This window comes from Apteryx mantelli, chromosome 3 (assembly GCF_036417845.1).
Source record: "Apteryx mantelli isolate bAptMan1 chromosome 3, bAptMan1.hap1, whole genome shotgun sequence".
In the NCBI taxonomy this organism is placed as follows: Eukaryota; Metazoa; Chordata; class Aves; order Apterygiformes; family Apterygidae; genus Apteryx; species Apteryx mantelli.
This window is the reverse complement of record NC_089980.1, coordinates 34,633,152-34,747,989: the sequence shown is the minus strand read 5'-3', so window position 1 is coordinate 34,747,989 and position 114,838 is coordinate 34,633,152. Positions and strand designations below refer to the sequence as shown.

The 114,838-nt window shown below is 39.4% G+C and overlaps 1 protein-coding gene across 2 annotated transcripts; it reads right to left on the bottom strand.

The window, feature by feature from the left end:
* Positions 1-28,713: 28,713 nt before the first annotated feature.
* LPGAT1 (lysophosphatidylglycerol acyltransferase 1) lies at positions 28,714-97,050 on the bottom strand. 2 transcript variants are annotated; one of them, XM_067293096.1, is made up of 8 exons: positions 96,971-97,050; positions 96,432-96,697; positions 70,627-70,745; positions 63,855-63,950; positions 59,516-59,789; positions 49,671-49,797; positions 38,571-38,677; positions 28,714-33,399 (listed from the first exon to the last, which is right to left on the bottom strand). In XM_067293096.1, the coding sequence occupies exons 2-8, from the start codon at positions 96,667-96,669 to the stop codon at positions 33,248-33,250; spliced, it is 1,113 nt and encodes a 370-aa protein (XP_067149197.1). In that variant the 5' UTR covers positions 96,670-96,697; positions 96,971-97,050; the 3' UTR covers positions 28,714-33,247. The 2 variants fall into 2 exon arrangements, with proteins under 2 accessions (XP_067149197.1, XP_013805314.2); XM_013949860.2 differs by lacking the exon at positions 96,971-97,050 and having other exon boundaries at positions 28,714-30,160; positions 33,295-33,399; positions 96,432-96,508.
* Positions 97,051-114,838: the final 17,788 nt, after the last annotated feature.

Sequence of the window (114,838 nt, the reverse complement as noted above, 5' to 3'; positions counted from 1 at the left end):
TGCTTCCCCTCCGGCCGGGGGAGGTACTTCGGCGGCCTCTGGAGGTCCCTCTAGCTCGACGTCTCGTTGCTTCCACTCGCTGAGGTATTGCGATGAAAGCAAGCTCTGCGACTGTCGCAGGGCAAACCCTTCGGTTTCCCCTCTGCCTAAAACAGGGGGCGATAAGCGCCGCTGAGCCTGGCAGCAGAAGGCCTGCCCCCCCCCCCCCCCCCCCGTTGGATCGGGACGGCGCCTGTCCCTCCTCTCGCCACCCCCCAGCGTCAGCACAGGAGGCCGCTCAAAAAGGAAGCGATCCGCACGCGGGGGGCTCAGATAAGCCATAAGCATAATGGGTGGAGGTGTAAAAAAAAAAGTTATTCGCAGCTAGTCAGGAAGAGAGCGAATTTTCCAGTAAAAATAATAAATTACTATTCTCCCCTTTTCTAAAATATATGTATCTGTTGAACAGATACTGATCAGAAAATTGGAAGATCTTAATGAAAGGTTTTCTTAATATTGAGAAGTGCTAGCAAACTGAAACTACTTAAAATAATAGAAATTCGTTTTATAAAACATTCCTTTAAACCAAAGAGAAAAATTCTTCATAATTCTTCAAGAAATTCTCCATTAAAATTTCTTCCAAAAGTCATACCAGCTTTACTATTATACCATATACAAACAGCTTTAGAAGAGAAACCTAATAAATCAATAACTTAAAATGCATATTCGAAACCAGGAATGTAGGCCTCCAATTTCAAAAGATGAAGCAGTAGTTGTAATACATTAAATAACATTACAGAGATATTTTTAAAGGTATGCAATGTATTTTCTAGCATCATTTAGAATAATTCTGGAGTGATACTGGAGTGCAGTTCTGGTTTCAGTTCCGCTTAATCCCTCCCCCTGTGGAAGTGGCTGTGATTGAGGCAGAGACCTAGTTCTTCAGCAGAGCATTATAACGCACCAGTATAATCTCTGGATCAGGCACAAAATGGAACTGTTGTTTTTGTTGACCTACAGTTTCAGCAACATGAGAGATTTTCAGAACATGGCCATAGAAGAGAGTAGTTTCGCATATTACATCTACACACAGTCCCATTAATCATTTCCCCATTTTATTTCAGAGTTTCAAAAGGGTTTGAGGGGCTTAAGGGGTCGTGCTATTACTGAATATTTATGAAATATTCTTTTATTCTTAGTCTTTAGAAAAATCTAAACCATCACATTCACCATCAAGAGGCACAAAAGCTCCTGTTATCCATTATAAAAATCTTATAGCTTTCTATTTATAGATAATGTCTATTCATGACAGAAAAAATGAGCAAATGAATTAATACAGTGTAAAAACATTTTAGCTTTGCTGTTAATGGGTAGTAGGGTGCTCTAAATGATTCATTTTAACTCTGATTTTAATTACCTTAAGAAGAAGATCCTCTCATCATTAGCATCATAAATAAATTATGACATGCAGTAAGAATAACAAAAAAATACTGTATTATTAGGCAGGCTGTAAGCTTCATTTCTGGTTTCAAATACATCTCCATTTCAAACTCCTAAACTTTCAAATTAGCAAAAGGTCATGACACATTCCCACAGTTATCAATGGGAGTCTTTCTATTTATATTTCAAAAGAAATAGAGTAGGTTTTCAATACTGTATTTGGTCTAGGGACTATCCTCAAGTTTTCTTTAGAAATGTTGGTTTGAATCAGAGAAATGTCAAAACATCATGCTCCAAAAAAAAGTAGCAAAGCAATTTTAATTCTGATTATACTTGTTTTTTAAGAGTTAGATCATTTGAGAAAAAATCATTTCTAAAAGCAATCAATAAAAATTTCAGGAGGTACCCCATTTTCTTTCCTTCTATCTGATTTTTACCCTGGTCATATCAGAGAACCCAAAGAGGCCAATGTTTCCAAATATATATTTCAAGTTTAAATGGGGCCCCTTTTCTCAGGTACTGTACTTTTAATCTCTGATTCTAGTCTAGAAGTCTAGAAACTCTTAAGTTTCTAATCTTGACAATGCATGTGCGGACTTCAGGTCTTTGAAAGCTACCAGTGCTTCTCAATAATCCATTCTTAATATTGTTTCTAATGTTTTATTCTGCTTTTTCTCATCAAATTTCAGCAATCATTTTCCAAAACTTAACAAAAAACTAAAATTCTTCTGTTGTTTTCTGCCAAAGTTTGACAGTTTTTGTGCCATTTCTCATTTGTGCCATAAGGAGTTCCTTCTTCCTTATTCCAGGTCCTAGTTATCTGATGAAAAATTAAGTGCTGAAAATAAATAATAAGATAGATCAATACACTATATCTTATATATATTTTATTTTTTGTGCATGGAAATAAGTAACAATAAATTCCTAACACTTTGCTGTGAGAGTCCAACCAAGTATATTTATATAGATAACATTTAATAGCAGCAAAGTATTTTAAAATACTGTAGCAAATTAAATTATGTTTCTGAGAACTTTTCTGCTAATGAATCAGAGAAAGTTGCATGGAAGTACAGGTTCAGAAAGAGAAAAGAAGCTCAGTAGGAAAAGTACTGAAAGTAAACGTAGAGGATTATAATGAAAAATAAATACACTTTATAAAAATAATTAGAAAAATATCTGAGGAAAATCATATCTTGTCTCTTCAAAGATGTGACAGACATGTAAAACCATGTTTCAGGACCTTAGAAAGATGCCAAGTCTTCCAGCTAAAAAAGGAAGAATTCAGTACTTGACATTAGCAAGTTAAGAGATCTTAAGAATTCATTTAAATGACTAAAAGAGAAATTACAAATATTGGGATGATTGAGTCATCAGTGTTTTATTTTAGTTTATTTTTTCCACATGAGTGTTTTAGGTTTTTTTAAATTCACATGTCAGGATTAACAAACACACACAAATGCTGGGATATTAGACAGCAGTACTCTCCTCCTTCAGAGACAACCCCAGTGTGGTAAACTCTGAATTTAAACAGATCACTAGTTAAGCAGAGATTAATGAAGCATGGATGGCTGTTGATTTAAAAAACAAAAAAAAAAACCACCCTCTGTATTCTAACTAACCTGGTGAAACAAAATTCAGAACAGTCACTTTGTTTCTCTTAGACCTGAATTCTAAAACACAAGACTTCTTTCCAAACTCTTGACTAATGTTCTCTGGTTTTCTGGCATATTCCAGTTTACAGTATTTAGAGTTAGAAAAATTGAGATATCATCAGAAGGAATATTGATTTTGATATCTTGGCCAGACATCCAGATTGAACACACTCACAGATGAAAGATGAGAAGAACAGTTTAAAATTCCAAGGGACTTATTCATGGCATGTTATTGAATGTCAGAAAAAAGTATCAGAGGGTCAAATTTCCTAGTATTTTTCCTGAGCTGGTTTGGGAGGAAACCAGAACATGTTTATTGAAGTAATTCTGCACAACACAGCTGTGGACAAGACAGCTAAGGAACAAAATTCAGAAGCATTAATTATAGTGATTAAAAACACCCTACATTTCATTTTTTTAATGTTAGGATTCAAAGCTGTGTTAGACTCCAAAAGAAATGTGTGCAGCAGGCAAGCTTCAAAAGGGAAGCTTGTTGCAGCAGCTGTACCTTTATGGTTTTGCAATACAAACCAGAAAAATGAGGAAAATAAACCACGAGAGTAAAAACAAATGCAGCAGCAGATTAAGTTTTTACATGAAGTACAGAAAGAAGAAAGAGCTAACAGCATGGGAATTAATGAGGAGGAAACCAAGGAGAGTAAAAAAGACACATTTTTGCATTCAGAGAGGGGAACATGTAAATTCTACTAAATCCAGATTTGCTCTATCCATTGCTTATATTCTATAACTGAATATTTAAATACCTGGCTGGATATTTTGAAAGTGTATTATTACTTAGCTTTCTGTCTTGGAGTGAAACTAGCAGCCCTATCTACTATATATGTCTCCATTTATATGCTAATTTTCAAAATGAATATTATTTACCTTATGACCAGAAGGTGTTTGAATTGATCTTTAAGGGTGCTTTTTAAACTGATTAAGATACTGTTTTTTTTCGAGGTGCAAAGAACTTTAAAAGTCAAATTCCTGAGTAATCTTAAATCCTAAATTCAACACAAGCTGAAGAATTGCTGTTGTCCCTAAGTAAGAAATCTAGTATAACAGTTTGCGATTTCTATTCTGGGCTCTCTTATAACTCACTCCATAAAAATAGACAGGTTAGTCTCTGTGCCTCAATTTCCCCTCTTTTAAAGGGGAGGCAATGTACTTACCCCCCAGAGTGAAGCTTATAGGTAGTACACCTCAAAATATTTGACTAAAGGATGCTTTACACAATACAATAGATAAATATATTGCTGACCTCAACTGTCCAGTTAAAAAAAAAAAAGGGGGTTTCTTATATAGAATTATCTGTCACAAATATTTTTCCATGAATTTATTTGTACTTACAGTCTCTTCAAATACATTGGGGAAATGTTTTTAAGTACAGCTTTCACCAGATCTGCTACGTTGTTATCGTCACAGGCATTTTCATTGCCAAGCCACTCATCTTTTCTCCAACAGCCATCCTATGGCTATGGACACATGCCATCCATAAGAATAATAGATTTTCCCCTATCTTAGTTCTCCAGTGGGAGGAAAATGCAGAGAAACCCCATTAAATGTTAAGGTAAAACCACAAATAATGATTGCAAAATCTATTCCAAGTTTTCTCAAAAGTTTTTGCAGCTGCAAAATGTTATGCAGTTCAGGCCTAGTCCGTAGAGATCCAGATATACCTTCAGAAGATAGTAAGGCAGCCAGATAGTGCAGAGTTGCTGCCAAATATCTCCAACCTTACAAGCCACCATGCCTGAAAACACAGGCAGGAAAGCCTTCAAATGGAAGGCTTTATATGCAGTGGGGGAGTTTTTATAACACAAGAGCTTCTACAAACTCTTGATAACTCTGCTTTCAAGCTCGGAGGACAGCCATGCCCTCTTCACCTCATCCACACCACAGACCAAACACCACACTTTCTTTAGCAGTAGTATGAATGGATGGGACACATTCTTAAAACTGATGGCTGCCAGAGACTGAGAGTGCTCCCCTATTCCTATTCTATTTATGAAAAAGAAGTTTAGTCCTTGTTAGTCCTACGTTCTGCTTATTTTGAAGCAAATGGAGAAAGGAAAAAGTTTAGTTATCTGTTTTCTTATGAGTAGAATACCTGCTTCTGGGATTTTTTTGTAGCAGATACTGAAGGAATCAGTTTGTGCAAAATACTGATTTCAAATTACAGTGGCTAGTCTTATTTGGGCACTACCCATAATAGGCATTCAGATTTTGTAAAGTTAAAGGTACAAGTACATTAGATAGAGGGATTAGAGTTTTGTCTGATGTAAATGACTGATAAAGAAAAAAAGGTCATGTGGATGGGGAGATAGAAATTTTTGGCAGAAGAGAAATATCCTGGTGCCATGTGGCACAGCACTCTCTTGTGTCCCTAAACTCAAATTGCAAGAAACTGTTTGCCTGATTTTATACAGGAAAGACTTGAATTTTGGAGCTGCTGTGCACTTGTAACTCTGATTGCCTTAGCTGGGATCCTGGTATGCCAGTTTCCCAGTGACAATACCAAAAAAAGAATTTAAAAACAAGACAGTCCAAATACAACCAACTGGAATAGCATTTTCCATTGAGAACATGCTGGTTGCCTAGAACTTTGTTTATAAAACAGTTTTTATTTCACACAGAACTGATTTTTTTTTTGTCTGGTTCCCTATGGAAATGGAACGTAAGTGATCATATCACAAGTATGTTTCTATCAGTCCCCCATCCCTCCCCCATTAACTTACTCCTAAAAATAATTACATTCCTACAAATTCCACCCCCCCCAAAAAAAAAGCAGATAGAGAAAGAAGATCCTAAAGAGCTCAACTATATTTTTAGACCAGAGAATCCATATGGATTATTATTATTCTTATGGATGGATTCACATTAATTTTGACGCAATTGTAGGAGAACCTTTGACTAATGTGTACACTCTAGACACCAGAGAATCTAACCATGAGATACAAATCCAAAGGAAAACAAGCTTCGTTAGCTTCTCTGCTTACTGAGCTACTGTTTTTTTAAAATGTCATCTATTATTCTAAAACCAAACTGAAATCCAATCCTACTTATATTACAGTCAGGTGATTATAGTGAATAAGTGCTTTCATGTGGAGAAAATACCTAGTACTTATGGGCTCTTTAGACTAATGGAGAAAGGCATAACATGAACTAATTTTTGGAAGATGAATCAGATTACAGGAAAAGGCACATAATTTTAGCTGAGAGCACAAATAACCTTAGGATAAACAGCTAAAGCAAGTGAAGATTCTCTGATTTTTAATGTCTACAAATCAAGACAGTGTTTCTTTTTGAAGGATAAATTTTAACCATTTACAGATTATTAAGCTCTATCTGTAATAGCAGGGTGAAATCTTCTAGTCAGGAAGTCAGACTAGAATAGGGTGTGCTTCTTTCTGGCTTTAAACTTTATGATGCAAGTAAGAGGTGGGCAGTCAGGCCTGTACAGAAGGCCTACTGTCACCAGTAGAAATAACAGAAGGCAAATCACATGCCTGATTATAACCTTTTATAAACTCACTGCTCTAGCACCCTCTTTGGGTAAGGCCCAGCTGTACCTGTAGAACATTTGGCACATTGCTGGTGTAGTTTAACAAATTTTGTTCTCATACTCAAATTTGTTTAAATATTTTTGACTGTCATCATCTGAAACAATCAACAAATACAGTTAGACATAAGTCTTAAAAGAGCAAGGTGGCAACCTTACCTCTTTCTTCAGAGTTCTTAAGCCTCATTACTGAAGAAGGCTTCCAGGAAGAGACATAATAAGATTAATATGACCTCTAGGCTAGGGAGCGCCAAGTTCACCTGTAATATCTGGGAGGGGCTCATTATAGAAATGACAGACAAAATGTGTTCAGGTTAACTGGAGAAAACAGGAAGATGGCTATTGCAGGACTGATGCAGCCAATATAGACATGAGATTTTTTGTCCCGTTCTTCAGATTTTGTTCATACAGAAATATCTTGGGAAAGAGCTTTTCAAAACAAAAGTATATATATTTCTTGTGCAACCAAAAGTTTGGCTGCCCTCACTGGGAGTCAGCTGGGCTCTGTTTCTTAAAATCAGCACAACCCTTTAATGTAGGATTCTCTAATACCCACAGCAGTGAACTTTTCTATACCTCACCCATTATCCTGAATGTCATCCTGTAGCAACAGCCTAGTTTAGCCTCTCAGAGTCCACATTGATTTGTTGTCTAGCCATGCATCAAGCTTACTGCAGAGAAGAGGTGTGAGGTTAGGACTGAGCAATCGGGCTGAGGATGCTGCTGTTCTTCAGTGAGAGAGCTATGGACACCTGTAATCATAGGTGGGAGAACTTCTGCAGTTCCTGTATAGCCATAGGCATCAAGCAGGCTCAGCACTGAGATCTTAGCACTGTGACTCACGCTACCAACCACATCTTGCCAAACAATCTGACTTAGCTACTGCTGGCAGGAATCAGGAGTTCAAGTTTAATCTTCCAAGTGGAAGAGAAGAAACAGGTCATAGCTTTCCAGGTCAATGAAGCTCTTCCTGTCATGTTCAAAGGAGAGTTATCCTGGCACCCAGTAAATTCAACAGGTAGAAAATGTCAAAAGCTACCTGGAAATGTCTGGGACCAGAGAGAGGACCTGCTGCATCAAAGATCTCTCTTCAGGGCTGATATCACCATCTTGGGGATTAGCTGTTCAATAGGATTATTCACCCTTGGCCCTGTGACAGAGCACAGGAAAAAATAAGTCAAAAAGGGTCACTGCAGCATGGGTTAGTTTTGTATCCAAATAAAAATATCTATTGTCAGGCTTTCCTGGAAAGGCTGGACTACACAATCTGTAACTGGAAGAAGTTCAGAGTGCTTAAGTAAAAATGCTAATAGGGACATATTCACTACAATTGGCAGATGTTTATGCTTCAGCTGTCTGTGCATGGCATGGGCTCACAAAGGAAGGGCACCTATAAAAAGAGCACAGCTGTCTAAAGAAGCTAAATACATCCAGAATGACTGTGTGAAGTCTGGAGCTAGGACCAGTTCCTAAGACATCATCCTAAACCAACCTCAGTCCTTGGCACTCCTTGCTTAACAGCTGAGACTGTTATCTGAGAACTGTTCCTGGCTGTAATATCATATCCTGAACCCACTGCTAAGGATTACTAGGAAACATAAAAAGAGGTTCAATGCTCAGCTCCTGCTCCTGAGCCAATCATTTGCTGAAGGTTGTCTTAGAGATCAGTGATTGTTCCTGGGAAAGATCTCCTCCAAGTCCTCCTAAAACACATCAGAGTTGGAATGACTTGTCTACCTGAAAAATCCCAAAGCTGCTGATGAAAGCCTCCAAACCAGTGAAGCATCTTCCACTGGTAAAAGATGCTGGCTGCCTAAGTATCTTCTGGTGGATGGCAGGCCCCAGGCTGCTGAAAGCCCCAATTGCCTAGAAGACCTCTGCTGGCTGGCAGGCTTCTGCAGGTAGAGCAACCCCAGTGCAGCAGCCCTTTCCTCTCCAAAGAGTGCCTCCGTATATCCTCTCATCCTTCAGTCTGGCAGTCACCTTGCCAGCCTGCCAAGGGCTTACATGGAAGGGCATCATCTTGGGCATATCAAGGTTCAAGAGACTGTCTACCCAGACCATTGCTAAGCAAGCCCTAGGTTCTCTTGCTGAAATTATGCCAACTTCCTGTTTTTCACAAGCATCCAAGACTGAAAACATGCTTATCTTTCATGACAACCATCTGCTCATATATCTGGTAATTTGGTATATTCTGACTGGTAGCAAGTCCATGTTCCACACAGCCTCCCTCCTGCTGCTTTGTTGGCATGTGTTGCAATGGTAAATGAGAGCATCGTGTGGCTGAGATTTTATGTGTGGTAGTGTTTTAGCTCTGAAATGTGGCAGAAAGGAGCAATCTGTAGGCTAAGACCACAGTTGCGTAAGCTTCTCCCCAGAGACCTCAGTGTACTCACAGGGTCTTGAGTGAGCAGTCTGCAGTGCATGTCACGATGCCTTGGGCACAGTTCTCAGCTGCTGGGCATGCTCGGAACTCACATTCTCAGCCTGACTGACTGGTCCTAAACTCAGGAGCACGCCTGGGTATGAGCAGTATCACTGGTTAATGAATTTGGCCTCAAGGTATTTCTTAAAGGACCCTGAAGATCGAGCCTCTGGGTCAAACAGCCTCAGTAGTAAGCCCCTTCTGCACTTTAAAATGGGATACGACTGCTACTCCATGAAAGGTCAGCTTGATAAGAACTATGGTTATTACTTGTTACAACCCAGGCTCTTTCCCACAAGACACTGCGCATACCACATTACTACAAAGAAGATAATTCTGTAATTGATCACAGCAACACATAGCAAGCAGTTTGTGCAAGACACTTAAGAGATTTCTATTCCCAGGGTAATATTTTCTGAAAGTTACTGCACAGTACAGTTTTAAATTGTTACAAAGGAGAGGGGGAAAAAAAAAAAAAAAAGATGGTCCTGTCTTTTTTGGAGTTTATTCCCATTTAAGCGATCTCGTAGCTGGAAATGTTTCTGAAGCTTTTCTTTCATCGGGATTATTTTGTGGCCTGGCAGAGTCTCTTTAAATGCTGGCAGTAATTCTTCTTTGGCCTTGCTGTCTGTCACTTCCAAAATACTCATCAACAACCATGACTACCTATCAGCTATCAGAGAGCCATCCATGCAGCCTTTGATCTCTCTTTTTTTTTTTTTTCCCCCTTCCAGATTGTTATCATTCTTCTGGAAAACGTGACTGGTACACAATGTTGCAGCAATGTTGCATAGTAGGGCTAGGTATTGTTAGTTGCTACAGTACAAAGGAAACAATGTAAAGTAGTGACTGCTCACTCCTCAAACAGCCCACAATTCCCAAGTCTGCGAAATTAAGACAGTTACACTTACTGCCATATGCACCAAACAAATAGCTAAGGCCACTGAGAATCTCCCCCAGGATGTGAAATGTGGTTTCTGTGATACCTTATTCAGTTTTGGAGGGGCTGAAGCTGTGCTATACATTTCAGTAATAGCAACATTCACTATGCTGTGATGCTGTAGTTGCAGGGATATCCAGAATGTACCTAGAAACACACTCAACATCTAAGACTATTTTATTCATACGCTTGTCGCTGGTATCAGTGTCATTTCAAACTCAACTTGAACCCCCAGAGACCTGTAATCAAAATCTAAACTGGAATATAAGTGTTGTGGATCAGATTGATCTGCAGTTATCCTCTCTTTTTGCATTTGAAAACAGAAAAAACAAACAAACAAACAAACAAACCCTCTATTTATATCTATAGTGTTGGCTATAACTCATTTCAAAGGACGTGATTACTTTTGTCTACATTTCTCTTAAAAGCTTACCTCATCATCAAAAAGGAAGAAGAGACAGAGCAGGCTCTGAAGTTCAAAATTCAAGAGCAACCACACAGTTTATCAATAATTAAATCAGAAAAATGGGGGATTTTGTAATCCTGCAGCCCTGATATAGGTCTGCTATGCTATCTAAAAATAACATTTTGTAGTCAAATGCACATTTAGTTAATTAGATCATTTGATTCACAATCTGTATTAATTCAAATAAATACATGCAGAGCTCACTCCCTTCTTGTCCTCAGGGAAGCACCCACATGGTTTAACCCCAGAGAAGACAGTGGCCTTGTCCGAGTCCCTGGGGCATGGAGCTCATCTTTACCACACATGAGTGCATGAAGTCCCTTACTGGCTGCCATCCTGAGAATCTGCTAATTCGGTTTCTCTGTGTCCTCCAACTTGTTCTCTCTGATCTGCTAATTCTGAAGTCCTGAGAGTTCAGGCAGCTAATGTGTTCTCTGCTAGAGGTGATTATTGTACTAATTAGTCATACTCCAAAGCTTAAATTGGAATAGGCTGAAGCATTTAACAGCCAGAAGTTACAATGCCACCTCCTAGAATTACTTCAAAGTGACCCAACAAATAAAATCTTTGCAAGAGTTGCTTGCTACAGAAAAGGTGATTCTCCCTCTGGCCACAGGGAGCCACACAGCCACAACTGCAAGCCCACTCAAGAGAGCAAGGGCGACAGCAAAATCTGTGGGATCTCTAAACTCCCTGCCAGGAGCTGCAGGTGTTGTTCTGTCCTTGAGGGGACTGTGCTGCTCGCACCTGGGCTCCCATTAAGTGTTTTCCCACCAGCTCCTACTGAGACTCCTTCATTATTTTTTAGCCAGGCACACAGAATGCTTATGTAGCAAATTATTTGTATCTCCTTGCAGGCAGAGTAATTAGTGCAAACTATCACATAATTTCTAAGTTCATGCCTGATTGCAATTTTAAGGTTATTTTGCAAGATGGAGGATTACCATTAATCTGTGAAGCCTTTTACAACAACGTCAATTGTTTGACCCCAGAGAATAACCCAGTTTTGGGGTAGTCACCCCAAGTATGTGATTCTTAAACATTTAATTCTCTCTGTGCAATACTAATTCCACACCAGCAGCACAATAGACTAGACAGACCTAATAATTATCCACACTACATACATCTAGGATAGTTCTGATATTAATGTAGAGATCCAGTAGCATTCAGCTTCATAGTGCTTTGTAGAAAAAACTATTATATTAAACTCATTCAGCACCATTAGCCCCTTTATCTAAATCCCTAGCTGACTTTTTAGAGACAGAACCTGATCTGCACTTTTCTGTTTTCTCCTTTAATATGAGATGTTTCCACCAAATTTCTATTTGGTAAGATGGAGGGTCCAAGAAGAGCTCATACAGATCTTCACATGTGTGAGTAGTGGGGGAGAATTTAAATGAAACAGCAACTTGGTAGAGGTATCTAGAAACTGATTAAGGAAGAAACTGATACAGGTGAAACGCAGAGGAATCAGTTTCCCTTAGTTGTTTCCTTTTCAGTATATGATTATCTTTCCCTTCCTTCAGACATAATATGTACACCAACTACAAATGTTGAAAGAAAATTCTTTGGGGATTTTAATTCTAGCTAGGCATCTAAATGGAGATTGCTTCCTTCATTGAGATGCTTAACACTCACAGTAATGTAATCTAATTTATCTGAGTGCCTAAACACATGCCTTGGTTTTGTCTAAGGGTGTAAATGTTGAGATAATTAGTATGGACTAGAGGATCTGATTGCACTGAGATTCTTACAGTGCCAGATTCAAGAGGGAGTGGTGATAGTGCTATGGAGGACTTGCCTAGTGTCAGGTGACAAGTCAATTGCTGAGCCAGAAATCGAGCTTGCTAATCCTGAATTTCAGTTTATTGTCTCATCTACTAGCTCATTGTTCCTCCCAAATCTAAGTGTAGTTACCTTAAAGTGCATATTTGGTCTGTAAATCTTAGGTCTCGGTCCAAATGTAGCCTCAACTCTACATGTCCCCAAGCTTTGTCTGAAAGCTGGTATTTCCTAAATAAAAAGCTCCCTCTGATTCTCTATATACGTAGTGGAGATAAAGTGAATATAGCAAGGATTGTTCCTCAGAGGACTTCCAAGATGCTCTTTGACCAAATGTTATTTGACATTTTCTTTGCAACTCTGCAAGGCTCCTCAGAGGGCTTAACTACTCTCATTTTTGCCAAAGAAGCAAAGACACCTTTTCACTTCCCTCAAGCTAAACAGTGTATGATGGGCAACAATTCAGAATTAATTTGACAGTAATGGAGATGACAACTATTACTGTGAGGTATTTCTGCTATGAACACTGTCATCCTGTCCTGATTTTACCCCTCACTCCCCCAGGTTTTGGGTACCAGAGCCCTAAGATCGTTACATCCCACAGAACTGCAGCTCCACCTTGGAGCAAGAAAACAATCAGCATGGGACTACAAAGTGCATGTACTCACAGGTCCATCAGAAGTGACAATTCCTTCTAAACAGGACCAGGACAGAGTCGTAGAATAGTTTTTGTCAGAAGGGATTTTTGGAGATCATGTGGTCGAACCCCCTCAACTGAAATCAGAGAATATCTAATGCTGTTTCCATCAGGAAACAGTTAGGAAAGCATTTTATCATTCCTTCTGGCTCTTTTTCCACTAGCAATGCCCAAAACAAATGGCGATGAAAGGATGCATTCTGTGTATATAGATAAGAAAAAATATTAGAGGTTTATTTTAAAATACGCACAATTCCATTCTTTCTAACACTGGTATCAGTGCATTGAAGCCAGTATAGTTATAAAAACAGACACCACTGGTGTCAATTTATAAAAATCACTTAAGTCAGTTACTGAAAAGTTTCAGAAAACAGGAATCCTATTTCAGGGCTTGGAGTGTCCATAAACTTTACTGCTACAAGAATAACAGAATTGCCTACTTGGTCTAACAAGCAACGTATTTGCTACTTCCAGGTAGCAGATGTTATTTCAGTAGACTAAAACCAGAATACAGTTATCCAGCTTCAGATTTAAATAAGTCCTTTCTTTCCTTTAAACAAAGACAACAGGAATGTCAGTGTTATCCACATGCTGCTCTAACAAACTGTGAGGCATGTTTTTACTGAAACCCTGCTGTTTTTCCTGTGTAGCCATGGGCAGGTGAGCCACAGCAGCTGTGTGCCACTTTCCTCTGAAATAAAATGAGCACTGCTACCAACCTCACAGGAGACAGGTAAAGATCGAGATTTTGATCTTTTGATGGGTTGCACTATAAAAGAGCAAGACACTTTCATTATTAAAATTTTCATACATTTATCATGTGGTAATTTATTGCACAAGCCAAGAACTATTCCCCAAAGAAGTGTAGGAGATGATCTTAGACTTTATCAAGTCTTTTTATGAGCAGCAGAGCTAATGGATGTTGGATTCTTACAGATTAGATTTCTCCTAAACCCTGCTTCCCCCTACGTAATCGTAGTTTGGTTTCACGTTCCCCCAAAATGCCCACTGGGCGAAGTCAGCATGTGCAGTGATTACTGTGCAGCCATCCATAGACTGACCAGCTGACCAAATTATATAAAATGTCTGAATTCTGCCTACTTTTTTCTCCTGAGGGCCACTAAGCTAGGAAGTCTGTCCTCCATGCAACTACCAGTTTTCACACACAAACGAAAAAACCCTCTTAGTATTGTATTTAAGACTTCTACTTGATTTAAATGTAGCTGAATCTGGCCAATAGGTCTGAAAGCTATCAAAGAGGGGAACAACAAGCAGATCGACAACAAAAACCTTATTTCCTTAGGAAACTGGGAATGTTTCTCCCATCCCTAACGTGTGGGATGGAAATGCAACATTAAGACTCCCAGACAACCTTCTGCTTTATGGTAATAAAATGTAATACAATACTAAAAGGGTATTTTCATGTTTTAAAGATAATTTCCCTGTGTTGCCACTACAGGGCTGAATCCTTTTCATGTCCTAAATAAGCATTTCAGAATATCATATCTTAACATGATCATTTTAGATTTTAAAACCTTTTGGTTTGGGGATAATCCAACATCCCTATGGCATATTTTATTGTAAATTGCTAATATGATAGAGTGGATGGAGAACACATTTTTGTCTATAAATTTCATAATTTAAAATGTCATATAGATAAACTACATTTCTAATGTCCTGCAAACATGAAGTATCAGTCATAATTTTAGAGCTGTCCTATTACAATTTAATATAGCTATTTAGTCTTAAGAGCAGTTTCCCATTAAGCCACAGGTTGATGAAAAATTGTAGGTAAAAAGAAAAGAAAAAGCCTGTCCTTTGGCCCAGCTAATTCCAGACAGACTAAATAGTTATTTTAACATATCTTACTGTTTAGGAGAATGATAGTATGGTGCATTTGTACTTTCAGTACTTGGCATTGACATGGAGGTCAGAAGTAAGTAAGTTCAGTTTTTTTCTGAGGATTCTGAAGCATTGAATCTCTATCAGACACTGACCCCCAGCACCATTAAAATGGTTTTAATAGCAGGAGTGTGCTTTTACCTAAGCTAACACAGAGACCCAGGAAGGCCTACAGCTATATATAGGACAGAAGAGAGTAACGTAACTGTAAAAGGGCCATAGCAGTAAAGATCTTAGTTATCTCAAGCATCAGTGTACAAATGTTGTTTATGAAGGTTAAGTGACAGGTCAGTGTGTCCAGCTGGATGTGACCAATGACTCACCTCAGATACACAGGACTGAGGCACAGTTTAAACTGAGGTTAGAGCTTTGTCCTGAACTTCAGTGGATACAAATCGCTATAATTTCCTGTTCCTCTTACATTAATGTGTCTATCAAATATTGCCTTTCAATGACTTCCACATATGTTCAGCTTAGACATACCCTACAGCACACTTCCTGGGAGTTTCATGCTTTGCTTCTATGTACTGTGTTAAAGAAGCTAAAAATGGATTCTTAACTTTCTATAGGTCATTATAACTACAAGGATATAAGCCAAGCAAGATTGTAGGAAGAGGCACTATCTTTTATTATTCATTTGATCTGGTCTTGTAAAATACATTTCTTTTCCCTACAGTCCTCTCCTAATGTTTTTAATAGAAAAACACGCTATAAGGTTGTTATATGATTCCTAATTAACAAGGAGTGGCTCCAAATTCTTCTGCTTAAGATGTGCTGGACTGCGCTGCACTAAACCCACAGCTTTAATTCAATGACTTCAGTTACAGCATGACCATTTGCTGTGAGCTTCTCAGTGGTACAGATCACTGAACTCTGCATGTTCCTAGGGAGTCAGTCAATCTGGTTGCATGTTGGCTTACATGGACAGCTTAGCCAGTTCCCTGAAAGGTCTGATTCTTGAAATCAAAAATGCAGCTGAAAACTTCTGCTTTAGCTGTCTGTGGTTAAACTACATGTGAAAAATAGCAAAGTTCTCTAGTACTCACAGCTGGTATAGAAGGCATACCTGAGGATGTTACTGAGCAGAAAGGCAGTGTATTTCTAAACAGAGGTTGTAAAAATTCCTGCTTATCCCTATGGAGAAATTTGCCTCTGCTTAGGGAACACTAGGTAGCACTCAAGAAGATAACAAGGTTAAACCAATTTTAAAAATGAATCATTGAAATAAAAAGTCCTCTCCAGCTCTCTGAAGGAGACATTTTCACAGGTAGCCAGAACATATCCAGATCAATACTGCAACATTAGCACTGGTGCACTGCAGTGATAATTAAAGCACAACGACTTGAAATGTAGAGCAAGCATAAGGTGTCAGTGAGATTTGAGGACACACAGCATATGGTAGCATGGGGCTTACCACAGGGAGAGAGAAAGCCTAGGAGATGTACTGTAAGGAGTAGGAGCCCAAGTAAATTTAAATCCCACTTAAAATTGTGTCCTTAGTCCTGTGTTTATGAGATGAAAGTCATATTGGTCACATCAAACCAAACACACTGACCTGTCACCTAACCTCTGCAATTTCCCTGTAGATGTTACTTAAATTGAACAGTTGTTTAGGGTATATAATCACTAGGAATTGAGTTACTGTGGCATAAAGAGTGAGAGTCTTCACCCCCAAGAGTTTCTGGGGACGGGGCTCAGGCAGAGCCAGCTGCAGGCTGCGTGTGCCCTGTGGGCTGAACCACGTAACAGCTCAGCCCTGCCTCCTGCCCTCCTCTCCGCATACTCCTGCCATTTTTTTCCTGCTATCTCTAGTGTTTGTTTGATCCCTCCACAAGCTCATTCAGCTTATTGGGCTGGCAGAAAACTATTAGTTTTGGTTTGGTTGGGCGTAAGGTTTTTGTCGGCTTAGTGAACTGAATCAACTCTCAGATTGGCTGGTTTCCTCACTGAATTGCAGCCTATATTATTTTTTTTAATGAAATAGATGAGTGTTCACACAGTCCTTTAAGGCATTTCACATGCAGGGACAATAATCTACAGAAGAGGGGCAGTAATGAAGAGCTTGGATCTGTAATTTTATAAAGACTGTAAACTAGAACAGAAAGGTTTATGTGATTATGCCCTTAAACTGGGACAGTGCATCAGACAAGTCTATAGCAAGCAGAAATGCAAGCAAACAAAGAATATACAGAAAGAAGAGTTTAAGCAAACAGTAAAGAATGGAGCCCTTGACACAGCAAGATACTTGCATATATGAAACTAGTCAGCAGCAGATCTATGCAAATGTCAATATTATTAAGAGAAGAAAACCAAAGCACAGGGAGGCAAAGTCACTTGGTAGGCCAGAGGGGCATGGCTCCTAAGTCTCTGACAGTGCCAGTCCTGCAGTCTGACTGTGAGGCTTCATGTGTTGCTTTAAATATTGAAGTGGCCTCCAAGATTTCAGTGACAAAATCAATAGTACTCTCATGAATTGGACCTTTCATTTCCTTTTTTTTTCCCCACCCCTCTTCACGTTTTTGGTCTCTGACTCTCTGTAGGGTTATTAAATATGTTTTGAGGTTTCAGATAAATTGGGAGCACTTTCATTTTTAATTTTAATTAGTAGACATCAGAGGACCCGACCCCTTTTATAATAACCGGAAGGGCTGGGTAATTGAGGTCTGAGTAGTCAAGGTCAAAATATGTTGCTTAATGTACATCTTACAATTATCTAATATTGACTTTTTAACATCATAGATATTAATCTACAAAATCTTCAGGCACGAAGATGTCATTGTTTTCTATAAACCAATTAATAGATTTTTTTTTAATTGAAAACTATTAATGTGGCATAACATTTCATGTAGCAGCAGTGCATCTGCTCATGTTTAGGTCTGTACACATTAGCAATAATACTTAGGATAAAGCTGCTTTTGTCTTTAATACAGGATCTGTTATGTCATGAGAGTCTCAATGTCTGCAGCACAAGCACAATTACATAAGGGTGCTTCATCCGCAGTACCTATCAGTATGCACTGCTCAGTCAGGATGAGAGGCATACACTAACAGGGATGAACATTCCTGGTAACACAGTGCATCGGAGATGTGAAAAGACACCCCCAGGAATATTGGTCCAAGGAGCAGATGACCTGATTTTCTTAAGACAATGTTCCAATTCTCGCTAAAAGCAAGAAAGAGTTCATCCCTGCTTCCTTACACTAAGCCTTTTTCAAAGCTTGACATAATTTGTCAGAGCAGGTTATTATACCATTTTAAGAACTCTTAACTCTTGGTGTTACTTCTGCACTAACAGAAGTAGGAGAGAAGAGGGCGAAATTGGTCTACATGCAGAGCTGCGCAATAGCACCATTTCAAGTAAAGATACATGTCTTATAACAGTACAGCCAGTGCCTTTGGAGAGTTAGTAGGAACACTGGACCACATATCTCAGAGCAAAATAAGAGTGTTTCCACACACTTGAAACAGTTTTAACTAAACTGTTGTAAGCCTGCACATAATAATTTCTACAAAGCTGTTTCCTATCTCTGATGTTCAAATTGACTGCCTCAACCAAATAATTATTTTTCTTAGGACTTGTGGAGAGAACAAGTTAAGAGTAAGGTGTATATGTCAGAAAAGAGTAAAAGGCAGCAAGAGACACACTGTAGTACAAACACTGTGGTCCCCTAGCAAGCAACAGTTCAAAAGAGGGCAGGCAGGAGAATTTAATTTGCTGCTGGATGAGCAACCCATAAAGGAAAGTACTGACCACAGTGGCATAACCTTACTAATCTTTAGCAGTGAGCTCACCAGAGCCTTGTCCTATAGTCTGTTTTATCTTCTCTGCAATTTTCTTCTTCCCTTAATTTTGGCACAATTCCACCGAGGTGGTAATGATGATGGGAGCACTGGTACAAACAAGGCTATTGGCACTTTAATCATCAGGTTGCCTAGACCTGAGCTGAGTTGGGTGATAAAATGGTTAAAACCATTGCATCAAGGTGTTGGTTCATGATCCCACCCAGATTTAATTAGGACAGCAGAGAAAGTTACCCTCCTCTAGCTCTGCAGGTGGCAACATCTTTGAACAGTGCAGTTAGATCTCACAGGGGCCATTACCACCTCAGTTTTTGGCTTGGTGCAGTAAGACAAATCAGTATTAATATTGATTAGTGCCCTTTCCAGTTAACATGCCACACTCTGAAAGCAACATTTGAAGGCGTAGTGCCTATTTACAGCTTTTTAACACAATCACCATCAGCACAGAGGCTGATAGGTGCAGTAGTAAACTCATTTGCCACAGATAAGTCAGGTAAAGACCATGAATCAGAGCCCTCAGTACTCCCAGCCAGTGGGGAATTTGGGGGTTATCTGTACTGCAGGTAGAAAAGCCATGGGTGAGAGCAGCCGGCCTCAGAGAGTGCCTTCCACTGGCTGCACATACTGTGAGGAATGGATTGCAGACTGGTTTCCAGACACTACCCAGTGAGGTATACTGTAGCTTACTTTGATCTACTGTGTTTGAATCTTCTCAGAGACCGACTGTGTCTGAGCAATACTCTTCCAGAGGGCATCTCATGCAAGTTAGGCAACTAGGTGTCCTGACTGCAGCCACAGAGGTTAGCTTTTAAATTCATTCCCCCGACGCATCTCCTGTTGAGAAAGTCATTATGCAATATAAACCGGGAATGAAACTTTAACATGTTTGCTAGCCCTAACATTTACTCTATACATAAGTAATGCTAGTCCTAGTTTCCTACTGACTTAAAATAAAAATGACAAAAAAAAAAAAGCTTTTATAAAGCAGGAAGACAAGACTTTCCACTGCAGTGCAAAAATATATTGCATCCCTCACATGTTTACTCATCACCTTAAACTGAAAAGCTGTACATGACACTTTTCTTTTTAATTTTACCACATATGCACTTACTCCCTTCTCTTTCCTCTTTTACTGTTGGCAAATGTTAAAGCAAATTGAAATTGCTAGGTATCCTTCTAGGACTTTCTTGTAGCTATGTGACATGACTGAAGAGAAGTACCTTCCCATCTCTTCACTTTCTGCATTATGTGGTGCAGTCCTGAGATAAGTAAGTGAGCTTTCTCCTTATGTAATGCTTAAGCACGAGCCATTACTAGCTAAAAACCCGGAGAGGTTTCTGTCAGCAGAGTTCTGCCTCAGCTCTGGGAAAGCACATGGACGGGGAGAAAATGAGGCTAATGAGAGAGCAGCTTCTTGCTGGCTATTTAGCTGTAACATTTATTGTAAAAACTCTCAGTCATCCCTTGAGCCCAAGCTCAAGGTCTCATAGCTATTGGTCCGGGAAATTTCCATCTGGATTATCACAAGCACTGTAGATGCTAAGCTAATACCGCACAAGCCCAGGCTTTCGTAATAGATCCAGCTGATAGTCAGTTTAGCAAATACCTGATAACTACCACAGATCAGGTGAACATAACGTAATTAGTAGCCTGCTGCATCACTGGAGAAAACTAGTAACAGCAAACAGTTTGAGTCTGATGTGTCTTTTGAAATAACAAGCGTGTCTAGTCCAAAATCTCAGCACAGATGTCATAACCTCTTATTCTTTTTAATGGGATGAGGGACTCTGATAGTTCAACACCAGAGTCTTCCACTGATGATACAGGTTGGAAGAAGGATATTCAGTACCCTGAAGCACTGAGCTAGCAGAGCCCCCACAGGACCACAGCATGCTGGGTGATACTGTCATTCTGCACTGTAGTAAGGTGTTAGATGATCCAGGCGCAGCTGGTGGCTACTAGCCCCTATCTTAGAGACATTCCTCAACCTTCAAATGAAAAATGGATAGAAGTAGCAGGTTTCTCTGCAGATAGGGTAGCTAATTTCCAGAAGGATCTAACATTTGGGATGCACTTATTGGAGGCAATTAGCATCTTAAAGGAACTGCAGACTTTGCCAAGAGTCAAGAGCCTCCCGCAGACTGGCCTGGACAACGGTGTTTGGGGTGACTCTTTGTTCAGAGCACAAAGCACAGACAAGGGGCAGCAGGCAGACCAAGGTCTCCTGCATGGCCGAAGCCTTCACTTGATCCTGCACACACAACTTTACTTTCTGTGTGTTCCCAGGCTTTCTATTCTAAATGGAAAACAGGATCCTGGGCATGAAATAGCAATCGGAATGTTAAATCACCCAGTTTATGGTTCTGCAGGGATTTGCTTGACTTATCATATGCTGAGGAAAGAGCAGCACAATTCAAATCAGAGCCAGTTTTAGCTTTTTCTACTATTAATGGTGTGCTCTGATATAGGAAGGATCCTGGCCTGAGTCTCATCTAAAAAGGTGGTAAAATCTAAAAAAAGGATTAAAATGTAAACCATTCTATAAATTCCTCTAGTATACTGGGATTCACGCCATAAGATTAATGACCAGAAAATATTTTGCCACACCAATGTGTGGGCTACAAATTATTCAGCCAGCTCACATGGCACAGTGGGGGTACCCTTCATCATCCTCTCAACCCCCCGGAAAAATGTGGTGAAACGACAGGATCTACCAGAGCGCTCTGGTTTTTTGAATCATCACATCTCCAAGGAGACAGTGCCCTGATGTCATCCAGTCATTCTAAAAACACACGTAGCTTTGGTTAAGTGGGGACAAAAGCAAATTAAGTGAGAAAAGTTTTATAAAGAGATAGGTAGCAGACAGGAGGAAAAATCACACTTACTTTTCTTAATCCAATAGAGAAGACATCCTTTCAAGGGAGGGGTATTAATCTGACAAACTATAGGTGCTGAGCCTACCCACTTAACCTCGTGTATACTTTCCTTGCTGGACTGCATTTGCAGAGGTGCCCTGTTTCTATCTCCACCATCTTCTGAACAGGATTTAATGATCATTTAAACACCATAAGTCCCCTTTCCTGTCTCTCAAGATGTAGAAACTTGTTTTGATTTTCCCACTGCTGAGCTTTTGTCTGCTTTCAGCTTTCCAAAAAAGCAGATGTCTTTCTAGCAAAAGGGAGATATCATCGCCTATGTTTGATTTAATTATTGGCAGTAAGTCAGCATGCAAATCTCAGTGTGAAGCCTTTCTATACAGCAAACATATATTTTGCAAAAACATGTAAATCGACCCCTACTCCTTATACGAACACATACCCCAGACTACTGCATGCGCCTTATTACTATCTGTTAATGAAGTCCTATGTATCAATTATCAATCGCAATAATAGGTCTGGAGTAACACAACTTTGTCTCTGAGGAATACCTTGACAGCAGTGATCTAAAAATGTAGGCTCCTGTTTCAAAGATTTTGTTGTTTTTTTTTTAATTTAAAGACCATAGTCTTTCTGGGAAAATAAAATCCAAGTACTATCTTGAATCCTGGTGTTAATTTGATTCAGAAGGATATGGGTGTTAAATAAAGCATTTTGGATTAACAACATTAAATCCCTTCACAAAAATCACAGTGTCACTCTTGCGATTATGATTACAACACAATAAGAATCAAAATGAATGCCACCCCAGGCACGATGAGACGCATTACCAAGAGCCAGGAACGGGTTCCCAGCTGTATCACAAGCCATGCGTTGTCAGGTTCAGGCACAGGAGCCTTGGCGCTTGGGTTTGCTCTGGTTTAGCTTCACTCTGCAGTTCATGAGCTACCACGTGGCACCGCCTTAGAGTGGTCTCTCGTTTAGTGCCATACACAGTAATTACAACAGAATTAGCCAACATACAGGTCAGGCCTCTCTTATTCCTTACAACGATGAACTGTCTTGAAAGAATCCCTGAACAAGTTAAAACATTAGCTTCATAGCCCGTTTGCAAGTTTGAGACATACAGGAAGACCGATCAGTTGAAAAGCAGCAATTATCTACTGTTTCATTTTTTATTGTTGCTGGGTTTTTTGTTTGCTTGTTTTTCTACCTTTAGCCTTCTTAATCTTCAGTAGCAGATGATGCTTCAGTTAGAAGGAATTAGTTAACTGTTAGCAAAATATATTTTCTTTCCCTCATGATTTACAGACACTGAAGGGTTAAAAAAATCAGTTATTTTACTAAATTTCTTAGGTGGGTGTCACACTTGTGTGTTACCTTGTCACTATAATGCAGCCTTTTGATATCAAGTAAGGGTTATTGTCATAACCTGGAGGCTTCCTAGCTTCCCACAGCGCTGCAGAGAAAGGAATTTTTTGTTCCTGCAGTTTTGTTCATTTAGCTACAGCTCTTGCCTTACTAACTATACAGCTTACTCCTGACTCATCTTCTGAGCTTACAAAACGCATGATAAAAATAGATTATTGTTCTATCTAAATTCCCATAATCCTTGTGCTCATTAAAAATAAAGTCGTGTAACTGTTCTTAGTCAGAATTGCACTAATTAGTGCAATTGGTACTTCTGACCTTGTGATATTTACCTTTAATACACTCAGGTTTGCAGTGCTGCCTGCCTCACCTTATACAGCATAGATAATACATCCTTAAACAGCAAAGTGCCTGAGAGAGATACAGGCGAACCAGAAAATTGGTCAGGAGCCTTTTGCATAGCAATATATGCAGTTTATTCACATCCTCAACCTATGGCTTACCTAAATGTTTTGGCAGTAGATTCTTGCTGTATCTGCTGACATATTTACTATTTGACTTATATACATTTCACTGGAGTGAGGATACCACTAATGTAAATCCATTAATAAATTTAACTTCCTCCCCATCAAGCTGTAATTAAATAAATTATACTGATAGGACAATCAATTTGCTGAACGTTATAACAAAAAGCGGAAGGAACAGGGGGCTTATGATACAGGTGATGAACACACCACAAGAAGAACAGGAATTTAAACAGTTAATTTAGATTAGTTCAGAGAAACCCTCACTCGTAGCAGACCTGACAGAGTTGTATAAACTTAGGAAAGGCAGAGAGAAAACTTAAGTCAGGGATTTTTTTTTTAAACTTCTCTCATAAGGCAAGAGGGAAGGAACAACCAATGCAACAAAGACAGAACATTTGGAACTAAAGAGGCTTTTCTGAAACAAAGTAGACTTTTGAAAATGCCTACGAGTAGCCTGCAGGACTCACTAAGCTCCCCAAGAGCTCAAAACACAACAGGCACTGAGGAGGCAAAATAAAGAGAAAACAAAGCAGGGATATAAATTTCAGTGCGTCAGACACGAGGCAGCCTCTAATGGAAAGGTTAGGAAGAAAATTCCTATACGTAGGCAAGTTATTTCATGCTTGTCCGCTCCAGGGATCCTTGCAACTTTCCCTGAGGCGCTTGTACTGGCTGCTTTTGGCGAGAGAATACCTGTAATGGTTCAGACCTGGATCTGGAGTCTGATTCACTATGCAATTCCTATGACACATGTCTAGATAATGAATGAAGCCATTTTAATAGTTATTCCCAATGTAAAAATTATTGGGTAGTCTTAAAAATTATTTTATTTGTTGCTCTCTCTTGCAGGATCAAGGTCTTTGTAAGCCCCAGAGCAGAAATTTTGTGTTGGGAAGTCAAAGCCTAAAAAAGAATTGGCGATCTGGCTACTAATAAAACTGTAAGTCCTCTAGACTTTCAGGCCAGAAAGGATCATGACAATTATCTACTCTAATTACCTGCATAATGTAGGCCACAACCTCCCATAGTAATTAGGCTAAACAGTACTGACTTCTATTTCAGCTCTGTAGTAAAACATTTAACAGTTTTGATTTCAAGACCAAAGGGATGGAGGACTGATCACACCCCAAGTGAGGGCTCTCTTGTAAAGAGTGAACTTTGCTCACTCTGAACTCAGCCACGTTCTGCACCAAGCCACCACGTCTTAAACCTGTTCCTCCAGACGAGGATTCATGACTTGGCACCTAGAGAGTACTCATACATGCTAGAACTGTATTTTACTTTCCTTTGGATAAACTAAACAGACTAGACTTCTTTATTCTTCCACTGAAAGAGGTTTTTCAGATTACTCTTGTAACTTTAATTGGTTCTTTTCTGAATCTTGGGGCGGGGGGGGGGCAGTTTCTGTTTCTTTGGTGTTTTAGTCCAACTTAATTTCAGCCTTGAAAGAAAAGTCTATTCAATGAGTGACACTGAAAATGCATCTTGATCTAGATCCTCCTCTCAGCACAACTGAACGTGCGCGAGTGGCTTCTCCAACGTGGCACTAGGGGCTGGAGGCAGCCTTTGGAGGCTGCCCCCCCATGCACTTCCAAGTACTTAGCGAGCAGTCTGCAAAACACCTTCATGTTCTAAAGGTTAAATAACACCTATAGTGTAAACATAAAACACATGCCATACCTGAATATCATGGTAAGGCAATGACTGGAGAAAAAAAACCCTTAGCTAAAACCTCAGGAAAGCGACAAAGGAAGCAATAGTTAACATTAAAATAAACAGAAGTGGGAGAAAAATAATTTTCCAGAAGTTAATCCAGCCTGTGTTATTTCAGTAAATATTACTGCAGGCTCAAGGGAATTAACAGCTTAGCTTTAAGGATGACGCCACTAATCTATTAAACTATTCCAATAAAATGTCATCAGTTTTAGCCAAGAACCTTCCCTGGAAAACAGCCCCACATGAATGATGCAAGAACATCCCGAGAGGTTCAGCTCTAGCCTCTTTGTGCCTAAGATGTCGAGCGCAGGCCCCGTAACACACTGCACGTAAAACGTTCCTTTATTTTTATCCACTGCATTTAGGGAGCATTTAGTCAAAGCAGTGGCAAAAACACCCTAAACCATAAATTCTGTTTTACAAGTTATAAATTTGCCATTTTCAATACAGTGAAGTTACTATCTCATCCAGAGGAAGGTATTTTTTGTTTTGGGTTTTTTCTTTTTTGAGGGTGGGGGGGAGAAGAATGCGTAACCTCACAATCTTGTGTACCTCAAAACAGATGTGCAGAGGGAGAGCCCCTATCTACCACAGCTGGGTTTCTCCCCTTCGGATACTTGCTGACTAGCCTGATCCACACGTCAGGCCAGAAGCACCGGCTGGGCAGCGCCTGCTCCAGCACTGAGCCAGCCTGATGGCCACACCATGCCTAGGGCCAAGGATGCCGGGGGGACGGAAAGATTAGCTTAGAAGAGGAAAAAAGTGTCTATCTGGCCCAGCCATTTTGAGTCAATATTCAACGTATGGTTCCACTAAGGCTATGGACAGAAATACTACTGCCTTCTCCTACTTGGCAAACATTATGTTTATTACATTATCATTTATAACATTACAAGAGGAATACATATTCAGTCACTGTTTGCCAGAGTCTCTCAATTCTTTTCAGTGTCCCTGTCTTCTGCGATAATTTCTCTCAAAGAACCTCTAGCTATTCCTTGTTGCCAGATATACGATCTTCCTTTTGGCCCTACTACAATAAGATGTGCTGTCAAGCACACCTCCGACTAGGTGACTTGAACTACTCAATGACTTGTCCTCATTTTTTTCATTCTACCACTTTGTTATTTATTTGTATTTTATTTCATATCATCAATGAAAATACTGCATATTATTGAACAGATCTGCAGAGAGCTCTACTAGTTAATTAACTGCAAATGGAAAAAATTCTCTTGAAAAGCAATTTAACATAAACTGACTTTTTCCTCCATCAGATTCTCACCTGAGAATCAGATAAATGCCCTACAAGGCCTCAACTATATTGTGTCATACAAAGATCAGCCAAATTTGCCATCTCATCAAGCTTAATATTATAATTTTGTTTAACAAAGCCACTGTTGCTTTTTGACATTACTTACGTTAACATATTCTTGACTCATTGCACTGACCTAGAGTTTTATCTTTTTCCTTTTGATGCTGTCACAATATCTACTTTTTGGGAACTTTTCCAGCTTTCCAAGGTAAAGTTAAAAATCTGTATATCACAATTCAGTGAGCTCCTTGCTATCTTTAATAGTCATGGATCAACCTATCCATTCCTGTCAGTCTTTAATGCTCGTATAAAGTTATTTACAAAAAAATTAAAAACTTAGCTTTTTTTTAATAAAAATTTGAGCGGTATTTATTCCACTGCATCAGATGTTAGCACTAGCTGTCTTTGAAGTTCCAGATATATCACTCTTCAGTCTCATGAAGAAATCTTTATCAAACCAACTGGCTAAGTCAGTACAAAAATAGACTGACACTAGAAAGGACAACCAACCATAAAAGACCTATTTCCTTATTCCACATAGAAAATTCAAGGATTTAAGGAGAATTTAAGTACTAATGGATTCTATCTATAGAGAGATATTAATAAGCAAGCCTGTTCTGCAGAAGCAGGAGGTACCTTGTTTTACTTGGAGAGCACAGAAATGAAAGCACATAATGCGCCTGAGCCTCAGACACCCATTTTCACCCTCATTTGCCCCCAGTTCATTGGGAGCGTCATTCTTACAGCTATAACCATTAGTCTGCAACTTCTTTTAGAAGCAGCCTATTTGCAGTCAGCTAGAAAGTCAGGCGTGTGCGCGCCAAATGGGCGAAGTGTGCTGCTGGAGAGTATTCTAAACTTACACCAGGCTCGGATGTCAGAGGGGGGAAGTAGAGGGAGTTACGCACCTGGAACTGGATTGAATTAGGATTGAACCTAATAACAGAATTCCCCTGTGGCCCTGGAATAGCCTCTAATAGGACCTTGAGTACACTTCACACAGTAAATTTTTTAAATCAGCAAGAGACATTTCTTGGTACACAGGACAGTGTACACATGATGTGACATGATGTTAATACTTTTTTTTTTTCTTATTTACTGCCTCAGCTGAAACTCATGATTTTTAGAAAGGCACAGAATGCTTTCAACAAACTGGCAATTACCAGAAAAGTACAAATACAAGATGGAGACCTGAGAGATAAAAATTTATTGATTTCTATCTGATCAGCATGTCACAATACGGTCACAACTCATACAGCTGACATTCTTATAGTGGAAAGAGGGATTTTTTTTTTTTCTTTTTAAAAATACATTTTTCTTTCCAACAGGAAGGATTTTTTTTTTTTTTTTAAACAAACATTTCATACTAGGCAGGAATTAAAAACAATGGCTTCTTCAACATGACAACACGGCTGGTCAGCACTGGCTCTCCCACCAGTGTCTGAGATTCAGGTTCAAGGTTTCCCTCCCACTTTTCCTCCCCCCTCCTCGATTGCTCCCCCCCCACGCACGCAGAAGAACACTGCATGAGGGAAACAGAGGTAGACATAACCGCAACCCTTGCGCTGCTCTGCCCGCTGCGCTGGATGTCTTACCAAGCTCCAAACAGTTCATTTTTTGCTACATGTTGCAGTATTCTGTACGGGTAGTTAAAACTAAAAGCAACACTGAACTACTACAAGAGCTACTGTTAGGAGAGGTACTCCAGGGCCGCAGAGCAGGGCACTGTTTCGCCCTCTGCTGCTCTGCCCAGCCGAGGTTGTTTAAAACCCGAGTGCCCTGCAACCCGCGCCCCCACGCACACAGGTTACAGCCTTGCTTGCCCAGAGGTCGTATTCACCGCTTCCAGGAGGGCGGCAGGCTGCGGCCGACGTGGGCCCGGGGTCCGGTCCTTCCGCGCCCTCGCCTCGCAGGACGCCGGCGGGGAGCCGGTGCTGCGGGAAGCGGCGGCCGGAGCCCCCGCAGCGCCTGTGGCGGGTGCTGGCGCGAGGCCTGCGGGGCTGCTCTGCCCTCGGCGCTCCGACCTCCCCTTCCCACGCCTGGCACGCACGCACTCATCTGTCTTCCGCCCGAGAGCTCTGTAAGCAACGTTTACCTATAACTTAAATGAACATTCAAGCTGTATGGTGAACTGAAGTGCTATTTTACCATCTGTTGTGTTTATGGTAAGCACAATAGGTGCTGTGTATCATTAGATATAAGAACAATAAATAAAACCCTCAGAAGAAAAAAATCATCTCAGCTATTAAGGATTAGAAGCACATGAAGTCTTGAAAAAGAATCAACTTTATTTTGCCACACAAAAAAAAATGGGGAAAAAAAACACCTATTAATCTCTGTAGAGAAATGTTTCTTCTGATATCTGTCTACATTTCTGAAAGACATCTTGGTTGCTGAAAGGATTTGATTAAAAAAAAAAATCCAACAAAATAAGTTCAGTATAGTAAATCCAAACATCACCAGCCCTTTGCAAAATCACTGACAGTCACTACAGGCTTCTGCATCCATTTTTATCATACACAACAAAATGCAGGTAACACAGGAGGGAAGGAAAAAATTGGAGGTAAAATAAATGGTATCAAGAAAATTATTTTTTATCATACAAAATGAACACCATTCTATAATTTTAAAGGAACCAACTCCTAATAGGACAGTTGTTCAGTGTATAATTATTTCATTATCCAATGATAAAATAAAAAGGTTTAACTTTAAAATGCATAGAATCCTTTTAAAGACGTCTTTTGTATCACAGCCAGGTAGTCTACAGTTTTACACAGAAAAAATAAAGCTGCTCAGAAGTGTTCATAATGTATGCAGACTTTGCAAATCAGAGCATGGTTTCAATTTTGCTCTTCCAATTGTTAACAAAAAGTGTAAAAACTATCAAATATGCAATTTTGCAAAATAACCTTTTATTTCATATGGCTCCATTATTTCCAAACAATACAGTACCCCAGATGTATAATTACTTTGTGTGATTGTGTCAGATCAGTACAACATCTCCAGCCAGCTATCAAAGAACGCACCAAACCCCAGTCTCATGATTTGGGAATCCCACTTTTAAGTACCTTTGGTCCCAAAATTTTATGTCAAGGCAAAGTGGAGCAGTTGAGCACTGTCACACACAGTGATCGGTATTTTGTATTATCTTCTACAAACAGGTGAAAAGGTTAACAGCACTTTATGGCAATGTCAAACAGAAGAAAAACAATTACATTGTTTGCAAAAAAAGCTTACAATCAAGAGTACCACAGTGGTCGTTATATTTTTAATGCAACAAGATAAATGGAAATCTTGCTTCTCAAAATCTGATGACTTAAAAATAATCCCTCCTGTAAGACACACCATTGCTGAAATACTTGACAGAACCATGCATAAAATATGAGAGAATTGGTAAGGAAGGAACACGTACACAAAAAGGGAACTAAAAACAACACTGTTCGTGGTGAATGGGCAAATACTCTTCACAAAATGGGAATCAAAGAGCAGCAGTGCTAAACTATTATGACTTACATTGTTTCAACTGTAACAACTCATTTATGAACAATTAAACACAAACTTACAAATGTTGGGTGTGTGTAACCCTGGCAGAGAACCATCCTTTCTCACAATGAACTGCTACGCTCTCACCTGTGTGTGCAACAGCTTTCAGTTAACTTCTCCTGCAATTTTTTTCATCCTGTATCTCTTTATGCACTCCTCCGTTGTATTGCTCCTAAATTCAAAGGTATATTAATTATGCAACTTTTTTGTGATCAACCGTGGCTCAATAACATCATTTTCTATCAAGTGCATTGGAACTGTTCCGAACAGAAAACCCATCGACGGCTCTAACAAGATGCTCACGGCAGCTATAACACCAGCCTACTGCATAACCAAACTGCAACCGACAGGAATTCGTGTTTTACAAACCAGCTTGCTACGCTCCAGTCTTGACCAGCATGGTATTCAGTACAGAACTTCCTATACACATTTTGTCCTTCTCTTAATTAAAAAACCAACCAAACAAACAAACAAAAAAACTTTTATCCAATTAATTCTCTTTCATGAAGTCGTATCCAAGTTCATGCTGGGAGTCCTGCCCTGGGTACTTTGGATTTCCTAACAACAGTTTTCACTCCAGCATCATCGACAACAATTCAGCCATAAAGACACATAGCATCAGGCTTCCTTCACATTTTCCAGTGCAGGCGGGAAAGAAGTGACCGAATACTATTTACTCTATCAAAACTACAATCAGTGCTTGAAAACAAGTGTCTTGCAATAGTTAAGAACAACGAAGGAACAAACTGAAAGTTAACAGGAACCAGATAAATCAAATGATCATCTGAAACATTATTGCGTGTTACTATTTCCTTAGGCAGCATGTGAACACTTGCTATGACCGCAGTCCACTGGAAAAAAATATATATATATATACACTGAATTTGAAAAAAAACAGTATGCTCTTACACAGAGTTTAGTGGGTTTATAAAGAACAACCTCCTGATGTGAGTTACCACTGTGCAATCTGCTTAGACAAACTTCCCTTTTTATATCACTCTAGTCTGTCCAAGCTCAAAATACAAACAGGAGTAATACGGTGTCTCTGTGGTCCTGACCAAACCACCTGGCGGAGGCCGCACAACGCGGTCGGTCCGACGCCTGCATCTGGCAGTTTTGAGAGTCCATTTGCGCCCAAGTACTGAGGCGCTTCGACAGACTGACCCATGAAGGTGGTAACGGCCCGGGGCTGCCCCCACATCTTCCTGTCAAGTGGCAAATTAAATACGTTCTTTCTTTCAGCTGTAGTTTAACAGAAGCATGAGGAAAAGTGTTATGCGCCCAAGACTGCCTCTCTTTTCAGTACACACCTCTTTTTAAATGGATATTACCTTACACTAGAATTGAGGCATGCTGTGCCTGGGTGTAAAGAGGTGGGATTTAGAAACAGTACCTTACACAAAACGTTAAGCTAGAGGCGAGCACTGTCCTTTGCCTTCCAGCTGCAGTGGTACTGTAAGTCACTGAGGTATTTTGGGGGACTTGCCATGATGCATCGTTTTACAGCCACCCCCACTGAGCTCCCTTAGGATAAAGCTACTGCTTTGGGGGCTGTGGCATATTTAACTAGGTATTTTGGCATTAAACCAGGGAAACCTGCACTGCCTCAAATTTTGGTATGCCCCCTGCTCTTCCCCCCTCCAAAGGGAACATGGGCTCTGGTTCGTATCTGTATACCACCCCTTGCGATTCACGTAGCACAAGAGAGAGAAGGATCAATATTGCTAAAGCAGAGCCAAAACTACTGAGGGCTGGCTTTGCTCTCAGTAAAATTAGTACATAAAAGGCAGTACGCCGCAGCTGAGTTCTGACTATCCTGCTTGTATTTAGAGAGATTAATTTTTTTCAGGAACAGCTCTCTCAAATCTTTGTGTAATCAGATAAGCACGATGCCAACCAGACCTGCCAGGAGTGAGAATATACATCACTGACATCCTTTCAAAAGCATCATACATTACATCTGAAAATGTCATCTGTTCCAGTTTGCCTTTAAATTCAACTCATTCTTCTTCCATTATGATTTTAGCACAGTGGCAGACTTAATACTGCCCTCCAGGAAGTTATTCAGAGTATTTACCATACTTTTTCGCACATTTATGCTATTTTTTCTTTTTAAGAAAATAGTTTTTCTTCTTTTTCTTTCTTTTCTTCTTTTTTTTTCCTAAGCAAAACATTAAGATTGCTGGCATTGAATTATTTAAACTCTCCCACAAGCAGATTTAGCACAGCTGCAACTAGTAGGGGAGAAAAAGGCCTCCATAAACCATTCAAAGGTCACCTTGGTTAGACTGCAGTATACAAAATACAGAGGTGTCTAAAAATCACCAGCAGCACCAGCAGACCTTCGGAAATAGCTAGAATCATTCTGGCTTCCAATTTGTGACAGATAAAAGCTTTCCCCTACATTCTAAGCTGTATATCTTTCCTTCACTATATTTTCATCTTTAAAAGTGCATTTTGCAAAATGATAATGATCAGTGAGATGCCTTCTAAACACAAAAAGGGAAAATAAACCAAGTGACTTTATATTTTCCAGGTTCCCTCATAATATGAGATACTGTTAGCACACAGAATTCAGACAGCTGATGGTAAAACCACAGCAAGGATGGGCTGATTCATCAAATGTGGATAACTTTTAATCACATTATGATACTGCAATGCTTTTTTGAGCACTGATTCCCCACAAAACCCATCTGACACTGGATCTTATTTGGGTCCTGTTTTTAGATCGGCGTGTCTAATACAACAACTGCTGACGGGGTAGTAGCAACAATACCACCACCAGCTCTGCAGAGCATCTTTACTGACTCCAGCACAATGAGTTGCAATAAAGTACGAGTTTGTGCAAACGAGGAATCTCTACCACACAAGTGTTGTACAGACTACTGAAGAGACACGTTGCTGGATTTTCTGAGCTCTAACTACAATGCCAGGAAATACTCGTGGTGATAGTTTTCTTGTTGCAGACATTCTTCTATGGCGGTTGTATGATTGCACCTTTTGTCCAAATGCTGAATTTGCTTAAGTGTGGGTGAGAGTATACACCTTTTAAAAATACAGACAATTCTTAAAATAATACATCCTCAGGTCACTATGTTACTGATCTTCACTTTTAGTGGAGTTTAAAATTTCCCCAACGAGAGGTAAGAGTCCATCCAGTATTTTCCTTTACGCTTGTATATTCACATTTGCACATACAACATGATATTCATTGGCAAGAGCCTGGATTCCCATTGTGTCCTCAGGTCCCATTCAACTTTTAAAATAGGCAATGATAAAAATACTGGAAGATGCAGTACCACATACCGCCTGACAAAAATGCAAGTGATTGTATGCCAACTAGCCACAAATTACTGAGGGTCATCTCCCGAGAAATAGCTTTTGTTTGGCCCTGCAGCGGAGGAAATGCTCCTAAAAAAGAAAAAAAATAACACATTTAATGCTGGTGTAGCAGGACTGACAGGCTTAGCGTATTATTCTTTACTACGATTGCCTGTACCAACAACAGCACCTACAAACAAGAAACTGGTTACTTGTCTTATGCTGTAAATTTTCAAAATAATCTCCAGTGGTATGTTATCTTCAAGAAATAAAGAAAACTTTTTTTATGTATCAGGCACAGTTTCCATTTCATTTGGATATAAAATTAAACTCTAAGCATAAACTTGCAAGCATTCTTTAAAAACCAACCTCACTGTATTCAACCTTTGCATGGAGATCCAATTGTCAACTAAGTTTTCTGCAGTATTTTTAAAGTTACAGTAATGTTCATAAGATCAAATTCAATGGTTACCATATTAAGATTTACAGCTAGTTGGTAGCAGTTTTATATATTGCAAAGAAGCAATACACATACACTCTCAGGGTTCCTCCTGAATATATTTGTATGTGTGCATATGTATATAGTGTATATACATACACATACACACACTTTTTTAAAAAAAACAATAGTTTCCATGTTGTGTGAACATTCATTGGCTAGTCAATCGCACAGACTAAGGAAGCATTGTAATTTGCTACCCATAGAGTTTTCTAGAAAGATTTTTTGAAACATCTGTTTATGTCTGTTTATGAGAGAAAGAGCAGGAGATGGCTGACATGACTAAAAAAATTCATTTTTCCCAATATGACTTTTTCTGACTTATAACACTGTAGTTTAAATATGTCTGAATACATCAGAAGTTTATAATCATAAACAAAGCATTTGCATGTATTTACATCAGCATATTAAAAAATTTGCATTACATTTAGAGATGCACAAAGCCTAGAAGATATGAATCTTTTTTTTTGGTTAATCCTGAACAGTGCATATAAAAACCTCTGAGAATACTAGATATGTAGATCTACTTGCTATAATACTATGGAGTCACAGCTATACTCATATAAGAACAAAAGATGAATGATCAGAGTAAAGATATAGCAACGTAAATTTTGAATCTTAGAAACCACACAATTTTTGCAATTAGATACTATCAGCAACTTATCTTTCTGCTTCACATTTGCAATCACTGGCGGAATTGCAATCAAGCATTTAAGGCAAAGCTTTTCTTTCTGTATGAATGCCATTAAAAAAAAAATAACAAAACACACCTTGATGAGTCCCATCCTCCACTCACTGATGCATATTTTCACACATGGGCAGATTTGCCACTCTATTTATTCACCAGTAATTGTCACTCTGCTGCATGCTATAATCCAGAGGGTCATCTTCTATTCACCCACTGCAAGGTACATTTATTCTTCCACAGCCTGTTTGTTGGGGTTTTTTTTGTACCAAACACTGACCTCTGGTTTAAATAACTAACTTCTGCTCCTCAGTACTGACAGCAACTTTCTCCTCCCTTCCTCCCCTGCCAAGCTAAGTTGCATCTCCAGAGAAAGCAGTCCTTCATTTCGCTAGATGAGACGAGCCAAGCACTTTAAGGTGCCCTTCACAGAAACAACTTTCTTTCCCTCAGTCGTCTTTGCACCTATCACCTGCCCTGTTCCAGGCTCAGTTTGTGTTTCTTGAACACAGATGACAGATCTGTAGTCAGAATTCCCAGATGAGGTCGCAGACTTGGTACGATGGCACGAGTGTTTTGCTATCACTAGTGCAAACGCTCTCCTGGTGCCCTGTAGGATGACACTGCTCACTCTTTTGCTTACATCCCTCCAGCTGCTTATGATCAGAGTGAACAAGGAACACGAGGACTTCAGGGTACAATTACTCACTTCCAACTGATAAGCTCCTAGTTTATAGGGCTTTTTTTTTTTTTTTAATTAGCCTCCAAGAGCTTTTTTCCTATTAAATTTAATCCCCTTTGTGCTACTGCAGTCTTCAAGGTTATTCTGCTCAAGACTTCAGATTTCAGAGAAATCATATTTGTCAATAAAAGTTTTCCATTAACTGCTAAAATAGGAGTCTCTGTGCTGCTCCAATCTACAGATATTAACTGTAAGCAGTTTTAATTTTGTAAGTGAAACGTGTTAAAATGCACCTGTAAGAAAGGACGGGATAAGTTTCCTATTCAAATTTCAGGCAGTTTTTTTTTTTTTCTTTTTTTGAAAAAGACGTCTGATACTCTAGGTTTTCTCCAGATCCATTAAGGCCCTTAACACTTAGGAATTCAGGAAAAAAGAAAAAGCTATTTTTAGGTTTATTTTTTTCCTCTTTCCAAATAAAAAATACACTAAAAGAATGTATTCCTTCCAATGATATTATCAATAAAAAAAATTGTTTTTAAGAGTTAAGCATTAAATATATTACTCCAGCTTAAAACAAAAAAAGAATAGTTCACTGGATAAAGCTGTTTTAATGTCATACAGGAAATTGCTATCTGAAGTAAGCTTTATGAACTGAGACAAGTTCCTAGGCAACACGTATTAAAAAAGTCGAAATGCTGAAACAATCATAAGTCTTAAAAACACACCAACTTGAGACAGTGTAAGGTGTCAATAAAGAGCGAGCTCTTCCACAAGCTTCTGTGATTCCCTTCACATTAGGCTTCAGGACTAGGGAGGTGTTCAGGGAATGGTAACAACACTTCTGCGGTAAGCCATGACAGTAAAAGCAAGGAGAGCAGATTCTCAACTAGCATAAATTGTAGTAACTTTAAAATATGCTAATTTATGCCTAATAAGGACCTTTGTCATAGCATCTACATTAACATGCCTTATTAGTTCATGCTTAGTACGCTAGCAAATTATAATTAATTATCCTATTTTGGAAGCGCATTTCAAGGAATAAATCTGATTATACTCATTATACTCTTTGAAATTCTAGTCTGGTTAGGTTTTTTGGGTATGACCATTTTATTTTGACGCTATCTGTAAAACACTATGTCCCAATAACAAGAATTCCCTGGATCCTGTTGTGATTTTATTTAAACTACAAATGTAGTCAGTTATTTGTCTAATAAAGTCCAATACATACATTCTGATGCAATTTATACAGCGGGGTCTGACTTTTGTCATCAATAACGTCTGAATGACATCCATAAAGTATAGTACAGCTCTGGGTTGCTAAAGAATTCTACTAATCTTTTTAAGAATGACAACTGACAATTAAGCACTCAAAACTGTATTAAAACAGTATTTGCAATAAATCATCTAGCAGAAGTAGCATTCTTGTTTAACACAGTCACTCTGGAATATTAAACTCAGTTGATTCAGCAGACTGAGTGGTTGTTTATTAGCAAGCATCACAATTGTTTAAAAGGGAGGATTATTTTTCTTCAGATACAAGCTACATTATTTCATCTGGCGTCTTCCTATTCAGTCTAGGTTTGATAAATTTACTTCCATGTATGTCCAAATAAAACACAAAATTTAATCTCTGTGGATTTTATCGTTCTTGTTTATTATGATGAGTTTTTCTGTTTTGTATTCTGCATAACACACACAACTGCTGGAGGACAGGTGATAAAATTCAGTATCAACTGGATGGAAAAAAGAAGAGAGCCTTGCGGAAACAAGTTTCCAACTTGGATATTTTAAATCACATCATGAAGTTCAACAAAGGGAACTGCAGAGTCCTGCACCTAGGGAGGAATAACCCCAGGCACCAGGACAGGCTGGGGACCGACCTGCTGGAAAGCAGCTCTGCAGAGGACCTGGGGCTCCTGGTGGACAACAAGTTGACCATGAGCCAGCAATGTGCCCTTGCGGCCAAGAAGGCCAATGGTATCCTGGGCTGCATTAGGCAGAGCATTGCCAGCAGGTCGAGGGAGGTGTCCTCCCCCTCTACTCAGCCCTGGTGAGGCCACATCTGGAGTGCTGGGTCCGGTGCTGGGCTCCCCTGGACAAGAGAGACAGGGAGCTACTGAAGTGAGTCCAGTGAAGGGCTACTAAGATGATGAAGGGACTGGAGCATCTCTCCTATGAGGAAAGGCTGAGAGAGCTGGGACTTTTCAGCCTGCAGAAGAGAAGACTGAGCAGGGGGGGATCTTATCAATGTATACAAATATCTGAAGGGAGGGTGTGAGGAGGATGGGGCCAGACACTTCTCAGTGGTGCCCAGCGATAGGACAAAAGGCAATGGGCACAAACTGAAACACAGGAAGTTCGTTTGAACATGAGGAAAAACCTCTTTACTGTGAGGGTGACAGAGCACTGAAATGGGTTGCCCAGAGAGTTCTTGGAGTCTCCATGCTTGGAGATATTCAAAAGCCATCTGGACACAGTCCTGGGCAACATGCTCTAGGTGAGTCTGCTTGAACAGGGGGAGGTTGGACTAGATGATCTCCAGAGGTCCCTTCCAGCCTCAACCATTCTGTGATTCTGTGACATGTTATTTGCTGGTTTCCCTTTAGTAATTGTATTAATGCCCTTAATTTATTTAGATCTTTCTAATGCATTACTATTGAAAGTGTTTTATGACAGAAGTGATCCACAGTATCTCACAGCAAGGAGGCCAGTACTCAGCACAGGGCTGCAGATCAAGCCTTGAAGGACTTCATACTATATAATTCTTACAGAGCCTTCCAATCACAACATCTGTCTGTTCAGCTTAACAGCGGTAGGAGGGAAGCTCTACCATTTTGGACTAGACCTACAGGCTGCTTAGGTCAGTTTTCTCCAATAGTACAAGTGCCAGAAGAACAGGTCAAATGGCATCACTAAGGAGACAGACTAGCCTGTCTCATTTAAGCCTTGTTTAATCCCTTTTAGTTAAGGGCCTGCTCATTTTTAACCATTGAAGGTTTTATATCCCTCCCCAAATTTATTAGCCTTAACTCTGAATACTTTTATTATGCATGTAAGTGTTCACTGCCTTTTTGAATCTTGATAAATTACTCAATGAAATCCTGTAACAGCTGTTAACACCAGTTTCACAGTTGAATCATCTTATTTTTAAATAAGATTTGCTTATCTCAGTTTTGAATGTGCCAACTTCCAAACACCATCCTAGTCTGATGTGACCTGGCAATCTATCTTCTCTAGATCATTTCTTATCATGCGTTCTTTTGCCATATATTAAGTGTGAATAACCACAACTATTGCATACGTGCGAAGAATAATTACATATTCTTAAATCATTTGGAGATCCCTGTAAGAAAAAGACATCATCACACAATTCTCTTTGCTAGATAACATCCTACCTGTTTCATAGAAATGCGTCAGGAGATCTTCCTTTTCAATGAACCGTTGATATAGCCAGTGCGTAAGTGCTTCAGGCTCTGCAGGTACATCTTTGATTGGAAAAATCCTACCAGAGAAACAAACATAATTAAATCTAGGAAATGCATTCTGTATGTTTAAAAAAAAAAAAAGAAAAAAGATTCCCCCTTTACCCCAGATCACCACAAAAATATAGATTTATAGCAGACTTTTGCTCTAACTGCATGGTTCATTCTCCCTGATTCACAGATCACATAAGTATTAATGATACAAAATCAGAATATTCTAGGTTACCAGTCAGATGCATGAAGATGTAGGCATTTATGGGCTTCTATCAAATGCAGTGCTACACAGAAACCATACACAGAAGCTGTGTATGGCTCCCCCCTCCCACTTTTTTTAAATAAAAGAATACCACACTATTACTATCCTTAGAAATGCAAACCAAAACCAAAAGAAATAAAGACTGAAGGCTCATCCACAATTTTGAAGAAATAGTTCTTCAGTAGGCAGAAGGTATGTAATACCACCACTAAGTGCCAATAGGTCTTCTGTACACCAGCAAACAAGTCCTCCATGCTTTTCAGAGGAAGCTGTCATCTTTGAAATGTCTTGGGTAGATTTTACATTGAAAATTGACAGCATGTGTAAGTGTACTCAAATATTACTGCTATATCTTTAAATGTTACTGCTTTATCTTTAAAAGCTAAGGGAAGAACTACCAACATTTTTGTACTTCTACATTGAACAATGGATCTGTTTAGAAAAATACAGATGTCCAGGGAAGAATTCATTAACATACAGGCAGAAACCCTCTCCCTCCACTCCGAAATACCACCACCACCCTAAAAAACAAACCCCTATATCTCAAAGGATTAAAAAGAGAAAAAAAAGAAAAAAGTCATAACTATAAAAATCTCCTCAGTAGACTCTTAGTGCCTCTTGACTTCTTTCAGACCTCTCTGTTGGGTTTATTGGGAGGCCAGCGCAGAAGAGATTTGTGCATCAGGCTAGCCTGAAAAATACATACCCCAAAATGTAAGACATGGACTGTAGGTTTCTCTTTTCAGTTGAGCTCTCATTTAACCTGTCATCTGTGCTACGCCTCTATATTCATTAGTGGATTTTTCATTTCTATTTAAACACAGGCTTGACTGATTATACTGAAAAGAATTTGAGGTAACAGCACAACTGCATGAAAGTGTCTGAACAGATAAGGGAACAACAGACTACAGAAAAAAGGGGACGCTCCTGAAGAATGCAATGTTTTGTTGCTAGGTCATTCACATCTCCCCCTTTCACAGTTCCTCTTCTGCCTCCTCTGCCCAACGGCTTTGAGCTGTGGCAAAACCAACAAGAAATCTTCCAGATACAAAATTCACTGCCTCGTTTCTTCCAGCATTAAAGGAGTCTCCCCCCCCCCCTTTTTTTTTTTAAACTAGTTTCAGATAAGACATTCAACCGTTCACTCAAATTATCATTTGATTTCTCCTTCCCCCAACCTCTGGCACAAAGCCAACATTCCCAACATCAGCCACCTCCTCTGCAATACCTTTCGCAGCACGAGCCTGCTTTTCAGTAACAAATGAAACGTACACATGCGTATGCCACTCTATAGCAAGTACAGCACAGCTTGTCCCTCTTTCATGGAGGGGTAAACTGGCACACGCCTTTACTGTGGCGCACACAGAAAGACACTGTCCATCTTTAGCACTGGATCAATGTAGGTAGGTAGAAGAGCTGGAAAATCCTACACATGGAAAAAATGAGCTGCAAGTGGAAGAGAAGAAGCAAAACATTGCTCTAGTGGATGAATTAAAAATAATGGTGCTTCAAGATACAGAGTTAACTTCAGTATAAGATGAACAATCTTACTTACCAACTAGGACATACAACATAACTAGAATAATTCTTTAGGAGTCTTTGTAGCAACCCTACCTACATCATTATCAGGTTGTGGCGTTCTCCATACTATAGTAAAGACATTCTCAATAAACAGAAATTAGCAACTATCGTCTTAGCTAAACTACAGTTTGAAGAAAAGAGTCTTTGGCCAAAAAGAAAGGTTATAAAATAGTTTGTGATCCAGTAAATAGCTCAAACCCTTGCCTCATTTATTAAGCAAATAACAAAAGAGGTAATATAGCACTATATTATCTTGGAGCCCAGATGCCATAAGGCAGATTGAAATGGAACGATAAACACTCAAGTAAAAAACAAACAAAACAAACATTCAACCCACAAAGCAGGATCCATCTTTGAGGGTATAACATTAAAAAGGACTCTCTGCCCCCACATGCAACCAAGTTCCCAAGCACTATTTTAACTCTCTTCTACCTAGCTGGTGTAAGAGACAAAAGGACACAACAACTGAATATTGTGTTTCACAGTGTATTTTTGAAAGGCAGATGCTTGCTTATGCAAGCTTGACAATGGCTCAGAATTGCGAGAAGTATGCGTGGGGGCTTAGTACAGAAGTCCAGCATTACCTGACTTCACACGTGCTTCCCATCATAAGCTGCAGATATTCTTCACCTCCACCTTCACTTCTCAGTTACCTAATAGCTCTACAGCTCAGTAACCCAATTAAGCTTGGTATTTTTTCCCAAGAACGTACCGACTAATCTGAAAACATTATGAGAAGAGCTAACAAGATACTCATGAGAAACTACTTATGAGGTGGCAATTTAATGGGGTAGCAAAGTAGCGTAAGTGACAGTAATGTTGCGAGCGCCTAATGGATTGCAGTGCATCCATTTCCTGCCTGCAGCCATCCACATTCTTGTATGAATCAATATATTATATGAAGTCTACTTCTTAAAAGTTTAAGAATCAATCACAGTCACACCCATTTTGAATGAAACTTACTGCGAGTGGAAAACAACTGATGTCCCAATAATGCTATGCTGGCTGTCATCATTTCTTAATGGCAAGTGCTAGTGTATTTAGAAGCATTTTCAAACATATTTTCAGATTATACAGAGTTATATTCTTACTAGTTGAATTTCACATTAGTAACTGAGCTAAATTAGAGATAAAATGTCTAAAAAAATCCCTTGCACTCTGGAATAAGCCCTTTCTGTACCAGATGAGGTGAAGCTAAAAAGCCCTGTATTTATACCGAACACATTGCCACTATCATCATTCTCCGCCCATCAGATGGCTCCTTGAGGATCTGTTTTCAAAGAGTACCCTCATCAAGAAGATTAGGTCCAGGGTGGCATCTGAGAAAGTCTAAAGTTACAAAACTCTCTATCCAAGCAATCCAAAACAAAGGCTGAGAGCTGCTGCACTATTAACAACTCAGCAACCATATCCATGATGAAGATTACGATAAAAATGTCTTATCTCTCTCTCTCAATATATATATAAAGGTATATACACATACACAGACACGCCTATATCGATACTTTTTTTTACCCATAAAACAGGAACTGAAGAAAGTTGTTTTAGTTCCACTTCATACTGTAAGTCTGGAAAGATGTTCACTTCAGCTTAGGCACATTTTTTTTCCATAAAGTTTTCAGAATATTTCTCAGATTAAAGATGAAACAGTGAACAACACAGTTTTACAGAGAAAACCAACTCCTTAAGTGCCTGCTCCATTTGACTGTGCTGCACGTCAAACTTGGGATGAGAGCATGTGCCGCAGCATGCGCAATGGACCCAAAGCAAGGACTCCTGCGACGTTCTTCCATATCCTTTGGTATGGGAGAAAACAATACATCATCAAGAAGCACAGGATTATTTTTAAGCCAGTTTAATTTGAATTCTTGTGTTCCTCACATCCGAAATTATTTGCTCTCATGTAACCCAACAAGAACGTAAATCTTAAAGGTGGCTGTCCGACATTTTGAAGAACACAGTCTTCAGAAGTATGTTCACAGGCACTACAACCATCCATACCCTTCAGATGTCCTGGGGTTTTCTTCCAATTACAGAGAAAAGAATAAAATCGAAGAGAAAATGGAAACCCACTTTGTACTGACAATTTTGTCACTAGTACGTCAGCAATATTTGTGTGAACCAGTAATTATATGAAGGCTGCAAACCACACCTAAAACAACTAACATGGTTCTATGTCATATTTTTACATGTAAAAAGAATGAAAGAGCCAAAGGAGTTTTATGGAAAAACACTTAATTAGGACACCTCTGCAGAAGTATACGTGGAAAGAAGGGGAAAAAAAAACAGGAAGAGAACGAGGACAGTTTCCTTAAAATCTACAATTTCACACCAATTTAAATGATACATTCCAGTTATCTCAAGATAAGGAACTCCTCCTCTGGATTTTGTTATTCTCAGAAGCTACCAAATAATTTTCAGAAGCATGGTATTTTCAGAAATATGTGATCTCCTTTAAAGGGTCCTTTTTGGAGAAACAACCTTTAATTCTATATTAAAGATCATAGATTCCACCCCTAAGTACTAATTGCCTTTCATCATATGTCCTATCCTGAATTAGGGCTTCTATATTACTTCCTACTCTTTTGAAATCATAATCTATTTAAAAAGTAGTTGAAACAGCAAATAAAACTCTGTATAATGGAGGATGTTGCTAGATCTCAAACATGACCAGAAGCCAGTTATTTGCTAAAAACAAGAAAATAAAAAAATGCACACCAAAAAACAAAACAAAAAACACATTAAAATATATTGCCAAACTAGATGCCCTTCATAGGCATTTCTGCAAAGCTCATTCAGCAACCAACAATGTATCGCATTTATTTATAGCTAAGAATCTAGTCTTATTTTTAATAAATCTGTATTCATGTAAACAGAAAAAAAGAAAAAAGCTTCCTCAGTAACTGAAAGCTTGTTTCGACAGGTGCAGCATAGTACAACTGGCACAATTAGAACGGGTGACATAGCACTCATCTGCATTATGGCACAAGGGCAGCTGAGTTAGCTTGAGATAAAGTGCTACTTTCATGCAGCATAAATGCAGCAATACCCTTTCCGTTTGGGAGGTGAGCACGGCTGGCTCTGACTCAGGAGCCACTATATCACCCTCCCTGTTACACAGTGCAAATGTGGGATATAGTCATACAAGGGCACGGCTCAGTAGGAAGCTAACGCAAAAAAAAAAATCCACTCTTGATCGATTGGAAACTGTCAAAGAAACTTGACATCCACTTTTTTCAATTTGAAGCTCTTTGATTTTGACAAAAGAAATGAGGAAATTTTACTATTAGAGAAACTCAAAGACCAGCTGAGAAATGCCAAACTAGTTAGACTAAAGAAGTGACTAGTGTAAAAAGAAAAAAATATCCCAAAAGACAAAACCCAACTCAGTGAGGCTAAACAGTGGGAGGTGAGAATAGCTGCCAGTACGCTGTCCCTTTACGCAAACATCAAGCCACTCAACTTATTTCTACTGAGTATAACTGTAGTGGGTCTGGGTTTATATTCAATGCACATCACATAAGATGACCCAAGCATAAAGCCACGCCATGCTGAGAAGAGGCGACAGCAAGCCTTTCCAAAAGCTTATTAAAAGGCAGATTTTGTTGTTGGTTTTTTTTTTTAAGCACAAAGCACCAGAAAAAACACACCCACACCCACCCACCAAAACAGTTTGATTAACTGGAGATTTTCCTTATTTTTAAGTTTCAGATAGCAAAGTTTCAGTGCTTTCTAATGAGTTCTGAGAAAAGTTTGTCGGGGTCAGAAACGTATGCAGTAGTTAAAGTAAGTTCTGACACCTTTGTGTTTTGAAGGATCTGAAATTTGGCAACTGTCCTTTTTGTGGGGGAAGTTTCTTTTGATATCTTGAGAAAAATCAGGCCACCACTCAGCCTAGTTATAAGCTTCTGAAAAACATATAATTTGTACAGAAACTCGAAGTTTGGAAAGCAAGCTTCAAACTCATCTATCAGAGTGGAACATGCAACCAAAGACTACAGGGTTAAACTGAACTTCCCCTGCAATTTTCCTCTACCTAAAACAGACAGAATAGGCTGGTTGCTGTGTCCTCAACGCTCCTTTTGTTGACCCCTAAACAGGATGAAAAAGAAATAATCTTGAGGTAAAAAGACCAGCTACGAGAAAGGAAAACACTGGATTTGAAAGAGGGTTAGGGAGGAGGAGACAGGTTGTGACTAATGGGACTGGCAGAAAGGATGGACTGACTGGCCATAACAAAAGAACAGGCCGTAATTTCTCAGTCTGCTTCAGTTCCATTAGCACCGAAAGCGATGTACTCTAGCAGCACAAAAAAGCAACGTTTCCTGGCTCTCCACTATTCTAAACAGAAGAAAGCACATTTAAATTCCTGTTCTCCTTTCACACAGCAGAAGTTGCATCTATCTAGAAATTTAGGTTTCTGGGTTTTGTTTTTTTCTTCCCCAAATGGACTTTTTTTTTTTTTTTAAATGGTATTTTGGATATGCCTCAGCACAAACAGTGGTAGATGGGAACCACCTACTGTGCTAGAACACACTCCTGTTGAGAACCTGGAGCTGAACGTAGGGTGCCGTTACTTCTACCAATTATTTAATCCACTAACTCAGTTAGAAAGCCTACACTATATAGTTAAGCATTGCCATTCCACTACTTCAGACCCACACAGAACTTTTTCTCTCCCCAGCTACTTAAAATCCCTTAAAATATATTTTATCTCCCAAAACGTTCAAAAAAAAAAAAAAAAAAAAAAGGGAGATGCTAGAGCTGTGAATCCACTAAGCAACTTTGATGAAATGTTGGGCCCAACTGTACTTAGTATGAGATAATGCTTGTAATGTCCAAAGTGCTCTGAATAAAATCAGGCACCACACATCTCAAACTCAGCATCTGAACTTGTAGATACTTTTGGCCTTCAAGTATGCTCAAGTCTGCCTTCCTTAGAGTGGCTGCTGCATTACTATCTTCTCTGGAATAAATATGGTGAAGATACATTAACTAACATGCTGGTTGCACAGAAAAAGTATACATAAAAAAAAAGTAACAATTCTCCTATTTAATGCAGCACTAGAACAGGGAGAAGTAAGGCACATGCAGGGCAATACACTGAACAAGAAGAGAAAGCAGAGTTCATTTGTTTTATTGTTGGAGGCACAGTAGTTTGGGAACAAAGTAGTTGTATTCACTCATGCAATTTAAGTATACCCTCACCTACAGGTACAGCCCTAATTCTGGCACATTCCCATTTCTGAGGACTTGACTTTGCAAATATTGTATTTTCTTAAAATAAATTGTAATACATGACAAATACATGCAAGTGCAAAGGGCCAGTGAAATATTGGGATACCACCAGCATCAGCCCTTTTGCCCTCAAACTTTGCAGTTTAGAATAGCTCAGGAATGAAGACCAAACCAGAACACATTTTTTACAGTGGCTGTTATCAACATTTCTCTAAGTATCTTTAGAAGGCTCGCTGCTTTGAGAGAGACTTGCATGCTAGAGGGAAACCCTGAAACACATCTGATAGGAGCTTTAATCACTTGAGCACCCTCCTCTTCCACACAGAAGTGTGAAAATTTACTCATGTGTTGCTATGCAAATCTCTTTCTACAGCATTAAAATCCTCCCCCTCTTCTTTGGCCTTTCAGACAATTAGGAAGTTTTGAAAACCTACAATCAGAAATAAAACTTTGATAACAGTCACCCTAGTTCATTTTATTGCACTAAATGAAGGAAAGAGGGAAAAAACAATTTGGAATTGATCAAAATACTTTTCACAAAAATTTCAGAGCACATGTTCTGCGTTAAACACAGAAAAACAAACACTTCTCATACTTCCATCTTTTTACTCATTCTATGAAAAGATGGAGCACGTTTTACCTGAGGTTTTCCCTTGCTACCTGAGTTTGTTTCAGAAGTAAAGAAGTGCACTAATCTTTAACAGGGACAGCTCGGGACTTAACGCAGCACAGGCCTGGTCAGCTCTCTGCCAATGGTTTGATTCACATACAACATTCTTAAGAAATACAGCAGTCATTAAAAAACAAACAAACAAACAAAGCAACCTCCCTCCCCCCCCCCAAAAAAAAAAGAATAAAGCCAGGTGATTTGCAAGAGAGGAAATAATCAGTTACTGTTATGCCCAAAATGGAATCTAGTAGGAATATTTCTATATAAGCAACAGACAAAGATGATACAGTGTAAATAAATTCATATACGCACACAGTTCAGTTGCTCTCCGTTAATGCTGCCATGGATAAATATATCCTTCACGTAAACAAATATTTTTAAAGCAGCATGAAAAATAACTAAAAATAAATCTGAGTGTTCAACTATCCTTTATACATTATAATTTGATTATCAAGAACACTGAAGGTGAAAATTCACTGTATGCATTCCAACACACTGCAGTCTGATCACAGGTACATTAAAAGGTCTTAGTATATCACAGCTAAATGATATGCTAAATCTGAAAAAAGAAGAAAAATGACATGACAGTTTTCTAGTATAAAATTATTCTGGACATTCAAAGCTAAAGCAGAGGAGAGTTGCAGAAGGACACGACAGTAGTTGCAGGTGTAAATAAGTACCAGTAAACACAAGGCAACTATCACTGAGGCAGGGAAAGGAAAAAGCACCAGTAGCTACACACACCCAGCCGGGGGCTCCAAGGTTAGCTAATATTATTCTGGTAAGCGATCCTGACATCACTGTGGGGAGTGCAAGACGTCGGTCATCTCACAGACGAGTTAGAGCAGAAGCAGGCAAAAGGGACGAGGCAACCAGCAATGCAGGGACGCTTCTGCATAAGGGGACACTGAACACACTAAGACCCCTCAGGTTGGAAGGGGGACAGCTAAGGTGGGACATGAGGAAGATCTATAAAATCATGGGTCGTACAAGGAGAGCGACTGAGGGACGATTTACTCGTTATCGTCAGGACACAGGGAATAGGGAGCTCCCAATGCAGTCATCAAGTGGAAAGCTGAAGACAAACAAAAGGAAGTTTTCCCTGCTGCCACCCTCAAGAGCGACCATACTTTGCAAGTGCCATGGAGCTTCACAGAAGCAAGAAGACTGTCACAGCAAGCTCTCCAAATCTTGTGTGTACTCAAACACACTGAGTATTATGCAAGAATGTGCATGTTCGCATCGTGTCTACTATAACCGGATTCCAGATGCAGACTGCTCCCAGATATTTGCAGCCCCTCGTGTGCATGCAGAGGGATAGTTCCCAGGTTGCTTCCTCATGCATCCGCCAGCGCTGCCCGCTGGCAGAGCCAGGGCGCTCCATCGGAGGAGTCTTAAAGGACTGCCGCCTTGGATCGAACTGCAGCTCTCATGATCCACAGGACACACACATAAACTTGACATTCCCATTCAAGAATTACCCGATAGGGAAAGTTAGCCAGAGCACCAGTTAAAACCAAGACCTTCAGTTTGCATTTCAGAGGTATTATATCAAGCCTGGAAATCAAACTAAGAGACCTGCCTTTATCCTCTGATACCCTCCAGTGATTTAGACCCCCTGGAAAAACATACACACACAGACACACACACACGCCAAGACACATAATTTCTAATCATTTTCAAAAATTTAGTACTACAAGTATTGTAACATTCAAGTTCAATGCAAGGAGGGTTGCATCATCTTTATGCTCAATATTATGTTTTAAATTTATGCATTTAGAAGCAAGAAGTTAATTCATCTTAATAAAGTAATTTTTTTAAGTAAGTATTTTTGGAAAAACTTTTTAGTAAAATTCTAAATACATTCAACTTGCAGCTATCCCAGAGACCTGAGAGAATAGTAAGGTGACCTGAATAAAGCACAACAGATACAATGACATCTTATGTAAATTAGGGTGCAAGTATGTTTGAAATACTTGAAAAAGACAGATTTCTATAAAAAGCAGGGACAGATTTAAACACGGCTGTGGAAAGGATCTCCAGTCAGCAGCCTATATTCTGCATCATGCAACACTGACACAGTATTGATGTTGGGAAAGGTCATTCATGGTTAAACTACAATTCCGGGATCCACACAAGGATATCTGAAAGCATATTGTAAAAATTCAGAGGCTCCCCAATGAGCAAAACATTAATTCAGACAAACTAATGCAATTTTGGGATAAAATTATGATCAGCTTATTTGGCATAGGAAGAGTGTTAAAACATTCCTGGAGAACTCAGACTTGCAATTAACAGCAAGTCAAAAGCAAACACAACAAGAGAAAAAAAAAAAAAACAACCCACAAAACACCACACAACCCTTCAGTTTTATTTCCCTCCATAGCCTCAGCTTTCACATCACTTGCTGCAGCATATTATAAGTGGTAATCAGTTATAGACACTTGCTTGAAGAAAAAAAAAAAATTCCTAGACTGGAGGAAAAAAACCCAACAACAGTACTTTGCCTATATTATAAATTTCTGATAGTTATGTTCAGATACAGCTTCCCTAGATACAAATTGACCAATCTCATGAAAGCAGGAGTTGGACTGACTTCTAGTTACCAGATTTTAACTCTTTCGAGAGAAGATTATCTTGCTGCTGTCTGTAATAGGATACCAAACTATTTCTCTTCCACAAAGGTTCAAGCTATAAATGGATCAAAAGCAAAAAGTTTATGAAACTAGACTGCAGGGTAAATTTTAAAAAGTAATACACTGAGTTCAGAGAGCTCTGAGGGACAAGCATCTTCCTTTCATCACCAGGATGCGCTCTGTGGTATTACTTGTATTTCTAATGAGGACAGCTAGTGTTTGGGTTGCTAGTTGTTTCATGATATGCACTCAGACTCTTTCATATACCAGTAAGCCAAATATATCATTTTAAGTATTACATTCTTATGAAACATCAGCAATTGGATTCTGTTATATTTGCTTTGATAGTGGTTAGTACCAGGTGCTTTAGGAAAGTATGCAAGTAAGTGGAAAAGATGACCTAGTCATCAAATATTCCCCATACCTATGGTCAACCATGAGACATTAGTCAAAAATGTAAATGTGCTAAAATATAAAACTGTCATTGAACTTTTCAGAAGAAAGCTGTGTTTAAATGAGTTGCCTAGCTGTATAAGACACAAAGTAAAGTATATCCTAAAACGCCTTGAATAATTCTGAACACATTTTTTGATTCTTTAGTTTGATACAAGAATAAAAGGTATGTTTCCTACCTGTAATGTACATGTGTAACTGTTGGTTGTCGGTAGCCAAGAATCCAAGTTTGAATGTCTATAGGTTCACCTTTGGGATACGCAATGGTTGTATCTATCACCCACTGGAGGCCTTTTGATTTGCTCTCTAGGGATAAAAAGAAAGAAACGTCATATTAAACCAGAAAGTACATGCCACTGATTTGATAGCTATTTCATTTTTACATTACTTTATAAGATATCAAGGGGCACAAATATAGCTTAAAAATGACAAAATAAGACAGCTAGAGATAAAATTCAGATTTCATTAAATAGCATAGAAAGACTCTTACAATCTTCAGCAAAGCCAGGATTTTACTTTCACAGTTGTTTCTGTTGAGCTTAGGTATTGTAGCACACAGAACAGAGCAGCTTCACTCATTGTATGGGTATGTTCACATGACATGTTGGCCCAAATGTTAGGTGCTCCTCCCCGTTCTCTTAAAGTAAAACGTGGAAAATAAAAATCTAGCTTTTTCAGTCTGTGCTTTAAGTACAGGTACAGGTGGGCCTTTGTAAGAGCTCTCAGTGCCTACTTGTAGCTCGCTAATGGAACAACAGCCATGCAGATCCCTTTGGCCGCTAGCCTCAACACTGGGGTAGGGCAGGTGGATAAGGGTGATTTATTTCATACAGTGCACTTGGATTAGGGGGGGAAGGGGGAAAAGGGGGGGAAGGGGGAAAAGGGGGGGAAGGGGGAAAAGGGGGGGAAGGGGGAAAAGGGGGGGAAGGGGGAAAAGGGGGGGAAGGGGGAAAAGGGGGGGAAGGGGGAAAAGGGGGGGAAGGGGGAAAAGGGGGGGAAGGGGGAAAAGGGGGAAAAAAACCACATTCAGTAAAGGTTCTTAAAAGTCTGAGATATAAGATAAAGAGGGGGGGAAAAAGTCACTTCATGTATTAAAGACAAGCAAGCAAGCAATAGGAAAAGATGATCAGTTTTTGCAACAGAAAGAAGGGAGAGTCTATCCACAAGGCCCCAGAAAGACTGATGCCAGTACAACATATTCACATGCTGTTCAGCGGATTCAGAAGCTGAAAAAAGGTCAAAGCAGGTGAAAACATTTGCTATCAAAATTTAAAATCCAGGAGAGAGAAATCTAAACCTGAATGAAGGCCACTACCAACAACAGTCAAGGGCAGATATCAACCTAGACATGACCTCCATCTGGTCTTACTCAACCTATGTGGCAGGTCTTCGATCCACAGGCTTGCAAAGAGGGAGAGTGGCGTATCTGGCAAGCAGGCCAAGAAGGAGGCGCATTGCCAGATGGCACTTGGAGTTTAGTTTCTCAGTTTTATTTCTGATCTGTGGGAACTGGAGTTGCCTCCTATCTGAGGTCACATTATATTTGGACTAGTATAGTAACAGCACACGTTTACATCATACCCAGCAATAACTTAAAGTATTTAAAAAGTTGACTATTAAAAACAGCCACCTGTTGGTAAGAGCGTGCAAGAGGTGTCAGGTCTTAGTACAAAGTACAAGGCTCCTCAAGCATGGAACTAACAGCCAAGAATGAAATGTGATAGAGGCTGACAAAGATCACAGCTGGCATAAAAAGAACGGACAGAGATAGACCATTCACCATCTTCTTCAATACAAGAACTAGAGGCGCTGAAAACGTAGCCCAGAGAAACACGCAAAACAAACAGGGGGAGATGCTTCTCCATGCAGAGGGCAATAAAACCGTGGGGAACCCCTTGCCAAAGGATGCTGAGAGCTGGGTTCAGGAGGCAGCTGGACAAGTATATGGAGGAAAACCTGTGGAGGGTTACTGCCAGGCAGAAACCCCAGCAGGTTCGGGAAATCTGCCACACTGAAAGCAGCCAGCAGGACAGTTCTGGGGAGAAATACTATGTACCTTTGTTCTGTTCACACTTTTCCTTCGGTATCCACTTAAGAGTCACAGAGAGGATGCTGGGGTAGACGGACACTTGGTCTCACCCCATATCAGCGCTTGAACTTTACAGAGGAGCTCCGGCACACATGAATCTTGCACAGAGTCTCAGGCACATTCTAAAAGTCCGAAGTTATTAACACTAACTAGAATATATCCAAACAGGCACAGACTGACACACGAGTTTCTACCTGTCTTTCGTTTTGAAATGGGAGAAGACAATTACAGCAACATTATTGCATATATCCATGAATTATTTTAGCAAACAACTAAAATATCTGCAGAGTGTCTGCTCAACAATGTGAGGTTGCACCTTCATTACAAATGCAAATAAACTACCTGAATATGGCTAGACAGCACTTCATAATATTTACTTGTTTAATTCAGTAGTAGTATGCAATGTACTATGCCAGAATGTGACAAAGTGCAAACTACGCAGGCCAAGCTGAAATATCCACAGCGTCACCTTCTCGAAATATGGCATTTCAAAGCCCTGACAGGCACGTGAAACGAGAACACGAGGTGCTGTGAAGAGCTCCAGGCCTGCCAGCGTTATGCCAGAGTGCTTGTCAAGGCTCTCAAGAAAAGCACCAACTGTAGAGCCCTTCATTTTAAAAGTAGCAATGTTTTAGATTAGAGAAAAGCTAATATGAAAGTAATAGTATATCCACAAAAGTATTCATTTAGAAATGGATTTAGGAACAAAGCCATTCAATTTATTATTTTCCCAGATGTAAAGTGAGAATGAGTAATAAAGACAAGTAAATTGTCCAAGTGAGAAAGCAACAAGGATCATTAATTGTAATTAAAAAGTGCCAGACAAATATGGGCACATTATCCTTTTATCTACTGTAAAATGTTTCTAAATCATTTATTAAATATTTAGCTAGTACTTCAAACAGATTTTTCAGTGTACGATGGTTCAAACTTCACTACAGAAAGACTACTGTAGTCCTCCTTCTTGCAGTAGCTACCTCCACACACTGTTACAAAGACACACTATCACAGCACAATCACAGACATATTTCTGCATACTCTGGTTTAAAATAAGCCTTATATAATCATCCAAGATCTCACACTGCCAAAAAACCCCAAGTCACCGAGGATTTTCAGAAAATTAAATTGGAAATGATAATTTTAGGTATATGAACAGTACTTGGGAAACAAAAACTGCACTCCAATCATAAAAGTACAGATAGCACATACTATCTGAAAAAATATGACGAGCCAGAAAGATGTTTCCTACCACCAAGTCAGCAGCAGAAACCTGCAAAGGCAACAGCCTCTTTGTAAAGCACCTTCCAAAGGCTAATACTGTATTAAAAGTATTCTAGTGTGAGGTTTTATTCACACAAACGTTAATAAAATTAGGATTGACCAAATAAGTAATACAACTTGACTGCATTTTAAAATATGTATCCTACAGAAGGACACCCAGTTGGGAAAAAACATTGCATCTTCAGCTAAACTTTTTGTTTCTGCCAGAAAGAAAAAGCTGAGGGAAAAAATCTTACAGCTCACTGTCCTTTTTTTTTTTTGGTTATACTGTGCTGTGCTCTGCCCATGTGCAATTTTTGTTGTTGTTGTTTTCCGAAGTCACAAAGCTCTAACGGATTCTGAAACCGAGAAAGAAACAGACAACTGGGGACCACACAAAAAAAGAAGGATAGGACCTCAGCTTCTCCGACGGTGCTGCCTTCCGCCTCAACAGAACTTTGAACAAGAACAAACAATTTTCTAATGGAGCACACTATCAGAAATCCAGAACAGAAAGATTGCCGCATCAGTTATAATTTGGTATGACTCTCAGGCCTTGGCATTTGTAGCAGAAGAAAGGGTGTTGAGAGCACTCGTTCAAGAACGCCTCTTGCCAAGTTTGGCCTAGCCAACACAGCCAGAGATGCATCTGGCAGCCAAGCCTTTTTTTGAACTTTCTACTTTCTTTTAAAGACTTTCTCCTTCTCCATTTCGCGCAGCTGCTGAAGGATCCAAGTAGCAGGGACTGCCAGCAACTTCATCAGAAGAAACAACGGCAGAGACCAAGTTTCAGGCTGACCTCTCTAAGGGCTAGTTTTTCCTCCGAGGTGTCGGTCTGCTTGCCACTTCCAGCACAGGTAGATGATTTTAATTTCTCAAAGTGCCTCAAAATGTTAACAATCCTGATTCTCTTTAATTAGTAGATAAATGTTCAAAATAGGCCTGCAGGGATCTCTCCTACACAGCTGTATCCAAATCATGCAGTAATCATGTGCCTTAGCATGAAAGGTACATACCTTCCTTGTGAGTGCTAAGGCAAGACACATATGAAGACAAGACTGAACAATCACATGAAATGGTATTTTTCTGACCTAGACAAAAACCAGAGTAAAAATTAAAGACTCCTAATTTGCTTTTTTAAAATCACCAGCAGAGGCAAGTTTTCATAACTACTCCTTATTTTTGCTTTAATTATGCATTCAGTGGTAATAAATCACTTCATATGTAGTTGGGACTGAGATTCTTCAAAATATTCAGTGCTCCATCATCATCTGTAATCCTCCCACAGCAGACACTTGACCACTTACTACCACAGATTTATCGGGGTTCAAAGCTTCTCTTCTTCCCTGGAATTATCCTCAACCAATGCTATAATGTGGATCTGACTAGGGGCTCAAATTTTCAAACCCGCCAGCAGATGATCAGTGATTACCACTCAGAAAAAGAGTGAATCATAAAGGACTGTTTTAAACAGAAAACCTTGCCTCCTGCCAAGCTCTGGATGGTGTGCTACCACTCCATCACATTTTGAATAGAAAAGAATATACCAGCCAAGAGTGAACCTCAGGGCTGCAGCTTCCACTTGAAAACATTTAATACTATTCATGTGTGGTTTCTTGAACAGCTTGCGTCATCCTAAATGCAGCCAAAAGGGGCTATTACCTCCTCCCACGCAGCATGCGTTCTTGCCATCTCCCTTGTCTTGTACTTGTATTCACATGGTCAGCTGGACCACCGAATTTAATTTTAACTCCTTCCCCAAAGATTAGCTTTCAGACTGAACATCTTACTGATCATGCCAAGATCTCACCGTACCAAATCACAATTCACTGGGAACAAAATAAGCAGTCCCTTTTCCAGGATTAAAGCAAACAAACAAACAAACTAAAAAAAACCCAACACCCTCACAAAACAATGAACTAAAAAAAATTGATTAAAAAAATTATGGAGTCTGTGTCCAGCTTTGCAAAAGGGAAAACTGAATTTCTCTAAGAAATAAAGCAACAGAAATAACTGAACGTACCATGCCACACTTGAAAGCAATAAGATAGCATTTCAATACAGCTATAACCAAGTTCACAGAAGCTTGTTATCGGACAAAAATCGCTGCAGGTTCACCGTTGGTTGGGTTTTCTTTTCTACTCAGAATCTGTATCTTCAGTGAGGGATTGCTCCAACCCCCCTCTGAACTGCCAGCTGTTCTTTCATAAGCACTGAATCTAGGCACGTCTCAACAAAAAAGGCAAAACAAGTTTGATTTTTGCCAGAACATTTTGCTAGTTTCAAAACTTACAAGATTGATTCTTATTAATTGAAGAAACATTGTATTTGCAGCCGCATCAGAGACTGAGTGTTCTGTTAAATACATTGATTCCCCCAGGGTCATGGGGCTGATGGATATACAGCAAGTATTTTTATGCTGTCTGTATTTCTGCTCCACACTAAAACCCTCTCCTGGAACGAAGGCACCAACAGCAGCACTTCTGGGGGCACAGCACATCTCTCCAGAGCGAGGCTTTCCTCAAACACCAGAAATAACTCTTGTACCACCTCTTAAGGGAGGGACAACACTTCAGTGCATTGTCTTTTGTTTCAGTCATTTAGTTCAGTATTTACCAGCAGTAGGTTAAATTTCACACAGATGAGGGTTCAAATTTGGGACTTTAAATATAGCTGAAGATATATGGCAAAGGGCTCAGAAAACTCATAGGAAGAAGAAAGTAATGAGATAGAGACTGCTTGCCTTAGAAAAGCAACTGATAAAGAAGTGATCATTTTACATACAAAAATACCAAATAGTCCTGACTGTCTAGCCCAGGAACTTCTGTTCTTCCTGTCACACTCCATGGGAAGAGTTAGATAATAAACTGTGGGAGATTCACAACTTGTGCAAGAATAAACTGAAAAGGGGACTGTATATTAAGAATATTAATAATCATAATTAAGGCTAATGAAATTTTTGAACCTTGCACTTCACAGCATAAACCCCTCCCTAACAAAGAGATAAGCGAAATCAAATTAGAAACCTTATAAAGGGAGAAAGACAGTTTATGTAGTATATAGCTGTTGTACAGTTCTTAAAGTATTATTTGAAGGTTATAACTCCAGGGATATTCGATGCACAAATCAAGCTATTGGGCTGGGGGGGGGGGGAAGGGTTACACATGATGAAACAGCTACTCTGCAACAGGGTTTGTGTCAAACCAGAGCACACTACAACATTATATTAAGAATGAACTATCTTTTATGTTATGGTTGCTTTTGTCCTCTTTTCCATTTTTTGGCCCAATATTATACATGATTCCAGTAAGAAAGCAGAATGGTACAAAAATCTATAAGGATTATTTAAAATAAATTAACCATTAGCTAAATGATAGCTCTCAAGAACACAGCAACTGTGTATCAGGAACCATCATAACATAGCTAGCAAGAAAACTCAACACAAAGCGGATATAATTTTTGATGAGAAGGAGAAATTATTTCTTGGCCCTAATCTTAATGTACAAACCAATTTACCTGCAATCAGGGCAGGGGGAGGGAAGAGGAGAACTCTAAACATTATCAATAAAGCTTGGAGGTAACAAAGATTGGGAGAATGATAAGTAACAGAGAGGAAAGTTTATTATAGCAAGCGGAGCGGCTTGGCAGACCAGGCTGACAGAACAACAGGAGCAGAACAGAGCGCAAGAAGCAGGTTTCAGCTGAACCAAGGACTTTGCGTGCTATGCTACTGACAAAAATGCCACTTTTCAAGCAATGGAACACTAACTAGAAGCACAAAAAGTTTATACACAACCTCTGTGCAAGACACTGATGTAACCATTACTGTATATATTACACCCAGTTCTAGCATACACAAAGCAAAGATGACTAATTTGTTAAGATGTCTAACTTTAAAATATAACCTTATAAAGTTTTATTGCATTCCACTGAACAAACACATTCCTCAAAAAATTCTTTTCCTGCAGAGGCAAGAGTGAAGTGAAAGCATTAGGAAGGCAGAAGATTAGAGCAAGAGTCTTCTACACATGACACAGGTCAAGAACTAACCCTCATACATCTCTGAAGGGGAAATTTCATCGTGGCAGAAAGTTTCTGTGAGCTTAAGGGAAGAGAGAACTTAAAATAACTCAGCTTCAAATACGTCAAATATTATTCTTCCTGGCATATAAAATTTAGTTATACTTCTCTTGTTCATCCCTTTTATTATGTTTTCACATCCACTACTCTTTTACTCTGAAAAAATGATGGTTAAAATAAACATTTCTTTCGTTCCTGTTTTTCTTCAGTTATCTTTCCACTTCTATCTTTTAAGTAGGATGGACAGATACAATTTCATTACCCTTCAGTCTATTCCCCCCCCCCTTTTTTTTTTTTTTAAATCGATCAACTAAGTCTTCTAGTATCAGATGCTCATTTCTCAACAGCCTGAAATATGTTACTCAAAAAAACCCACATACACACACACACACACACAAAAAAACTCACAAAAAAAAAAAAAGGCAGAAAAGGCAGGCTTGATGTTCAGTGAACTTGCTAGCAATCTAAGAGTACAAAAGAATAAAACTTGTATTTTGGTAAGTGTTTTCGGTTCCCTTCCAGAACTAAAAGGCCTATAATTTATTTTTTATACCTTTGTGCCTTTAGGAAGCATAAATGGAACAGCGGCAAGACAAACTTATCCTTAATAAATAAGTAACTTGACAAACTTATCCTTAATAAATAAATAACTTAAAGATTGGGCATTTTGTTTCTTTTTCTTTCCCCCCCCCCCCCCCCAAGATCTTCTTAGACAACAAGGACTTTCTAGAGTCTATTTCTATTCTGGATGTAGCCTGAAAGGAAATATTCTGATGCATTTAAAAACTTCCCTCCTCTCGTATGTGATGAACATGTCTACTCATTTCCTATGCTGACAAGAATAACTTAAAAACTAGAAATCCGGAAGCAATTTCTGTACAAGGCTTCCCGCTAATCCCAAAGCTTGAACTTCACTGCAGACAAAAAACCCAAAGCCATCCATGTATGTGGCTTTATTAGGAGGCACCAGGACAGGCTGGGGACCGACCTGCTGGAAAGCAGCTCTGCAGAGGACCTGGGGCTCCTGGTGGACAACAAGTTGACCATGAGCCAGCAATGTGCCCTTGCGGCCAAGAAGGCCAATGGTATCCTGGGCTGCATTAGGCAGAGCATTGCCAGCAGGTCGAGGGAGGTGTCCTCCCCCTCTACTCAGCCCTGGTGAGGCCACATCTGGAGTGCTGGGTCCGGTGCTGGGCTCCCCTGGACAAGAGAGACAGGGAGCTACTGAAGTGAGTCCAGTGAAGGGCTACTAAGATGATGAAGGGACTGGAGCATCTCTCCTATGAGGAAAGGCTGAGAGAGCTGGGACTTTTCAGCCTGCAGAAGAGAAGACTGAGCAGGGGGGGATCTTATCAATGTATACAAATATCTGAAGGGAGGGTGTGAGGAGGATGGGGCCAGACACTTCTCAGTGGTGCCCAGCGATAGGACAAAAGGCAATGGGCACAAACTGAAACACAGGAAGTTCGTTTGAACATGAGGAAAAACCTCTTTACTGTGAGGGTGACAGAGCACTGAAATGGGTTGCCCAGAGAGTTCTTGGAGTCTCCATGCTTGGAGATATTCAAAAGCCATCTGGACACAGTCCTGGGCAACATGCTCTAGGTGAGTCTGCTTGAACAGGGGGAGGTTGGACTAGATGATCTCCAGAGGTCCCTTCCAGCCTCAACCATTCTGTGATTCTGATTTAGACAAATTTTGGTATGAAAATCCCAGTACCACCTGTCAATAAGAAAAATGCAACACAACCCCCCAATCCTTTGTTTCTATAATAAGTAACAGAAATCCACAACTAAATCAAACAAGATCTAACCCCATTGTATAAAAGTGCCAAGAAGTTAATTTCAAAAACTGAGACTAAAAGCACCAGCTCCCATAGCTACAGGCAATATTTCTATCCCAGAGCTCTACTTTCCCCTACACCACAGGTGTTCCAAACTAATAATGCAGGAGGAATATTCTTGTTCCTTCATAACTCTTTTAACTTAAAAGAGATCCAAAACAATCCTTCAAATCTACAGACATCAATGATGGTTTAACTCACAGCAACAGAGGGGACAGTCGTCAAAATCTGTAGAGAACAGACAAAGAAAAACTTGAACTCAGGAGGAAATATTTTGAGAAGAACGGAGCCTGCACAGTACTGGATGCAAAGAAATTTTTAAAGCCAGGAACAGAAACTTGAAAGTAGTCTGCATATCCCAGAAATACTTTTATTGTAGTTCCATTGTATCATAAAACAGCACAGACCATCAATCTTGCTGAAAGGAGCAACCCCACCCTTCTGTCCATTCCAGCTACTCATTCCAGTATCTGCTCTACCCATCATTTTTGCTGAAACAAGCACTCATGCAGCCACACTGTGGACCAACTTAAATTAAAGGTTCTTATTTTTTGTCTCACGACATCAGAAATAAAATTAGCAGAAATGAAATTAAATATGAAAACATTTATATAAATATGATAGCGTTACGGGTGTACTCTGGCATTTAAAGAGACCTCTTCAACTCAAGACTGACAAAGGTTTTGCTTAATAACTCATAAATCTTGAACATTCAATTTGCTTTTTATCCGTAAGAGTTAAGTGATCTTTACCTTTTATCACAGCGTCTCCACCTGCTAGAGTTCCATTTTCTTGCTGAGCTACAAGTGTTTTCAGAATTACTTGTGTTGCCCCAAGTCTCGGAAGGGTGACATGTTTAAGAAATGGCAAATTGTTTTTCTTGGCAAATGCCTGGCTTGTTTCCCTCCTTTTCCTAAGAAAGCCACCCTCTGGAAATAAAACAATCCATTTCCGATTACGGCTCCTGTAATATTTTTCTAGATGCTCCTTGAGTAACACAAGCTGCTGGTCACGGTGTGCTCTTCCCTGTAAGGGATAAAACATTACCTAAATAAAATGAATGCTTAAGAGACAAAGTTAGACAGATAATTACTACAGTTCAAAGATTCGTCTCTCTTTTCAGAGATACAAATAAGCCTCTACTACAAAACAAAGTAATGTTGTCCTCAAAGTAACCACTGGTGGCCAAGTTAATGCAACTTTAGAGAAAGGCTAAAAGAAAGCCTTTGAAAGTGAGAATAAAACTCTCCATTTGACTACTTCTCTGTAAGTGTGACTTCTAGACTGTCAATGGGAGTTTCACATAACAGGACAATGCATTTACAGAATTCTATACTTATTACCAGTTTCCAAATTGAATTTGCTAAGGAGAATCCTGCAAACACAATCTAGAGGTTAAGTTGTGTCCTTCCTGTCCCCAGACCATCAGTAATATCTGCGAGCTAAGTAACATCTTCACTTGCTCTGAATAACCCCATTATCTTCTATACAACTTTCTCCCCCGCCCCATATTAGAATTGCACAGGTAGCAGAAGACAGAATTAGACGTGAAGAATAAACCTTAATTCAGTTATCACAGTAAAACTGCAGAATTCTCTCCACTCTGCAAAAAACTGTGCTGCTTGAATGCTTAGTTTCAACTGAAATTAGCATACTGACAAAAACACTTATTGACTGGATCTTTTCTTCTAGAAGAGCTTCATTTGAAAGAAAAACAAGCAGCACTGGGCTGTAACATTTACAGGTTTTCTTCCTCTAGGAGAGGCTGTTAACTGGAAAGTAACTTGCTTTGGGGGAACTTACAACAAAAAAAGTGTGTAACAATGAAAATGAGAGATACTCAAGTCAGAAAGACATTGTATGGCAGCAGCTTCTGGTTGGTGAGAGTTAGATAGTCAGATAATTAGCTGTATATAAGGTACAGCCAGATAATAATTAAGCCTGAAGGACCAAGGGCAGGGGGGTGGGGAAATCAAAAGACTCTGGTGTTCATTTTTCTCTTTGATGGGTTAGCACAACTTCTCTTCAGGAAAAAAAAAAAAAGTTGTTTTTTTTTTTTAATATATGCGGTCACAAATCTCTTCAGTGCAAAGCAACCTGGTAAAGTTGCACAAAATGGAAATCCATGGCCAAAAATTTCATTCTTCTGAAAGCTAGTGCTCCTGAGCAAGCAAAATGAAGAGCCCAAATGCACATTTTGCATTTGGGCTCTTCAGCTGTAGTTTTCCTCAACCCTCAAGTGAAATAGAATATTTTGAGCAAAGTTCTTTCAGATGCTCATCTAGTGTAAAACACAGTTTAACTGAAGCCAATAGAGTTAAAGCTTTTCATTTTTCCATTTTACCAGTACTTTGGAATACAATTTTATGCTGGTTCCAATACTGTTGTTTAAATACTCTGTAAGGTGTACAAGATGTATTTAAAAATACCAAGCAATTGCATATGCTATGTCTAACATTAAGATGAATGAATTACTTTGATTACGGGCATAGCAGTGTTAAGGCCAAAGACAGTAAGATTCGTCCGTAATTACTGCAGAAATATCTTAACAACAGAGATCACCTCTCTTCCCACCCCCACACAAGGCAAGAGCAAGCCACCTTAATTTTCACAGGCATGAATTTACACCAATTAGTATTTCTGAGGACTCTAAAGTGACTTTGCCAAATTGCTCAGAAGACACAGGAGTCCAAAATTTAAATTCTCCTAAGCAGAGGCAGTTTTAATTCTCTGAAAGCTCAAGGATACTGCCATAAACTTTCTACTAGTTGGTGGTGGTGTTTTTTTTTTTTTTTTTTAAGGGGGCTGGGTGTGGTAGTGGAGCAGAACAGGGTTGAGTGGAAGGCAATAATAAGTAGTATTATACTGAAGACAAGTTCTGTGAAAGCATTTCTCCTGCAGTTTGAAATCCCATCATTGCAATTATTTTGTAACTTACCTCTTTGGAAGGGAAGGAAAAAGCTCTGCCTGCTCATATTAATTCAATTAGGGAGCAACATAAAGAAGTTCCTCAGTTAAAACAGTCCTTTCACACCAGATCACAGGACTCCAGGATAGCACAGTAGTTAAGAAAAGAGCAGTGAACAATAAACTTTTCATACATTAGATATTCAAGCTTTCCAAAACCTAAATATACCTAAAGAGTATGACTAGTAGATAAATTGAAGCTTAGCAAATACTGGGAGGTTTAAAAATGCTGTAATACAGAAAAATCTGCCAGACTAAGGAGAAAGCAAGGTGTATTTAAGGAGAAAAAAAAAAAATAAAAAGCAACAATGAGAACTAGTAGAATTCTGAAGGGCCCTGGAAGATGAACACATTTAAAATACTATCCAGAAAGAAGAGAAAACAAGTTATATGGATGCAGAAGAAATGCCTTAATTTGCCCATTCTTCAAGATCATGGCTAATTTATCGGTGTCACAGGCAACAGGCTGAACTTTTTCCTTTACAGGAAGGAAGTCAGGTACTAGCAAACTTCTGACAAATTCTTTAGGGCGGCATGCATTTTGCATCACCAGTACAGCAACTTGATGAGAGAGTCAGTTTCTAGGAAACTTTTCAACAAGAAAAGAGAAAGCACTAGTCAACTTGTAGTAGACATCAAAAGCATTCCTAAAACTGCTATTGTTGCTGCTCTTGAGAGTGAGGCTAATATACATTTTCAACAGAATATACTATGACATGATCAAATTATATTATTTCACAAAAAAGTGAAGTTATTTGCTCATTCAAATATTAGTAAGGCCTTTTTCTAGTTAGGTAAAGGATCATCATTCACTCACCTCAAGTGAGTATGCTATACCCATCAGGGAAAAGCAAACAGCCAAGAAACATTTTATGTTCAATCCATTTATATTTAGATTCATGATGGGAAACATTTCATTTTTTATGTTGCATACCTCTGCCACTTCACAAAAATTAGGAAAAGCCTTACTTTCTGTAGCTCAGTAATGACTTGGTTACGTTTTGTAACTGGAATTGCAGCAACATATTCAGAAATTAAACAGATGACAGCCATGTGTACTTCAAAATGTGTATTTTGTGAATTTGAACTACAGAAATGCGTTTATATTTTACAAAATGTCAAGTCCTGTTCTTTTCAGTACTCTCTCATAGTTCACAGTTGCATATCTCTGGAGACCTTCATTTTATTATGTAACCTTGCCTGAGGTTTTCTAGGCATGCCTTTAGTCTCTTAGTCAGAACGTTCACTGTAGCGGTATACTGCTGTGAATGAATATAAAATTGTTTCATTCTGAATAAATTAGCTTCTCTTTCTCTGTAAAGTCAAAATACGTGAATTCTCTCTGGCTGCCCATACATTCTAAGCCCAGACAAATAAAAATAAGGAAGGGAAAGAAATGTGTATGCAGGATGTCATAATGCACATAACTAGAACCAGATCCATGCTTACCATTAAATTTTTAAGTTTCTACTTTTAAAGTGTGGGTTTGTTCAACAGCTACCAAACAACAACAACCCCCCCAAAACTGCGAAAAAAAACTGAATTTTTTCCACTCAGTAGTATTTGGGATGCTGGACTCAACACAGTAATTCCTGAAGCTCAAATATTAATTTACCTTCAAGAACCAATTCATTACTATTTAGGCAGGTTCGCCAACAGTTTAAACTGATCTGAACCATGTCACCATCAAAAGGGATGGTCCTGCCTTTCCTCATTTGAAACTAACCTTGACAGAGCAATGAACTAACCAGACTCACTGCACAGCTTCAAAGTCACTAAGGAAAGAAGAAAGGAGGTCAACAACGTGCAGTCAGGAGTGGAGAGACAAGAAGGGCTGCCCATGTACTTCATTCGTGCCACTCTCTCATAACACCCTCCCATCTTGGTACAGTCCTGCAGATGTTTGTGATAGAAGTTTTAAACAATACAGAAGTTAAAAAAAAAAAAAAAAAAAAAAAAAAAAAAAGGTAGTTCAGAATAGCAAAGTTCTATCCAAATACACTTGCCAGGACAGTTATTTCCTCCTGCAGTCCAGCCAGGCAGACTAGCACAAGCAAGTCCCAGAACAACACAAAGTTCCAAATACAAGGATAAAACAAAGCACTATTGTATGCTTCCATTTACCTGTCTTATAAAGAAGTCTCCATGGATTAGAGACACAATGCCAAAGTTTGTATACTTAAAAATATGATCCATCAGCCACATCATCTGACGGACAACCTGAAATAAAAAAAATAATAAAAAAACTTAAGTATTGTGTGCAGAGAATCATGTATACACCAGTCATCATCTTTTTTTTTTTGAAGCTACTAAAAAGTCACCCTCATAACACCAATAGAAACAAGCAAATATATGGAATTAAGCCCTTTATGCTGCAAAGTAAGAAACAACAGAGGTGCTAAACCACTTCTCCCCCAAGAACAGTATTAAATACAGAATACCTTTTTAAAATTTAACATATGGTTCTACACTACAAGCCATGCTGTAGTCATTCCCACTCCATGTTCATGTACACATGGGACAATGTTTCTTACTGACATTCCACTATAATTTTAAGTCAGAACTGCGAACACAAACCATTTTCAGTTTTTATTAAAGGACACACAAAAATACAGGTTTGTATTTGAAGTCTCCAGCTTTTTCATGTCTACTATAAAAACATGTTTCCTTACATTTTTTGCATTGGGGATTTTGGGATGGGATCATTTCCTTCCCCTACTTCTGATACACGCATGCTCCATACATGCTCATCCTAGTCTTTGAACAGCAGCATTCACTAAGAGCTGGCTACAGCCCACATGCCATTAATGTCTTTTCCCCATGGTGGAGCAGCCACATGCATCCCTCAGCAATTTTGTTAAGTGCTCCTGACCAAGAAGCACATTGAGAAGGTAAAAATAGAGGTTGAGCCATTAGATTCACCTTGACCATTACTTCTATAGGACAATGAAGGCAGGTATTACATATGTCCAGTCCTTTGAGATTTAGAATAGGAAAAGTTACTTGAGAAGAAGTAAATAACAAGAGTATGGAAAAGCTGCTACTCCTGAGAGGTCTCTTCCCTTCTTGCTCCTACACACAGATTTTCAGAGGGGTACGAGTTGGCTTTCCAGAACCAGAAACTCCAATATCTCTTATATGCTCTCAGTCATACCTGAGGCTACCTGCTTTGACTCTTCCTATATTAGAATGTTGCACATTCAAAGACTGATCCGAGTTCAGTGAAACTTAAAGCCACACGATGTAATTCTCTTCCATTCATCATGATCAAGAAAGAATATGAAATCCACAAGACTCACATTATTTCTCTAGTAGTCAGAGGATGGGGTTTTTGAGTCTTAAACAGGCATGCTCTGTTTGGCATCTTTCAATTGTCTAATATACATAACTAGGGACAAAGATAGAAATAGAGATGCTAGATTCTTTAAGAAAATACAATGCATTGTTCATGCATTAGTTGACTACATCTACCACTAAAGCATACTCTACGCTTACTCTTCAAATGCCAGAGGTTTGCACAGTCACTGAAATATTCAGAAGCCTACTGAATGCACACCCATGCTTTCAACGATACTTCTAACAAAACAGTTTGCTGCAGTGGATGATGGTGGCTTTTGTCTGTTTTCACATCTTTGCGTGTCTAAGCAGAAATTTAGAAAGAAACATTTTAGTGCAGGAATTCTGATATGCAAAATGTTAGATACAAAATGCAGATTATCAAACTCTTTGCAAAACAGAAGTCTCTCTTCCAAATACATCTAATTATCTCTTAGGAGTGCTCTGATTACCTATTTTCCTCTTTGATCACAGAAGCTATAATTGAATCCTGGGCTATATGCTAGGAGAAAAATAACTGTTACATACCTTGTTTCTTTTACTTATCCTTAAACAACTGGTGCAGGATGCTCAGCAAAGTGAAATTTGGCACACTTGTAAGAAAGTAACTGCCAAAGAACATCTGAGATGCTTTACTGTCATAGACATGCAGATAATCTTTCAGCTAAATCTAATGTAATGTATAGAAGCTAGCTATCTTTGCAGAAGAATACGTTACAAAAAACATCTCAACTTTTGCAGGTTTTTAGCATTAGCAAATTTTCTATTTGAAGAGTTTGGATAATGCAAGAGCACCAGTTTTGGACCCTCCAGCATCTGTAGAAGGAGAAAGGGAAACCAGGCCTGAGAGAAAAGAACAGCTCTCAGAGGTGAAAGGTTTTGCTTTGGAGGGTATGCTAGTATCCTCTCCTGTCTGCCAATAGCATTTCTTAGTAGATGCTAAATGTCCAAGGGAGCAAGGACACACTACATATTTGTGAGTGGTAAGAGAAAAATTAGCTCCTAGATATAGCTCCCCACTAGAGACTAATTTAGCCAGAGTGGTTCTAATACAACTATCCCTTAGGTAGTAATACATAGAAGAGACAGAATCTTAAAGCAAGAATTCTTCTCTGCAGAGAGGGACAATCTCCCCATTTCAGTAAAACAGAAGGAAAAAAAAAAATGAAGGAAAGGTGTGTGCTAAGGATGAGAGTAAAGAAAAACATTTTTGAGAGGAGTTATTGCTCCCTAAGGCATCACAATACCATCAGTTTATGCCCACGCACCCGCACAGAGAAGACACGCTGATGTAGGCAACCACGTCTTTGCCATCAAGTTAACAATACTTCTGAAATTCCAATGATATGCTTTAGCCTGCAGCAATGGCCATACCACTGTCAGTGCTCATCTATAACTTTTACTTTTTGACAAAGATTATTCTATTACATCAAGTAGAGGCTAGGCCAACATCATTTTGCTGGAGGAGATAAGCAAAGGAGATATGCTGCTTCCCTGAAGAGTGAAGTTTTGAGGAGTCAACACTGGTCCCTAGACGCACTGTGGCAATCTTGGAGGAGCAACTCTTTCCCAGCAATGCTGGGACTTCTTTCCTCCCATACCAGCCTTCATCATCATGCACCAGCTTGCCATTTAGCTGACAAATTTAGATGACGGTAGGTTTCTCTTGGAAGTTTATGATTGCTTTTCAGAGCCTGGTCCATCTGACCATGTCTTAGAAGACATATAGCTTCTAACTAGCATCCTTGGACTTCCTCAGTCTTCTTGAGAAAGAGTGATTGTGTCAAAGTATATCAGTGTAACATAGTTTTAACCAAGACAACAGGCAGTTTGCTTTGAGTGGGCTGTGATCAGGTAAACTCCAGAGCTCAGTGATGTCAAATCTGCCTATGAGCCTACACAGTGGTTAGAGTACCAAGAGGAAAAAAAAAAAAAAAAAATACATTCTACCACATAAAATAAAAAGAAGGGAGAGTTCAAAGAGCAATACACACCTAGTTATCTTGTTTGCAACCAACAGGTATGCCAGGTTAACAGATACTCATTCTGTTCTGCCATCAAGGGCAGAACAGAGGAAAAGGCAGGATAATGGTGGTTCTTCTCTCATTTAATATCCTCAGGAGCTAAACAGTGCTGTTCATAAGAGTCTTTTCTTGCACACATTTCAAGTAGGTTTAAGCAAACACACATTCAAAAACCGTTTGAGCACAGACTCGTAGATGTTTAAGGACTGAAAGAGTTTTTGGACACCACTTCTCATGCTTTTTCCTTCCTCCTTCCTACCTAAGAGAAGTTTAGAATACGGAGGAAATTCTTCCTGATTCAATAACAAATAACAAATCTGGGCACCTCTTATTTATAGGCCTACTTTCATTTCCCTCTGCACAGATTTCAAACAAAAGCAACCTGAATAGACTGACTTTGATCTTTAAAGCACCCATCTGCGACTTCACAATGAAACCTGGGAATAAATGTCTTGCAACTTGCACTAAAAACAGCTAAAAGCAATTTTTCCCCTCCACTACAGTCTTTCAGCCAGTGCTTTCTTCTCTAGCTCAGAAAATACAGCCAAATTTATCATTCCTAATCCAGTCAGAGTGCTGTAAATGCAGCATTTTAACCTACTCCTCTTTGCTGAACACATCACATTTAATGTTGATGAAACATCCACTACCTTACTAACAGTTTGTTTTAACACTTACTTTCACAACTGAATTGCAACAATTTCTTGTGCTATAAGAAAAAGTGTATTAGGTCATTTCTGACTCAGCAGAAACCTTGCTCTGTGTGGCTTGTCTTATGGCAAAACTAGTAGTCAAACAATACTGGCCAGCCCTTAGCTAAAAGTTGTAATTTTAACACAAGCTTCACTTCCTTAATGAGAGATCAGGTCTCCCTTATTCACATAAGTGAATCTGAAAGAGAAGTGGCTTAAAGCATGCATTTTAGCTTTCTCTTTAAGTTCGAGGAGATTAAACTTGCTTAAAACAGATGTATATAAATGGTATTGCAGCCTAAGAATTAATACAATGCTAGGAAAAAAAATACCGTCATGTTTCCTTACAGGGTCTTCAGGAAATCTATTAGCAAGTTGCAAGAAAGATTCAGTATTCTACGCTTTGCTACACAGAAAAAAAACTGAACTTTGTCTTAAATTGAACGCTTCTGAGGCCTTAAATTAACTGTAAAGAAAGGCAGCAGCAAACGGGCAAGTGCTCATGGATTACATCTGGATTCAGTCCACACAGCCTGGTAAATGAAAGCAAAGGAAATTTTGAACTGTTACAGGAGAAAGCTCTTCCTAGGTCTGCCACTGCCCTATAGCTGAGAAGCAGCCTTTGGTAAGTCATTTTACTTCTCTGTGCTCCCTTCTACGCCAAAAGAAAATGAGTCTTTCACCCTCAGCAAAGAACGCTGAGAGCTAGAAAGTGTTGTTTGAACAGTAAAAAGTGTTTATTAATCAACGCAGCTTAACTACCTAAACAAAATAAAAGCAATTCTTGTAAAATACTATCTTGTTACACACAGATAAATAGCAAGCTTCTGGAGGACTCCATGTGAAGTTTAAACTATATTAAAAAACAACTTCCTCATTTTAGTTGCTTTTTAATTTTTTTAATTTCATCAGGACAGTTTTTCTTTTATTACTCCAGTGGTTTCACGTTCTCTCAAAGAGAAGACAAATCTGTACGCCTGTTCAGAAATACGAAGCATGCTATTTAAAAACACCTGATTCAGCAGGTTCTATCAAGGATAAACTATCCTGATCTTTCTCATTATTTTTAGCCACTTGTACTACTCATGCAATATTTTAAGCATGTGTTGAAGCTTGTACCTTTTGTTAGCTAAAAAAAGCTAAATCCATTCTAGGCTTAGGACTTGTATATTCTTGGAGCAATGATTACAACTATTTAAGGGGGGGGGGGGGAACTGATTTTTAAGAATGCTTTGCTTTTCTGAAAGCCACCAAACCCAAAAGTCTCCACAAGTGGAGGTTATTTCCCCCCTCTACACCTTCCTCCTTTCTTTAGCATCTTCCACATTTACTGGAACTTACTCTGTTCTGACTGAAGATTTTTATAATGATGTTGGTAACTGCAACCCTCAAATCTAATACCTCTGTTTCATTTGTATAATTTATCTATGGAGTCAAAGAAGTTGGATAAATATGGTTTAGACATATATACACACAATACATACACATACATACACGTGTGTGTGTACTGGGATACATACATGAGTCAATGAATTTCTACAATATCAAAAACTTTTAATGCATCTGGAACTTCAAAAGTCAAGGTTACATTAAATGCACATCCACAGGACAGCATCTTCACATTTATGTCTTTATGGCATCCCAAAAGACTGTCCTAAGGATAGTTTTGATGAAGGGAATTAAGAAATTCCCTAGAGTTTATTCTGTCATTTTACTCATTTGGGTACAGGACAGTACTAAAATACATAACTTCCTCAATTCCTAAAGGAATTAAAGCAATTAAAAGTACTTTTAGAACATTGTCTTCTCTGCACTATAGCAGAAAAGAAGAAGCAAGTCTCTTTGGCAATCCTGATTGGCATTTTCATACTTTCCTAATCATAACTGAATATTTGTGCCAGCTCTGTAAGATCTGGGAAAAACTCTACAAAAATGTTAATCACTGATAGAGACATAGTGTATGCAAGATCTAGATTAATATATACTAAGAAAAATATCGGGTCAGTTACAAGTCGTGCAGATGCAAGGAAGAACAGTTGCTTTCCTCATTTCCCACACTGTGGCAGCAGGAGAGAAGATAACATTTTAAGCTATACACAGCTGATTCAGTATGCAGTTTTTCAGTCTGCCAGGTATGTCTCCCACCCTTTGTAGCCTAATCATCCACACCCCTTCCTCCCGATTTCCCCATAAATTTAATTTCCTGTTTAGAACTCACTCCAGAGTTTCCAGCATTACATTCCCTAGATGTGAAATTTCTGAACAGCAACATGCGAGATGACTGACATTAGTTGCACTTCTCATCAAGAAACGCTTAAAAGTTTTTGAAAGAGCAGCTCAAGGAATTCTGACTTTAGCTAGCTTAGCCTGGACATGCTCTCATAGCAAAGTCATTTTCGATTTCTGAACTCCTATCCAAAATCCCATACACAATTTACTTCTAACTTCATGAGAAAAATTCTATTCTGGAGTGAAGTCATAAGCACGAAATTAAACCTATGTTGGTTTAAGCAAAGTTGGGATGAATTGTGTGAGGGCACGGGGTGACACAATGACTATCCGCAAGGAGATCTGCTTCCCTACATATTAACCTAGACAGGATCCACACAGTCTCAACTTGTACCTGACCTTCTTTGAAGGCAACATTTACCATCTCAAATCTGCTCCAAGCTACTGGCTGTCACATTACACCAAATCTAAACAAAAAGCTTCCCATTTAAGGCTGTAGGATTACTTGATGGATTAACACACAAAAGAGTTATTAGTACTACACACAGATGCAAGCACACACAGGGTAACAAGTAGTATACATAGAAGATATCCCACTCCCCAGTTGTAGCCTACCGTGCCTTTATCCTGAAGGCACATCATGAGAGTGCAGACATCCCCTGTTGCTTGATGGTTCACCAGCACCATGGCTTCATCTTCTGATACTGCTTTAACATCGTCACCCCATTCCACTACTATTAAAAAAAATAAAAAATAAAAATAAAAGGTAAACTTTACAATGACTACATTGCTAATTTCACTAGCAACGAAACAAACCAAAAAAAAAAAAAAAGACCCCCACACCCAGACAGTTATAATAAAGAAACCTACATGCTACATGTAGATTTAAAATTGGCACATAACATAAAGACAGGAAAATCAGCAAGACCATTTTTCCAAGCAAAGGGTTTCCAGCTTAGTTTTAAACTGCATGCGCAAAATACGGACAAAACAAAAATACGTCATCAGAACATATGCACAGAGACTGATCTTTTTATGTCATTACACCATTCTATATTTAGGGTCTCAAAATTACATAAGCTTTTGACCCAGCTTTCAAATTCAACTATCTCACCTCATTAGATTAAAAAAAAAAAATCAGATTGTCAAAAATGTTTTTTCTTGTTTTTAATCTCAGCAAGTCTGTTTCATTTCTACACTTACTCTGGTAAAAGCAAACCAAAAAAATCTGTAGTTGGTACATTATGTTTAAAATGCTACATTAAACAAACAGTAATCGGAATCTAAACAAGTTAATTATAGACAAGAAGGTGGGTTCAGAAAATGAGCTGCTCAGATGACAGGAACTATTAGTCATTATTTTGTAAACCAGAGACCAGATATTTCAGTGGCAAGAATGACATCAGGAGGAAGCTACAGCTGTTGATCATCCAATATTTACTAGCAAAAATATGCTGAGGTGAGGAAAAAAAAAATAGTTAAAATCGCTAATTGCATCATCACAAAGTAACTAAATAGAGAAAGAGAAGAAGGTCTCCTACAGAAGAACAGAGGATGGAAAACTGGAAAAAACCTGCCATAAATCCAAGATCAGCATACATCTAATGCTGTTATTGGGGCAAAGAGACAAATGAGCAGGGTCTGGACCTCTTCAATGAAAGGGATGGTTAACTTCAATGCAGGGGAGAGGGAAGGGATGGCCAGGGAGCAGACTTCTATAAATTCAAAAGGAAAACTAAGATTCACTGCCCATACAGGTAGGATATGATTTTTTATTTTTTCTTCTGTATTTGTGCAGTATCGTAAGGGGTTCTTACCAGCTATCATTTCCAAATAGTACACCTTCGCTACTGAATCTTTAGTACAGCTAAGAAGGGCTTTATTAACAGGCCTACAGACAGCACACAAGACCATTAAAGGGATATACCTCTATTACTATCCATCTTCTACACAGTAGTTTAATTGAGCAAAAGCAATAGGCTATAGGCTACACACTGAAGACAAGAAGCAATAACCCATGCATACTATGGCTTCTCAGTCCTTGCAGAAATCCAATTTGCACCACACGTTTGAAACTCGCAGAGCTGCTGTTCGTTCCTAACAACTCCAAAACTAGTACTGAATTGAGACCTAAACAGACGTGTATTTGGACACAGGTATATAGAATCAGATGACCGACAGGGAGGCGAGAACACCATTCATCCCACAATGTTTAACCGCCTTTCCCTCTCCCTGGTAAGCTAAGCCCTGATTTCTCCTCAGTATAACTAGGAAGGTTCTTATTTTGCTAGAAAAAAATACATTTTAGCATATTACTAGAGGACCAGCGTCTGACACTGAAGCTTTCAGATCAGGTCCAAGTCAAAGGAAAATGGCGGTGCGGGGGAAGCTTCTGCAGTTACCTAAAATGTTCTGCCTACTCCTGTTAAATGTAAGAGACTGCACAAACACACAACCAGTTTAAAAAGCATTAAGAAGTTTCAGCTGAAATATAGTAACTAACAATTTGGCTCTGTTGTCCACTCCCAAATGCAAGGTAAAAAAATACTTGATTTAATCCTTTAATTGATTTATTCAAGTCATGTTATCTGTCAGCTGGTCAGGCTAATAGCTCAACTTCTGCAGCTCAGCTGACAGGTAGTAAGTTATTAAATCACAGTAATTCGGCTGTATATCCTCCAGTTTCTCTTCCCTCTGTCATTTCTCCTTAGGCAACCAGGCTCTCTCTTGTGCTTGATGCTACTTCGGCCAATTGATGGAACTGATTATCAATGAGAAAAGAATCAGTTCCTGCAGTCCTTCAAAGATCATTTCGAGATGGGAAATAGAATAATAAACCACAAAAGTGCACAGAAAGCCACCGACATTAACACAGTTTTTAAAGAAGGAAAAAAAAAAATCAACATCTAGATTTTAAGTTCACAGTGTCCCTTTAAATTCAGGGGGAATAAATGCCTGTCTTAATTAAATTTTTTCACTGCTCTGAAATTTTCCAAAACGAGTGCTTTTTTCTTTAAGAAATACTTGTGCTATTACATTCCTCCACACTAAGTGGAAACATTCAAATCAAAGCCCCAGATGCATGGCAGCTGAACCAGGAACACTGCTTCGCTCCACTATAAAAAGACAAAAACAGTTCAAAGACAAATATCTGTCGCTCAGGGCAGCTAAAAACCAGCAAGCGTTCCTCCATGATTTCCTGCTACTGCCAGGACACATTTTATAATGATACCAGTCCTGTGTCTACAGCCTCACAATAGTTAGATTTCTGCAAATGTAAATGAAATAATACAAAGAAAGGAAGAAACAGGAACTCAGTTTTAGCTGGCAATTTGAAATCATGGTAAATTCAGTACCAAGCAAATTTGGTAATCCCGATCAGTAATGAAGTCTTTTACCCTTAAAATACGCACAGAAATGGTTTAGCTATTAGAGATGCTTCATTTGTGACTTAGTGTTGTAAGAAAAAGGACTCTCCAGGAATGGATCAAGACTCAGCACGTAAATGCAAATAAATGCAAAACAAAGATTTAGCCTTCCCTTACAACAAGACATCCAAAATGTATACAAGTCTCTAAAACATCAATAAAGCATTTTAAATAATCAGCTGCAAACAGAGCTTTTTATGAGCTGCTCCTTGCAGAGCTTAAAGAAGAAAATAATAAAAGCAATAAAAGAGGTTTTTTTTCCACGTTGTAACTGAACTAGTGCATCTAAATGTAGCTATTGAGAGCTCTCAGAACACTTGGCTGCTTTGTAATCATGTCCTTAACATAACCGTGTGCGTATAAGTGATACTATGAAAAAATATCAAAGCACTTTAATAGTAGTAAGTCATTAGGCTGGGCAAATGACTACGCAACTAACAGCTCAGTGGATTTATTTTATACTCTTGAACATACCTGGCAAGACTGGCAGTCTAGTAATCTGCACGTTGCCTGCAAGTGAAACGGTGTTTTGATTTGCATACCAATTAATATGAACTACTTCATATTACTACATATACTACTTCATACTTCATTTTGCATGTAGCATTTTAAGTCTTCAAAAATGTTTTGAGAATTTTTACTCTTGCTTCTTCACTGTAGTCAATAGTTTCACTGCAGTGTGTGCCATAAGAACATGCAGAAATTTTTTTGGCATCTGAGTAACTTAAGTACTAACAAACAGTACTAATGAACACCTGGGTTTATTATTTCAAAATGTATCGAGTTTCAACTCCTTATTTCTTCACAGAATTGGAAAGCAGAAAAAGGAAAGCCTCCTGACAGAAGTTTCAACAACTATTAGAAAACGGGCAGTGAAGGCAATGAGTGTAGTTCTCATATTAGTGTTGACCAAATCTAAAAGCTCCCATACTAATTCCGTAAATAAAAAACAAGAAAAGACTGATACTTTATGGCAAGGTCAGGGAAATCCTTTAGCGTTATTACAATTATTAAAAACCCAAACCCCATAAAATGAAGAACTACATAATACATTTGAAAACTACAATATTCTTAAATGCATAAGTGATTTGGGTTTCCACTTAAACACCTAAGTCCAAGAGGGAAGACTTTAAGAAAAAAAATTCCAAGAAGTTGCAGATTAGCAACACTCAGGACGAAGCAGTATAACCTTTAATCAATCACTCGCAAACTTTTAGGAACAAGTAATCAGCATTATTAATTGGCACTCTCCTTTGCTTCCTCAAAAGTGACCTTGCTTTCTAAAAGAAGGAACTTTATATTAGGTATAAAATAGTAACTGTAAGTAACCAGGTCTCCACATTTTAAACATTCCTCCTCATAATCCAGCATTTATGGTTGGCGCATTATAACCCTGTTTTAGCGTTGTTGATCAAAGGCTAGCCAAAGCATGTTTCAGCTAGAGCAGCCACACACAGTTGTTCAATTCATTTGCGTCTTTGTAGATAGGATTCTCTGATAGCTGGCATTGAGAAATCCAAGAAGTGATGCCAGAGGTTAAATATTACTTAACATGCTTAGACCTCATAAATAAATAAATAAATAAATAAATAAATAAAATAAAGACGTCCTAAAGGTAGGGTTTTTTGTTTGTTTGTTTGTTTTAAACAAAAAGGCTAAAGGTATTTGTGTCTGCAGAGTGATATACTTAACTATGGTGAAAAAAGGAATCAAATCAATTGTCTAAAATCAGGTTACAAATAGTATTTCACATTTATTAAGCAAGAATTTTAGGGTTAGAAGGCATTTAAGAAAACATTATATAAATGTATACAGACACACTATTGGAGAGAAAAGAATAGCTTCTCCTATCCTATTCATTTCTTCCAAAGTTCATTCTTACTGACAGAGAAGCCTTCATATAATGTCAAAGTACGTACAAGGCATATGGGTGATTTTAAGTAATATAAATGCACAATCCAGAAAAGAAGGGAAAGAACACGTATACATCATCATATGGTAGCTTTAAACACAGCTTTGCTTAACATGTTATTTTTCTTATGCTATTAAAGAATGCATTTTTTAATCAATAAAAGTACTGTAAATACCAATGCTACTACAATATATACATCTTAAGGCTGTAAAAACACAGTTCCAGACAGAAGTTTGATTCCAAAAAAGCATCTTTTACAACTAACTTGATTCAGGCCTTTGTGATAATAATAAACTGACTTCCACTACAGATTTTTTCTTTTATTTTCGTCAGTGAAAATGCTTATCACAGAAAAGTCAGAAAAGGAGAACAAGCTGGGGAAGAGAAACCTCCAACAAAGTGAGTCTTAGTTTATTACACATACTACAGGAACTGTCTGAGTTTAATATGTCCCAAGCATCATCTTCATTTTCCTGCAGGAAACCATTTTGTACACCTGCACATCTCACTCTAGGAAACAACATACATTTCCTTTTGCCTTCAGTTCTTGGCTTCCCTCTTCTATTTTTGCAGTTTTCACAACTATACTAGCATAAACCAGAGCAGCCAAGAAGCAATACCACTGTCTGTTCTGCTGCTTCGATTATTGGAAAGCAGCTCCCAAATCGAAGAACAGGACGGAGCGCCAGAGTCCTCCTGGAGGACCTCGGGCTCCTGAGTCAGGCCACTCACAGAGGCAGCAAACCGTACAGCACGTTCCTCCCCAGTGATGGAGAAAATACATTAAGTATTAACTACTCGGAGGAACATCGGTGCATTCCTGAACGAATCCCCCAAAGCTCTAATCCCTTACGTACTGCAGACGTTAAAATGGCCAGAAAACCATTGCTTGTTTGCAGTCCAGAAGAAGGAGAAGCAAAACAGTGGGGCAGGCTCCCACATTTCTCTCACTGCAAAGGAGTAGTTTTTCCTATTTCTAACATACTTATGAAATGAAACATTGGAACAAAAAGTAAAGGTTATTAAAGGAAACTGAAAATGAAGTAATCAGTCTTAGAAACTAAAAAAAAAAATAAAAAAAAAATTAAGGAATGTCAAAATACGATCTAGTAAAGGATGAAGTTTCGCCTTTTGCTGGCTAAATGCTTCTGGATGTTCTTGGATGACCAAAGAGCTCTAACACCATAAATGATAGAAGCAAAGAAACATATTTATGTTTAAAAAAAAAAGTCTAGAAGGGTATCAGATAAGTTCTTACACAGAGCAAAAACAAGATTAGCAGCTTTGTAAGACTATGTTTTACACAGTGAGAAAGAAACCTATTACGACAAATCACAGGAGCACAAGTCTGCACATATGACAAAAATCTTCTGAGGAATATTCTTCCACATACATTCCATTGCTCCCTGTACAGATATTAAGGATTTGAAAATATTAATCAGAAGAACAAGAACATACAAAGTTTTCTACCAGTTTGCATCATGCAGCACCACAATCGGAGCCAAAGACAGAATACCATAGTCAATCCCTTGATGCAAAGAGGTCCAGCAACTTGCTTAAGCAGACTCTTTTAGTCAAACAAGGCTAATGAGTTCCACATGTCAGTCCATGTCTACAAGGATAATTTTTTTCTTTTACAAGTGAGAAAAGATTCCCACCACTCAAGCTAATGACTTATATATCAAATCCACAGAATATGTTTTCACTTTTCTTTTTTTAAACACAGAAGTCAGACTCTTGTAGTTCCATCCACAACATGTACATTTACACTTAAGAAGAATGTAGTCCAAAGTCAGTTTTGCATAAATTCATAGCATGATCTTAAAATCATCTTCAGTGTACTGTATATTGGAACTACAGTATTTTAAATATGGTTACAATGCAAAATAATGGTAAGTTGAGAGAAAATATGACTACAAGACTGTTTTATGAGAAACAGCCTGGCTTTTCTACAATTAAAGTCATTTTGAACATAGGGAAATTTCAGAATACAACACCATTACAACAATTCAAGAACTTTTCTCTTTCTAAAAGGCCGAGTACCTTGGAAAAGTAGTTATAAGAGGAAGGTTTTTCTTTTCCCATAAAACATACCAATGAAGCTTAGCAATCGTATCATTTGCTCGCTGTTGTTACCCTTATGGCCCTTTCAAGTAAAAAAGTTGGCTGTGGCTTTATATTTTTAACAACTCTTACCCAGCAGATTACTACAGTACTTTACAAGCTCTGAACCATCAGACAGAAACGGAGCTGACAAACAGGGTCTGCCACATCAAACACAGTAACAGACAGCAACTACTCAATAGAAGTTCCATGGTACTTTTTATTTTTTTAAAAGATTATAGATATCTTTAAGAAAATTCCCACCTGCTGTGCAAGATGGAGAATTGGTACTTTCCCAGACTCAAGTCTGAAAAAGTTTAGAGGCAGGCCTTCCCTTTATATATAACCAAAAAGAGTAAGAAATAAAGGGGAAAGTTTCATTTAGAACACAAAAAGGGACATGGCAGTCTGAAATTCAAGATGTCAACACTGATGACTTCAGCTTTAAGAAAGTAAAGTTGTGGGGAAACAGGGGGGAAAAAAAAGTACAAGTCCAGCTGGAGCCCAGTCACTAGTGGTGTACCCCTGTACTTGATACTGGGGCCAGTACTGTTCAGCATCTTCATTAGTGACCTGGACGATGGGACAGAGTGCACCCTCAGCAAATTTGCTGATGATACCAGACCGGGAGGAGTGGCTGATACACCAGAGGGCTGTGCTGCCATTCAGAGGGACCTGGACAGGCTGGAGAAAGGAGCAGAGACGAAACTCATGGAAGTTCAACAAGGGAAATGCCAAGTCCTGCCCCTGGGGAGGAATAACCCCAGGCACCAGGACAGGCTGGGGACCAACCTGCTGGAAAGCAGCTCTGCAGAGAAGGACCTGGGGCTCCTGGTGGACGAGTTGACCATGAGCCAGCAATGTGCCCTTGCGGCCAAGAAGGCCAAAGGTATCCTGGGCTGCATTAGGCAGAGCATTGCCAGCAGGTCAAGGGAGGTGTCCTTCCCCTCTACTCAGCCCTGGTGAGGCCGAACCTGGAGAGCTGCGTCCAGTGCTGGGCTCCCCAGTACAGGAGAGACATGGACATACCGGAGCGAGTCCGGCCAAGGCCCATGAAGAAGGGACTGGAGCATCTGACATATCACGAGGCTGAGAGAGCGAGGGCTGTTTAGCCTGGAGAAGAGAAGGGGGTTAAATCAATGTGTATAAATACTTTGGAGGAGGGGAGGGTAGTAAAGAAGACAAAGCTAGACTCTTCCCTGTGGTATCCAGCAACAATATAAGAGGCAATGGGGACTAACCGAAATCACGTGAGCCTCTGCGCTGGATAAAAAGAAAGGGCAAGACAGCACACAGACAGAAAAAGATGGGATGATGGCAGCACCAGTTGGACCAGAATGAACTCTTACAGAACCACATCCTGCTGTTGGCTGGAAGACCAGCTGGGCAAGTCCCATTGGCCCAAGGTACAAAGCATGACCAGCATGAGTAACTAAAGCCACCTTCTCAATTGCAGTGCATTTCTTTAAAATAAATAAATAAATAAATAAATTATATACATCTCATTAAACACGTGGTCTTTAGACCATGGTAAGTGTGGGGTTTTGCTCTTTTACAGAACTTAGAATGTGATAAAAATGTGTAACCTCTCATTCCTTCCCTTTCCTCTGTAAGCTTAAGTACAAAAAGGAAAAATAAACATCCTTGTTGTAAGCACTCTGTAGCCATGTGCCACACACTCTGCAGAACCACTATTCTGGCAGGAATACAATGAGAGTTGTTTGATTTTTTAATGGGTTTTGAATTTGTCTGAGGAAAGCAAATTAAAGAAAATATGAAATATTTCCTCTTTCTTTTTAAGAGAGTACTCTGAAAGCACACCCACTGTCGCAATTAAAAATTACTGCATCAAAACAATAACCTGAGCTGTTTTGCAGAGTCAACTGTCTACGAAGCAGAATCTACCCAGGGGCAGTATCACAAACTACAATAGTATTACTAGTTTCCTTCTGAGTCACTGGCAATGGTATGCATTACTAATTTGATCCTGCTGCTTGTCTTTCCAGATGCGAAATTCCCAGTGATGGCAAGGAGAGTCATTCATAAGGTACTTTTCCTCCATCAACTGTTAAGGTGTCTCAAAAGGCACAGCTACTGCATCACGTCCTCTAAAACAGGTAACAAATACAGGATCAAAAGCAGGTCTTCCCAATTAAGCTTCAAAGTAGACAGTGACCAGAGAATACACCCAGGTTCAAGGCCCTAACTAATGGAACATTTTTCAGAATGTGTAATCAATGCCAAAAAAACACTATATCCAAATCAACTATGTGGAAAATCTCTTTAAGGTAATAGTCTAGTCAAAGCAAATGACTTGTGAAATATCAGTCCGGTTTCCTTCAGAGAGGAAAAACTACAGTCTTTAAAAGCAGGGGGAGTGGTTGAAACCCGCTTTGTAGCCTCAGCTGTTAACTCTGAGGATCTTGATCGCAAGAGAAACAGAAGAAACGCAAGATGTGAACTAGTTGGTCTAGTACAAGCCGGCTAAGGCAAGCAATTAATCAACAAGCCAACCTATGGGACCACAGTACTCCCAGAGTTTCCATTCAACTGCTCTGCTACTTACACACAGTTGTGCACTGCAACATCACAGGGCTTTCTATTAGGAAACAAAAATTATTCTCTATACCATGGAACTATGGTCTGCACCATGTAGTCCAGAAAAATATTAGTACTGAGGAAAATGGACAAATAAACCGGGGACGGGACGGGACGGACAACAACTACCCACAGGACAGAAACAAGCCTTCAAACAAGTAACTGAGGAGAACCTGTAATTCTGTTTCAAGGAAAAAAAGATGAGCATAGACTGTTATGGCTACGAAGAAATAAAGACAAGAATTACCTGTTACTGTACACAGGTAAGTAATTGGATGTCACCAGCAGGTTCAATCAGGTTTTCCCATAAGGGCACATAAAATCAAGTGCTAACACATGAACACAGGTCCAAAGGACTGAGTAAAATGACTATTTTCAGAGATTAGGCCTGTGATAATCAAAGGGGATGGCTGCAACTTGTGCATGCTGGTTATTCTTTTAATTACACCTAGATAATACTATGCTGCAATGCTAAATGTCTAAGGCCATTACTGATCACTATCAAAGGTAATATGTAGCAGGTTTAGAGGTGCAACTCTGAGATGTCACCCACTGTGGATTTTTTGCTTTACTTTTTTTTCTTTTTTTTTTTTTAATGGCTTAGCTCTTAGACAACCTGCATGATAAAGAAAATTTCCACAGTACAAAACTGGCCACTTCTCCAGCAGTGTGCCCTTTCCATGATGAAGGCTAACCACATATAAGGCTGCATTAGCAAATGCACAGCCAGCAGTTTGAGAGAAGTGATCATTCCCATTTATTGAGCTTGTGTGAGACTACATTTGGAGTACTCTGTCCGGTTTTGGGCTCCTCAGTCCAAGAAGGTCATTGATAAATTGGGTTGAGTCCAGCGGACAGCCATCAAGGCAATTGGGGTCTGGAGACATAGCGCACAAGGAGAGGCTGGGAGAGCTGGGTTTATTCATCCTGAATAAAGAAGAGAAGGATGAGGGGGAAAAATATAATTACTGTCTTCAACTATCTGATATATGGTTATACAGAAGATGGAGCTAGACTCTTTGGATGCCCAGTGCAGTTACAAAGGACAACAGACATGTTGCAGCAAGAAGTTCTAACCAGATAATGAAAAATATTCTTCGTAATCGTTGAGGATTGGAAGAGGTGCCAAGAGGCTGTGAAGTCTCCATCCTAGGAGATATTCAGAACTTGACTTGATACAGCCCTGAGCAACCTAACGTAGCTAAAAAGCCGGTCCTGCTTTAAGCAGGGAGTTGGACCAGATAATCTCCATTATTCCAACCTCAATTCTACAATTCTATATGAAGATTGTACAGAAATAGAGGAAATTATTTTTTCAATAAGATTTCACACTTTGGGATTTGAAAAAGCCTCAAAATGCTATATGGCTTATCTCTGATTCAAGGTCTGCTGACTCCTACTAGGACAGTGAAGAGGCTACCATCCCTCCAGCAGATGCATCAGAGTTAACAGCTAAGTCCACATCTCAGCTCACAGTTAAAAGCCATCAGCTTCAGTTTATTTAATATACTGTGTTGTGACCTCTGGCAACTGAGGACTCAGATTGACAGCTCTTGCTAGATTTAATTGTGGTAGCCTAGAAGGGTATCCGCTTCCTCCCCTCCACACAGAAATCCAAGAGATCAGGAATCACAGACCTCTGCCTGTCTGTGTTGCAAAACCCCTTTCAAAGTGGACAGATTGCAATCCTTACTGCTTCTGGATAGTAATACAAAAGATTTGGAAAGAAGGAACTTCTTAGAAAAAGCTTATATAAATTCTCTGGTAACTGCTGCACTGCCCAAAATGAATGTTCGATTAAATCTGCACAAGACTGTCAATTATTTAAAAAGACATGAAAGCTTTATAATAACTTTCTCTATAAGCTGCTACTCTGTTTAAACTGCTGTTTAAGTTAAAGAAAAAAAAACAACAACACACACAGGGGAGTAGCTGGAAAGCTACAGTCCTATGCACACAGAAGATCATGCTACCACTTAGTCTAGTTTTCTGTATCAGCCCAGCTGAAAACATGACTTAAAGAGCAAGTGACTGGTGGCTTATGGCAATGAATATGCTCAGGAAGAGATGGCTATTTCCTTTCCTTTCAAGATTTGCAGATGTACAAGCTTCCCATATGATTTCAAGGAATCCAGAACATCTAGAAGCTTTTTGAAGAAAAAGCTGTCTTTTCCTAAAAAATGACAACCACCAAAATAATGTGACATATTCAGCAACCTCACAACAAAATATCCCAACACGATACAATAGTAAAATCTTTCTGCTGACAGCAGAAAAACTTAAGAGAATTTAGTTATTACCTATTGCACAAGAGACCGGAGAGGCTAGCTAGCAATGAACACACGAGTTGGAAGTCCCAATCTCACAATTTCCATTTCTAACTACAAGTTTTAAATTATTGTATCTTTTGGGACTACAAACCTTTCAGAGAGCTATACTACAGTCTCTTTCAAGTTAAACACATGCAGAATGCAGAAATTTGGTACCAGATTGCACTAAGAGGGAGAGCAATTTCTCACAGGAAACCAAGACAGCACGCTATTCTACTGTGCTTTTATTTCACCTAGAAAGCTAACCTAATCAAAGGTTTTCGGTACCCACGGATTTCTCTGAAGTACCTTGAGGCTTATCAAATACAGGAACCAGAAAACTGTAATAGGACTGGAAGTGAGTGAACACTCTTTTCCTTAAACAAGATGTGGAACTCACCTAAAACAACTGAAATGCTGCATCCCTCTAAACCAAACCATCATCCTATTTAATCAGAAAAGGCTTGATCAGACCCCAGGTGTTCAACTGCTTAACTCTACAGCGATACCAATGGGACTGGGAGCAGCCAAGGATTACAGCCAAAAGGATAAGAATCAAGAAAAGCTGCCAGAGTGACGACAAGTAAGAACTGAGAGATCGCACTTTCTGGAATACATGGTAAGTGGAAAAAAACAAAATAAAAAAAACAGAATTAAACTACTAAGCAAGGAAACTGTCTCCTATTCTTCAAATTCAACTGGGCACAGGAAAATATGATTTTGCACATGTTCTCTAAATAAGTCAGACTGATTCAGAGAAACACCACACTATCATCACTTTCTCCTCCTAATGGAAGCAAACTGCATAATTTTAATTACTGGCTGACGGTTCTGGTCAAGAAGACCGACAATACTATTACTGGAAATGAAGATTTTGGAGGTCATAAGACCACCCCTGTAGTCCAGCTCTGGTCATTACTTTTTACCTATCTAAATTAACTTCAGTTTCCTCTTTGTATTCTTCACATCTTGCTTAAATCACTACAAAACGCTACTGATGCTGTGCCTTGTTACACCACTGACATTTTCCAGCTCGGTTCATGATACACTACAAATAATCAACACATAAAAGAAATGCTAGCTGTATTTGAGCAACCCTTTACTTTTAGATTCTCTCTCTTAAATGGCCTACACGGGAAAGGCGAAGGGCAACTACGCGCATTTGTTTACCGCCTCCCTCCAGTGACGTCAGAACTGAGGAGCTTGTTTCCCTTTGAAGGGCATTGACCATTCAAACCTCCTCAACTCGGCCAAACCCAGATGGAGGAACAGAGCTACTGAGCGTCTGAACAATCATAAGGACAGAAATATATAATAGCACAACACATTTTGAGATTGCAAGAGTAGGATAACTTGAAAAAAAATCAGTGTTCACAAACAACAAAATTGGGCACCGATCAAGCAGCTGCAGCATTATTCGCTCCTGCCCTCACACACCTTTGTGTACTACTCCAGTTGCAATGTGTTAGGATCACCATATACCATAAAACAGACTCAAGTGATTGGACGTTTTCAAGTTGCATTGGTGGAGGGAAAAAAATAAAAACAAACTTAAAAATGAAAGGCATGCAAAGAAGCAAAAAATTACCTGGATACAGATGCAAGGAAGTACAAGGACAAAACTTTTAAAGGAAGCCTTGGATGCTTGCACCATTAGGTTTCCAGGACTTTATTAAATTTCCCACCCACATTACAAACAAGAGGCTTTAAAACAAAAAGGTTGTAACATGAACAAAAACTGCAAACATTTCCCCTTGGACTTTCTAGGTACTATGTCCATTTTTTCAAATAATAGATTTTATAAAGGACAGGAAAAAATAGTCTTCCGTTACCACAACTTTAATCAAAGTAATTTAATATTAAACAATAAGAAGTTAATGGTGCAGTTTAACATAACAGCAGATTCCTAAATTCAATTTTCTATTTCTGTGTATGTAAGTCTCATAATTAAAACAGGAGGCCACTGTAAGTTTGAAAAGCATGCTGTAAAATATTTAACAGAATAATTCCAGCTGGGAACTTAAGTTACAAAAAATATTAAGTACCCTTAGTGGTACAATGTAGCAAAAGACCTAAGCTAACAGACAAAAAGCACTTACCACATTTATATCCATGCCCCAGGTTATCCCACAGTAGTTCAGTGACTCTTAAGAAATAAATGTGTTGTCACATTTCAGGTTGCCAGTAAGCAGAAGTGCTTTATTGTAAAACCAGAAGTGATGCTTTAATGATACTCTCAGGGTGTCACAAATGAAGTAACCATAAGGAAAAAAAGAAACCCCAGTCTCCCTCATCACATTTTTCTGGCTGATGTACCTCAGAGAAGCAGAAGAAAATGTGGTATTCCTAATCTAAAGGAAAAAAAAGTTTAACTCTCTGGCACGTATTACTATTACAAAAATAATCCTCTTGCGCTTGCTGACAACCACAAAGAATACCTTGGATTTGCGGGTGACAATCTTGCTGGAAGTTTCGGGAGCAGACTTCTACTTTTTACTGACTTAAAATGGTCGGACTCAACACAAACAAATATATTCAAACGTTCTGAACAGCGCTCTCCGATATCTACCCTTCGGGTCCCAGTTCTGGAATATGCTGCTGCATGACAGTAACCGTGGCTTCTCCTCCTCTCTCTCTCTTCTCACTCCCCAAATAAAATCCACATCTTCCAGGTTTATTAAAAAAAAAAAAAGTTTCCTTATAGGTTGGAAGCAAATGTTAAAAATTACATCAGATGAGCGCTGGGAAAAAAAAAAAAAGAGAAGAAAGTTCCAAATGTTTTAATTAAAAATAGTAGAGCAACAGTCCCTCTGGAGAGCATCCCAGTAAAGGGAAGGGACAACCAAGTTGTGAAAGAGACCATGGAAGCCAGCTTCCCTATTTTGAACACTCCAGGTGTGCCACAAATGCAAGGAGACGTGAATGTCAAAATCCCATTTTACAATTAAAGGATTTATTTAATACTCCTGTATCAGTGGATATCTACTGGCATTTTAAAGTACTTTATAGGTAACTTGTCATATTCTGTGGCTCCAAGTGTCTTCACATATTTAGAAAGCACTTGTCAAAAACATTACAAATCACTCTCTCCTCAAAAAAAAAAAAGTAGGCAAAAATAAATGTATTAAGGTCAAACACTCACACAGAGTAGGAATTTGGTCAATACACTTCAAACATCAAATTCTGTTTATCCAATCAAATCCTCTAGACTTTTGTCAAAGAAACCCTGCCTCAAAATAAATCTCGTGAGTGACCAGACACTCCGATTCACCACACTGTTTTCCCAAAACACCAGAAAAAGACAGTAATGAGACTGAAAAAGGAGGGAGCACGCCACCTGATATGGTTCTTTCTTTACCATACCAGCCACCCCAATAATTCTTAACACTCCTACAGTGACACACTAACACCGCTCATGGTAACACCAACTTGGCTCGGCAATTAGGTGTAAAGTTTTAGTAGGCTGTTAAAATCTTCACAAATAACGTGAGCAATAGAGGGAGACAGACATATTTCAATATTTTCTTTCTCTCAGGAAGATGAGGAAAATTTGATGGGACAAAGATGCTTCTCCAGCCTGTGAAAATCTTGTCAAACTTCAGAAGCCCCATCAAAGCATCAGGCAATCTTTAAAAAAGTCCATGACAACAGATTTACCTGGGTAAATACTTCGCTGTCTGTAACATTTCCTTCCTACATTACTATGTTAGGAGACTGATGTATTAGGTTTGATGACGTGAATAAAAGAGTCTCAAATACTGAAAATATCCCTCCATTTATTTTCAAGTAATCCGTTACATGGGAAAGGCTTAACAGACAGACTTTTTTTTAACTATACCTTCATCTGAAAGCATTTTTACAAATGTGAACTAAATTTCATGGGGCCTTCATGGCACCTAAATGTATATACAGGCTATAACTATATTTATTTTCAAGTAAAGATGTTGCTAGGAGAGACAATAGCTGAATTTTTAGTAATGCCAGAGACAAGCACAGGAAATAAAAATGGATACATTATCCAAATAAAAAGAATGCATTTAGAAAGGAAACTGGCAGTTACCAGAGTTGGAACTTTGCCAGACCATCTATATTATATATATTTATGCACATCAAAATAGACCAAATTCAGGCACAAAATTCAAGAGGCCACCTTTCTAACGTAATGCCTTCATGCGTGCCACACGATGGTACAGAGCTGTTCTTGAGAAAATGCCACATCACTTTCCACCTACACCCTTGCTCTCTCCAAATACACTCAAATACACCTCAAGCCTCATGTTTCCACATATCCCTAGGCTAGATTCATAACCAACTTTCTCTTTGGCTCTGTCCTGCCTACAGAAATCTGGGAATCACTGTTCTCTCTCAAGAGTTTCAGCTAGGTTGATGCACTTCAGTTCCTCCTTTTTGAAGGCTATGACAACCCTTATTTAGATGCAAAGTGAGTAGAAAGCCTTAAAACACATTAATTGGTTCTAAGTTCTTTTACTACCTTATCCTTTTTTTCCTAATATTTAGACTAAATAGCTGTCTACATATACCTCTTGCATCTAAAAGGCTAAGATAAACAAGGTGGTTGAAATATCTTCTAAAGGAAGGAATGCTCCTTCACACACCTTCTGCCTCTACTGGACTAACAAGTCGTTCCAGAAGCAGCAGAAGTAACAAAGCCTGGTTTCCCAAAAAAATTGTTGCCTAACCTTCTCCTCCCCAACATGCTGGACAAGACAAGACAGCCCTGTGGCCAAATCTGGAAATACATATGCACTGACTGGCCATGCAACAGTGGTCAAATGAGACACACAGTTGCCAAATTCTGCCTGCTTTACCCTCAAATGAGGCACTAACTTGGGTCTCTCTTGTCTGCTCACCTGCCAATTTTCATAAAACTTGCAAGAACACCATTATCTGTGAAATTTGAAACATCTGGTCAACCTCAGTCAAATTTGCAAGGAGGCAAATGAGAAGTATGGGAGTGGTGAGAGAAAGAAGAGATGATAAAGCCAAATCCCATAAGGAAACAAGGCTAAAAACACTGTCACTTATCTATCTACATATATGATAAAATACCCAAGTCATCGAATTTGACATGAAGAGTGTTCAATCGCCTACCTCAAACACCATCCTCAAAAACATAACTGATGCTTAAATAACTAAAAATATCTATTCTTAATAATTTTTTTCCCAGTTGTGTCAAGCAAACACAGATACCAGACTTTCACAGGAATGGCACCTACTTGCAACTTCTGGGTGCTGGAAAACAAATGAAACTAAATTTAAAAAGCTCAGACAAATCCTCCCTTTGACCACCAAAAGTAAAGAATAAAAAAAAAATAAAAAAAGACCAACCAAGCACTCACTCAAGCTCTCGTCCTAATAATTCAATTTTCCAGAAACCGCCTCCTCCCAAACAGCAGCAGCACTGGCCCTTGTTCTTAGAACACCATTTCTGTTTTTAGATCTATGTAAGTGAGAAGCAGTAAAAAAGCTATTAATCCTTCCCATCCCTCTCTACCTAAATTACAAAACTGGGGTGAATCTCTAACTAATTCAGACTATTAGAATTGTTACACAGGGACAAATTTATTATCTTTTATAACCATAACATTTAAACAAAAAGTTTCAAGATTGCATTGTTTGACTCAAAAGAAGTGAAGTCATTGACATTAGGTATCTTGCAAAGTAAATATTTGTGAAAAGATATAATGAAAATATTAAAGAAAAAACAGGCACTGCAGTCTTATTAAATCTTATCAGATCTTAATTTATTACCTTTCAATGACATTAAAAGTCCCCTTCTTTACAGAGGCAGAGAGATTATCACTTTCTATTCTACTCTATTTCACCCAGTAAATAGACTCAATTCAGTTCCGGTTCAAGTTCAGGTGTGAATGAAACTGTTCCAGTTTGAATTCAGCTTGAATTAATGAACTTCTCACCACTTTTAGCTTTAAAACAACTAAGAGGGGGCTCTATTGAGAGAAGAACAGCAAAGTGTGAAGCTGAACCACTGATGTCTTTCACATTATTCTCCACCTTGTTCTTTACATATTTTATAATTCAACGTATTAGTTATGCACTGAGCTCTCCATCACAATACTAATCTCTATCCTAAGCTACTTAAATGTTTATTGCTTTGGACTGGTCAAGGCAACTTCCTCAACAATTTGTTGGCTATTCACATAGCTTAACTACTTCTGAAGTTCTTCACAATTGTCTCTGTAGCTGCCAAACGACTAAGCATACACAACTTCAGAGGAATTCCACTGCTAAGCTTTCACCAGCACAAATGTTAGGTTTTTTTATTCCTTTACCAACCAGTTTTCAATTCACAACAACCCTTTGCTCTCACTCCATGCTTAGTTTTCCTCTGCAAAGGAACTTTGCAAAAGGTACTCTTCCAGTCTAAACAGCACTAGCCAAATAATAAAATAGTAGAAAAAGGTGAAGAATTCTACTTCAGTGGGATTTAAATCCCACTGTAGAGACCTATCATTCACAAGACTGCTCTCTTAAATTGGGGCCATAAGCAGTAGTTTTACAAATGTTTTAATGCTGGTACTGCCAGCAGAAGAGGCAGCTCCTCTTTCCCTTTGCGACTCATTCCCATCTTCTTGCACCACACCTGCATAATCAACTGGGTTATGTACTCGATGTGTTTTTTTAAGTAGCTCAGCAAAAAAAAGGGGGGGGGGGGGATAGTTTTAGCGTGGATCTGGGCCACAACCCAGATCATCACACAACCATTAACACGTTTGGCCAATGAAAACTGAAGAAGCCGTGCAAGGATGAGACTGAAAGGCTGGGACTGGCTTTTTTTCAGTGGCACTATCTGCTGAAATGTTTGTGAAAAAAATGCAACCTTGCATGCAGAATCCCTCACCGGTGTCACAGAGCATTCTCAGGCACACAAACATATTGGCCTTATTTATTTCAGTAACTGCATATATAAATGGCTGGAATATTATCTTGACTGTGGTGACTGCAATAGCAGTGCAATTACACGCCTTCGCAAACCTGCATTTGAAATGTCATCTTATGCATCAGAGTTTTTACTCCACTGAAATAAACACAAGCAGATTACATATCTTGGAGCTGTATTTTGGCTCAGTTTGCACAGGAAAGTTACAACAGTAAGCTTATATTCCATAAAGGATTTACTGGCTGCTCTTTCTAATCAAGGTTGCACAACTCTTCCATTTTTAAGATCCTATTTTCAGCTGCTTATAGCCTTGCCAAACTAATTTTTGGCAAGACGTTTCTCTTTCACACACACCTGACAGAAAAAGGAAAAGCGATATATTTTGTTGAGTTTCATTCTAAAAAAGTAATTTCTCAGAATAAAGTAACAGAGAAAATGGGTTTACTCATGTTAAACATGGATTTTTTTCTCCAGTTTTCTTGAAAAGCTCTAAAATTTCTATGCTTTAGAGCAGTTAAATTAAATAATGAGAAATTACTTCTCTGACATCCAGGCATAATGCAAAGGCCCAATGCCTTCTCATGTTCCAACACAGACCTAATTGCATTGTAAGAGTGGAAAAAAATTCCTACTTCATACACTCCGCAAAGTATCTAGAGATAAACTGTTTAACTCCCTAAGATTCTGTTTCTCTTCCAGATTAGAGATGGACAAGACTTTCCCTGCAATTATTTGGCATGCTTCCTAAGAGCCTAGCACACAGAAACAGAATAAGAAAAGGTAGAGAGAACAGGGAGACATCCCGCAGGTATTCTTAGCCCTATCCTTCCAGGCACTCAACAAGCAAAAGTAACATGACTAGCATGAACAGATACTTTAAAAACAAAGTGAGGCCTAGAAGAAGTAGGAGGAATGAAAACACATCAGGGAAATAGCAAACTCAGTCCTAAGCAGGAAGGGAACCCAGAACTACCACAACTTTGTATTCCTTTGGCTGTTAGCACACAAGCCAGTGCTGCCATTCCACAGGCATTCCTTGACTTACAAATAAATAATTTTCCTTCGCACCCTTCTGTACTGGTATTCCTCAGTAATGTCACCTTTGCTATCCTTATGTAGAAGTGTCAGATTTGGTAAGCTTTAAACATTTTGTTTTATCCAGAGTAGGTGAAACGCAGAAACAGGGATCAACCTACACTAAAAAAAAGGAAGCAAATAGCAACAAACAATAAAAATATCGCTAGCAAAAAAAATAACAGTGTGTGCTTTTACTCTAAGTTCCTGTGCCAGCAGGCAGTAGTTTTCTAAAAATAAAATTTAGAGACCATTTCAATACCTAATCTTCTGGAGCGGCGCTTTCTAGTTAAATGATGCAAGAGGAAAATGAAAGATAAGCTAACTTCTTTCGACACGCTGCTGACACTAGATGAACTACAAAGCAAACACCATGGTAAAGCCTGTTTGTGTTTCAAAAACGAGAGATGGGAATTTCCCAGAGTGATTTTATACATTATTAAAGCAGGACAAAGGTCCTTGTATTGCAACCCCTCTCCTGACACACACAGCATGTGCACAAAGAGGTTTACAGCAAGTTTACTGTACTCCTACTGCTCACCCTCCTCTTACGCAAAGATATAGTGAACCTTTGCTCCTAGGCCACAGTAGAAACAGCTCCAATGTCCTAATTTATTCAACTCATTCAACCTTCCTTATCAAGGCAGCTCACAAATTGCATACAAACTCCCTTTACAAAGAGTAAAATAAGTTCTGAGATCAAGCTGGGATCTTTGCATAACCTACATATAAATTGTACACATCACAGAAAACTGCATTTAAAGCCAAGGATTAACTAGAAATTCAACACATAGGCATAACATAACCTAAAAGTTTCTGTCTGATATGCTGCTATCCAAACCTGCTGGAGTAACATCAGGTGTCTCTGTACATTCAAACAAAAACAAACAAAACAAGAACTGCTGTGTTTCCCCATTTCACACACCACCTGACTTTCCCCCCCACACACAAGTGGTGATCATTTCTCAAAAGAAAATATTGCCAATTAATGTTATAATTGCAGGAAGAAAGGAGAGTAGAAAACAATGGCAGGGCTGGAAGTATAGATGGGTCTCCTGAAGTAATACCTCCTGCCTTATTTTGGGCAAAAAATTTACTTTATCTCATCTGCTGTTTTCCAGCTTCTGTTGCACATCTGGCCTGAAGTGCAGGGCCGAGCGGACACGAGGAGCAGAGCAGGCACCATGCATGTTCTTCCCACCAGCGCAGTGGTATCGCACACGAGAGCGATTCCACCTGTACCTTTTGCAGTTCTAGAAGACTGGAATTTTCTTATTCTTAGCAGAAAGATTAAGAGTTATGAGTCTGTCAACTGGTGAAATGGAAACAAAGAAGATTTTGAATTACAGAAAGAGTTGGATGGCTACTGAAAAAAAATATATTGTGGTCACAACTTAACCATAGAAACATGTAGGCCAACAAATTTTAAAAGTTGGGGAGAGGGGGAATGGAGGACCATGACTAGAAATCCAAATTTGAATTTTACTGCACCTAGCTGAACGTAAAAGGAAGGAGGAAAGGAAAACTCCTCACCTGACGGAAACAAACTATTCTTACAGATACTGTTCAGATATCATCTTCCTCACTGACACAGAACAGTAACAGGCAATACCACTTGATTAGTTCACCTTTTTCTAAGCACTGCATCACGATGCCAGCAAGCTTCCTCACACTGCTAGGATATTTTGGATGGCAGCAGAGGTGTATTACTGTTCCTTTCATCAATCACAGCTGACCAGTCTGTCCAGTTTTATTGCAAAACTGTGTTCATTGGCAAGAGGCTGAACCAGAGGGTCATCCTGAGTTGCCCCCTTCCCCTTTGGCTGCAGAAGTAGAGCGTGCTCCAAGCACAAGCCCTCCCAGGGTGCTCACGCCCTTGCTTGACCCCACGTGCAACACTTCTCCCTTTCGAAGCACCAGGAGAGGGAAGCTGCGGAGAGCTGGGGCAGGCAAACGAAGGAGGGCACTCAATCACCACCGGCTCCTCCTCTTCTCCACGCCAGAGCTAAAGGCTGGGCACGCAGCGCTGCGCCGGGCCGCGGCTCCGAGCTGTGCAGCGCCGAGTCAAGCCCCACGTTAGCATCATGAATATCAGGACTGCATCGCTAACCGATTACTCTGTATTGCAGAGACTTCTCATTCCTGTATCGCAACAACACCGGCACTGCCCAACGCTACTACAAGCTAACGCTAACTTTTGCAGAAGACAATAAGAACAGTGGTCTAAACGTTTTTAAGCCAAGCAAGCTTTCATTCTACAGGCCCTTACTATTTTTAGCAATTTGATTAGATACAAGGATATTAAACTTTAAGAAGTAATAATGACTAGCCCAGAGAAGTTCAGATACAGATGGCTGCTTTAAAACTAGTTTTGTAGATGAGCAGGAGGTCATTACAGGTTTACCTCCACAGATATGCTCCATCTCCCTCCCATTACATCTACTGTGCCATTTCACAGCTTCTTTTACTTGTGTATTAAATGACAAATTATAGTATATACCATGAATACGTAGTTCTCCAAATACTGCAAGGGAACTGAAAAAAACTCCACAGAAAAGTACATAAGTTAAGAAAATACGGTATTTGTCAACAAAGGATCAAACATTCTCGAGTTTGCTTTTTTTGGAACGCATCTTACAACAAACGTGGGAAAATATTTAGGAGTGCCTTTCAAAGGTGCCTTTCAAATCACACCAATACGCAGATTTTGAGTGTCCTAACAGGACAGCTCCTACAATGAAAGCAATACATATATACAAAAAGCTTTTAGAAGAGAGAGGGGAAACAAAAAAGCTTAGAAGAGCTAAGCAGGCCTTTCTTGAAAACAGATAAAAATAAAGTAGCACCACTAGCCTATCTGAACATTCTTCATAAAAAGATATTGTTTCCCTTTTTGTAAGAAACATTATGGAGTTCAAGAGAACACCACAGATACTCATCATACTCTGCCCTTTAAAAATCAAAGGCAATCAATTATAGCCAAGTTCTCTCTCATACTTGCATTTTAAGAAGAAAAATATTACGGAAAGGAGAGGGATCTTTACAACTTCTCTTCCCATTCCTTTCTCTATTTTGCTTGCTCAGTTATACTCTATCTCTTTACATAACCTCGAGTGCATCTGCAAACAGAAACACCTACGTTTATCAAAAAGCACAGATTAGAGTTGCTGATATAGACACAGCTCATGTAACTTCTTTGGCAAATCCTTTAGGATCCTAACACGAAAGCACAGGTTTTTACGGGAGTGGGGAGGAGAAGGGCAGACCTCGCTTCTAAGTCTTCCTCAGCTGTTACAGCTTTATTCAATAAAGCATACTAACAATTTAGCAGCTATAGCAAAGTCAAGAAGAAAAACTAAAACTCACTATAGCGTCTTCATTTGTTGTTGAGCCCTCTCCTACAGACTATATACAAACTTACATGAAAAAAGGTCTGCCCTGAATCTAGTTTCCAGGCTGAGTTTAAGTCCATAATTATATATGGTTCATGTCATTTCGCACCCAAGGAAAAAAAAAAAAAAAAAGAAACAGCTTCAACACAACAACTGAAGCAGAACACTACCTCCAATTAAAAAGCAGGTAAACTTATTTAACTGATTACCCTCTGAATCAAGAGGGAGGAGAGAAGGAAAAAAGAAAAAAAAAAAAAATCAATTCACCAACTGCTCTCTGCTCTGCTGGTCAAAAAAATGAAAAAGTCTTTTATCTTCTCAATGAATTCATTCATACCTATTATCTTTTATTTACTTTCACAAAGATGGAACATACTGAAGCTAATCTTTGACTTAGTTTGGGGCATGGAAGACAGAAGAATGCTGGAGCAATGTCACCTTGAGATGTACCACTGCAAATTTTAGACAGTTAGGCATTTCAGTTCTGAATTAACACGTATCATACTCTGTAAGAAGAGGGAATCAAAGCAACAGTATTTTATAAGGTCTATCAGTCTGGAAATAGATACATAAATTACTTTGTTTACATATATTGAAGCCATAAAGATATATTTTCCAGGTTTATTGTGCATGTAGTGGTAAGCATTGATGAGGGCAAAGTAGTAATCTATTCTCTCTATTTTGTAGCTTTTGGTATAAAACATGTTAATGTCTTCATATCAAATAAGAAAATACATTTAAACTGAGACTTCTTACTAGCATTTGCTTAAAATTTTCCCCCAAACAAAAGCCATGCTTCATACTGGAAAGTGAAGAGAAGGGCCTCCTTACCCATATACCATCCCAGAAAACACTTCTGTGTAGCTGTTTGTAAATGATACTTCAAATAAACATACTAAGACATTTCCAGACTGTAAAACAAAGGATTTCAGTTGTCAAGATACATCAGCAACGCCAATCAACAGATGCTTCAGGAAGACTCTAGGATATGCAGATCATGCTAAGACCACTTTCCAAGCAATAGGCAAAAGAAACCACACAGTTCTGCAGTCAGCAGTAAAAGCTATCCCAAAGAAACTGCCTTCAAAATTGACAACCATATCGTCATGGGACAATGGCTTGAATTTTAACTAGCACATTCAATATACGCAGTGTATACACAGGGTCATATGCTGTATGACTTTAATGTTACCATTATGCCGATAAACTTTCCCATTTCCAATTTGAAATACACACAGCACCTTGAAGATCAGTCCTTCCTCCTGGAAGAACTTTGTATTTAAAGGCTTAAAGCAGACATTTAAAATGTACCTGCCACTGCAAATACTATGTGGACTTCTTTTAATGAGCAAATATAAAAAGATTTTTAAAACAGCATATCTGGAAAAGCTTGAGCTGTACCAGGCAAGGCAATTTTGAAGCAGTGCAACATTTGCGATAGTTCTAGCCCAACAGACCAGAAACTAGCTTGCTGCTGCCATCATCTCCTTAAGAAGCACTGGAAGCTCACCTAGAATATCCACAGAAACTCTGTGCATCTCGGAAAGGCACATGACAGGGTACCAAAAGGCATATTATCACAGAAGCTTCAGCTCAGCTCAACACTGACTTTCTGACTAATCAGGAGTCTGACCAGACTCCAGAGCTGTGTGTTCCCATTCCTTTTTTTCCTTGTTTATATGGACAAGACCTGCAGAGGCAGCCTGGGCAGAAGAGAGGGAAAGAATTTTAGGAGGGCTGTTCATGTTTTGCACCCAATAGAGTCATTTCCTCCCCTTTCCAAGGTCTAAGCACATATAAAGAATTGGTGGCTGTTTTCTTGCACCAAGTGCAGTAGCCAAGATGAAAATCAGTGTATTCAAGGTCAAGCCTAGAGCCTTCCTTAATATTTCAGTTCAGTCTATCGTCTTGATGAGCCTACGAATGCTAGCAAGTAAAAATAAGTTCAATAATAATCGCAAAGCAAGCATGCAGAGGAAAAAAAAAAAACCCTAGAGATTGTGTAATTAGCTCTGCTAACAGTAAATGAAGCGCCATTTAGTCAAGAAACATTCTATATATTGCTGTTTCTGTAAAAGAAGTTCCCTCCGTTCTGAAGCAGCAGAAAAGACAGCCACTGTTGCAAGGAATAGAAGACCTACTCTTCTGAGATGAGCTTCGTGTCAAACTCCTCAGTCTTGTGTCCTGATAGTTTTAAGCGGAAACGATTTAGAGATGCATATATTTAATAAAGAAAGCTCATTCATACTCAAAAGTTTGGCTGTATCAGCCACATACACAGTACAAATCAACTCTCTTTTGAAGAGATGTATGTCTTTCACATAATATGAAACCAAAGCGACCTAGACTCTTAGGAAAAAGCACACTTCTGATTACACTAAAATGAGATATTGACTGAGAAACTCTGTCACTTAAAACACATCATAACAGATTTGTAGCTACGATTTTTAAAAAGTTTTGGAGTATTTAGTATCTCAATCCAGAAATACAACGCACATGTATAAGAAACCTGGAAAAAAAAAAAAAAAAGAACAAGCAAGTATCCCCTGTGTTTACATATTCCCCTACACATCCCCATGCTAAAACATCTGGGTTTTAATCTTTGTTTTATATTTGCGTATATATATATATATATATATACATACACACACTTTTTTTTTTGGATTAACGAGGCGGTCTTACCTGTGTATCCTGCCCACCAGCCCCAGGAAGCCACCATGGCCAAGAGCCATTTGAACAGCACTCCCTCGACGTACCAGAAGCGCTCGCTGCCCAGCGCGCGGAGCGGCTGCAGCGCGAGCAGGTACAGCACGTAGGACGGGATGGCCACCAGGTTGTTGGCCACCATGAAGGCGAACCTGAGCAGCGCCTTCACCGCGGCGCAGCCCACCCGCCGGGCCCGCGCTAAGGTCACGGCCATCCCTCAGGGCAGCGGCTGCGGGACCGTCCTGCGGCGACACGAGAGACAAGGCGCCGGTCACTGCCCGCCGGGGCGGCCCCGGCCCCCCCCAAACCGGCGGCCTCCGCCCCCCCGCCCCGCCCCGCCCCGCTCAGCCGTTACCGGCGCGGCCGCCCCGCGCCCTCCCGCCCGGCCTCCATCTTCCCCCGAAAGGTCGCGGGCGCGAACGCGGCCTCCCCCCGCCCCGGCGCGGCGCGGCCGGGAGGCGGCGGCCACCGCGCGGCGCTGACAGGAGCCGGCGGCGGCGGCGGGCGGCGCTCACCTCCGGCAGCGCGGCGGGGCGGCGGCGGAAGCGGCGGCGGGGCTGGGGCGACTGGGCCCGGCGGCGGCGGCGGCGGCGGCGGCGGTCCCGGCTGGCGGCTGGCGGCGGCTCATGGACGCGGGGGCGGCTGGCCCGGCCGCGGCGGCGCTACTCGCCCTGCGGCTCTCTGCGGAGAGAGGGGGGCGGGCGGGCGGCGTGAGCGCGGGGGCCGGCGGGCGGGGAGGCGGGAGCGCCGGGCCGGGCGGGCAGGCGCAGACCGCCGGTTCGCCTCGGTTCCCCCGCGCCGCGCCGCGCCGGGCCCCTTCCCTCCCTGCCTGCCGGCGCGGCGCGGCCCTGCAAGGACACGCGGGCGGAGGAGCACCCCGCACCTGCTGGGGGCGGCGCGGGGCGGGCGGGGTGCCTACCTCGGCGCCGCCGCCGCCTCGGTCCCCGCCTCGGGCAGCGCGGCGCGCCGGGGGTTCATGCCGGCTGCCGGGGCCGCGCTCCCCGCCCCCGCCGCCTGCGTGACCGCCCTGACCGCCCGCCCGCTCCCCAGCGGCGGGGCCGGCGCTGCGGCGAGCGCCGCCCCCGGCGGGCCGCTGCGCGCACACGCACTCGCACTCACAGCTTTCCCCGCCGTTGTTTCCGCCCCCCGCTCTGATCCCCCTTCCCAGCCCACTGGATCATCAAGAGCACGGGGACGGGGGACGGAGCAGGCTCCCGGGGCAGCGGCTGGCCATGGGTCCTTCTCCCCTCTGCCGTTTCACAGGGGTCAACGCCATGGTAAAGACCTTCCTGCCCTCCTGCGAGGGACAGTGACAGCATGTCTTGGTCTCTCTTCTCTGTGGCCATAGGGTCTCTTGTCCACTCTTTTATATCAACTTTTCCAGCTTTTTCACCCATTCCTTCCTCCCCGCCCCCAGCCTTGAACACTGCGTTCCTCTAGTCCTGGAAATATTCTGCAGAGCTTTGAGATCGCTGTTGCATTAACAAGGAAAAGTCGTAGACAACTGAGGGTGGAAGGGGCCTCGGGGTGCCTCGGCCCACCTCTCTGCTCCCCGTCAAGGCAGGCCACGCCGGCCCTACCCCGTCCGGGCCCCAAAGCTGCCGCACCTGGAGATTTCACAGCCCTCTCCGTGCAACCCGCTCCCATGCAAGAGCCGCTCCGGGGGGAGGAGACTTTTTACGTGCTCTCTAACTGGACTAGACCTTGTTGCAACACAGGACTGTTGCCTTTAGTCCTTTCATTGCACACGTCCGACAGAAGTCTAGTCCTGTCTTCCCTAGGAGCCCTGTACAGGCCTTAGGCCTTCTCCTGCTAGAACAAGTCCCATTTCCTCAGCTTTGTTCATATTATTCATAAACTAAGCAGAACTGCTTGTGCAAGTGATTTGAATTTGGTTTAGGTTCTTATGGAGTGGCAGCTGATGGGGAAAACCAAATATGCCTCAAGAATGAGGTGTGCACAAAACCAGAAGGTCTTTTGTGCTGAAAAAGGAAATTTTCAAACCATATTACTTAGACTGAAAAATATATTGCTTTCACATACAAACCACGCCATGTATAAAGCAAGTGCACTGCTTCTAGATAATGAGTCTTCAGGGATGACTGTATGATCAACAGAATTAAATCCAAACCTCCACTCCAGGAAGCAAAGTTGTTGTTGCAGATAGGTTTCGTTTCAGAAAACAAACAACCAAATAATGCCATCATGTTCTAGTTGAGCAAAACAAAACAAAAATCGCTGACCTTCTTGACAAATAGGACAAGTTTTGCATAAGTGTTTCCAAGTCTGGGTGTTTTTCTGTCTGTTATTTTTATTACTAGGTTAAATCTGACAGTTGCATTCAGTAATCATTATGGCGTCAGCTGTAGCTGTTCTGAAGTGTTACCAGCTTCAGTACAACTATTTTTTTTTTAATCCTCTTGTGTGAACAACTCGGGGCATACACTTGAACTAATTCTCAATAAAATTTTGCTCTGAAATCCTCAGGAAGAAAAAGGACAACCATTAGGAAAAAATTAATGTTACATTTTCATTTTTAGATCCCAACAGCAAAAGAAGACATTATTCTAAGATGAAAAACATGGATTGTGATTTATTTTTATATTAATTTAGAGGCTATTAATCATTGTACTCACACTGCACAATTTGGAATAATGTTCTCAAACATGATGCATCAAAATGAGGGATTCTGCAGAAATTATGTTAGACATCTAACGAATTAGGTAATTTATACTGCCGAAAAGAATTGCACATGGGGAAGCAGACAGACAAAGCATTCTTTGTCAGAGTGACTGCCTTAAAGCTTAGGAAGCTGTGGTTAAACATTTTGCTGAATGAGCTAATAGCAAAGACCCACCCCTATTCCTCATTTCCTGGCCCTCGTGGGCAACCTACGTCCTAGGAAGCACACACAATGAAATACCTCTTACGGAAGCCTGCTGTCTGTCATTCAATCTGTAGCTCTGAAGAATCCGTTTTAGTATAAAGTAACACATACATGTACATATCTTGCTATTACTGCAAATAAACAGTAATAGTGGACTTTTTCATTTGGTCAATAACTGTTAATGCTGAAGCTCAGCAGTTTCACTATATATATATATTTTATTCTGATTTCTAGAGGCAGAAAACTCTGAGAAATTGAGAGCTTTCATAACATACAGTCTGTCATTTTAGTTATTACAAAGGCAAAAAGAAAAAAGTATTAAACAACTCTCGATTTGTGGCCTTTTAAACTATTTCTCTAAAGTTAACATTTTTTGACTGAATATTCCCCCTGTAACTATGTCTTTTCCATGCTTGCGGACAGTATTGACAGTGATGTCACTACTGATCATTGTAAAAATACATTTTAAATGTCCTTATTAGCTGTTAGATAGATACAGATACTAACATCAGGACTATGAGGTGATTAACTGATGTCAAGGATTGCTGGAGCAGATAATTAAATATTGGAGTTCTCTTCCATCTTGGCTCCCCAAACCCACAAACCAAAAGCACATAAAAAGAAGGTTAGACTTATTAATGCCTCTAAGGGAAAAATAGGGAAAACATGTTCTTACTGAAGTGGGGGTCATTTTAAAGTAAAAAATAAATAAATTCATCTGTTACATTTGGATAATTACTTTAAAAAGTTATTGTAAACAGCATATAAATCACTGCAAGTGAACTGCATGATCTGGAAGTTTCTTAGTTCACACAGACTAGATTTGATCATTGTATCTGGCTACAAAATTTAAGTCAGTTTTTAGTGATAAAATCATGGGAGATTTTTGAAGAATATAACATTTTTTGTTTCTGGGTACATTTCAAGAAGTTATTAGTCATTGAAGGCCTGAATTCTCACACACCACCATTCAATAGTACATATTTGCATTTGGACTTTGCAGTAACATTAGAGTTGACCGCAAGCCTAGCTGCAAGGAGAGAATGCATTGCAGACATTCAAGTAGTCCACAAGTCAGAGGCATGGATTACCATAATGAAATCCAGGTTCAAGGCAATAAATACCAAACCAGCTAGAAGACTTGTTTCTGAAATTCAGAAACAGTAAGTTTGGGAATGCTTTTGAACCTCTCTCTGGGTCAAAGACTGTGGAACAAAAAGCTGGTCATTTGTCTTGACCAGATGCAGGCAGTTCTCCCTATTTGCTTTTCTTATAGCAAACTGAAGTCACAAATACTATATGGTCTGACAGAAAAAAATTAGGAGAATGTACTTATGTGCTGATGGCATTAAAATCAAAATTGCCTTTAAAAATCACAAAGGTCTGTCTTGCAGAGAGCAAAGACAAGAAAACAGCCTCCAAAATTTCAGAGATTCTGCAGAGCAGAATCCAACCTCTAAGAACAAACAACTTGGAAAATTGCATAGAATTTTGTAAAAAAAACAGCATGAGAGAAAAGAGGAGAGTGGACAACACTGACACAGGGAACTACAAGAACAGGAGCATATGCAGAGTGCAGACTGCTGGAAGGCAGGTAACACGAGATAGGGCATATTACTCAAGGCAGGATAATTCTAGAGAGCAGCTCAAGTGAATTAAGCAGTTAGTGTTGGATTTAGAAAAGTAAAAGTTTAAAGAAACACCAAGAAAAAATTTGCAACTACATTTTCCTTAGGCTGCAATAAAGAAGGAAGGAAAAGGAAGTGGTTTTAAAAAAAAAAGGGGGGGGAATTTGTGGGCCCTTAAAAAGAGAGAAAGAAAAACCTGCTGCCTTCTATTCTGAGCCACTTATTCATGAAACTGAGGGTGTAAAATACTATGGGTTTGAAGGATTTTTGCATTACTGTCCTCAGAACATCAAGGTTTTTATTCATTTTCACAACAGTAATAGTTAATCCCTCACTAATTTTCTCCAACACTGGTTTCCATTTTATCTTCTATACAAGAGGTAAAACCACCTTTATTCTCCAAGTAAATTCTTAACTTTAAAGGATAATGTTATCAGTCACTCCATCTCCACCAGCTGTGCCTCAAAAGGAATGGAAAAAATATGCTTGTTAAATTCCCTTGATCTTGAGTGGCAAGTTGTCCTTACTACTTTTCTCTTATCATTGAATGGTAGACCACTCCTTTTAAAAGCTCTACTTGAAATCATCTTTTAGACACATGAACTCCTTTCAAAGACTCACATCCTACTACTACATTTATCACACACAATACTCAAAAAACAAGCATTTTCATTGTCTGATTTTTCCACAGGAAGTAAATGGTATCAGTCTATTTGCAAGTAAAAGCATCTTTGACTGAAAGGTCATCTTCTCAGTTCTCCTAAGGACACTTTAGGGTATCATAAAGCAGCCACTGAAACAGAAGTAAATTATTGCATTGACTTTAACGCTTGGTACTTCATCATGTCTATGTAAAGAGGTCCTAACTTACCTGACGTGGAGCCCACCCCTCCAGACCCTACATGTGGTATCATCCCTCACCAAGATCAGCCAACTATAGGCAAGTCAGCCTTGCCAGTTACTACAGTTCTATCATACGGCGTTGTCATTTTTGCTTGTTTCTCTTGTATTTTAAGCTCTTGGATAAGAGCCTAGTATTTTTGCATTAAAAAAATTATAGGCCTCAGAGAAAATACGTCACAAGTGTAACCAAAAATTTCAAGCTCATGCTAAATGCATGCCTTTTTTTTTTTTCCCCCCCCCTCTGTGATCTTGAGGTTTACAGACAGTGCAAGTTCTAACAAGACTGCAGGGTGCCAAGTTAAAGCTTTGAGTTGTTTGGGGGGCATCTTTTCTTGGAGAAGGTGGCAAAGAAGATTTCCTGTTTTTAAACAATCTGTATAAACATACAACTGGCCAAAGAAACCAAAAAGTTATTGCTAGGATAAAAGAGACTATACAAACAGAAGGTATTTCTTCTGAATGAATTAAATAGTGTTGAAGTAGCAGTGTCATGTTGGTTGACCCCAAATCTGTTTTTTTTTAATTAGGAGTCAGTAAGAATTATGCAAATCTGATCTTTCCATAACTCTTGGAGTTAATATTTTATTCCAAAGTTTTTGTAAACCTATATGAAACCAAGTAAACATTTTATAACTGTGTTGCATCTATACTTTTGCTTTACAGAATTTTAAATAGTTAGACATGGATAGAAGAACAGCTTCTAGATCCAGTGAGGAAATGTCCTTTCACATTCCACTGAAGTATAATACATAAAGTTCTGACTAAGTAAAAAATAAAATGCTATACACAGCTTCTGGGGAGAACAAACAGGGCAACAGCCTAGGAACCATATGACATGGAAGACAACTATGCTAAATCAGTGCAAGTACAAATTATCAAGTGTGTCAGCAGGGAAAAGGGAAGACCATTCATATTTAATGCTGGCTCTAGCTACAGTCTCATCATTCTGTCTTGTAAGTCCTACAGTAAAAGGAATCTTTCTTATACTGTGAAAAAATCTCAAGAACATGGAGGCTGCACTCTCCCTACCCTGCACTTCAGATCGAACTGATCTGTTGGATCGCTGCTGCTCAGTTTAACCAGCCAACATAGTATTGAAACATCAAATGGTATTCTATTAATCACACCACAGCTGGGCACTCTCTATGAGAATGTATTTTTATCTCACTTGATAGTTAATTCTTATTTATCATGTGTTTTCCAATAGTTTCCTGAGGCCAAGCCAGTATCAAAATAGATTTGTTGGATACTCACACACAAAAAGTGATAGTTTGTAAACTTTTTCAGGTAGAGATTATGTTCTAAAATGTAGAAGCACTCAATTATTTATGTTTTGTCAAGGTTTTATTTTTAATTATTTTTGGACACATTTGTTCTCTTTGTAGCACAGAAAAGTGTGATAAGCAGTATCTGTGCTTTTTTTCAGTAGAAAGAATCTAGAGAGACTCTAAGAATCAGCTACAGAGAGGGCCCAAGCCATACAACATTTGAACCAAGGCTCCCCGATCTTCCACAAGAGTCTGTGTAGATTCATATCTGAATGTACTCATTGCTTCTGCAGCATGGCAATATAAAACCCACACACTGTCAAGGAAGGTCAGAGCTGGATCAGAGCAGCACATCCATCTTTGTTCATGTCCTCACCATTTGAAAGAAAGGTGAAGAAACAATACACCACATTTCAACAGTCTGCCAAGTAATTAATACTAGTAGAAGGTGAAGCAGATGTAATTCCTCTTTCACCTTTCTTCTATCGGCTACACACAAATTTCATAATCTTCCACTTAGGAAGAGCTTGTAAGCCTTTGCAACAAAGCCTCCCTTCGATCTTCCATCTCAACCTGCTTTACACAAAATACACATATCAGCTTCAGAAGCTTTTTGGTTGATTTTGGTCTGGTGTATCAGGAATAGAGTCTCTTATTGCAACTGCATGTTCTGTAACTCAGGTGCATACTGATAAGATGACTTGTAACAAGTTGCACAGTTGTCCAAACTAACATAACCTTCAAAAAGAGAGTTTTGCTCTCATAAAAAAAAAAAGTTAGGTTCCGAACACCTTCATCACTAAAAAGATATTTCAATCTTCTTAAAGATGTACAACTTTATCATTCTCTTTTTCTAGCTACAATTTTCTTAATGGCATAAGATGAGCAAGAACTTAGTATTAACCATACAGAGACAATGCCTTGAGTCTCAGGTATGCGGTTTTTGGGTTGTTTTAACAAAATACACATTTCGATGCAACTCTTAACATTGAAGTAGCTAATATACACCCAGGAAAAAAACTGTTATTCATGCTGTCACAAAGTCATTTCATACAATACTAAGTTTTCACAGGCCAACACTTGTAACCGCGAGTTGAATTATTCAGATGTTTTGAGGTATTTAATTTCTCATTAAAACTGAAGACTTTGATAGAGACTACTTATTAAAAATGGATACACCACAATGCAACCAGATGGTCAGCGAGCAACACTTCACTTTGTTCCTGCATGCAATGTGTTTATAGCATACTGCGTTTGTCAATCAATGGGGTGGCTTAAGTAGAGCACACCAAAGCCAGGTTCTCATTTCAGTTACATGAGCACGCGTTTTTCCCCCATTGACACTACTGTCACCAAGGTAAGTCTGAGCTATTTTGTTTGTTTGTTTTTGGAAGAAAGTAGCTCTAAAGTTGCACTCCAGCTATTTGTTGAATCTTTAACCTTGTGTTAGTTTGATTATGAAATCTTTTATCCATGACAAATTTATTTAGTTCAATCATATTTACATAATCACATCACTTCAAGCAATTATGGTATGCTGATTATATATAAACTTGCACTTTGCAAGATTTTTTTTTTTTTTTTTTAAATAAGCCCACAATGTTTGCTTATACAGGCATAGTACAAATAGGAAGATGATGCCAGCCTGTCTTTAGGCCTATGGAACTCCTAACATTTACTACTTATTATCCTACTACTTTGTGATTAGCCATTTTAAAAATAAGTGCAGTGAAAAATGGGCACTTTACACTGAATTAATCTCTAATGTTTCTATCTCCACTGGAAAATTATCCATTTCACAGCATGGTTCTGATCATAAAAATCACATGCCGTGAGGTCAAGCGTCAGATGAAGCTCCTATTTTCTTCAAGCTAGTTCAAGTATTCCAAGTTCATTTCAAGTCAACATTTACCAAACTGGCTGACTTTTTTTGGTAAACACTTATCATCATCCAGTCAATGTTTGTAGATCAAACTTCAAATACAAGAGCACTAAATAAATACTTACTGCTGTTATTAAGAAAGATGATTCTCACACTTAACATCCTAAACAATATGTTGTTATAAAACAGATATTCCTACTTTATCCTTCTTATGTTTGTTGGATTATGTATCATTACAATCTAAAATTAATATTGGCATTTCAGAAAGTTTTTTTTTCCAAGTTGAAAACGAAAGTAGAGAGTCCAATGTAACAAAGACAGCCACTTTCGCAGTGGGAATATATTTGTCCCTGTGCTGAATTCTAGCAACTTCAAACAACTCTGTGCAAAGTGCAAAGATCCATCCAGGTTGAGCTGACTGGCGAATTGGGGACAAACTAATCAGGTCTGATCCAAGGTCCACTGAGCATTTCTAGGAAGCAGGTATTTTAGAATAAATACCATCAGTGATGGTAATTATTGGGACTGAGGTCTCTAGAAAACTCTTTCTTCCCTCCCCTGATTTAGTACCATTTAGACAGCAGGCAAACCCCTTGCCTTGGATGCCATAAGTAACTGTGCAACCCTTTTGCCCAGCTTCCTCAAAGCTTTGTTTAGCCTGATTACCAAATGAGGGCAATGATCCACATGTCCATGCTGCAAGCTAGTAATGCAGTTTTTGCACAACAAGCTGAAGCTCGCTGAAGAAATAAGCCAACACTGGGAAACATAAAAGGAGAAGTCTCATGATAATTTGCATTTAAGCTACATTCACTCACTCCTCTGCATTCTTGCCACCTGACTGTTCAATGGTGGAAAAACAGTATTGCTGGCTCTCTGCTGAATTTGGTAGAATACTGTTGTCTGTTGTTAACAGCAATTAATCATTTCCTTGGGAAAAGTTCAGTTAAAGCTGCTGTTGGCAGTGGTTAATCAGTAATCATTAAGTTAGATAATGCTATTAGTTAGGCATTAAAAGGTAGCCTGCTCTTTTCCTCAGGGTAAAAGATGTAGAAGAAGGTTTAATTCCAGAAAATCCTTATGCATCTTAGCTGTACTTTCACAGGAAGTTTATTGTACTAAGCCAGGGAGAGACCCAATGTGAACTGGAGGGAGACAAAGGGAGGAAGTTGTTACAACTGTCACATCACGAGTGGCATCAACAAGAAGGTCCCTTCGCATCTTCCCCACATTAAATCCAAGCTAGGGCAATTTATCCCAATTTAGACTAGCCAGCAGCAGAGAAGACCTAAGCAACAGTCATCATCAGTCAAAGAACAATTTTAGTCTAGAGTGATAAAATATATGCTTTTACATACTTCTTAGTACGGACATCCAAGAGCGGTTTCCCCAAGTCTGTGCCACAGAACAAACATATGTTCATAACAGACAAATACCAGAAACTTCATCTTTTCATGCTATATAGCCAAACTCTGCCCAAAAGGTCTGCAGGTTGGCATGTACAGTAACTGCTGGAAATTGTTCTTCCTAAAATACCACAATTGTTTATCATCAGTCCTATTGATGTATTTCAACCTAATAAAATGTTATAAAAGCCATTATACCATTGTTAAATGTGGCTAAGAAAAGCAACCCTAATGGCATGGATGAATCCAGCCAGGCCATGAGAGATTACATAGCTTGATCTGATCAACCTAACCCTCACAACAAAAGGGAAAGGGAAACAAATACAAGATTTCAGAATGAACAAGACATAGCAGTAATGCCACTCTTGCTTAGATTTATTCATCTACCCACATCTTTAGGAAAAAATTATTACAGAACATAAAAAAAACAATAAAAATTCAAAATAAAAGACTTCCTTTACTATGCAGAAGCAATATAAGGAGAAAATAAAAAACCCTTTCAAACATTTACCAAACAGTTATGCCTTCTTCCCACATATGAACACACTGCCCTCTCATACTTCATACCTCCTGCTTCACTGAGCTCCTTCGGACACACATATATCCTTGTCCACCCCACTTTGCCCATGCTCTGGCCAGTCTAACCTACCAATGTTTTATGCCTACTGTCTCAAATGCACCAGTTTCACTAAGGCTCCAGCTTTCATCTCTTGGCACTCCATAGTCCCAAGAATTCAAGTGGAAGCTGGGGCCAAAAGAGCCCAGAGATGGAGGAGGCAGAAGAGCATGACCTGGTCTGAGCAAGTATTTGAGCAGGACACAGTATCTCCAGCATACTTACCCCAGGACACTCACAAGGTAGCTCAGATGGGGATGCATCCCCATCTTTGAGGGGAAAAAAATAATAATTAAATCAAGTTGTGAGACGGATAAATGAAAAGTCTGGTTATTGGTATAACTCAGGTCTTTCCACTCGCTTCTACTAATAATTGTCAAGACTGACAAACAGCAATGAAAGCCACTATAATTAGATTTTGCAGGGAAGGGGAACAGGAAACAGGCTAATGTGTTGAGATTCTTAAGTAATATCAAGCAAGATGTGCCTTGTGTTAATGCTGAGTGGCAAAATGATACGTCACTGCAAATTCTGTATCATAGAACCGTAACTGCTTATCATGCCAAGCTGTGAGAACTTTGTACTGACTTAATTGAGGTCAAGATTTAATTGCATGTCTTTCAGATAACATTTCTAAATGGCACCATCTGTCTAAAGAGACCATATTAACCCATCAAACCTTTTAGGCCAAGAACTTGAGAGAAGCAGCAAGTTCCAGTCAGCAAGAATGTGAAAAAAAGTAAGTAAAGACATCTTGTCTAAAAATGTGTCTTGACTGGCAAACTGAAAGAAAGAACCAATATGCTGGAGGAATAGCTAGATAGAGCAGACTGGGGGCTTGGGTGTTTAATCTACTATTCAACATTGCTTTCTCTGCCCTCATGTATTCCAGGGGATTCTTGCCTCCAGACACCAACCTGCAATCCCCTTTCCCAATGTGAATGCTCTGTGATCACTGGATTAGACCCTTATTAAAGCAAAGCTACTGAAGATAAACACAAAAAAAAAATTTAACAGTTGAAGAGCAAATTATATTGGATTTGTTACAGCTTGCTAATAAGGGTTCGCAAGCTTGAGTGGCAAAGAAGTAGGACACACTGCAGGGTGGCACTTTAAACCCAGACTAACTCTGTGCCTGCTGGGCTGTGGGAGATCAACAGTTGACAGTGTAACTAGTAAGAAGCAAACCCAGCTACAGCCCTCTTTTGGAGAGGGGAATGTGCAGGATGATCTGGCTGTGCCAGGTTATAAATTGTTTCTTCTCCTGAAGGCAGGGAGGAGTGGAAGATGGGACTCGAGGGTTTGTAGTCTCACATCAGCTATTGCTCTCTCAAGCCAGGTGTGGTTGGGGGGGACAGTAATTTGGCATATGCAAACTCTACTGCACTTTCCACTCCCTATTACACACGCTCTTACTGTAGTCACTCCTCTCCAAGTGGAAGTAGTATAGGAGCTGCTGCATACCTTAGATACTGATCATTTCTTCCCTAAGGATGGAACAGGAAGGGGGTGTGAGAGGGGGAAAAAAACAACCAACCAAACACTATTAGCTGAGGCCATAAAAACATCCCCAGGCTCCACTCTGACAGACAGCAGAGGCAGTAGCTAGGGCTGCAAGCAAGCCTAGGGTATACACGTCCCAACGCATGGCAAAGGCTCACGTTCTAGGTGAGGAAGGCACTGTTACGTCTCCTCTGCTGTTTATTATGCTCCCAACCACCTCAACACTTGCTTGTGGCCACTCAGATTCCCCACTGAAGAGTGAATAGGAGAGGGAGCAGCAGTAACACTGCTAGAGGTCCTTGTTCACTGTAAAGCAGCACGGGTGATCCCTACTGTTATGCCTCTCTTCCTCCCCCCACTATTTCCTAGCTCCCTCTGCTCTTCCTTCTCCCTGACAAAGTCTTAAGTACCACAGCTTTTGCAAAGATAATTTAAGGGAATCACTGAAAGAATCGCTATGTATATTTGGAATGACTGTGTGCAGTGTTGCACAGAATGATCTGCTAGAAGCTACGGATTGTGTCCTGAGGAGATGAATAAAAAGGTTAAAGTGAGTAGAAATCCAAGTAGATATTATGAAATGTAATAAGGAATGAATGCAATAGGTTTTAAGGAAAAAAGTTAGATATGTTTATGTAAGATTGGTCAAATTGCTGTATGATATACCCTGAAGAAGCCCAAACTATTCCATAAATCAGGAAGATTTGCAAATCACTGTTCTAATCATATTCCCAGAAGCAGTCATTTTGCACCAGTTTTTACCAGAGTCTTTAGAAGATACCACTACTTGACTTTGCGATAAAAACAAAAAGGTAAAAGCATTCACTTCCAATTTGAGTCTTGCAATCCTGCAGTCCAGAGAACAGCAGCTGCCAAAACCTCATAAAGTCTTTGATCACTGTCTTTAAAACAGAGGACAAATGAAATATCCTTACAAAATGCAATGGATTAATATTCTGCTCTGATAGGAAAGTGTTAAGTATCATAGGAAAACCTATATATTTTCTATTTTACTAGAAAGCCTGTATTTTTCAAGTATTATCACAGAGCTCTTCATCCTGTGAGCTGAGCTGCTGTGATCCTACCAAGCCTGTAGCACTTGATCTGGTTCATATTTAATTTCAGTTAAATAGTTATAAAAATCTTTTAGGGTTTTTACAAAGGTCATCACAACATATAGAAATCAACAGTCATTTATATGTTTTCATCATGCAAGGTAAACAGTATGAATTACTGATTAAAAATAAGAGTTCATGCTAACCTAAGTATATATAAACCAGAAGACGACCTTTATATAATCTGATCCCAACCAGTTAGTGACTTCATTATGTAAGGAAACAAGAGCTGGGACAGCCAGATTTTTTCAGTCCAGTCTATAGTCTCACTTACACAGACATTTGCATACATTCAGGTCTGGACTGAGTCCATTCCTAGGCAAATTTGTTGCATGCAAAAATAGATCAACAGAGCTGCCTACATAAACGCAAAGATCAGATTTTGAGCTTGTAACACAAAGCTGTTGGATCAGTCATTAAAAAAAAAAAAAGAAAAAAGAAAAAAGGGCAGGACCATGTAAATTCCAGCTATTGCTACCACCAGGTGCATTGAAAAGGATGCCTGTAAACATGATTCCAGTTTTAGCAGTTCAGAAGTGCTATTAAAAAAACAACAACAAAAACACGCACATTTCTCTGTCTCTCCAAATCAAATTCTACTATTAAAGGACATTGTGGATACTCTACCCAGTGTGTCTTCCTAATACAGTTAATGGTCTTTGCAAGCCACATTAAACGTATTCCATTGTCGGCCTGACATTTGCTTTGTATTTATTGAACATATTTTGTTCCTAAGAGCAAAGGGAGGGAACTCGATCAACAATTTTGTATTTTATTCCTGGTTCTAATTTTTGTAGCATTAGACTTAAAAATTAATTTAAGTCTATTTGGTGATCAACCAATATGAGAGTTTCATTACTTAATAAATACACTACTTGAGTGTATATATTAAATGCACTGTTAATAACTAATCCCCCCCCCCCCCAGTAACTCAGCCTTGAGATCCTTTCAAATTCTCTTTTGGAATTCATCTTTAATCTTTGATACTATAGAAATATAAATTTGTCCGGCTTCTCTTTTATCCCCCACATAACCCCCTCCATCGGAGTAGCAGTTGCTTGTACACACAAAAACACTTCTAAGATTTAAGGTCTTAAAAAAAAGGCACAAAGTTTTCATGCATCTCCAACACATTTTAAAAGAGGAAATGACTACTCCTAGGTAGTAAAAAAAAAAAAAATAATAATAATAATAAAAAGTTAAAGTAATTACATCATTAATCACAAGAAGCACTCTTTGCAATGAAATATTGCCTCAGTAACACAGGTATTTCACTGTATCAGGTTTGTATGTTTGCCAAGGTTGTAATTGAAGTGGCCTGGAAGTTTTAATATTTTAGAGTGGCACAAATGAGTCATAGTCTTGACCCCCTCTGCTGAGCATAAATTACGTACCCTGCTTTAGCATTACAATGGAACAGAAGCCCAGTAAGGAAATACAGCAAGGAGTTTGTGCCCTGTGTGAACCCTACTACAGCATTAACAGGATTTGTCCTACATTCAAGGAAACTTTCATCTATATTCTACTTTGAAATTTGACTCCCATCCATTTCCTCTGAACTGTCTCAACTGCCAAGTTTGTAAATCAGCAGCCAACAAGTTATGTATCAGGCAGCGCATCTGAACTGCTGCTCTCCAGTTGGACCAGCTCCTTTTCATCTTTGTCCTTGTGTAACTTCAGCCATCAATTTTTCATTACCAACAACTGGTACTAGAAACTGGTATAAATGAATCAGTGCTCAACTAGTTTAACTGCTATGACTAACCCTGGCTCTGCAGCTTTAGAAAACTGGTCAAAGTCTTTTCTGAAGAAAAAGGGAAAATGAGTTGTTTTTATTCCCAGCGATCTCAATATTTGAAAACTCCAGCTTAGTGAGCATGTAACTTTATTAGCTGCAATTGTTCCCAAGAGCAGATAGAGGCAAGGTAACTCAGGATCAGAGGATGCTCCACCTTTCCAAAAGGTGGAGATAAGAAAGAACAGGTGATAATTACAATGATGCCTGTCTAAATTGCTAACTTGTTTCTGATCTCATTCCTTTTGTCAATTTGCAAGTCTCAAACAAGTTTTCTCCCCAATGAACTTCCTTCTCTACAGGTATGAGTGGAAGAAACTTGACTTCTACAGCTTCTTTTGATATTCTGCTGTTCCTTTACTCCTCAAATGGCCAAATATATCAGGCACAGCCCAGGAAGGCTACACATTGAAGGCCAAATCAAAGCTAATTGAATTGACACAACATTGTCAGAGAGAGAGATTTTACTGTACATTTGGTACTTGGTGTTTTTTAAAAGCCACATTTCCTGAAGTGCTAAAATTAAAAAGGAGGACAAAGATTATGCAAATAGCTTCTGGCCTTCATGGTTGCAGAGAAGTACCTAAAGGTAAAAGCCCAAGAGATTAAAAGTGGCTTTTTATTTATTTATTCAGATTGTATAGCAGAGTATTTGAGATTGCCAGTGTCAGCTTCTCCCTGGGCTGCCTTGGAAAGCACCTTTAAGGTGCTGGAATCAGTCTAAATTTTACAGCAGGAAGTGGGCTTCAGGCTTCCAGCAGCTTTTTAGATCAAAGAACATTCTCATCTCTGCCAGGAGAAAATAAGAAGTGGTAGGACATAGGAGAGAACTCATGCATCAGAAAAGATTCAGCCACAGTTTACCTGTGATGTAATGTGATAAGACAGTAGATTATTAGCCCTTAAACAATAATAAGGGGACTGTCCAAAGAAAGCACAAAGCCCAAGCAAAGCAGAAAGGCACATTTCAGGTGATTAAGTAGACGTCACAGAGAGCTCTCCCATCTGTCTTACTACAGCAAGATGCTCACTGTGTTTATTCTCCAGAATGGGCTTCATTATAAACAAATTTTAAGTTACCATATTCACCTTGGTAAGCTGCTTTCTGGTGAGGTAGTGTTTACATATATGCATAAATGTATTCAGTGAATCACCAACATTCCCACCTACCATTTAGTACATTCACAACATGAAAGGATACAGCTCAGGACACGAGTCCCTGGTCTGCAGCACTAGTTTTAGCTGAGAAATGATTTCATAAAAATAATATAGAAGAGATTCATAAGCACTGCATTTAAAAAATACCTTCTCTCAAAAGCATTATTCCCATCTAAGTTTTGCACTGGTTTTGTTATTTCACCAACTTGTGGGGATGTATTTGCAGAAACCAGTCTGTGTGGAAATAACAAAGTAAAATGGAAATTGCAATGCAATTAGTTGTCATGGGTTGGGACCTCATAATGCTATACAAAAAGGAAAGAACATCTCTACCACAGAACAACAGTAGAGTATTTTGCACTTCCATAAGACCTGTGAATCTCCAAAACTCTGAACAATGAAGCATATAGAATAAGTTCAATATTCTAGTTTTTGTAAGCGAGAAAACCAACACATAATAGTTAGTTCCTTTACTTATGGTTAGACAGAACTATCAGGAAGACAACCAAATGTACAGCCTTCAAGCTAGCCTTATATTTCACCTGTTATGGGGAAAAAAAATAAAAATACACTCTGTGAATATTAACCTAACATGCACATACTTACAGAAACTCAAATCTAAGGGATCCATTATGTGAGCTGAACTACCTAGACACACTCAGAATTAATTCTCTCTCAGAAACTTCTACCCAGCTCAAAGACTGTGTCTACACCTGCATGTAAGCCCTAACAAGAGGTAAAGAAGGAAAGGTTCTGCATCTCTCTCACTGGAGACAGAAGGCCATCAATTAAATCTCTCCATCTTTAAGGATGGAAACACATATCAATCTTTTATTGGCAATATCCAGAAAGATAGGGACAATGAAAATAAACTGTATCAGAATTTGTATATCATATATAAAAATCAATTCACACTGCTTAAGAAAACCATGTGCCAGAGTGGTGGCTTCACTGAATGAATTACAACAATTAGTATAATTAAAATAGCATTTGTTCCTCCCTCATGAAATAACTGAAAGCAAGATACCTTCTGAAGAGGTCAGACAACATTTTTTGTGAATTATTACAACCCCTAGAATTTCCTATTTATTTCTTGAGTTGGGTGACTAGCCATGATAGGTCACAATCTATGTTGTTTTTCCTCCTTACTGACTAGACAATGTTTTGGTTTGAACATTGCCATTTGCACACAGACTGCTTTCTCCAAACAGGAACCCAAGAAACTAATTCCAGTGGATTTAAAATTAAGTGACAAAAACCTGGTTTTAACCAAAATTTAAGAAGTGTTCATGTAGGAACAGCACCAACATAACTAAAAAATAATGTGAAATCAGAACCTTAACATCTGCACAATTTAGGATTTGTTAAATGATGCAAGTCAGACAGTGCTCACAATTGTTAGATACTGCCTATATGCACTGCTGGCAAACCAGAACATACCTCCATAAGTCACCCACTCCAGAGCAAAAACTGACAACTCGCTGTAGACTTGGCCTCACCCACAGCTTCCCAAGGGCACTTCTTCCCTTCTACTGCTTCACTTATGAGTGCTAACTCACAGCAGATGGGAAGGCCAGACAGCTGGATGGTAACTACGGCAGTGAAAGGATCTTTGCCCTCCCAAATTAGTCACACAAAAATGCCACAGTTCAGATGTATCTAACAGATCATGCCCTGCAGACTTGTGTTAAATACAGAAGTATACCACGTATGCATGGTCAGTCAGTCCAACAGTTGTTTACTTCTAGGATGCATCCTATTTCTTCCACAGCACTTTTCTTGTGCTGACTCTGATGATCAAGTGACTGTGCAGTCAGCCAAGATCAACCTGCTGACCCAGCTGAAAAACCACCCTACCAGAATGGAACAGTTTTAACTGGACAAACCCCTGATCTAATGTGAAGGGCAAGGATGGAGGCAGGGATAGGCACAGAGATAGCCCCTTTCAGCCATAACACACAGAGTGGCTTAAGTAAAGCATGAAACTGTACCCTGAAGATTTATCCCATCATCTCTGGCAATGTCCAGCCATCCACATGCCATTCTGTTTATATTTATCACAGTCAGTCTCCTCTAATTCAATTGTTATTCATTGTTTCTGCCCTGTAGTTAGAGGTTGTGTGTTAAGCACAGACACCTCTTAATTTAGGAATAGGATTCATTTGAAATTAATTACTTCTAGGAAGCAGGGAAGAGACATATAGATGAACTGTCAGCAAGTC

What these genes read in the sequence shown, in the direction of transcription:
- LPGAT1 (XM_067293096.1), bottom strand. Translation starts at nt 96,669, where the DNA reads ATGGCCGTGACCTTAGCGCGGGCCCGGCGGGTGGGCTGCGCCGCGGTG. An exon ending in GCCTTCAGGATAAAGGCACG is followed by an intron (nt 63,951 to 70,626) that starts GTAGGCTACAAC and finishes TTTTTATTTCAG; the next exon opens with GTTGTCCGTCAGATGATGTG. An exon ending in GTTACACATGTACATTACAG is followed by an intron (nt 38,678 to 49,670) that starts GTAGGAAACATA and finishes TTTCTCTGGTAG; the next exon opens with GATTTTTCCAATCAAAGATG.